General features: G+C 38.4%; 5 protein-coding genes across 5 annotated transcripts; 2 read left to right on the plus strand and 3 right to left on the minus strand.

The window, feature by feature from the left end:
- Positions 1-1027: 1027 nt before the first annotated feature.
- On the minus strand, positions 1028-2774 carry LOC108044909. The gene is made up of 4 exons (XM_017124075.1): positions 2440-2774; positions 2063-2229; positions 1751-2001; positions 1028-1153 (listed from the first exon to the last, which is right to left on the minus strand). Exons 1-4 carry the CDS (start codon positions 2772-2774, stop codon positions 1028-1030), a joined length of 879 nt encoding a protein of 292 aa, XP_016979564.1.
- Positions 2775-7072: 4298 nt separating this feature from the next.
- On the plus strand, positions 7073-7282 carry LOC108044900. Its single transcript, XM_017124063.1, has one exon. It carries the CDS (start codon positions 7073-7075, stop codon positions 7280-7282), a length of 210 nt encoding a protein of 69 aa, XP_016979552.1.
- A 940-nt stretch (positions 7283-8222) lies between these two features.
- On the minus strand, positions 8223-9726 carry LOC108044890 (trinucleotide repeat-containing gene 18 protein). The gene is made up of 3 exons (XM_017124052.1): positions 9050-9726; positions 8367-8536; positions 8223-8311 (listed from the first exon to the last, which is right to left on the minus strand). The coding sequence occupies exons 1-3, from the start codon at positions 9724-9726 to the stop codon at positions 8223-8225; spliced, it is 936 nt and encodes a 311-aa protein (XP_016979541.1).
- Positions 9727-10691: 965 nt separating this feature from the next.
- On the minus strand, positions 10692-98807 carry LOC108045102. The gene is given in 14 exon segments (XM_017124302.2): positions 10692-15621; positions 17642-17923; positions 18645-18727; positions 34442-34573; positions 37033-37142; positions 38693-38832; positions 40142-40239; positions 40551-40880; positions 41474-41559; positions 47759-47947; positions 47950-48096; positions 62981-63226; positions 90043-90141; positions 98448-98807. Coding segments are annotated over 12 exon segments (2490 nt in total). The 5' UTR covers positions 63123-63226; positions 90043-90141; positions 98448-98807; the 3' UTR covers positions 10692-14870.
- LOC108044879 (mucin-2) lies at positions 85385-86625 on the plus strand. The gene is given in 3 exon segments (XM_044461154.1): positions 85385-85491; positions 85565-85948; positions 85951-86625. Coding segments are annotated over 3 exon segments (918 nt in total). The 5' UTR covers positions 85385-85481; the 3' UTR covers positions 86475-86625.
- Positions 98808-106344: the final 7537 nt, after the last annotated feature.

Raw genomic sequence — 106344 nt, forward strand, 5'->3', positions numbered from 1 at the left:
GGAGAAGTTTTATGAATGCTCACCGATTTGCCGCCGACAAATCTCCTGGCATCGCCTTTTCACCAATGCGACCACCCAATTCGGGGCGTTTTTCCAGAAACCATTTAAATTGAAACCAGCAGCGAGGCAATGGTAAAGGCAGCGACCCAAAAGGCCCCACAAAAGACGGTCGTCGGCAGCTGGCAAATTGAGGCTCGAATGTGTTTTTGTCAGCCGCCTCATAATGTCTCATCTTTTGCCCATCACACACACGGTTCTCGGTCTTTGGTCCTCTCGCCCATTGAAAATGGCGATGACACCTCTAAACTATTTGAAATGGCTTTAATAGACCTCGTTTGCATGTCTGAACATGATGTAGTTTGAGGGCTTTCATTAAGCAAAATCAAATCCGATCACAATCAACATTTTTAACTAAATTTTTAATAAGCAAAATATTGTATCATATTAAGTGGCCAATAATTACCATTAAGCTACGAAATTTTAAAATTAATCTGCCATACATTTTTTACTTAAATTAACCAATTCGAAGTAATTTAAGCTAAGTCAATTAAGTTTTGAGCCATTTCAGATGATATGAAAGAATTCCCTTTAAGACTAACATCTTCGATTATAATCAGTATGCTGAAGAACTAAAAACAAAAGCCACTTTAAGTTTAAAAATCCTATATTTGTTTTTATTGAATATTGCAAAAAAAAAAAAATCTATCATATGAAGAGAGGCTAACATAAAACAGGGAATGGGAACAGGAGGAGCTGTCAAGCGAGCAATTGAGACACATTCCCCATGAACTCCAAGATGAAGATGGAGATGAAGATGGAGTTAAGTGGAGTCGAGTTGACTTCTTCTCCTCGGGAGGCGGTGACTACTGGCCAACTCAACTGTGTCGGACTGGTGACTGCAACAATTGTTTTCAATTTGATTTGCAGCAAGTAGAGCGAGCTGCGAGTCAGCCAAGTGTGTGCCCCAAACCCCCCCCCATCTTCCGCCATCCTCTACATGCCGAAATGTCCTCTAATGTTCGGGCTTTCAGTTTGAGGCGCCTTCATCATCATCAACATCGTCATCATCGTGGCTGTCGGCTGGTGCTTCAGTTGCCAAAATGTCGTTGGCCAAAGTTGATGGTTCGGTTTCGGTTTCGACTTGGTTTACAGCCTGCAGCAAAAGGGGGAAGGTGCACAGTGCAAAATTAAATCAATTGTTGTATTATGTTATATCATATTATGGAATTTGATCAACAAGTAAAACTGGGATACCATTGGTATATGTGGTAAAACAGACCTTTAAGTTGTATTTAAAAACTGCGAACTAGCCATTATTTGTGGCGTATCGAGTTTGAGTGTTTAGAAAATGTATCTAGTTTTAAGGAAAATTATGAACATAAATTATGTAATTATAAAATTTTCTAGGTTCTATTGTTGCATTTCATTTAATAAGTTTCAAACTGTATATAAAGGTAGATGAGATTTTTTCTTTTCTGTTTTGAATTATGTTTTTTTTATGTAGACTAGAGACTTTTTCAATTGCATCATATCAAAGTTATCATATTATTTAAGGTATTCAAAAAAAAATTACTTTGCATCTAGCAATTATAAAAAAAATGTATGAAAAAAAAATGTGTAATCTAGAATAGATTTAATTCGTGATATTTAAGTAAGATATTGAAACCATATTTTTTCCTGAAACAAAATCATTTAAGCCGTTTTCCCGGTGTATTCATATAAAAGGGGGCTAACTCCCGGTGGCACTTACATTAGGAACGAGCTCGGTGCCAGCTTCACTTGCGTCCACATCCTCATCCACTTCCACATCCACATCCTCATCCACTTCCACATCCAGCTCGTTACGCTCCGGGTCGCTTATTGAATTTCGCTTAGTCCCCTTGTCCGTACCCATACCCATTCCAGATCCCATTCCCGTTCCCGTTCCCGATCCCACATCCCTCTCCATTCCGGGCACTTCAAGGCTCCGCGGCAACAGCGGCTGCTCTTTGGATAATGTCTCTGCGTTTTGGATAAATTCATTAGCGGTTTGAAACTGATGGGGCAGGGACTCGGAGCTCACGCATGTCCACGTGGTAGCCGCGATGATCGGCCGTGTAGAACACCGTCGAGTACTTGTCATTGGGCAGCGGCACCGAGTAGTATCCCTTCTTGGCCAGGACGAGGTCCTTGCCCACGGGCAGCCAGTAGGCGCGTTCATAGCGGGTGTTTCCGTTGTCCAGCTGGTATCTGGTGGGTTCAAATATACGCGTCAGACTATTGAAATATACTTCCTTTAAGGGATTAGGTACGACTACTGAAAATGGAAGGCTCTACGGAAATCTCTTGAGCTTTAAAATTACTTAGGTGTCTTAAGGTATATTGTAAATCCATGAGTCCGAGGGAATCATTACAAAGGACGACGGTATTTATTTTATTGCATACTTTTAGACTCCTTACCTGAACTCATACTGGCCATCGAGTGATCTCTGATCGAAGCTGTCGATCAGCCGAGGACTGGTCTCTGTGTAGCTGGGTTTTTGCACCACAACTACTTGGGGGTGTGATTCGGGCTGTGCCGGTGGTGGTGCCACCAGTGGTGGCCAGTGGTGCACGTGCTGGTGGCGATCAGGATTCACGGTGCTTGAGCTGGTGGTGGTAGTTCTGGGCGTGGTGGTGCGCCTCGGTCGCCGGGTCCATCGAGCATCGACGGATTGGAATGGCAGCAGGATCGCCAGGCAGACCAGCAGGCAACTCACCTTACGCCCCGCATAGTTCTCTTGCGAATGGAACATGTTGCACTCTGAAATCAATAATTGATTGTGTGGCACTGGGGCGAACCGCGGCCTTTTATATGCCCGAATCCACCGAAAAAAACACGCAGTCCACTCGAGTGTAGCCTTTCGGCACTAAAGATGAAAAATGTCCATCCGAAAAGCAGGAACAAGAATGTGGCAAATGAAGAAAGGCCGGCAACAGGCTGGCTCTGGAGTATAATAAACCCCTCTTTTGCTCGCACGTCAATGCCAATGATTTGGCAGTGTTTTCGGTGGCCCACACACCCCCACCACCCCCCACCACCCCACTCCCCCACTTCTCCATTTCCCTTCCTTATCAGACTTATTCTCAAACTCAGTGCTGACACATTTGGCTACAGTTTTTGGCCATTTAATCTGGCGGGTTTCATTCATAAACACCGAATAATGTTACAACATAAGTGTTGGCTTGAGAAATTTGAGCTTTCGCAGCTTAAAGTGTTATTATTTTGGAACATCTCATTAATTCTGCAAACATTGAATATATAATAATACTTTTAATACATTTTTGTTTACCCTTTTTAATTTATATTAATATATACGAAATGTTTTAAATAAAAAATGCAATTTACTTATTTAAATAAAACAAATTACTCAACTTTTATAGAATCCTTTAATGTATTAAAAATGCAAGCAAAACCTTTTTTGCTTTTAAGACTGATTAAACTTTGTTGATATATTAACAAGTAGTTGGGAATTGCTTTACAAATATTTTATTTGAAGACTGCAAGCAATAAGCTTATAAAAGTACTACATGACAGAGGTATTTAAAAAGGAACTTTTTATAGGAGTTTTGCGAAAACAATGTTTTAAATAATGGAAGTGCAGAGGTGAGCCAAAGGCATTCATAATTATAGCTCCTGCGTTTTATTTTATTTTATAGAAACAGACAGCACTAACCCCTTAAGTTCACCCACTGAGAACGTTTCTTTTGTCGGTCTTTGTGAGGCGTCATGGTGGCTTTTGTGATTTTGACAGAGTTTTCGGTGCGGTGGATCCTTGGACTTGTGTTGGGACTCTTTTGGCCTGTTTACTCCGTTTGTTTGTTTGATTATTTGTTTGTTGCGCCGGCCGGCCGATGTGTGTCAGCCCCAGATGCAAGGCAACTCATCCCGATCCCAATCTGAATCCCATCGACATGGTTCATTGACCAGGCTCGTCATCGTCCCACATTGCTATCGCCTTGGCCCATCTTTCCATGCTCGTTTTTCCCCTCAGTGAGCTGGTCATCGATTTGGTCGCTCAGTGTAGGCGTCACCATCTGCCCCTAATTGCTTAACCCTTGTGGCCGAGTGTGTGATAAATGCCAGACTCCAGACTCCAGACTTCAGATTCATCACGCCTTCTGGGTTAAATATTTATGTTTTTCTCGCCTTTTCTTTGCCATGACTTTGATTTGACAGCGGCTTCTTGATTGCTTAATAGAAATGGTGTATGGTTTCCTTTTATTAGATCTCATCATTTATACTTGCTTAATATTTGAATAAGGGACTACGACATAAATAAATCTATGGTAATTTAATTTAAATTATGATCTGGTTTACAAATCGATGATATTTTAAATTTAATTTTCTATATTTATCTAGGTTTTTATACTTGGGTCTCTTTTATACAGACATTTTTATATATACTTATGCAAATGTATTACTAGTTTAATTCGTGTTACAAGTCGAATGTCCAAAAAAGATCAAATCATTTTAACGATTATTATAAATTGTGTGCAATTTATTTGTTATTAATGGTAAGTGTTTCCCCATGATTGATTCACAGCTAAATGTCATTTAATTGATAAATTAAATTAAATGAATCTGTTGATAAATTACTGCAGAATTAATGATCAATTGATTGAGAAAAATTCCTCCGATTTGTAAAGCTTTGATCGATCGATGGCAGTCCATGAATTGGATTGAATCAGCTTTTTCTTGAAGTGTGGGAGGCCAGAAAAAGTACATCAGCCATCGGGGGGTTAACCATCAATTTGGCAGATTAAATTCTCGAGAGTCCGTCAAACCGCATGCGTAATTAATAAATGTAAGCGTTTATTCGGAAAAAGGTTCCCCCACTTCTCTTGCGTTTTATTCATTTTTTGACACCGCATACTACTAAGGTATTAAGGTGCCGACTAACGGTCGCCGATCTTATCGCATTCGTTTGACTTTTAATGGCAGCGACTTAAGATATTTCGCATGTAAATGCCAGCGGCATCGTAAAAAGGAGTTCGAATGTGCAGCTGAAATTGGGTGTTCAAAAGGGAGCGATGCGCACAACAAACTAATAAATATCTTCGGCCATATAAGTATAAAATATTGTTTAGAGCCAAACCAAAAACTGGCAAACTCAGCACTGTCGTTTTCTCGCTCCGTCTCTTTCCCTGTTTCGCCTGTTGCCCTCTCTTTCGGCGTGTGTTCACAATATTTCATTTCCCATTTCCCAATGAAGGAAACCACCCGGCACCCAAATAACCCCACTATAGCCATGGGCCAAGTGTCCCACCCAACGTTGGCATTTTCAAGTGTCTAAGCCATGAATTTATATTGCTCGATTTCGATTTAAAAGTATTTCGGTTACATAATCTCGGCATTTTTATCACATTCCAGCACTGTTTGATGCTCCCGGGTAAACTTTCCCCGATTCGTCTTGCGATCTGACCTTCCAGGCCCCCGAAAAACCCCAGAAAAACACCCACTGTCCCCATCTTGTTGTGGTGTAAATTGCTCAATTATAGCCAAGTTTGTATCTCAGGCCCATGTATCTGTGTATCTGATTGTGAGTATCTTTGTATCTACAAAAGTTTCGCCGGCAAAGTTTCGCTTTAAGTTGATTACTTCGGGATTTTTAGTTAACCACAGCAGCATTTTCCTAGGGCTCGGGGAAAATGTGTGGAAATACTATTCGAAATTAGTTGTATTTATTTCAGTTTTTGCAGAGTTTCCTGACAATTTTGGGTAACAGAAAAAATATGATTATTAAGGTAAGCTACGAGGCTTCTAAAATTGTTTTTAGAGTATTTCAATGTTTGTGGCGTTTCTTGTAATGTTTTGGGAAATAGAAAAATTATTATTATTAAGGTAAACTAAGGGGCTTTTAAAGTTGTTTTATTCTTGCAGAGGATATTTAAACTTAAATCAGATCTTTGCTCTGCAATAAAGGAAACATTTGACATATTATAAATTTAATAACCATATCGAGAATATTTGAAATAAGCAACTGTCAGTTTGTGGTTTAATTCTCTAATAATCTTTACTAAAATTTGTAAGTCATTGATTTTTTAGAAAAGATCCTAGTTTAATGGTGGCCAAACTCTTAAATATTGACTTAACGCAAGACAACAAATTCATTCAAGAACAAATGTTTAGACTCAATTTCATTAAAAAGCATTGTTGTATTATTTAAGACATTTTTTTTCTCTAGGCTGACTCATGCAAATGACAGCAAACAGAAACCGAGACAACAATAAAAAGCACGATCAATCGCCAAAAGTTCAAAACGTGAGCTAAATGAACCTGTTTTCTGGCTTTTTCTCCGCTCCTTCGTTTGGCTTGACTATATAATGCAAAGGTCGGTATATATATCTATTTACGCCCGTACATATATAACGCTATAAATCCACGCGCAAGATATGCAAATAGACGAGACAATATGAGACGCAATGAAATCTTGTTACTTTTTACTTTTCAAATGCAAAGGAGACCCACAAAATGTTCTGTTCTCGCCGTTTGTTGATTTAGGCAAATTCGTATTTAAGCCAGAGTCGAGTAAACTTTAGGGACCCGTGGATGTGGTTTTGGATTTGGGTTCGGATGGGGATATGGATGTGGATGTGGCTGTGGATGTGGATGTGGATGCGGACAACCCCTTCCTGGCGACTTGGCCCAAACAATTTGCTCGTCCGTCTTGGGATAGTCGCGAAAAAACAACAGGAACAACAATCAAAAGAAATACAGGTAGACCTTTGTTTAAGGAACCACTTAAAAACAATATTTTGTATATTTTTTAAAAGTTTTAATGATTTTCATCTCTAAATTTCACACAATGGTATTGCTTCTAGAACAATTTGAAAAGAAATTCAAATACAATTGGTATTTTTTAGTTTCAATAAATAATTTTCAGTTAAATTGTATTTAACTGCGAAGAAGTTAAATATGAAGCAATATATAGTTATGTTGCCTTTGAGCGTTCACTTTAGTGAAGTCGGCCTGTACCGGTGTGCAGAATGCTGGAGAAAGAGCTAGAGATATGGAGGAAGTTGAGACAAAGGCGCTTCATCAGCAACAACAATGACAGCTAACAAACAACCGTTAAGTGCCGCAACAAATCGCCAAAAATTGAAAACTGTGGGAATACCGCTCCACGTCAGGGACGCCGCAAAAGCCACGCCAAGCTCACACATAGCTACGAATCTCGTTTGCCCACAGTGGGACGTATGCACAGAGAGAAAAATGTGGAACTCACGGCCAGACCGGTCTCAGAACTATAATTATTTATAAGAATCTAAAAGCCAATGATTTGGATATTATGTAACTAATTAAGTAATGAAAACTGTTAGTTTTTTGAAATATTTTAAGTGTGCAAAAAATTCCACTGCCGTTAATTTATTACATTGCTGACTTTATATAACTATATTTTATTAAATTTGTACAAATCTATTTCTGAGAAAACTCATTTAAAAAATGTTTACAATTGCTTTGATGGTAAAGAAACTAAATATTTTTAATTTTTGCAGTCCCTTTTCTTTCTATGTAGTAAAGAGAAAAAGAGTACAGAGGACCCGGGCGAAAATAAAAGACAATAAAAAGTATTTTGAAATGCCATTTGAATTAAACTTGAAAACGAGAAACGAAGGAAGCTGAAACAGTGGCGAAAATAAAGCGAATAAAAAGAATAAAACAAGAAGTAGCGCCAAAGCAAACAAGGAAGTGATGACTGTACGGGTAAGCCCCGAGAATTCGGTTAAGCGATTGTTATGCTTCTTACGGACTCAAGTTTATGGTCCACAGTTTCCTGTTTTTATTCCCTGGATGTGCTTAGAGGAATTTGGTCGTAAAGTATGGCAGATCCCTATTTCAACGAAATAAATTGAATACCATAAGTATCTTAATATTTACCAATGTATGTGTACAATAGAAATATTTAGTTTCGTTCTAAAAAATGTTATCTGTTGAATGGTTAAGTTTAGGAAAGAAGAGTTATTTGTTTCACGAATCACATTTTTGAAGTAGAAATGCCAATAAAATATTTATACGAGAGCTTTTCCAATTAAATATATTTACATACGTGCAAAAAAAAAAATAACCGTATAAATATTAAGCTTTTAAAAAATAATTTTGAAAACACTTTTGTAAGGCTGTATTTTAGACGATTATAGTGTGTTATTGGGGATTGTTTTTCATTAGCATGTTAATCTTATGACTATCAATAGTCCCCGGTTTATGGTCGTCTATCATCGGTATTACGAAAGCAATTAACCTGGGGCACCTCATCGCGCCTCACAATTGGCGGCGTCGTCAGAAACTCAACTATATAGGAATTCACTTGTAATTATTTATATTTATGCTATATTAAGTTACCCACCTGGCAGTGGCTGGTAGCCATTGGCATCGGATCTGTAGCATCGCAACTCGTATCTCAATCCCTGGAAAAGGTGACGAGGCTGGACGTAGAAGCCCTCGACCACCTTCCCATGCTGCTCCTCCGAATAGAAACCCTTCTCCCAGCGACGAACGCCATGCGGAATGGAGTAACTGGACAATTAAAAGGTATTTGTTAAATTTAAAATATAACCACCAAGTTGTGTATTCAAAATAGAGTTGGGAGAAGTTTCGTTTTTTAAATGAAATGTTTGCTTACTAGCATTTTGAATCAGGAGCAGGAGGTTGTTTCTATCAAAGCTAAAACTAGTTTATACACTTAAAATCAAATAAAAAAGGTTACTTATTTCTAGCATAAAATAATTAAAAAAGTTTGAGTTTTAAAATGCAATACTGACCATTTAATTGCATAAACAAATAACAAAGTTTTAAATTTAGTTGTGAGTTACCAAAAAAATGAATTCAAAATTCTATAGCCACATTTTCCTTAAACTTAAGTCATTATATGTCGAACTTTTAAATTAATATTAATCTCAAATTGCCAAAAATAAGAAAAAGGCTTAGAAAAGCCATTAGAAAGATAATGCAATCGCCAGTTTCCATTTCGGACTTACTAGTTAATCCTTTTTTATGGTCATGGTAACGGCTTGTGCCTTGCCAACTTACCCAAAGATGTAGCTGCCGTCTTCGTTGAGGTCGTAGAAGTTGTCGCGCCAGGCATTGTAGTCCTCGGCTTCCTCCAGACCGCCAGTCAGCTCCTCCTGACCGCCAGTCTGCCCCTCCTGACCGCCAGTCTGCTCCTCCTCGGCGCCCGCAGGCTGCGGAAGAGGTGGTGCCACAGGCTGCGGTTGAGGAGTGGCCTGCTCCTCCTCGGGCCCGCCCTCCTCCTCGGCGCCGCCCTCTTCCTCCGGGGACTCCTCTTCATTCGTGTCCTGATCCTGATCTCCGTCCGCATCATCGGTGGCGAACTGTGTGCGGGCCGCTGCCCCGGAAGTGGGTGCCACAATGGCCGGTTGTCGCCGGGAAAAGGGGGTGGTGGTCAGGGAGGCGAAGGCGGTGGACAGCTGGTCGCCCAGGAGCTGCTTCAGCTGCTCCCGCATCTCCCCGCTGGTTTCCTGGCTCTCGCTGCTCCCACTGCTTGATCCCGATGAAGATCCGGATTCGGATGCGGATGCGGATCGGGAGCTGCCGGCGAATCTCTCGAAGCTCTCGCCCCCAAAGTTGGGCACCTGTAGATCCTGCGGCGGTGCTCGAACCGGAATCCTCTGGCCAGCGACGAGGAGCAGGGCGGAACAGAGCAACAGGGTGATCTGCAGCATGGTCTGATACCGACTCGATGGCATCTTGGGGGCTTCGGACTGCGACTACTGTCCCCTCCGGCGGGGTTCACTCTTATATGGCTGGGATGAGCTGGCCATTCACACGGCTGACCACAAATCAGCCGCAGCATCGGCCGAGTGCATAAATCTATGGAAAACAAAAGCGATGCGCGCGGCAATTTGCATTTCGCACAGCGAGTTCCAGATTCCGATACGAGACCAGGTATCCGGCAGATACGAGCCACCAAGAACGCTTTGGACTCGCCGATACTAGAGATAATTGCTGGAGTATTCCAAAATGAAACGCCATTTGCTACAAATCACAGTAAATATTTATTCAATTTCCAGGGGCTGAGAAAGGGGAAAACAATATACGACACTGCAATCCAAATGTGACTTATGTCTTAACTTGAATTAAAATGATAAAGCTAGGAGAAAATGAATTAAATAAATATGAATTGTTTCAATATGTATAGAATTAAAGCTGTGGTACACTAATAGTACTATGAAGCTGTAATCGATACAAATTAATAAGATAATGAAGGGTAATAAGATATAATCATTCATTTTTCTATCAGTTATGAGTGTAAAGGAAAAAGAGGATATATGATAGTTTCTAGGGAGTAATAAATTGGAAAACCCATAATTGCAGAACGTTAAGCACGTGACTCCATGAGGCCTGTTACCAACTTCTCAGAGAGCCCATAACAACCGCGTCTGCCATGATACCCCGCATAATTATGCGACTCGTTTCGGCCGTGATTGTGCGCCTCCGGGCGGTCCACTCCGGCCAAATGTAAATGTGTATGGGAGTTGTGTGCTCCCCTCTAATTGGGTCATCCGATTGCCTCCGCCGTGCTCCGTGTTTATCCACACTCGAGTGCCGTCTACTTTCGGGCCGACTTCACCGGCTAATGGCATATTTTCGGGCGAAAAGAGCGGAGCGAGTGCAGTGCCACCTTCCAGGAATCAAGACAACACAACCACTGTTCACGTTTCCACAAAAATTAATTTTTATTCAATCGCTTTGGGGCTTATTTTACACGCAGTCAAACACTCACAAATCCTCACACACAATTCCGCTCTCTTATCTACTTCGCCATATTCATTTAAATCCATACATTTCGAAGCATTTATTTAAGTATTTATTTAATGCTCGTTTTGTGTAAACATTTTTTTGTCGCTCGACAATTTACAACTACAATGCTTGCAGTCATTTTGAAAAAAAAGACAAGTTTTGAAATATTTTTTGTTGGGTTTCTCTGTAGTTCATTTTGATACTTTCAGTATTTATGTATATGTTTTTATAAAAAAAAAAATTATCGTACATTTAACTTAATCCTAGGCATAGATGACTTATAGTACACATCGATTTCCATTTTTTTTGTTCTTTTGTTTTAGTTTTTTCCATTAGTATAGTTTCTTTATGCTGCTTTTAGTAAAATCGCTAAATTTCATCTTAAATTTTAGCTAGAAAAAGTTTTCTATGTTTCTCAGGGTTGTAACAAAGCCAAAAAAATCATTTAACAATTAAAAATAGTTCACGTTTAAGCCTAAAAACAATCTTACATTTTCGTAGTTTTATGTACAAACGGAACACATTTCCGTGCCCTTAAATAAAGTTGTCAAGAAATTATTTAGTTAAGAGAACTATGAATTTTTTCTATAATTGGAACAGGTATTCACTGGTTCTTAACATATTTTTAAAGAGGTTAACAAATTAGAGTATTGAATATTTTCCTAGAACAAAATTTATAATTGATTAAATTCATTTTTAATTTCATTTTTTATTGGATTTCTTCAGGATATAAGAGACTGTGCATTTTTTCATGACATTTTTTCAAGCACAATGTGATGAGAGTTGGTTTCGAGTAAAGCCACGGCTTTTCAAAATAAATGTTATGCATAATAGAGGCGAGAGTTTGGAAAGTTGATATTCGCAGTGTGTCTTATACAAAATTTACAATCCGTTGAATTCACTTTGTTAGCGTTAAACTTGTGTTTAATATTTCACGAAATATTTTGGGTCAGTCCTTACTTTTAGTTGTTTCCATGACTGACTTTAGAGCTCAAGATGATAAGGGTAATAATATGCAAAATTGAGGTGTGAACTGGTAAACAAGAAATAGAAGTGTACATTTTTCTAGCGAACAAAATGTACAATAGGCTAAAATCATTTTGTTGGCTTTCTATTTTTTGTAGATTTTTTATTCATTGAAGATTTAAGAGTTCACGAATTTTCAATGACTGATTTGAGGGCTCAAGATGACGAGGGTCTCCGAATCAAGTCAAAGGAACTCGTGTCATGTCTGCTCGACCTTTAATCACTCTAATGATTTGAGTTTTCACTAGGGTAGAAAAATAAAAGCTGCAACACTGCACCATCATCATCACCATTATCATTATCAGACATCGGTCTTGTAATTTTCCCCGTTTTGCCGCGATGCTGTCGCTGGTCTTTAAATTCAATCAATCAAATGGATTTTCCACCCCCTCCCTCGTTCATTGTCATTGTCATCTTTATTTTTTCAGCAGCCACTCCCCACCTTTTTTGGCCAGCTGCGACAATATTTACACCATCGGAACCACTCAAACCACTCAAACCGCCAGGATGATCCCGGCCAACCACAACCCAAATCCAACCGCATTACGGTAACCACGCTAATTGCGAACCGACGGATTCCAGATTCCAGACTCTGGATTCCGGATCTGTCCGCTGGTGAGTGGGGAAACTTTTTACAGGTGCGGAGAAATCTGTGGCCAGCTAATTTATCTAATTGAAAGGGATTTAGATGTCCGATGAACTGAAAAGATTGCCGAGGTCCTTGGTTAACCCACAGCATACTGCATGAAAATCAACGACAGTTTAAATGTTATCTTTTTAAAATGGCTTCTATTCAATTTGCTGTGTCTATTGATATTCCGTTTGAACACAGAAAAAAATAAAATATTAATAATCTATTCTAGAGACAATTTACTCAGCAAATTATCATGGCCTAAAAGGTTTGTAAATTCGTTCTTACTTCGTACATAACCGACAGTTTTGACAGTTGACAGTTTTATGAACTGTAGAATAAAACTAATCCGTTGGAATTAGAATTAATATAATTTTAAAATGTCAAATATTTGAAGTTTTTTTTAACAATATGTCCCATTATTAATTTTATTTCGTGTTGTAATATAAAGATTTTATAGGGCAAGCGACATAGGAAAATATTTTTTTTCGTTGAATGTTTGGCTGCCGGGCAATTAATGGGTTAAAAAAGAGGACTTGACTTGGCCCTTTTTTAATCTAGCAAAGTGAAATACTCCGAAATCACTTAAAAAACTATTTTCACTCAAATTGCTTGTCGGGAGTTGCGGATCCGAAAGCAGATCCCCTACAAACCCACAACACAAACCCAAGCCCCAGCCCGAAATGGAGCTTGGAGCACGTGCCCGTGATGGATGGACTCTGGTCGCGACATCGTCGTGAAATGGACCACGTGACCATGTCCGCAATGCATGTAAATGAAGAAGTTCCTGTCGAGCATTTTTCCAAGCAGCAAACATGCTGGGGGAAAGTGGGAAATGGAAAGGTGGGCTGGTGGGAGGAGTGTGAGTCCGATAACAATGTTCTGGGACATGTTGCTCATACGCGACGTTGTCAGCGGTCTGCTTACTGTCTGCACATGCCCACTGCCCACTGCCCCGTATTTGTATCCGCATCCACATCCGCATCCACATCCGCATCTGTGTCCTGCGCTCGCATTGTTTTCGAGCTGAAAATGCCGCTGTCGCAGCCGTAGAATGTCCGGCAAATGTCGCCAGCAATTGCGGTCCGCCGGCTACAACAAATGGAACAGCTCTCCGGGTTATCCTTTCCCAGGACCCTCCGTTCCGCCATTCCATTTCCCCGACTGGCTATCGCAAAGGGGCTGGCCGAGGCAACGGACCGACACATCTTCCATTTGTCTCGCCCAGTCAGCCCCAGTGGCAGCCGGGCTATTAGTGGCTCTTAGTTCGTCTTAAAGACCTTCAATTGGCCCTCGCTTAAATTTGTTAAGACCGATTTGGGTGTGGCATAGCACATATGAGGTGCGGGAATTGGGAAGTAAATCTTACATAACTTTCTGTTTAGGAAAACTTTCTAAATTCAATTAGCTAAACCATTGTCTCATATATTGTGCTTTCAAGTGATATATTTTCCTTTGTATTTACACATACAGTTGCGTTAAAGATAATAATAATAATTTTGTATTCTACCAAAAATATAATAGAATTTAGGAGATAAAATTAAGAGTAGTTTTAAATAGAATTGTAACATATAATATTTAATAAAAATAATCCGATTTTCTATCAATCCATTAGAAATACAAAAGAGCTGAGCTCAAAAAACATATATAAAAATGGTGATTTTAATGAGTTTTTTATTAAATTTTTTTTAACTATCTTATATATTTAAGCTACGTAAATAATTTGTGTTCATTTTATTACTTAACAAGTACTGATCAAACTCTTAGTTAATTGGTAAACAAATTTATAAATATAAACTATATACACTTTCGAATTTATTCATAAAGCCAATGAGATAAAAATATTTCAGTGAATTATTGATGATTGGAGTTGAATTTAAAAACCATTATTATTTTTAACGCAACTGTATATACAAACTGATGGCACCTCATAATATTCAAAGCTAGTTCCCACAAATAGCCAATTATATAGAATCGTTTTAAAATCTTAAAAAAATAAATGGTTACAGAAAATGTTAGGAGTTTTCAATGCAGAAACTCTTAACTGCGGCAATTTAAAAGACCGCACTCACCTCACTTTAAAAAGGAAGAAAAAAGGAAGCGCGAAACGAGTGCAACGGAATGCAAACCGGATGTGGGCGGCGAAGTGGGAGTGGCAAAGTGGGTCTGTGAAAAAAAGAACACCAACACCACCACCCCCCTGGCTGATTGCAACGCGACGCCTTCTTCGTGTCCTTGTTGTGTCATCAGCGACGCTGCGGCTGCGGTTAATATGTTGGCCGATGTCCAGTTGCTGTAACGCGTCCTCCTTCCGCCGATGTTGCTGTTGCTCATGGTGTTGCTCCTGTTGTTGCTCATATTGTTGCTTTTGCTGTTGCTGTTGCTCTTGTTCTCTACCGTTGTTGTTGCTGATTGGCGGGCCATCCCTAAATGTCAATGGGACGTCATGATAATCACGTCTGGTGCTGAATTCCGTATGTCGATGAACACTTTGGACTCCTCGTTCTTCTGCTGATGTTGCTGCTGCAGATGCTGTTGCTGCTGCTGCTGCTTGTTGCCGCCGGGCAGGATCGTTGTCTGTCCCATGGCCCCGTGCCCCTTCATCGTGGGCAGCCGGGCAGCAATACTCGGCGGATGGGGATGTGCATGATGCAGGCGCTGCTGCTGCTGTTGCTGCTGGGCGTGTTGCTGCTGTGCATGTTGCTGCTGTGCATGCTGCTGCGGCTGCTGTTGGTGCTGGTGATGATGGTGGCAATTCTCCTGCGGCGGCTTGGCCGTCGATGCCACTATCAGTCCGCCGTAGTGCGAGCGGCCGCTGTGTCGCTCCTCCATCTCCATGGACTCCTGGCGCGGCAGCTGGTGATGTTGCTGCTGCTGATGTTGCTGATGTTGCTGGTGTTGCTGCTGCTGCTGGTGCATGCTGCGCCTCGTCAGCGTTGCCACCGCCGGCGATCCCGATGGCTCATAGCCAAAGGTGGAAAAGAAGCGCGGCGGCGGCGGAGGCATCATCATGGCCCCGCCTCCGTTGCCACTGTTGCCGCCCAGCGAGGAGGAGCTGGACTTTTGTCTCATTAGCGTGGCGACACCGCCGCCGGGAGCAGCAGCATAACCAATGCCAACGGCAACACCAACACCAGCACTCGCCGACGGTCCAATCCCGGGACTGTTGACGAACAGCGATTCCCTGAGGTGGAGAAAGGGGAGGACGAAACAGAGCGGGGAGAAAGCAAAGTGAAAGGTTTTAATATTTGTCAGTCAAACACGAAGGCAATCGGTTGAAAGGACACTGTAAAAAGCCAGGCTTAAGTCAGATTGTACTTAAATTAAATCGCTTTCCATGAAAGCAAAGGCTCAATTGCAGGTATTTCCTCATAGATGGAATATACATCTAAGACCCGCTTATTGTCATTACTAACATGCTTGATATGGTAGTTTAAAGCCTCAAAAGTATGCAACACTTTGCGCCAAAATTCTAAATAAATTAAATAAACAACTGGGCTTGTACTAACATTAATTAAAAAATTATAATTTAATCAATAAAATTAAGAAGTAATAACTAAATAGTTAAGAGCCTTAATCCTCTGTTAAATTGTATTTCTTTTATTAATTTCATTAAATCAATTTTACACAAGCCAACAAAAAGTAACTCCAAACTTTTAAAAAATCAAACTATCGTTAATAAAGTTAAGGTGGTTCTGAGCAAACTCTTATTAATTTTAGTTAATATTTACTGATGGAAGCATTAAAATCCCTAAAAGTGTTTTATACAAATTTAATTGTTAAGTCCATGTAAATAAACTTTTTTTTATTAGTGTGGGCTAGAGAAATGATACAGATGAGCGGCATCGGTAAGCTCAAAGGTGACTGTGTTGCCGCGGGATAGGGAGATTGTGACACAGTGGTGTGCGCCAATCAGCTGAATTGAATCCGTCAGATGGACGTGAAAGCATATGGTCTACAAACAGGATCCCGTTGACAGATAACTATCTATCACATTGCCAGTGCTGTCCAGTGACCTCCTCAATTTTCCCACAATTACTAAATATACCAACAAACTATACGAATTTATATAGTAGAAATATAAATTTGTCTATTTATTGCTAATTTTAAATGCCCTCTGAGTTAGTGATACACACCATATATGCTATAAATCGCATAGCCACAAAGAAATTTAAAAAATGGTATAAAATAATATCAAAAATCATGTTAGTTGTATTTATCAAATTTTTAAATAAATCATTTGTGTTAGTGTTGGAAAAGAAACAATACAATTTAACAAGAATAAAAAGAACACAATGCAATTTAATAAGAATAAAAACAACAAGATACAATACAATAGAAAATGCAACATTTATTTTTTATTAATCCAATCAAAGTTAAACACTATAAAAATTAACAATTGAATTTGTTTTCACATTAACAATATTTACACATCACTTATAGCTCTTTAGCTTGGGGCATAATAATCTCTTTTCCAAACAATATAAAATTTGATCAAATTAGGCAAGCAATTGTGTAAGTAAGAGTAACAAGCAAACAATCTGCGGCTATGGTTTTTAGGAAACAAAACCAAAATTTGTATCTTAATCTAAATCACTTTAATCTGAGACATTAGAATCTGTACTGCGGCATTTTCACACATGCCACCCATAGATAAATGCCAACCCTCTAATAAATCACCCCGAACAACCTGTGGCAGTTTGGCTGTGACAGTGACAGTGACAGTGACTCGTTCCCATCACTATTCGGTGGCATGAATCATCTTCATCTGGGCACGTCGGCATTGTGTCACTGCATTCCGCCTGTCAGTGCCCATGTCTGTCTGTCTGGCTGTCGGCCCATCCTGGTATCCTGGCATCCTCCCATCCTCCCATCCTCCCATCCTGCCATTCCGCCATCCTGCTAACCCACATTCCCGACTCCGGCGACTCCGACTGTTCGGGACCTGTCGCCTATATCCAATAAAGACGCATGCAAATACAAATATTTGCATCGATTTGTGTTGTTCGAGCGACGTTCAAATAGCCCCCCACTGTCGCATCCTGGATTCCGGAACTTAAACCGGTCTCCAACATTGTCATTGTTTTTAGTGTTTGTCCGCCGTTGACTTTGCAATTTTCTGGCATCTATTTGACTGCACACATTCGTGAATGGGAATCGGGATCGGGATGGGAACTGGAACTGGAACTGGGACTGGGACTCACCTCGTCTGACAGCCCATGTCGCAGGCATTAGAGGGCACCGTCGACATGGCCGCCTTTGTCATCAGCTCGTGGGTGGCCGTGGTCGTGGAGCTGGATTCGCCGTCATCCTCGCCGACGCCGCAGAGACTGGTTTGGGTCATGTCCGCGTGCCGGCGCAGGATGCTGTGCTCCTTCTCCTTGAAGTCCGCCTTGCTCGACTGCGAGGACAATGGGACCGCCTCGCGGTAGTATCGGTTCGAGACGTCGTCCAGGATCTGCAGCGATGTCTGCGAGTGCTTTTGCCTGCGGGGCGGAAAAACCAGGATTAAATGCCGGAAATTTCAGTGGTCTATCGAGGATAACGCTAGCTCTGGGAATTCACAAAATTTCTGGGGGGATAAATGCAAGTTTTTGGTAAGCTAAAGCTTCTGTCCTTACGGAGAATCACATTTTAAGAATGTAAAGTGTTTTAGTCTAGTAATATTACTCAAAATAGGTCCACAAACATTAATTTTTTGCTTTGACAAACGATTACTGATAATAATTTTTAGTTTAGGCAAGCCTCATTAAGGTTAAATGGTAATAGCATTTATATATTATTTAATATTTGATAAAAATAGTATTATTTATTTATTTTCTAAGAAATATAAATGTTTAATTAATTAAGAACTTATATTTCGTATTATTCAATTGACAATGTCAAGTTCATTGGAACTCAATTTAACGCCGACCAATTTATAATTTTTAAGCTCAAGTAGACGTTTCATTACACAACATCATTCAAATGTCTGTAAAAAAATATGTATATTAAGCAAATATCTCATTAGTTTCAAGACTGACAGCTTACAACTGGTAAGCCGGTATAAATGCACGGCATTTTTAAAAATCCGACAATGAGCCACTGCAGCGTGCATCATTAGTGCACACAGTGCGGATACGTAATGCATTAGGGCGCTGTCAATTAGGCACTGCCTTCTAGAGCTTCAATTGGGAATTGGGTGTGGAAATCGGTAGGAGGACTCACCTGGATATGTTCTCCCTCGAACGACCTTTAGAGTTGTGGCCCATCTCGTCCAGCTTGCTCTCCTTCGACTCCCTGATGTGCTCCTGCAGGAACACAAGGATATATGGTCAGAGAGGGAGAGATATAAACAGAAAGAGAGAGAGAGAGAGGTAAGACCGGTGTAATAAGCATAACAATAAATATTTTCAATTAATTTGGCAAGGAAGGGGGGCGGGAAGCTGGGTGAAGCTCGATTTTGCAATCGAGAGAGCCTGCAGAGCGCGTTATATTATATCCTTAAAGCCCACTGCACTGTGGATTATGAGGAGGGCCTGAAAAAGGGCGGCGTGGCAGAGCAATTAAGCCAGCCGCCCCTGGTGCCGCCCCCCCTCTCTCTCTTTTTAAATTCAGCCATTAATACTTCGATTGTGTGTGTGTGGGGGAAAGTGTGGGGGGGGGAGGTTCAGGGGTATGTAAATCCTGCCGGGGGATGCACTTGATGGCCTGCATAAAAGGAAGTGTTAATACGTAAATTCAGAATAATGAAGGACGCACTGCATCCGCCAGCCAGCCAGCAGTCAGTGCAAATCTTGATGGCCACCAACCACCCAGCTGAAAACCACCTCAAATTGCATTCATAATGGAATACAAGGCAAACATTGGGTGCACCTTTCAGTCTCCCTTGCCAATTACTTTTCTTTCTTATTGTAGAATTACTCCCTCGTTGAAAAGGAATATAATGGAAGGACGAGATAAATGCAATGCAAATCGCTAAGGAAATGCGAGTACCTTTGCCTCGTTTCTTATTTCTTTGCCTCTTCGGACCAAAGCCAAATAGTAATTGATTTCCAAAGTTCACAGTCAAATGATCTGACGGTACACATTTAATTTTGTTTTATATTTATTTTCCATTTTCCATATATATATGTATAGCCTTTGTGCGGTATTTGTTTTTGGCAGCCATTCGTTTAGCCAACAGTTAACTATGTACTTCACTTTGGATTGCACGATTGTCCAATGGGAACATTAAACTATTACAATATTGCAAAAACTACTTAGAATTAAAAAAAGTGGACTGCAAAAATGAATCAAACTTTATTTGACCTCCATTTCAGCCAAGATGCAAGGTTCATTATTTTTTCTGTTTATATTTGATCCACCTGGGTTGCCACTACTTTCGCATAATAATTTCTAAAAACTGTAAGCCTTTTAATGAGGTTATATCCATAATACTGTTAACTATGTTCGCCCAATGTCGCATTGAGCATTCCTACCTAACTGGGGCATATCTGGGATATCCCCGTCCTACAATTAGCAGCTTAAATTAATGAGGGGAGAATGGCGCCCAACCAACTACATAACTCCCCAAGGACCAGGATTTGATTTTGTTCTGATTTTGGGTTTGCGGTGAACTCAGCACGAACGACGGGGGCAGAAACGAAGGTCGGGCCACAGGGGGAATGGGTTCGATATCGGATTTCTTTCTTGCGAATTTTGCCAGCCTGATTTTAATGACGTCCGTGCAGATTCGCCTGCAGCAGCAGCAGCAGCAGGTGGTCAGAGACCACCCGCCATCACCAGTACCGCAGAACGTGAGCGAATAAATTTCGAGTTGCATTCTTTTTTAGATGATTTTGTGCAGGAACTTGAGGGGATGGGCGGTGGTGGACTTGGGTTTCGCCAGGGCCGGTGGCGGTGGCGGGGTCAGGACCATGTCCAATTCCATGGAGGCGGACGAGCTGATGGCCACCGTTCCGCCGCTCGATCCGCTGCTGTACTGCATCGAGCTGCTGCACGAGTGGCTGGAGTTGCTCGGCGGCAGGCACAGCCCGGTGACCAGGACGAACTCATCGTCATCTTCGGGCAGGGTGAGGGCGCTGTCGCTGTCGCAGCTGAAACCGATGCCATCGTCGTACTCCTGATCCTCCGCCTGCTGCTCCTCCTCCTGCTCCTCCTCCTCCTCTTCCTCCATTTCCATTTCCATTTGCTGGGCCACGTCTGCGTCTACATCCACATCCACATCCAAATCGAAATCACAGTCACAGGCCTGCTTGGGCGAATCCATTTGCGAATCAAAGTCGGAGTCGCCACCAACTGCCTGCTCATCTCGGGCATCGTGCCCCACGTTGGGCGCCAACTGCCCGTCCGATGAGTACGAGAAATCGCACATGAAATCATTTTGTAATCCCACGAAAATCGCGCTCTTCGGTGCATCCAGTATAAAGGAATCAATGTGATAAATTCCGTCACTCAACGCGGGCACGTCCTGTGGATGAAGCACAAACAGAAAGAGAAGACAGGCAGAAGAGAGAGAGAGAGAAAGGGAGAGATATAGATAGAGTAGAGAGAGAGAGAGAGAAAGAGAAGGAGATATAGAGATAGAGAGAGAAAGATGTTGATTTAAAGACAGAGAAAGAGTGTGAGCTTTTCACATCACCGATTTAACCAAGAGAAGAGTGAGAGGAGACAAATCTAGAGCGAGACAACTCTACTGATGCATGTGGCTATGAGTGTGTAGGCGAGCGAGAGCAAAATAGATAGAGGAGGATGTGCATCGTTTGTTGCATGCATAATGATGGCAACTCTGACTACTTAATAAGCATAATCACGACAATCAAATGATAAAACGCAGTTCCCAAATTGCTGCTCAAAAACTGCAGCATATTCAAACACTGTTTTATTCTTAATGCTTAACCTGTATGTGGGTAAGCTTTAAGAAGCTTCTAAACACCTAAAGGCTTAACGTTGTAGTTTTCGAAAATCCTAAAAGCGTTTCCTAACAAAAAATGAATGAAGAATGATGCTGAAACAAGACCTCATGTTCCGATAAACCCATAAGTGCACTTTTCATTAAAATTCAAGAGGCCATGGCAAAATGCAACAGGTTAGACGATGAGTGCTGCAGTTTTAAAACCTCTTCCAATTTTACTAAACTAAAATTGCCCAACTGATTAGTCTCAAATTCATATACTCAAAAAGATCAATTTGGATAATGCAGGGGGATTTATTCATAATCAATCAATAATCTCAGATATTCCTCGAGTAATCAATAAATCTCATTGGACAATAATAAAAATATGCGCAATTCGGTTCATTTTTTCTAATACCAAAAATGCAATAAGGCTTTGAGTAAATGGTAGCCAAGGCAATCACAGTAGCACAAAAGTATATTTGCAATATGCACACAATAAGTCCCCGACGAATCCCAGCAACTAATCTGATTTGGCCGAGGGGAGCAGGAGCAGGAGCAGGAGCAACCGCATGACAAGTTTCTTATACCTTATGCCATATTCCCAGCCCCATTCCCCATTCCCTGTTCCCTGTTGCCGGTTCCCACCCCGTTTGTCTTCGATTCGATTTCGATTGTCGGCAGCTGGGGCTGATGCTGGTGCTGGTGCAACAAAAGTCAACGATAATTTAATCATGTCTCTCACTGGATTTTCCTGGTAACCAAGACCGAGTGGACACAAAGCCCGAAGGCTAAGCCGGTGCGAGAAGGACTCAATCTGGGGGGAACGGAAGACTTTATTCCATTTGGATTGTATTGTCAACGATTTGCCACTTGCAGCTCGGCCAATTTGTGGCCTGGCATTGCGCACTTGGCGTATGAGTGATATGCAAATGAATATCCACTTCAGTGGAAATAAAACTCAATTTGTGAGAGTTTGTGCCATAATTAATAGATAGCATTGCACCAGATTGCAGCTGTCCTGTCATTAAACACACAGGGAATTCGAAAGAGACGGAGACAGGGGTGGCGAAAGAGAGGGCGATATGGAGACGGCGAGTGAGACGGAGATGGGGCCACAAAAACGTGACAAGTCGGCCCTTCTGAGCCTGCTGATGACGTCCATCAAGTAAGTTTGTCTGGCCCTGATTCTGTTATGCTTTTGCCCTTGTTCTTTTCCTCTCTACCAAGTCCCCTCTTTCCGGCCTTTCGTTTGTGGCCTATAGCTAAATACTTTGGTCAGGCCTTCACATTTCTTTTGCGAATGAGTTTTATACGTTTTCTGAGCTATTTTCCAAGTTTAGAGAAAAGCATTTAAGACTCATTTAATCTTCTTGCGACTTAACCAGTCAACTAGTTCGGTGTAAGCTTTATGGTCTACTAATAGAACTAGCTTATAAAATTAAATATGATAACATGTGCATTGAGAACATTGACTAAATATTGAGGCAAGGAATGGCCTTAACACAAATAGAAAAAAAAATTTACTTGTACATTAAATTTAAAAAAAATCTAAATGACGAAAATTATGAAAACACTGATATAAGACCATGGAACTGTTGTGATTTTGTTCAACTCTAATCAGAATAGGATTCCAGAAAACATTTGTATTGCTTAATATTGTTTGGTTAATATTCCCAGTTTGTAACGCAGGAAGGAAGAAATTTTCGACAAAATTACATTCCAACATTGACAACGATATTTATTCTGTTTTGTTTGCTCTTAATTAGGCAAAAAATTACTCGGACCTGAGGACCTAAGCTATCGATTTCAAGTTGATTTGGAAATATGTGTATTTTTTTCGTTACCGATTTTCGCATTTTACATCATATTTTTTTATATGTGGACGCAGATGAAGTTTATAAATGGCGCTGTCGAATTTGCCAAATTTGTTGTTTTTTAAGACATTTTTGCATATCTCTACATTTTTGTGGCAAACCATGCAGCTTGGTGAAAATCGAATGACTGTGAAAAGATTTTTTTTAAAAAGTTTCCGAAACATTTTCTAAATTTGGTTGTTTACTTGGTGTTTTTTGTAAAATGTTATTTCGGATCTATCCCTTAAGTTGACTATAACTTATAGCTGTTATATTCCCAATTTCGGCTTGCCAAAGTTAGCTTCCATTTCCGTTGTTATTTAATAACAACCATATAAAAAATATTATCTAAAATTATGTATAATTTTGTATTCTTTCGGAATTGTTTACTAATTGTCGTTATTTTGTAAAAACTCTTTTATAAACTTATACTGTGGAAGTTTGGAAGCGTATACAGGCACATCTCCTGCCATTTTTTCGACAACTCCCAAACTCCTGAACTTGAGTATTTAATTATTTTAATTTGCTTCACACGAAAGTGTGTCAGAAGAGATTTCCCCAAGAGCTTTTAGAATATAATCAAGCCGCAGGGCAGAAATACTTGCTTTGGGTTAAAGTTTCCTCTGTTTGCCGATTTGGGTTTAGTGTCCGAACGCTTTGTGCCAATTACGGGCGAATTTATCGAAATCGCATTCGTTTATCTTGGACGCAGTTTAATTGGTCAAAACAGTTGCGTAACTACGAAGTTTTTTTTTGAACCGTTACGGCTGTAATAGCATTGCGAAATAAATTCCCTTGTTATTTAATAAATTTCTGCTGAATATTTTTGCCAAATTTGTTTGCCAACATATCCATAGAGGCGATGTGTGTGTGTGTGTGTGTGAAAGTTTTTGGCTTTGCGCTCCGCTGACTTCTGCCTTTTTGACAGACCCCAAAAATCTGACGAGAGACACACACGAATGGAGTGGGCTGCAAAGTTTGGCATTTGTTTAATTGGAATTTTTGGGGTTTCGAGGGGTGTTCACCTTTTGCGCCGGGTGCTCTTCTTGAGGGCAATTTGCAAAATTAACTTCGAACAAGTTGCCTCTAATCAGGGGCCAGGGCCACATACATAGATATATGAGTTCTATTGACTTCCTGCGAGCATCCTGGCCACATCCTGTCGGCATCTCGAATTCGCTGCGAATCTGCATTTGATGTTTCCAGCTTCCATTGTTTGATTGGCAACCATTTGTGAAATATTCTGCTCCGTTCGATTGCTTTTAATGGCCAAATCATATTTTATGATTATTGACAATCGTTGCCGCCAATATGCAAATGCGCAGCGAGGAAATGGAAATAAATTTTCCCCGAAATTCGATTGCCGACCCATAAAGCGTGACGACGAGCATCTTTATTGAGAATTCAAAACTGGAACACACATTTTTATGGCCTGCATTCTGTGTCGTTCTCTTCGAATTTGCACTTGCTGCTTAATTATGATTTTTCAACTTAATTGGAGTCTGCCTTAGTCTTGCAGCTGAAACTGCAAATGGTTTGAGGGGAAAAATCAATCAGACCGAAGAAGGTCCTTCCAAAGTTTTGCGGTTTGCTGGGTGATTGAATGCCTGATTGACTCGCAGATCGATCGATTGACTGACTGCCCCTGAGACGTGCATCATTAAGTGCCACGCCCACGTGAAGGCATTTCATTTCGCATTAAGCCCCACGCTTTTCACTTAGCCCCATCTTGTCTGGCCGGGGATTCCCCACTCGCAACTCCTTCTTGGCATTATTTTATGGCTCTGGTCGAGCAACGGCGGCTGAGTGTTTCTTTGCGAATTGCATTTCAGCTTGATTTATTTCATTTCATTTCATTTCGCCAATGCAGCCAGTGTCCAGCGGCTGCGAAGGAGGCTAAGGAAAATTGATGGCAGCGAAAGAAATACGGTTAGCAACATAAGTTGGTTATTACTTGCTGCTTAAAGCCAATGGCCACGACCCCAAAAACGCAGCCCAGCGATGCACTCGAAGAAATTCGCCCTCAAACCGCGGCACTCAATTAGCAGCTGGATGTCAAAGACATTGGGATTCATCTAAGGGTTCTATATACTGAATTAGGTAGATTTTTAAGTCATTGGCTTTTCAGCACATTGGGTATTTATAACTACCATCAAAAACTAGCTATTGATCTTTAAATATAATATGTTTTAAGTTTGCCTTCTATGAAGGTATAGTATAATCAAAGTATAGCTGAAAACCCATAATTATTTATTGAAATTCTTCGAGTTCATGCATACAGATTGAAACCAAGCCTATGCAAAAGAGACCAAGAACACTTCCTCTTGTGTAATTAACAGCTGGCAATCGGGGGCCTTTGAATTGAGCAAAGATTACTTATGGTCCTTCAGAAGGCATGCTGCGAAAATATTTTCCACTCGAACGAATGTTTTCACACACCCCTTCAGTCACTCAGCCCGCTCTACGATATATGTATATTCTTCGAGTGTACTCCACTCGTCACTCCGGCCGGGAATCTATCTGTGGGCCAGTGTGTGTGAGTGCGGACTGCTGGGAATTCGCTTCAGTTTCGAATAAAATATTGCATTTCCCCAATGCATGACATGGCTTCAGCGACTGGTACTGGATCTGTTTCAGGTCCTGGTTCTGGTTCTGGTCCAGGTCCTGTCCCTGTTCCTACTCCTACTTCTACTTCTACTCCTACTCCTACTCCCGGCGACTCAGATCCTGGCAGGCTCTGCTTTAGACTTTAGCCTCCAGCTGAGGGCCAGATAAGCCAGGCCAAGTCCCCCCAGTTTTCCGCCCTTCCCCCCTCTCCGTTCCCCTGCCAGCACGCATGAGCTGCGACTGGCGGAAATGGCAGTTTTTCCATTACGACTGCCAGGCCACGCTCTTGGGGGCCTCTTCAACTGGCCGACACTTGGCGGACTCCTTTCCCTTACCCTTCTCCGACTCCAATTCCAACTTTGATTCCGGACTCCTCTGGACTCCTCCTTCCTTTTCTCCCGGCCGCATCCGTCTCCTTCTGCGCCACGTATTACTTAATTTTTATGAAATATGAAACACACAACAATCTCATTTCGGGCAGCGACAGTTGCACTTGGAAACAATGAGAAGTGCCATCAAATTTAGCTAAAATGCATTCCCAACAGAGCTTAAAATAATAAAACGAGACACTTGGGAGTGGCTTTTTCAGGCAGCGACGACTGGCTACCCTGTAAAAGTGTTCTGAAAACTTTGAACTTCTGGACACAATTCAAAACTTAAGTAGCTATCTTATGATTTTGGTAAGATTACTTTCTGTAGAATAGAACAATGTAAAACATTACTGGACATTATTATTAGGCATATTATTTGGGGTGAGTATTCAACATTTTTAAAATCATTTTGTCAAACTTCTAGTGAGTAATATATATTTTTTAGTCAGTTAAAGAAAAAGATTCCAGTTAAAAGAGTTTTCTTTTATTAGTTGCAACTGAAGAATGACCATTCTAAACGTTACTCATAATTGATTCACAATTTAATGTGTACCTACAATTTTGGATTAATATCTTTTAAAGCTTTACAAACGTTTTACTTCGCTGGTAAAATTTTCAGGAAAGTGATTCATGTATTCCAGGTTTTCCGATTGAAGCAGAGTATTTCTTTTACAATAAAATGTTACCAAGCAATGCATACTATCACCAAATGAAGCAGAAACTCAAGGATTTCGCCATTTCGGGTTGCTGTGTGGTCGGAACCAGCCGCAATTGCCGTAAAAACTATGGATATGCATGTGCTGGCTGTCATTGCAATGCAGTTTATCTTGAGGTGGGAGCGCGAGTGGAAGGATATCAGGATATCACTACAATGATTCGCTTCGTTTGCCTTTCGCTATGCAATCGCTGGCCCAGCATCAGCGAAAAGCGAGCGGAGAACTGCGAACTCCAAGCCAGCGCACTTGCACTTTGGCTCAGTGGCAAACTTGAACGGGAGCAAGCGAGCATGCACTGGGAAAAAAAGTTGTGAAATACCACAGAATGCAATGCTAATCAAGTTATTTTCAGATTTAAACATATATATAAACTGTCTTGATATTAAGAACGAAATTATGAAAATTGTAGATATACTTTGAGAAACTAAATATTTCCATTTCCGTTTACAAAATGTATAATGCAATACCGAGGATAAATTGGCTACATCTAAGAAGAATTTCTTTGTAACCTGAGGCACATCTATATACTTTTGTTTAAATTGCATTTTCATATAAGCTATCCAGAGAAGTTATGTTATGAAACATAATAATTCACTTGTTTTTTTTTTACAAACATGTGGTCGACCATTGTCTAACCTTATCGCGGAGTAGAAAATACAGAAAACATTTTTTTAGAGTGTGGTAGGACCCAAGTCGTTGCCATTGCTTAAATGGCAACACTAAAATGCCACTCAAGGCAGTGGGCTGTGTGTGTGTGTGTGTGTATGGGTGCAGGACGAGTGTGTGAGTGTGTGTGTGTAGTGGCAGGGCAAATATGCATTGCGGTTGTTACCAAATTGCATGCAGTTATGGCAAGCGCCTTGCGAAGGATGCGGCCAAAACGCAGACTCTGCCAGTGGAAGTGCAAAAAGGGGGCAGGATACGAATGCCTCTCCCCCCAGCTGGTTGCCACCGAAGGGTGGGAGGGAGGGGGGAGGGGTAGGGGGCGGCGAAGGACTTCCGCGGTGCGAGGTGCGCTTGAGGATGAATTGCGGTGATGAGATTTTCACCGAGTTTTCGCTAAAATCCCATCAGGGAATCTCTGGCAAATTGCAGCTTTACACATTTATCAAGAAAAAACAAGGATAAGAAATGTGTTATAAAAAGTACATTTATAGCTGAAAGATTCGTGGGATTGCCAGCTCATTAGGCTAACAATTTAAAGCTAATCCCATATAGATAAAATTCCAGGTATTGCAGGGTGGCATAAATGTAAAAGCAAATTAATAGAAACTGAAATACTTCAAGTAAACCAAATTTAAGTTTTAAATGCCGAATTAGCTTTTTTATACTATTAATCTAAGCAGAGGTTAAAGTAGAATATTTAAAAAATTGATATATCTAAAGTAGGTACTTTTTAAGTACCAGTATTGGCTAGATCAAATGTTTTATTATAATCATTAAATGTTACTTCAGACTGACTGTGTAAAACGGAAGCGAAGAGATTTATGAAATGGCCTAATTTCCCCACTCGAGCGCTGCACTTAAATCATTTAAATTAGTCCCCTAATTTCCCATATAAATTTACAGAATCCGAGCACCTTTATCAGCTCGTCGCGAGACATCTATTATGATGAATTATGGGCCTCATCAGGACATCATCACCCTCGTCCTACCGCTGTTGCGACCCTCGTCTGCTGGGAACCCCGAAAAAAAAGGATAAAGAGAAAGGCCAGAGCGGGCAAAAGAAATTGCATCCTCTTCGCTGATTTCGAGTGTGCACGAGTGAGCGGAAATACTTTTTCTGCTTATCTACATGCTAAAATCTAAGTGGCAACAGAAAATTTTGCGAACAAGAAAGAATAGAATAGAAAAGGAGATGGAGAAGGAGCATGGCCAAAAGCCAAGGAGCAGTGCAGGGCAAAGGATTCAGATTCAGATTCAGATTCAGCTGGAATATGGAAATAAGTTTTATTATATGTGCGAATGTTGCCGGCGTTTTCCTTTCGGATCCCCTGTATATGGATGCCATTTGGTGGCCAGAATGGCATATTAAAGTGCTGGCCATCGCCATCTCTGCCGCTCCGAATGATTTTATCAAATCTGCTGACGCTGAATTGATTCGGTTGGATTCGATTCGATTCGATTCGATTTGATTTGATGTGCGCTTTGTGCAAATTTATGTGATGCGCTGCAGTTTCATAAATGCGAGGGGCCTGGCAATAAAAACAGCAAAAAAGAACTGAGCCCATTTGCCATTCATTCAGTCGCTCGTTCGCCCTTGCCATTTATTGATGACATAATTCCCAACGCCCCCAAATTCTCTGAAGTATGGGTAAGGTGGGGTTGTGCGCTTGAAACTGCCGGCAGGTGAAATTCGCCCACATTTCAATCGCCCGCCATCAACCATCATCTAGCACTCCAGGCGATAATCAGATTGAAGCCATCGTGCATCTGCCAAGGCTCGACGACAGTGGGCTGGTTACGCAAAATATCACCCAAAATCCATCCACTCAACCGATAAGCTGTCAATTGCGATAAACTGATGGGGTGCATATGGAATTATCAAAAACCAGCTGCACAAAAAATATGGCCAAATTAGCACTCATTGAAATATTATTTAAATTCAATGTAGAATTTACTCGAAGGTTTAAGTCCCACAAGCTAATTACCAATCATAGTTCCCGCAACAAATATAAATAAGGTAAAAAGACAAAGGTAAAAATTAATGATCATATTAAATAAATAAATAATAAATAAATAATATTCAACAGTTTTATACTCTAGAATAACTTTGAAAAGCCCACTGGCTTTTGGGAATGGCCGAGCTCTAATAACTTCATAATAGAACAGTCAATTCCCGCTTAACGTTCATGGCTTTTGGTTGGTCAAAACCGCAAGAATGCCTTTCAAATTGAGTTCCTGTTATGAGGGGTATCCCATGACCAGACCCATTGTTTCTCGTTTCATTTTCATGGTTCCATTTTTCGCAGGGGCTGCGGTGTGGTTCAAAACGTATCAGCTGGAGTCCGGAGGCATTGTGCAAAGTCAGCGTACGACGCTGTTTTACGATTTAGCTTGGACATGCCTGCTTTGTCTTCCCGGCACCAAAGGGGGCACACAATTCCGCCGAAATCCAGAAAACTAGACCCGCAATCAAACACTAGCAGCCCCAAGTCTGCATAGCGCATTTTCCCTTCAAGTGCATGGACATATTACGCATACGACCCGTTATTAATTTGGCAATTATGAAAGAAAAGCACCTTTGAGGGAAACAAATCTAGGTTTTCAAATTTAAACTATTTGGTTTACTTACTTGAAGCAACATACTTTTACAAACATTAAGCTTATTTTAAGTTCTTTGCATATCTTGATACATTAAAACTAGTCTCTGAAAAATATAGCTTTAATAAGATTGACAAGACTTTTGATAATAGCCTTATTTTTTCTAGAAAGGAAGATGTTTGGACCAGCACCATTTTAATTTTCTTTGGCAATGACCGTTTAAAATATCAAGATCCATTAATCTTTTATAAAGATTGGCTTGTTCTACTTGGATAGTGAGAAAACTTTATAGATTGATAATTTTCTATTAATTGATATGATGCTGCTATAAAATTGATTTGGCTTTAATTTTGTTATGCAATTTAACTGTGTCAATTCAATTTGAAAAATCACTGAGCAGTACAGCATAGTGATCAATTGTGACTGTTTAAAAAAAATGTGATTTAATTGTCGGAGATGTGGCAAAAGCCGGTGGTAATTGAACTAATGGAATAAGCCACGCTTTCTGCATTTAAATTAATTTTGCAAAAATAAAGTTTTTTTTGTGTTGGGCTGCGAAGCGTTCGCACACTAGTAATTATGACTATTAACGAGCGAAGTTGGCAGAGCTGTTACAGTTGAGGGCTTCCACTTAACCTCCAAAGTTAACCTTGTGGATGGTTGATTCCTGGCCTGTCCTAATTAAATTACGCAAAACCACATCGCAGCAGGAGTATTTGTGTTTTTTTTTTTTTGTTGATAATTAAATAATTCATTGGCTGGCAGAGTTTGCGATTGGCTTGTTGCGGGGCATTAAGTTTCCTGCGTTGTCGGTATCAATATCGGAAAACAGCTCCACCGGTTGTCAAGGGTCCACCACCACCGTGGCACCTCCGAATGTCCTGACAACAGTCATTTCACTTCAGTTCGCTTCATTTCTGCTGGTATTTTCTATTTTTCTATCTCCCCCGGGGGTCATGCCCGCAATGGAGCTTCAATTTGACATTGACTTCGGTTTGGGGAACGTGGCATTCGGATGCGGGGCGCCCCAGCCCCGGCCAAATTGAATATCATCGAAGAACCGGACCCCGAGTGCCGGCAATTGGAACGGCCAGGAAGACGAGAATCCTCCGCCAGCGAGTTAATTAAGTGTGTTTGCGTGTCAGTCCTTGTGTTTTTGTGCGGTGGACACATATTTATAGACGCGGTCTGCTGCTTGATTAAACAGACCCTCGACTCGCACTCAATTTTGTGTATTTTGTGGGTTTTTCTTTCCGCACACTCAGAGAACTCGGAAGGGTGAAATAACAAAATAATTTGAAACATTTCTAATATTTCATTAAGGATCTGACATTTAAATATTAAATGAATAAAATGATTTCGAAATAATTTCTAAAATACAGCTTTTCGAATAAAAATTAAATAAGTTTAGGTTCTTGCAAAATGTTGACTTTTTCATTAACTAGGTCAAGCGTTTTAAACATTGATTTCATAGTTAGAATGTATATTCTGAACAATATTAATAAAAAGTATACCCTCTCTATAGGAATGTAATACACCAAAATGTCCAAATAAAATAATCAAACAAATTTGCTAATTTCGGGAACTTAACTTAATAGTTTTAGGAAAATAATACTCCATAAATAATCAAATAATCAACAAAATCGGTTAATTTCGGGAACTCAGTAATTGTTTCACTGTTTAATTCTGAAATCCAAATTAAAAATTGAACTAATTTATTAAATTAGTATGATCTTTACAAAAATCGAATGTTTAATATGTGTTATTCGTTAAAATGTGTTTGTGTGTCCTGTAGTAAAAAAAACCTTTTTAGTATTAAAAACACAAATAATCCAAAACTGGAAAATTTTTTCAAAATTTTTGTCTTCAAATACTGAATGAATGGCAAAGTTGAGCGAAAAGGTTACAATAGCACTGTCTTGTGCTCATTCAACTGACAAATTTCATTTGTATTGATTAGTCAGCTCCAATTTGTGTGGGATCCTTGGCTTGGGTTACTGCCAATCGGCTCGGCTTAAGTATAGAACCCAACCAACCACCTCGGGCTCAGAGTCAAAGTCTATTTTACATTTCAAAGTGTCAGACGCCATTAGAATTGCCGAGACCTATTCCTATAACCGCCGAAGGAAGGGGCGCTGCATGTCTATTAAATTCCAGGCGGCAGACAGTGCGTGAGAAAAATTTCCGCATCAGACAAGGACAAGGCGACAAGATTCCTAACACGATGCGTATTATTGTCATAGCCATGTCGTTCGATGGCCTCCTTTCAGCCCCCCCTCCCCCTTCGCCTCACCCACCCACAGTTTCTGGCCTTAACGCACCCACAACCACATTTGCATAGCCATCGTTTTGAGTTGCCACGTTTTGACTTTCGCTAATTAAAATCGAAATCGAATCGTTTGAGTGCCCCAGATAGATATGATTTGATGGGGGCTGCAACTCGAAAACAATTACCATTAATAATTAATGGCAATCAGGGTGTGAGTGACATGCGTCACTTCATTGATGTGCAGTGGCAATGTATGGCTTACTTGGTATGCAATGGTTGCCAAAATGCCGCAATTTAAATAAACACAAAATTAATGCTAGGCCAAAAGTATTTTTAAGTTGCAACATTTCATATGATTTACTTTTAGCTTATCAAATAGAATCCTTAGCATATAAGCTGCCATTTGAAGTTCCCAATTCAATTTCATTTAATTTTCTGATAAGGCTTTAAAAGACTTCTGTGTAACAGGAAATGTGTATTTATAATAAAGGACATTAACAAACAAGATTAATAAATGCAGGCCTGAGTTTTGGCTTTTTGTTTTGTTTCTACCCGAGAATCAACTGGCTGTTTCGCAGCTTCCATTCAGATGGCACCTTTGGTTGGGGCCAAAATGCCATTTGAAGGCTGCTGAGTGTAATCCATCGCCTAATTGTCAGTTATGCCAATTGTCATTCGTGGAGGCTCCTGCAGAGTCATTATGTCGATCCATTTCTAATCGGGGATCCATATCCCCAAATTCCGCTGCCATTTCCATTTCCCTTCACATTCACATTCACATACCCATGCCAAAACCAAATCAAATTCGGTTGTCAAACAGTCAGTGCAGTCAATGCAAATTGTGTTTACATATGCAAAACGAGTTTGTCATATACGCAGAAACTCTTCATATATAATTATACACATGGTCGGCCAGTGCTTGTTAAGTCGAGTGTAAGCCCCTCGAATTTGCACTGTTCCGGTAAATTATTTAACAATCGAGCCCACTTGTCTGAATGGGTTCTTTAAAGGAGTGCAAATGATTGTGGAAATATTTTCCGCTGACCCGAAAAAAAACAACGCGAAAGCTTCACAGGCAGATTTGATTTTGTTTTATCTGTACATATTTCACCCACAGCTGTCCTCAGATTAATTGTGGCGGGCAAAGGAAAGTTACAATTATTTAATTTTAATAATAATATAAATTTAATTTTCTTCAATTATAATGAAATAGGCTAACAAAAAGTATTTTAAAACGAAGGCTAATGTTCTAAAACCATTTTATAAATGTAATTAAAAGTAAGACAAAAAGTATTTGAAGTCCTAGATCAAAACATTAAAAAAGGGTGATAAATAATGTAATTGAGTATTAAAGGCTATTGCGGATTTATCCAATATGCTTATAAAATGAACCAACAACAAATTATATGTTACACATTTTTTTAATTTAGCTTATAGATAATCAAGAAAATCACTAATTTGTGAACTGAAAATTCTCTAAGAACCACAAGCTTTCCCAAGAATTATTTTGAAATATCCAGTACACTTTGAAATTATCCAAGCCTAATATTACACACTGTTATAGGTACTTTGTTTCAGATTGAAGTATGTTGGCCTTGTCAAAAACATGCAAATACTACCCCTATTATTGCGCACACGGCTGTTCGTATTTGTGTGTGTTGCAATTCGGTTAGCGTGCATCTGAAATGCAGTTGAATATTTTTTGGCAACATATCTAATAGAACCAAACAAAAAGAGTGGATATATGTGTGGAAATAAATTCTGGCTGTCCTGCGGTGGTGGCCACATTTAGGAGACTATTCTAGGGGGTTAAGTGGTGTGGTGGGTGGTTCAAGCACACAGCGAGCGACAGAGACAGAGAGATATAGGGGGGGAGCGAGAGAGAAAGAGAGAGAGAGAGCGGCAGGCAGGGTGGGGGGTTGTTTCTGGGTGGTTTTCGGGGTGGTTTCTGGGAGGTGGCAGTATTTTATGGAGGGACACGCGCGAGCACAGACTAAAGTTTCACGGGGGAGACGGAAAGGGGGAGTAAAAGTTGGCAATACTTACGCGTATTATCTTCTGATCACGTATTATCTTGCGTATGCAATTGACGATGAACGTAATGACCATTCCGCCGAGTATCAGGCCGAACACAATCACGATGATGACCACATGCTCCGATTGGCCGGCCGCCTCGCCCTGCAAAAAGACACGGAGTTGGAGTCGGTTTAATTGCCATTTTAATTGCATTATCGAATTACCAAGCCCTTTCCGAGGACTCGGATCAAAATAATCAAAGTGTGGGTTTCCTTTCGCCACTTAATTAAGTGTTCGTGTACGATACTAATCGCCAGCTAATGACCATTGGCTGATGCTGGAAGCATTTTACGTTAAATTAGCTTACACAATTAGTTTCGATTTAATTAAGTCTTCCTTATTTTTTTCTAATCATTAGCAAAAACAGAGAAATTTTAATGATTTTCAATTAAGTTTTAACTAAAGAAATTTTTAAAGTAAATTAATATATTTCTTGGTTTTAGTTTAATATTATTTTCATCGGTTAACTAAATCAGTCGAGAAAAATCATGGAATAAAATTCCATTTCGAAAGTTTTCATTTAAAGTTTTAACTTAAATTGGCAAACGTTTTTCAATATTTATTGACCTATAATTATGGGCCCTAAATATAATATATGCCAGATTTTCATGACAACTCTGGGCCATAATTAGCCGCCTTTATTTGGCCATTCTGACGTCATAAATTATATGCGCCTAGTAAACATGGCATATGTATATTCTGGACCGATTTTAATGTCGGCCAATTAAATAAACATAACTTGTGCATGCGCTTGATTGAGCAATTGATTGAAGCCTGCCTCCACACACATTCATTTAACATCGTTTGAGCAAATTAGAAACCATAAACCGAAACCAGCCAATTCCGCATCGAAAAACTAAAAATTCGATTCCTGGTCAATGCAAATGGCTTCCAATGGGCCTCAATCGAAATTTCATATAAAATTACGAATAATTATGAAAGCATTTGGTGAAACCAAATATCAATTGGCTTTAATTGGGCAAGATATTGAATGGCCAGCGAAATGCGATTTGCCAATGTGGTGCCAAAATTAAATGGAGACATTTAGCCAAAATTAAAATTTTTATACAATTTGGATAAATGTGTTTTGTTGTGACCAGAAATATTTTCAATAGTTATGAGAACAATTTATACAAGGGCTGTGGTTTTAATAGAGCTGTATTTTATTTGTTCTCTGGTTGGGAATTAATGGGTTTCAAATATATGTTTTATGCTCTTTTCCAAATGGTGAAAGTAAAAAGTAATAATAAGAAGATACATTTAAAGCTTGTGTAAATTGTGTATTTTTTAAGTATAGTAATAGATTTTAGCTCTTCAATAATTATATTATGTCCTTAGTTCTATGCCATTTTATCAATCGCCCATCGCTTCTATTGCAGATTTCTCAATTTTATTAAGTTAGTTTTGCTATCATCACAAAAAAGCTTCTTTGGCAATGCCCTTTGAAATTATATATTTATAATGCAAAAACATATGCATTTTAAATATCAATACGTTGTTATATACATACTTCATCATGCATGTGATGAGGCAATTTTTGTTAACTATACAAGCCTAAAATAAAATTGTAATCGTTTTGAAAATATTGCTGTTTTGTTTTTCGCTACGTTACTATCAGATATGTGTTTAAAGTTATTAGTTTGGCCAGCCAGGACTTAATAACTTGTAGTGCTTGTAGCTCCTGAATGCCATAAGTAAAGATTTACTCTCATGCTGTGTTTCATAGTTGGCTATTTTTACAAGGGATTTACAACCTCATTTTGGAATGAAAAAAGTGGCAAGAAGAGAGTGGCTTAGATGGTGCTGCATGAATCATTCCCTGTGATGTGTTGGTGGTGCGAGCAACTTGAGTCCGGTGACTTTATCAAATCTAATGATCTAATGCGCTGATGTTCAACTTCTGCGCTGCTGGGGGATGCCCTGCAAATAACTGTTATTTACGGCTAACGAACAAGCCCCGCAAGGAACAACAACGACAACAAGGCCTTCCTGTAACACAAACCTCAAACTTTGCCAAACAAAACTTATTTGACCAACTTTGTGTGTGTGTGTGTTTGTGCCGGTGCAGGATTCTGTATTTGTGTGTGAGTGTGTGAGTGTGCGTGAGTACGTGAGTGTTTTTGGGTGTTGCCATCATCGGCGTGTCGAGCATACTTATAATGAGCGGTGTGGGGGGGCTTAGGGGTCAGGGGTCACGGGGTCAGAGGGGCTGTCGGTTTTGAAGCCGGGCCAACGAGCTGGCCTATAATTAGATGCACGTACAAACGTCCCCGTTTTGTGTGCGAGTGCACTGAAAGAAAATACCCCATCCTTTGGTGACCCAAAAATCTACCTTTGCAGTGAACATGTAAAATTTCGTTTTTTGATATAATTCTATCGGTCATTCTGTATTTATTGGTGTTGCTCCCCTTAATTATTTCACTTAATCTTATGTAATATGCAAGCAAGATGTAGAACATTTTTAATTGAAACGAATTTGTTAAAATAAAACCATGTTGTAATAGGTATTTTTGGGCCTTAAAACGGCAAACTGCTTTTCTCTGTATAGACGTGTCACTTACCGTACAGCCCTCCTCGTCCCATCGAAATTTACAATTGTCTTTGTCATTACATTTCAAATCCTTTGATATGCAGGTCGCGTCCTCGCAATCGTACTCATCCTCGCTGCAGGCTGCCAAAAAAAAGAGGGAGGGGCCACAGTTTGGAAGTTAGAGAAAGTTGTAAAAAATTTGGCACAAAATGGCACTTAAAGTGAGAGGACGAGGGCAACGGCTAAAATGACTAAAATGGCTGAAACGCCAATCAAAGCGCAAATCGCACTGTGGAATGGACAATTGAACTTCAATCGAGAGTGCTCTCCACTGGAGATGAGTAAATCGGCTGCAAAAAATGTATATTGTCATACGAACGCTATTCAAAAGACATTCCAATATGGATTTTTTTTGACGTGGCAGGACAATTGAGTGTGAGAGCCATACTTTGTTGGAAATATACATAATTTCAAAATATCGACAATAGTCAACATTGAAAATGGAATTTCAAGCAAATGTAGTGACAATTCATTGAGCTAAATGTATTTATTGACATTGTTAACCTGTCTTTGCTAGATTGACAAGAAGGAATATGCAATTACCGAGTATTATTTTATAATAAACATGAAACTAAGCCCTTTATATTCTTTTCATTATTATTATTCTTTATAAATTTATTTTATCGTTTCCAATTTATTTATATAAGCTAATAAGTTTTTATGAGTTTCGATCAACAAATTTCTAAATACACTTGTATTGAAAAGGGAGCCGTTTCATATACTGTTCTATTGCATACTATAAAGTTTAGCTTTGAATTCGGTTTAAACACCCATTGACTTTTATTTTATTCTTGCCATAGAGAACCGAGCTCGATTCAACATTAAATTCAATGCCAATTCAATTTGACTTAAAGCTTCGATCAATTGTGAGCTTTAAATTGATGGACTTTCCACGGTGCAGCCATTGAAAGGCGACGATGGACGAGACCACAAAGCAAATGCACGTAATCTCCGACATAAATCGCTCAACCAACAACAATAATTGCCGATGCTGGCAGTCGAAGTAGATGAAGCCGATGGAGCAAGAGTTTCTGTAGCAGAAGGAGCTGATGTCGAAGGTCCTGGAGACCCGGATTCGGTGGCAGGATAGGGCAGGGCAGGGCAGGCAGGGCATGGTTTTCTGGCTGCCTAAAAGTAAACAATGCTGGCCCGGGGACAAAGGACAATCGTTGAATGACAAAAGAGTGCTTAGCCTTTTGCCTCAGGCAACTGGCGGCAATCACGCAGGACCTCCGCATCCTGCGTTTCCTTCAGACATTCAGACATTCAGACATTCAGACGTTCAGACAACCAGACATTCAGACATTTGGACAGACAAACAGATAGATAGAGGATATGGTGGCTGGTGGAGATAGTTGGTTAGACAAGCGACTCCTTCCACTGTTCCATCTTCCAACTGCCAAATGGGCAGCCGAAAAAGGGGGTTGGCGGTACCTCGACGGGATTTGGGGCCAGCTTAGCACCGGATTGCCCCCGAGGATTTCGGGCATGCCTTTGTACTTTGCGCCCCGACCATTTGTTGCCAATTCGAAGGATTTGCCACCGCCATCAAAGGGCCCTCGACTCGACTTGGAATCGGAATAAGAATCAGGTTCCAAATCAGAGCCGGAATTCTAGCGAATTGGACTTACCAGCTCCTCGGTCTCGGAAAGCCGTGTACAGAATGCTGAATGTCGAGTTAATCGCGATTTGATCTGCGTAAAAGCGCAAGTGCAAAATGTTTGACTCCGCCGTAATACTCTCGCCAGCCGAACCGCAAAAGTTCTTAACTCTGAAACGAAAATAAGAGTAAACCAGTTAGTAGGGTGATAATATAGTAATCATTATTTCAATAAAGTTGTATGAAAAAGAAATGGGTAATAAAAATCACTAAGAACCATCAAATCATATTGCTGTTAAGTTGGCAATTATTTTTCACATCAGTTGGATGACTTTTATTGTTTCTCTTAAGAATTTTAGTTAACTACATTTTCGAGTTGGAGGAGCGTTTTAATTGTTATAAAATTAAATACAAGTCTGTTACTATTAATTCAAATATGTTGCAATTTGTTCAACGATAAATAACTCGTTGAAATAATACATGTATCAGTTGGATGACTGAGTAATTAATTATCCAGTGATTGATATAATTCCACTGCAGTAAATCCTATTACTTTGCCAAAACATTTTGCACAAAATAAAGCCTTAACTTGCAGTCAACGAGCCGGTCTCCGCTCCCGGGGCAATATATCTTCCATTCGTTAAATATTTGGCCATCGATAGCACGCCCATAATCGATAAATAAATAATTTATAATATGGCTTAAATAATGACGTTCACTGAATATTGTATTTATGTTCATTTGGTCTGTCTGTGGCTCCGGGTGTTTTCTTTATGGTCTTTCAACGAATTTTACGCAGGCTGACATTTTCTGGAAAATCTGATTGTGGAAAGGCGGCTGCGTGTGGCCACCCGTCGTGTGCGATAAATTGTTACGAAAAATGAATTTAAATGAAAGTGACAAAGGCATCAAATCAATGGCTAAAAAAGACGGGGAGGCCGCCGCCACCCACGGAATTTTCCACTTTCCATTTGCCATTTTCCAAGAGCTGAGAACGCCAGTCAATCAATTTGAGTGTTGTCCCGAGCAGCGGCAACAAGTGGAAATGTATTGGCGCGTTAAAAGCGGATGTCAATGCGTGTCGAAGATGCCGTGGCGAGTCTTTCGGTCTTTCGGTCCTTCAGTTCGTCATTCAGTCATTTAGTCAGTCAGTCAGTCAGTCAGTCGACCGGGAGGTGACGAAATACTCTTACTATCGCGGAAAGGGACGAAGGATATTGGCTGTGCGAGTCAAAGGCGACGCCACTTCCGCTCGCGTACATTTACTTTTGGCCGGTAATAAATTGAAAATTTGCTTTCGCCCAGGCTTTGATCTCGCTTTTTTGGCAATGCGGAAATTGGTTTGCGGCATTGCGTATACGCCACCGACATTGCGTATACGCCACCGACTGCATTCAACAGCCTCGCGCTGCCAATTTTGTCTGCGGAGCGCTGCGGAGCTCGACAAAATGTCATTAGGCCGCGTATCGAAGGGCCTCACCTCAATGGCATCACCGTCTGCTCGGGGAATATATCCAGGAAGTTGGTCTCGCAATCGTTCGGCTTGCTCAGCTTAAAGTCCAGAAATTTAAGAAATATCTGTGAAAGGAAAGAAATAAATTTCAAATTAAAATAAGTTCTTATTTATTTCTTTTGTTGAGCAGTATTTTGAAATGGGTTTGAATATTTTAAAATCCGAACTCCAATGGATTCATTACAAATGACGACGTTGTCATTTCATTGCATACTTTTAGACACATTTATAAACAAATTTCAAGCTCTTGTGATTTCTGTGAAACCTCTTACGCGAGAGTAAAGCCAATCAACAGTTGGAGCGAGAATACTTTTACTCCACTGTGTTTTTGGCAATTTATTCAATATTTGTCATACATTACTAAATCGAACATTACCTTCCAGTTATCCTTGACCTGAATGCGCCAGATGCAGTCCAAGGCAATCTTGTTGCGGATGACCTGCTCCCGGATCTCCGCGGGCACGTCCGTGGAGTTGATGAATCCCTCGTAGCCGTCCTTGTCGATGGTGCAGTTGAGATCGGTGCTGGGCGCATCCCGATTCCTGTCCATATACTCGTAGACCGCACTGAAGCCCGTGTACTCGATGGTCTCGTCGGAGTGGAAATGCAGCCACAGGTACCGCTCCTTGGAGGTGATCTCCGGCGGAAAGTCGGTGCCGCAGAATTTACCGATCAGCGTGGAGAAGCCGTACTGGCCATCCCGTATCTGCAAGGATTCCGCTCGTTAGTTCAACTGGTTGGGGCTAAGCGCACAGGCAGTTTTTCTTGGCCTAAACCGCTTTGGTCGGGCTGCACTTAAATCAGGCTTACGACTTGCAGCCCAGAGACAACATTCAATTAAAACTTGACATTTTTCGGTGCAAAAAAGGGCCAGGCAGTAACAGCAGCGACGGCCGAAGTAACAGGGAAAAGTCGTAAAGGAAACAAATCGAAAACTTTGCAAGTCCGCCCAAGACCAAGCAAAGCCGAGCAACTAAGCAAGTTTTTGTTTCGCCCTTTTTTTATGCCCTGGCCTCAGCATGCAACAAAGTTTGTCTTTTTTATGCGCTGACCCTTTCAAGTTGGTTATGTCAGGTTTTGCTACACAGCGAGAAAATATCTCTATTCATAGTCAGCTCGACTTTTGTTTATTGTCATAATAACTGCCACCTGTGACACTTCTAGTATAAGCACCAATGAAAGTTTGAAAAATCTCTGTTTTTTACATACTTTAAATGAATTAAGAAATATAATAAATATAAATTTCAAATTTTGCCCTCAAATATTATCTCTGTGCATTTGTCAGCTACCAGTACTTACTTCGAGAAAATCAAATTTGCACTCCTCCTTGGCCTCGATATTAAACGAGTTGCGAAAGTCCAGGCGTATGATTTGTCCCTTTGGCGCTGTAATTAGATGCCGGCATCCGCAGGACAGTGGCGCAGAGAAGAGAACGGGACAAAGCAACACGTTAGTCCACAGACATATATATTCCATCATTCCACGGTAGCCATGGCGCCCAACCGCACTCCCACTTCCACTTCCACCCAGGTGGCCAGATCCCTGGCTTATTTAAAGTCAAATGGCCCCGAGCCGAGCAACTGATTAACAACAGTTCACCGCAGCGTCTTGGCCATTCAAAGGATAATATGGCTAGCTGGGGTTCGGCTGGCCGAAATTGTAATGCCCTTAGCCAAACCTTAATAGCTCTGGATTTGAAACAATTCAGGAAACATAGTTAGCTATATGCTTTGCCCTCTTTGGATCCCAAAATTATTGATTCTAAGATTTCCAGAGGTGCTAGGATGTGAATCAATTTAAATTTTAGCTTATGTTGGGGTATTTCTATTGGTTACTGTGCGTATATTCTACAAACTGTTATTGCTCACATTAAATACTGACCTTGTACATTTATCTATTATTGTTTTCTTATTATTACCTTACCCTATTTATGATCAAAAATGAGTAGTACTATGTTCAAGTTGTTATTGGCCAACAATTCAAAAAAAATGTACAGTAAAAATGACTCATCACCTTTTATATTTTACTCCACTCACTATAACACGCTCAAATTGGCCCATAATTTGGTTACCTAAACAACCGGTGGGCTAATAAAAATATTTGTGAAAATTTCCGCATCTCAGTGATCCGACCATAACTAGATCCTTTTTGGCACAAAGCAAGATAAACTTTTAGGGGCAAAGAAAAGTGAAAAGACAGGACCCAATCTCGTATCTATGGCCAAAATGAAAGCGTCTGGGGACTCATTTAGTGGCCGCATAAAAGGAAGAAGGCATCAAGATGCTGGACATACCCACACTCGTCCACTTGTCCACCCACTCACCCACTCATTCATTCATTCACTCAACCATTCATTCATTCATTCACACGCGCATTGCGGGCCATACACATTCAGACAGCGAATCCTTGGCATGAATCAATGGCGATGGGCTGGGTCTGGCATTTGAAAATACATTTTACCCTGGCTTTTCTCAAAAGGAACCTTTGTGGCCAATGTGGCATAACAACACACACCACACACACATACACACACACACACAGGCAATTGCCCGGGCGTTAACACCCACACACACTCACATTACATAATGGAGATGGACAAGTAATGAAAGTTGGAATCACGGACAGACGGAGAAAAGGAACTTGAAAGGGAATATAATTCCACATTGATTGGCCTTGAAAAAAGAAAAGAGGGGAGTCCAGGCATACATTCATACAAATGGGGCGTTATACGTAGCATTATCAAATTACGTAGCCCCCAGGCAATGGAAAATTCCAAACTGCACTTGCAGTCTTTCCCCAGACCCATGGTTAAAATCTAATTACTGAGCCCATCTGCCAAATCTGGCCAATTGATGACTGTCATAACGGCTGCACAAAAAGAGCATTACATAATTACACATCGAATGGCCTTTATGGTACCTAATACCTTTTCGTACAGAGTGCTGAAAATTGAGATCAAATATCGGGTGATTCATTTTCGGAAACATTGTGTTCATTGTGTGCATGAATTGCGTATACGCCACCGTGGTCACTGGCTGAGAGGCATGCCAAAATTCCACAGAATTAAGTTTCAAGACCGAACAAAAGAGATCAATGTGAACAAATGGGACAGGTATTCATCAGAAATGTTCGATAAATTTAGCCTTCAATCAATTTCAAACTGGCCAAATGTCTCTAAATGTTAAATATTCGTTATTTAATCCAATTTAAACTTTTACCAAAATTGAACGACAATACAGCTGCTATACAAATACAAAGTTTTTATAACTGCTGGGGTATATGAGCTTTGTTTCTTTGTTTTTTGTTATTCATTGAATTGCTAATATGAACTAATTTATATAGTTAAACAAGAAAGGAAGCAAAACTTAGGTAAGCCTTGCAGTTAATACAAAACGACTAAATTTTAATTTGTATGCCTATATTCAAAACAAGAGAGAACGCTATAGTCGGGTGCCCCGACTATCAGATACCCGTTACTCAGGTAAAGCGAGTGCGAGGGAGATGGAGATAGAAACTTTGATCACGCATAACTTTTTAACGAATGGTCCGATTTGAAAAATTTCTTCTACATTTCGATAGGTATTGATAAACACAATAAAACTGCATTTTTACTTTTCCGAAATATTTAAATGTATCCTATATAAGCGATTGTGGGCGTTAAAGGGGGCGTGGCACCTTTTTGAAACAAACTTGCGCTGCGTAGGAACTCCTAGAATCTGCATGCAAAATGCCAATCTTCTAGCTTTTATAGTTTCCGAGATCTCAGCGTTCATACGGACAGACAGACAGACAGACGGACAGACAGACGGACAGACGGACAGACGGACAGACGGACAGACGGACAGACGGACATGGCTATATCGACTCGGCTAGTGACCCTGATCAAGAATATATATACTTTATAGGGTCGGAAACGCTTCCTTCTAGCTGTTACATACTTTTGCACGAATACAATATACCCTTTTACTCTACGAGTAACGGGTATAAAAACAATAAAGCTATGTCGATTTTGCGCTGCATTATCTGCTTTAATTTGGTAAGTTATGGACTTTTCACTTTTAAGTCACTCTTTTACAAGACATCGGTAAATTAGAAATAACTAACATGAAAATGGGAATGACATGAGAATCGAATTAGAAGTCTTTAGAGGTATGCCACTTTGGAATCGGATTAAATTTGACAAAGTTATGGATTCTAGAAGTCCAATTTTGGGTCATCGTGAAAAATGTCATCGGAAAATTAGAAATAACTAACATGAAAATGGGTCAAAAATTTGATCAACGTTAAATTGAAAATTTTAAATGCAGATTTTTAGAGAATCGAACCACCAGTCTTTAGAGGTATGCCACTTTGGAATCGGATTAAATTTGACAAAGTTATAGATTCTAGAAGTCCAATTTTGGGTCAACGTGAAAAATGTCATCGGAAAATTAGAAATAACTAACATGAAAATGGGTCAAAAATTTGATCAACGTTAAATTGAAAATTTTGAATGCAGATTTTTAGAGAATCGAACCTCCAGTCTTTAGAGGTATGCCACTTTGGAATCGGCTTAAAATTGGTAAAGTTATGGATTCTAGAAGTCCAATTTTGGGTCAACGTGAAAAATGTCATCGGAAAATTAGAAATAACTAACTGAAAATGGGTCAAAAATTTGATTAAAGTTAAATTGAAAATTTTGAATGCAGATTTTTAGAGAATCGAACCACCAGTCTTTAGAGGTATGCCACTTTGGAATCGGATTAAATTTGACAAAGTTATGGATTCTAGAAGTCCAATTTTGGGTCAACGTGAAAAATGTCATCGGAAAATTAGAAATAACTAACATGAAAATGGGTCAAAAATTTGATTAACGTTAAATTGAAAATTTTGAATGCAGATTTTTAGAGAATCGAACCACCAGTCTTTAGAGGTATGCCACTTTGGAATCGGATTAAATTTGACAAAGTTATGGATTCTAGAAGTCCAATTTTGGGTCAACGTGAAAAATGTCATCGGAAAATTAGAAATAACTAACTGAAAATGGGTCAAAAATTTGATTAACGTTAAATTGAAAATTTTAAATGCAGATTTTTAGAGAATCGAACCACCAGTCTTTAGAGGTATGCCACTTTGGAATCGGATTTAATTTGACAAAGTTATAGATTCTAGAAGTCCAATTTTGGGTCAACGTGAAAAATGTCATCGGAAAATTAGAAATAACTAACATGAAAATGGGTCAAAAATTTGATCAACGTTAAATTGAAAATTTTGAATGCAGATTTTTAGAGAATCGAACCTCCAGTCTTTAGAGGTATGCCACTTTGGAATCGGCTTAAAATTGGTAAAGTTATGGATTCTCTCTCCTATAGCCGCCATATATCTGATTGATCGGAAATGCCATAACTTTGGTGTTTTAAAAGTTAAAAAGTTGGGATTTTGTATGGGTTTTATTTGTGGTCAACCAATATAATTTACAGAATATTCTTAAGGAATATTCGGCTCCGCCCAAAGTTAGCTTTCCTTTCTTGTTTGATTTAAGTTTATATTTCTGGTGAAACAATTTTTAGTCTTGTATTGCGTATACGCCACCTTGTCCGGCTTGTACTATATTTATAAAGCAAAGTGCCCGAAAATATAAGCTATCTGCCAAGAAATATAAAAATAAACTCCGACTCCGAATAACTCTGAGCTTTCGATTCCCCGGCCGCAGGACCTTTATGCCCGCAAGTCCTTACGGCATTTGTATGCTCTGCGGGACACCCATCATGGCCATAAAGCGAACCTCAGCTGGCTGCCTTTGTTGGCCCGCTTAGTCCAACATTAACGTGGAGCGGCACACACATTGATATGCAAATAGGCCGGTGCCATCCCCAAGTACTCGTACTCGTAGTCATACTCCAACTCGCATTCGTTTTCGTACTCGTACTCGTACTCGTACTCGTACTCGTACTCGTACTCGTAATGCTAAGCACACAGCTGGGGCTACATATGCTGGCATATTCGTAGACACAGATACTGGGACCGCTGATGCGTGCTTATGGAAAGTCAATCATTCGCTTTCAGGTTTTATCTGTCAGCTCTTGACTTTTGCAGTGACATTATTTTGTCTTAACTGACAAATGATTTGGCCTCCAACCGACTTTAGATAAGCATTGGAGTTGACTGGGAGTTCCCGAGTTGCGGTGGCGGAGGCAGTGAAGCGAGTGCAGCTCAAATATGATGACAACCCGTCGACCCGTCGACCCGTCGACCCCTCGACCCAGCCCGGCCCACACACAATCCCCAATCGAGGGATCGTATTATGGTGCCCGGGGAAATGGGAATGGAATACGGGGAGCCAACGCGCTAACGCTTTTAAATGGGCCACACAAAACGGCCCTGCCATGTGGAATCTGTGTGGAGCATCTTACGCATCAGCGCCATCTAATGCCTCCGGTTCACTGGTTCACTCCTTCTCTTCTCTTCTGTTCTCCTTCCTCCCCAAACCCAATCCCAATCCCAATCCCTTTCCCGAAGACTGACTGAATGACGTACTGACTGACTGACTCACTGACTGACATCTGGTAATGTCAACAGCAGTGGCAGCCAAGACTTGGCCAAAGACTTTGCAATTATTTGCAGTAGCTCGCTCGTCGCCAAGTGCTTGCCATATAAACTTTTACGAGGCCTGCACTCCACTCCACTCACACTCGAAGAAAAAAAGGGGTCAATTGGATCTTGTTTCACATACTAAATAAGCCTATATCTTGAACTAACACGTAATATATTTATAAGACTTATTGGAAAATTGAAACTTGTCGGGTAACTATTTAACAATGATGTTAATGTACATAAACTAATTAGCCAAATAATCATTTTTATTAAAGCCTGCTTAATGAACAAAATCAATACAAAACTGTAACTCTACAAATGACAGAATTGACCTCTGACCTATTTTCTCTCAGTGCACACTCACTCCCATACTTGCTAAATGGAAGCCGACTGCCAATTGGCTTCCATCAAAAGTTTGTATTTGTCTTTGTAACTGTGGAATACAGATACAGATAATGCCAATGATACTGCTGGATTTTGCCAGACTGATTGTTAATTGCTTAGCCGTAGCTAATCCACAAGAATGAGTTCCTGTGACTGCCATGAATACAGCCTGCAATTAGTTGGTGCTTAAAACGTTGGGATACCTGAAAAAATATCCGTTTAGATTCATGGGCTTCTACTTACGAAACATTCGTTTACGAAGCCTATGAATAATGAATGACACGGATTTGTCAGGCTCTAAATATATTTTATTATTCATTTGTAGCTAAATGCCCTGAGTTCCACGAAATCAAATATCGAACCTGACTCTTAAGTCTTTTTAAACTTTCAAAGTAAAATCATGATTTTATAACTCATCGGGTGTTTAGGCTTTTTGAAATAAGACTTAAATTGAAATAAGACTTATTGAGATAAATATACAATGATCAAATATATTTTCTAAATTCTAAAATATATTTTTAAAACCATTTTCAATGAACTTTTTATTCCAGTCTTCTAACTTGCCTAAAACTTGATCTACCCCGAATATTCTAAGGAGGTCCCCCACTATTTTGGATTGGTACTCACCTGTTATCACCCGCGTGCAGTTGATGTTCTTCGGATAGAGGTTGGGATACTCGGGGCTGTACAGCTCGTTCTTGGTGGGATCGCCCTCGACGAACAGCCGGCAGCGGTCCACCTGGTCCGCCTCCGCCTGCCGCTCGCTGCGGCCCGCCCTCGGCGGTCGGGAAATGGTCAGCGCATGCCGCTCCTCCCCCAGTCGGCCTCCCCCTCCCCCTCGGCCACATCCTCCTCCCGAAAGGGCGTGGCACGGGAGAAGTTCGATGGGCGGTCGCCGGGCGGCGCTGTCAGCGATTCTTTGGTTGACGTCGAGCGATTTTCGATTAACTCACTGCCCGCAGAAGCTGCAAGGAAATGGAGGGGAAATGGAAAACAACTGAGTATGCAGTTTGAGTGGCTATATATACAGATATTTCTATATGCGCGCACAGTTTCGGGTGGCATCATTACATTTTAGTATGATAATAATAATCATAAGCATTAAAATTTATGCGGCGGGCAGACTTGTTTTTTTTCCATAATAATGTGCATAACTTTTCGCGGGCCAAAAACTAAAAATGAGAAAAAGCACAACAACGGAGCACAGGTAAAGCATATATTTAAAAAACGTGAATATATGCCGGCACGTTGCTCCTGTATGTTTTTACAGATGTGTTTGTACGCAGACATGTAGACGCTTTCCCATTTTCACTTTCGCTAGTCTTTTCTCGAATTTGTTTTTTATAAAGGCCATAAACATATTCATGGAGCATTGCATACTTTTTATTTTTGTGAGACTTGACAAAATTTAATTTAAATAAAAGGGTCTTGGGTAATGTAAACCTCTATTTAAATGCGAGTTCGATTACGTCTTAAAAGTGTCTTTGCCTTTTTTTGAATCTGTTTTTAATACATGATTTAATAAGAAAAGGGGTTTGGCTTTAATCAAGGCGATTTTATTAAATAAATTGTCGAATATTTGTTTGGAAAACTTGAACTATTTTAATGAAATCTCAAAAGTAAGAAAATCCGAGAACACAATCGTTGGTAACTTTTAAAAGGCCAAACTGCCGGAAAGTATGCAATGCATATTTTGTATTAAAGCTTCCACTTGCGACTTTCCCTCGCTTTCTCCCACTCTCTCCCCCACTCTCTCTCTCTCCCACTATTTTTCTGTTTGAACAACTGTGACTGTAACTGCAGCTGGAACAGTAACTGTAACTGTGACTGTAACAGCAACAGTAACTGAAACTGCACCTAAACAACAATCGTTAAGCCCATGCAAAGTAGCCCAAAGCACCGCACAAACACATCGCAACGTGCCGCGGTGTGGGTGAGTTGCTGTGTGTGTGTGTGTGTGTGTGTGTGTATGTGCAGGGCATTGGCACAGCCAACAAAAACTTGGTCAAAAGAAACCGACGCACCTCCGATGCCCTCGATGTTAGTATAAAACAGTAGAACATAGAACAGAATAAATATGATGTAAGACATTTTAAGTATACCCCTTCATACCACTTAAATTATAATACTATAAAAGTCATTGGTGCTTTAAAATCGCCTTTAAAGGTGTACAAAAGTAAGCAACTATATATTTTGAGTCCGGAAGTACGAAGGATTCATTGCGAAAGCAAACATGCTATTTTTCACTGCATGCTTTTTGACAGCTTTATTGGTGATTTCAAAATTCAAGTGATTTCTGTGGCCACCTCGATTATAAAATAATAAATATATTTTAGCCATGTAAATTTATTCAATAAATATCCACGTATCAAACAAATATTGTTTACTATTCCTATACAAATTGATCGCTACCTTTGATAATCTATTGCCATGGTGGCTCCCAAATCAAAAGCAATTAGCTTAATTTTGGTTTCAGCCAGTAAATAGCCAGCTGTTTTGATGGTTGCCAAAACACCGCAACTGATTGGTTTACACATTCATTAGCGTAAATCAGTAAAGTGAATTGAATTGCTATTCACTTAGTTTGAAGTGATATCACTTAATGCACATTAATATAATAGTGGTTTCGAAGTGAGTTCAATTTAAACTTGGAAATCATATATAATAAATGATTGAAATGAGTAAGAACACTTTATCTAAATAAAAATACTGTCTGCAAATGATCTATTTTATATAATATTTTGATAATACTTTAGTCACAACACCTAGATATTTTCAATCACGTGAGAATTTACCAGAATACAAGAAGAACAATTCAAAAAATTGTGCCATATTTCTTGAGCTATTCGAGTCGAGTTTATGGGTCATAGAGTATTTACTACAGTTGTAGCAGCAATACAAACACGACCCGAGAACACACACATCCACACTACACACATACACACACACAAAGGCAAAGAGACATGGGCACATGTGAAGTGTTTGCCTCACATTACATGGCTGCTAGTGCCTAATGATGTAGCAACAAATTTAATAAACATATTAAGTGTTGATGTTTTTGTAATCGCACAGGGCAACGCCAGATGTTACTCCACTTCTCCATCTCCCCCCTGCCCCTCCTCTTTGCTCAACTCACCTCCCCTCCCCTCCGCTCCTCCCCTGTTTGCCTTGCTTTTTTAACACACATGCAGCCTGGCACACGTATAGGCTTCTATGGCATCCGTATTGCCGTTAGTCAAAAGCTGCTTATTTCCGTCCTGATTCTGGTTCTGTTTCCGTTTGTGTTTCTGTTTCGGTTTGGGCTCCTGTTTCTGCCTTCGCTTCCATGTTCCTGCACTCGGGCAACTATTTGTCACATCAATTAAATTAATTTAAATGCGAATACCAAAAGGATTGCCATCTAATGAAGCGTTTAAAATACACCTCCAATTGGTTTCTCTCGCCCTGGCTCTAATCAAAATTGCCATAATTTATGGTAAAGTTAAGGTTTTTAAACTGTCATAATTGATTGGTCTTAAATGGATGGAAATTTCAGTCTCAGTCCTGCAATGCGATCGAGTTTTATGGGCGTAGTTCCGGTTGCCTTGTGTCAATTTCAGTTTTGGCCGCAAGTTGAACTTTCCAACCATAAACTTTTCTACGAAAACCCTCGCCAAACACGCCCCTTTTCAGCCCTTTACTTTGATACACAGAAAACAGTATGTTTAATAAACAGAATTTATTTTATAGTTTTACATATTAAGCCATTTTTTCTCCATCACTCAGAAGATTTTATAAAAATAGCATGTCTAAAGATTCGAAACTGTTTTAAACTTAATTCTTTATTCTCCTTCAAAATTTAAAATTTAACAAGTCAAATAAGTTAAATAGGTAAGGTTTACATTTCAATGGCCAATATGCTATTATCATCAAGGTTTACTAAAAGGTGTAAGAGACATATTTCATAAGGTTAATAGCTATTTGCAATTTTGGTAATATATTAAACGAAAAGATTAATTTTAGCACCTATTTATCATCAAAAATGATTATTTATTGGTTTGGTTATACAAAACTAGCTTTGCTAATATTAGAATTCAGTTATCTTATAGTTTTTTCTCTCTCTACATATATCTCTTGCTAAGTCATTGGATCTCAGACTTCATCGCGTTGTTCATTTATATTCATATTTGCATATGTCTGAGTCGGTGCAGCTGTCAGTGGGTCTTAGTGTGAGTGTGGGTATAAAGTATATCTGCCACGCCTTCCGCACTTCACCACCGCCCACCGCCCACCTCGATCCGAGCCTTGGGCTTGGATTCCTCTCTGCCGTCGTCCCGTATGTATTTTATTCGTCGACGCAGTTATTTGCTTTAATACACTCAATAGACTTAACACATTTTCCACGCCTCCACGCCCCCATTTCCCCACCAACCACTCAACCGCCGCCCACTTTCCACCCACTCGGTGTGTGTTTTGTAGTTTTCTGCAATAAATTTTGCATTTTGCTGGCTCTGCCAGAGACACCCAGCCAAAGGAGAAGCTAAAATAGAATAAAAAAATAAATAATATTTCATTGCAAAGACGACTTGCGAATGAGCGGACACAGTGGCTGACAGGATTTTGAATATTGCCGAAAAATCGTTAAAGAAGAGCTTCCAAATTTGATATAATATTAATATTTTCTTAAAATCTAACAAATTATTAAGGCCGGCTGCGAAATAACCCAGGCCTGACAATCTTATTGTTTTTATTTACTTTCAGATGTATTTTAGATTATTTTATTTTAGATTATTTTAGATTGGAAATTAATGTTCAATGTTGATGTTAATCATAATTTATGCTAAGTTAACGTATAGCCACTAAAATGTAATGTTGCTTTGGTGACTAATTGATTTTAAAGGACTTAAAGCCCTTCAAAAATGCCCTTGTCCAAAATAACCATTTTAAATAACTTTTTCAATTTCTCTTTCAATTTACGTTATTAAATATTAAAAATATTCAAACATTGTTCATTGTTTAAAATCGTGTTAGTTTCACAATTAATGAATAATGTATTACATATTTAATATTCAGAGCCACTGTGCAGCCGGTGACTTTAATTGCAACTGTGACTGCGACTGCGACTGTGACTTGGTCTGTGACTGTGCATATTTATAGTTTTGTATTGTCTGGCAGCCAACCCAGAAACGACTAAAACTGCCTTTTGAGCGCCAGTTGAAAGGGATGTGGGTGAGGGCGCGGAATTCCTTCGGCGGGCAAACGAACTGCAGCTGCAGCTGCAGTCGAGCAAAATGTAACTAAGTATATAATAATTTACAGCTTGCGTTAAATATTTCGACTGCCAACTGGGCCCCGACTGAAACTCAGCCTATTCACAAAGTACATAATTTTCCTATGATTTACTAATTGCTGGAAGCTGCCGCTTGTTGCTCGACTGCAACATTTTAATTTAGAAATGTCTATTGAATAAATTAAGCGTAATGCAACTGGAAAAACGACTTCTAGCATAATCAAAGTAAATACGTACTAATCGTCTATTCAGAGGGACCTTCAGTGCGCTTTGAACTCAGGACAAATACGAGAATGTCGATCCATAATTGAGTGTGCAAACATTCAAACATTGATTTCCTATTGAATAAGGGCCTTCGGCTATGTTCATAAAATTCTACGTCGCTCAATGCAGGCAAACATAGTATTTTTTGCTAAAGTACAATTAGCTGAGCAATTAATTTCATATTAATTGCTTGAGCTAAAGATATAAAATGCATTTATTTTATTAAGACCTTAAAATCTTTAATCACAAAAACACAAAGCTAGAAAACAAAAATAAATGCAAATAATTAAAGTACATATTGTTAGCATTTAAAAACACATCGACAACGTATTCAAAAATATTAATTCATTCCACTTCGCTGGAGAAAATACATGTCAAAGTGCGCTTGGTTTAAGCCGTCTTAGACAGCCGCGTACTATAAAAAAGTGGCCATAATTAGGGCCACATTTGCTGGCATTTACCAAAAACATTTTAAAGCTCCCCTTTCAGCATCTTTTCTTCCCGTTTTCCTTTTATAAGGGGATTTCGACAGATCCATGGCAACGCACGACATGAAGTGGCGAACAATACATACATGAGCATACATTTCTGGGAGGAAAGGGGATATAGCCGCTAGTATCGGGATTCTGTGCAAAATTCTGCATGCCACATTTTTGCACTCCGGGCGTCGAGTGAAAAGTGGGGGAAGCCAAATGGCAATATGTTACTACTTGTGCCATAATTCGCAATTAACATGGGAAACAAAATAGGGACCGAGAAAGGGGTGGTGAAAAGAGGTATACACTGCCAAAAAAAAAGGATTTTTTACAAATCCAAAAACAGAGAGAAGAAATTTAATATTTTGTTGGCATTTTTTGTAGAATTACTAAAGTATTTAATTTAAATTGAATTTTATTTAGTATCTAAATAATTGGGAAACAAAATTATAAGATTGTAAATATAAAAGGATATAGTTATATTTATGATTAAGCAATAACAGTATACACTCATCAAAATCATTCAGATTGAATGAATTTTTGCTGACCGTTCGCAACTACAAAGCGTTTGCTGATTATTACAATCTGTAAATGTTAAATGGAAATGAAGGGAATAAATGCTAACGAATGTGATTGATAGACTTTTTGTGGCCTGCATCTGGCGGAAAGTATCTGCTGGAAGGTGTGTGTTGCTGACAGATACACATTGACCAGCCCGACAATAATTTATAAAAACTTTTCGCACATGTGCCATTAATTGTGAGCCGTAAGCGGAAAGCATCAACAGCATTATCGGGGAAAGACCACTCGTCGGGCGATGAAGATGGAGTGGATATAGTAACAATAACTAAGACACGCGATGGAGATTGTGTTTCCTTTTTTTCTTTTTTTTTTTGGCAGGATTCCCGTCTTCCGTCGTCCTGCATCTCAAGTTGCCGCTCGTGTTGCAGAATTTCAATTTTGGTCTGGCGCAGCACATAAATAAAATCAGTTTTATTATTTTTCGTGGCGCAAACATTGGGTAGAGATTGTGCGATAGAGCTGCCAAGAGGGCGACACATATACTGAAATAATTTTATTTGGTCGAGTGGCAGGGGGGGCTCAGAAAAAGTGGGCGTGGCTGGCACCCCAAGCAGTCGCTGTCGAAAAAGCCACAATGCAACCTGAAGTTGCAATTAGCAATAAAACATGGCAGCCTGGCAACAAAAGGATGAACATCTCGTGTTCTCCATTAAAATTTATGATAGGTAATACCCATCCAAACGGCGCAGCAGGCTAAGCTCATTACCCCCAAAAACCAAAAACTTCCACGATTACAGTGTGTGTTGCAAATAAAACCTATTTTTAATTGGCAGATGAAAATGCCGACTGGGAAAATGTGTAAGTATGTGCACAAAACCAAAAGCATCAATTATGCATTTATCGGAGGAAAGTAGATACCCATCCGTTTTATCAATGCATTTACGGTTGCTATAGCGTTGAATTGAAAATAGATAATTAATAGACAATTCCCAGAAACATAACCAAAACTAAAATCTCGAGGCTAAAATGGTGAAAGGATTTTATTCTGGACTTAATGAGTGTTAGGGCATTTCCAAAGCTGTACAATTGGCTTTTGTTTGGTAACTGGCATGTTTCTTAATTGTTTGTAGAAAAAATGTTTAATAAAAAACTTTATTTGCTCTTTAAATTAATATTATTATAAATAAACGAAACAATAACGTTATGATAATCTCCAAAACAACACAAAATAAATACAAAGCATTTTAAAACGTGCTCCTTTTTAACTCAAAAATTTCATTAACCTTAAGGTTACTTAAAAACATATGTAATAATAATAATAAGCCATTAATTCAACTATTAGTAGTTGTATATACATGTTCCATAACAATATACAAAACTGAAAAAACCTCATATTGTTCTTCAATTTTGAGGAATATAATAAAAACTATCATAAAAATGTATTCTCGAGTTTTTATGTGTTTAAGCCATTTAAAATTAAATAAACGCATTTAACAAATATGGTACAAAAAATGTATATTTTAACTGACAGGCGTGTTTACCCAAGTCTGCGCATAAATATATCTATAGGTGTTGATCGCGATGAAGATTTTAACACATTTTTTATTTGCAAACTTTTTTCACTTGTTTCCACCACCATTTTGTGTTAATTTTCAGTGAATTTTTACCCATATTTGTCTTTCTCTATTTGCGATTTAAGGGGTTTGCTCGCTGTTAAAGTGATTTTGTGCAATTGCCGGGATTTTGTCCCTGTTCGCTGATAGAATCCGCATGGCATTTGCGATTGCCATGTAATGGCAATTGAAACCGTAAAATTGGGCGAATGAAAACAAAATATCCGCTGCGCTGCCCGACATAATCCTGCAGGAGTCGGCAGGAACCGGGAGTCGGAGACAATAAGTATGTCAAGCCCAACTAACTGAAGCAGCGACATGCCGCAGATTAATTTGCAACATCCACCGGCAACTTGCAGGTCGCTTCCGTTGCGGGAGGGGATTTCAAAATTGTTAAATTGAAATGAAATGCCCGACAATTGGATTGCGACAGGCAAATTGAGAGCAAGGCTCTCCGTCCTCCACATAAAGTGTGTATTATCCCGCTGAAACTGGCGGATCTTTGGCAACCTGCAACCCCGAGCCTTGACGTCGTTTTAATTTTGAGTGAGGGCGCACAGATTTAAATTAAATCAGCGAGCGGCTATGTCAGATGATAAAAGGGTATGTTATTTTACGCCATGCCCCAAGCTACAGAGGCGCACGTCGAACCAGAAGCGGAACCAAATGAGAATCACAGAAGGCAGCGGAAAATGAACAGAAACAAAAACATTGTGTATTCCGACTACCAGATACTTGGTGATTGCCAAGGTAATGCAGGTATGAAAACAAGTCCTAGGCTTGGAACATGTACTTCATGTTTCGTAAAAAACACAACTTCCATCTGACACTTTTAAATAATTAAAAATCTGTTCTAATAAAATGCCCCATTTTTGTATCTGTACAATTGACTATCATGTCAAAATTGCTTAGCAAAAATAGCCAGTTTTATATTTTTTTGGTTTATTACACAATAAATGTGTGTTTAAAAATAAATCATTTAGTTTCTGAGAAATAATTATTTGAAAAGTTTGTTTTAAATGTGAAAAAAGTGCGTTATTTTCATTACATTGATCTGCATAAATTCATTATACCCTGAGTTAATGGAATACCGAGTATGAAAATTATAGCCAGCGGAATCCGAACACGAACGGAACTCTTTAACCGAGGCATATAACCGCACCGGCCACCGCCCCCTTTACACCCACCCCGTCGACCTCGTCCCGTCTACAAACTTCCCCCACCCCCATCCCTCCGCCACCACTACAGTGCGTGCTTAGTGGGTGGAATGAAAACGCGAAATGAAAATCTGCAGGCAAACTGTCAATTTGTAGCGAAAATTTGATTAGGGTTGACTGCATTTTCACTCAGATCTGGTCGAGAAAAAGCGGCTGGTGGGTGAGCACCTGGCGGCGGGAAACCGAGAATGCGAATGACGAGACAAGGAAGACAATTCGAGGAAAATTCTGAAAATGTAATAAAATGAAGTTATACTTAGATGAATATTTTCTTCTAGAGGTATTTAACAGGAGTTGAGAGCTACCACAAAAGCTTTAAGAAAACAAGCGAAAAATGCGGAAGTAAATACTCAGGAGGTTTTTCCATTCTTTTCATGAAATTCAGCAAGTCGAACACATATGCCCTTTGAAATTCAAATCAGGGCTTAAAAGGATTGAGAAATGACAAAACCGAAAGCCAAAGTCTTAATACCCTTTTAGTCACACCGAAATTTGATGGCAACATTTACTGCTCCAATATATGGTATATGACAATACTAAAGGGAAGTTTCAGAAATAATTTAAAACCTTTGCCCGTAAAAATCCTCTTATGTTTCGGTTTTCGATCAAACCGAAGGAAATAATGGTAAAAGGTGGGCCTGCCAAACCTCGTTGAATTTGTTAAATTCGAAATTTGCCCATCGATGGCATGCACAGCTAAAAATTTTTTTTTTGTTCAATTTTCGAAAAAAAACAAATTTGTAAATAATGCAAAAATCGGAAATAAATTAATTTTTTCCCGGATCAACCGGAAAGCGATAGCTTAGGCTAATTTTCTCAAGGACTTAAATTAAGGTCAACCTTTTGACCAACATTTTAATTCACCTTCAAGGGTATAACAAGCTTGAGATAGGAATAATTGATGCCAAAATTACCAAGAAAAGCCAAAAAATTAAAAATATGACAAAAAGCTAAGAAAATTGAGGACAAAGGCGAGTACAAGAAACAACACAAGATCTGCTGGTCATAACTTGAGACATTGTATGGTAGTGAGAATACAAATTAAAGTCAGATATGAAAAAATATCGGGAAAAAACAATTAAGCTGGACCATTCTTTAAGCTTTTAAATTTAATGGGAATGTTCTAGAATAATAATGAAATAAAATGTATCTTTTCATAATAAAATAAATTATTTATGGGCTACATTCCTAAAAAGTTCATAGAAATGTTTTTAAATTTGCACGAGTGGCTTGGCCCCGCAAAAACTGTTCAGCAAAGTAATGCAAACATTTTTATTCCGCTTCTGAAAATATTTGCTAAATATAATTTTGCGCAGTATGTTTACCAAGCCACAGTGCCAGACATAAGCTCATAGCCCTTTAAAAAGAAACAAAAAGACACCGAGCAGAGCCCACATCCTGGCTGGAAGGAAGACAGTAAGGTAGACAACAGGGCCAACGGGGCGGTGGACAAATAGGGGGCGTGGTCGGGTGACAGAGGGGTAGAGCATTGTTACCAACTTAGATTAAAAGTGATAGCCAGACAAACGCTCCTAGCAGCGGCACCAATTGAGAAAGCAATCGCAGCTCGGAAAAATTGAAGATACAAAAAAGAGGGAAAATGAAAAGAAAAAAATAACGTACAGGAACCGGGAAAGTTAAGGAAATGGGAATGGTAAAAAAAAAAGAAAAAACAAAAACAAATTTATAATTGAAATCAGTGTCAAGACAGCCAGAGAAAAGGGAACAGGAGTAGCCAGGACAATTCAGGATGGCACTTAAGTCGACTGACCAAACAAGCAGAAGGCGGTGGAAAACGGCGGAAAGGAAAATCTGCATTTGCAAGATGCAGAAATTAGGGGCAATACAACGAAAAAAATAAAGAAAAGAGCAAGGAGCGCACACAAATTAGCTAATGTTGAATATAGCCAAAGTCAAAACCAATTCCATTCCCTCAACTTCTTCATGTTTTCGACCAGAGAGGGAGCGAGATGGCCAGCTCAGCCCGTCTCACTTACTCTTTCGAGGGCCAGGGCCTCCACAATTGGGTCAACAAACATTCGGAGCAAATGGCCCAGTGCGACGGGCCGTGACAGGAGCATGAAAAGTGCTTTAAGCAAACATCGGTTAGATCTCCTTAAATTTGGCCAAGAAAGTGGACAGCAAAGTGTTAAGCTTACAAACACTTGATTGGGAGAAGTCAGCAAAAGTTAGGGGTATTTTTTAAAAGCGAGATTTAAGCGGACAGAAAAAATGGGCAAAAGTAAGGAAAGAGTATCTCTAGCAGTATACCAATTCCCCTTCCAACACACTAGCTTCAAAGTTTATTTAAGTAAGTAATAAGTTTTGTCGTCCTCATGATAACATAAAAGTAGATTCTAGCCCAATAAATGTATGTAGTTTTTCATTCCAAAACCTACTTTTAGCTAACCATAAGCACAAGATTTAAAGATTAAAGTGTTTACAAAATAATCAAAATGTATTAAAAGAGCACACAAAATATTAATTATGTGCATAATAGTGTCCACGGAATAGTACTAATTTCGTGTGCCTGATAATTGTGCATTCAAATATAAATAATACAATTTGTGTTAAATCTAGTCAAAGAAATTAAATGTATTACTGAAATGCAACAGATAGTTTCTTTACAAATAATTATGCGACAAATATATCAAACGATTTAATATGTTAATGTTATAAATTTCAGTAATTCAAAGGAAAATTGTGACAAAACATTTATTGACATTTTAGCATAAATTAAGGGACATAAATGAAAAACATATTAAAATACATTTGCAATGCTATGCAGATTGAACACTTGTTCAACTTAAGTTCAGTGAACAATGAAAAAAATACTTCCCAGACTGTTAGTTTTTTTCATTATCAGAAAAGCCTTTTTATCGCTCGGACCATATATCTTCAGCTGATTTAAGGAATGACACAGGACAGCTTCCATTTACTCGATATCAACTCGCAAATTGATTGTCCGTTTGTGCCGTGAGAAGGTGAGACAATTATTTACAAATCCAGCTTTCATTTGTTCCACTCAGTCAACCCCCCCTTCCAGATTCCCCACCCCCTGGCGCCGCCATTGCCAAGATGGCAACTCAAAACTGGCAACTGGCTATTTGTTAGCATTTTGCAGTCATTACGGAATCCCCAGTAGCTGCCCCAGCAGGCAGCCCATAGCCCTTAATTAATGGCCACTTTTGGGAACAGTTGGCAGTTTCTAATTTCAAATAAATAAACGCAATCCCCACTGGCAGGAGGAGCCAGTGCCATTACCCTCCCCAAATTTTCCAGCCACACGGACACCTACAAAATGCTGCTACTCGATTTGCCAAAATCAAATGGAAATTCACCACTCGCCAGCCATTTTATTTATATTACTTATATATCTATCTCCTACATTTAAATTCGGTTTTGTGTATGTTTTTTACATTCACATTTCGATGCAAGCATTCCGTGGCCGAATGTTTCCGCTTGATTGCCACGTGTGGTAAATTCCTCGCCCCGATAAACTTAGGGGTTTGCACCCCGATCTTCCCACACTCATCCGCATCCTTTGTGCCATTTTTCATGCCAAAATTATTCAATTATTGGCGAAGCAAAGTAATATAAACGAAATACAAGGAAAGCAAAGGAAAGTATATAACAAACTGACTTCCATATTTTGATGGACTTGCTAATTCTCTTTACTGAAACTTAAATATATTAAGCTTAAACTTTAGAATTATTATTAATGTTGTTTTTTAAAGTTTTTTTATAAAAAACTTTAATCTTTTTTTTTTATAAAAAACTTTAAACTAATAATATGAAAGCCCTATTAAAAAAATACAAACACTGCAAATGTTATTAATTTTTAAAAACTACTAGTGGAATTAAATTCATTATTACATTAAAATCTAAAAATCCTGACCACTGTTGAACTTAAAATATGATCAATCTGAAAAAGACTTTCAATGTTCTTTGTTCTCAGCTATAAAAAATACCTTTAAAACGTAATTCAACTATTATTTTAGAATTTTGTGTTACGTTTTTCTATCTGATGCTCGGAACCCTTTAAGTTATCCTGTTCAGTAAATATATACCCGATTCTACCCTGTACTCATTGAGCATGAAGGCAGCAATATGGTTAGGGATTGTGTGTGTGTGTGTGTGTGTGTGCGTGCGAGAGTTGACTTCCGGTCGCCGCCATCTTGTGGGGGTCACATTTTCTGCATGCATTAATTTACAATTACGATAGACTGCCGACAGCTGCCTCCCTTGTCGATCTGAATCTGAATCCTTCGCCTGCCTTACGTAATATATTACCCCGAAAAAATATTAGGCAATATTATGTGGCTTCGTCTTTGTTGTTGACCTTTTTACCCTGTGTTTTTTTTTTTTGTGCTACTAAACGATTTCGGATTACAAGAAACGACCCTTGGCATTTTGCAGCTTCAGTTACTAAAAGCCGAAAAATGTCCTGCCGTAGGACAGGTGGGCGAATCTGTCAGCTCAAAGTTACTGCAACGACGACCAGCTAGCTCGGGCAATTAAATGAATCCCTATCAAAGGATGCCCCGTCCGCATCCCCGTTTCAGTCCAGGAACCACAGGACATCTGGTAAATGCTCGACCAGTGGCGTCAATCAATTACTTTAGTTGAGAAAACGCATTTGCGGTGGCCCACAAGGATATCGGGGCGGACAGGGGGCGTGGCTGGGTCTTGAGGTTAGTGTCGATTGGCCAGAGAAACAGTCACCATAATGGCAGGACAATTGAGTGTGTTTTTGTCTAGCTTGGGTTGAGGATATATTTACTGTGCAAATTTTATAGTCAGTTTAAAAGCTGATTTATTTTCATTTTAATTAGTAACGTTCCCTTATTAAAGCTTTTCCATTACGTTACTCTTTCAAAAGTAAGCTTGAAGACTTTAATTGTTTCTCTTTAAACGTAAAAATGTAAAGCTCAGGTTTATACTGTAGAAGCTGTTTAGATCTATATTAATTCTTTATTTTTTAAAAAATCTTTCGATAATATTTAAGCCTTATAACCCAATAAATTTACGTTTTTCAAAATAATGGTAAGTTAAAAAACTTCTTCCGTTTTAAATTTCGCTGTAATATTTATATTTAAAAGCTCGAAGCAGAAAGTTGTTGATCCTTTCTAATTAAACAATCCTTTGTATTTTTTTCGCATGAAAAGTTTCTTAATTGGAACCACTGAAAGCCGCTGACAAATCGATGGCAATCGAGAACCATTGAGGCTTTTATCGATTTCCGTGGGACTTAAAGTTAAGCAGGCAAACAATCGGCCAATTAAGTGAACTCAACTCCACAAAAGGACATACTTATGCATATCGATAAATAAGCATGCAGGTTCAAGCCAACTATATATGTAAATGGGATGGTATTATGGGGGATTCTCGTATTTTGTGTATTTGTGGCATGTTGACCAACTTGGCCAGCTGCCACGAAATGCGACAAACATAATAAAAAAAAATTAAGGGAAATGCCGCGAAATTGCCATCCCTTTCACACGACCTTGACTGCACACACACTGCAAAATACATGTGCAAAAACTGAAAAAAAAACCCTGTCTGGGCGAAAAGTTTGCGACTTGTTTTTGTGCTCGATGCGAAAAATGTGCGAGTTCGAGTCAATTAATTACAGGCAGCCGAACACAAAATTCTACCCAAGCACAAACACACACGTGCGCTCCCCTTATACATATATCATCTTTGTGCGTGGCTTTTTGTAGCATACAATTTGGGGCACACTCTCATATACATAGACATGCTCGTACATTCAGGATTCGAGTTTTTATGGCCAAATGAGAAAATGTATGCATTCGACTTGTGTGCGAAATTGGTAACACAAAGGACCGCAAATGCCATATGGCCATATAGATGATGATCCAACATACAGCCGATATATCTCCCAGTTCGCCAGTGTTTATCTGAGTGTGTCCGCATAAATAAGCAAGCAAATGAACGTCTAATGAGGTCAGAAAACGGGGCAATGCCCATGTCCCACCCAATAAAAGTAAGTCCCCGCATGTGTGAAGATGCTTACTGCCTGGCAGAATACACTGGCAGAATCATTACCTTAGAATGCCATTTAGAAGGAACAAGAAATGAAGCAATCTTCGGCAAGCTGAAGTTTATATATCCTTGCAGCTATTACAAAAATTAAATATTCTATATTTCGATTACGTTTCAAGTATAATGAATTGTTCGATCCTATTACTATAGTAATGTTAATATTAATTAGAACGACTCTTTTGCTGATCAAGAATATATATAGAGAGACGTCTCCTTCAATTGATATTAAGCTTCCAGATAAAAGCCTTAAATGTTTTATGCCAATAATATGTAAGCATGAAAAGTATTATCTTAATGTTAGCTTAAGGTACAAAAATGTAAATGTATCAGAAGGAGCACTTAATTTTTTCAGTGCAGTAACAGTAACGCACTTTACCGCCCCTCCCCCGCATTTACGCCTTTGGCTATGTTGTGGCACTTACCGTAAACTGCTTGGCCAACAATTAGCAACATTAGCAGCGAACAGCGTGGGTCGTGGATTAACCTTTGATTTTGTTGCTGTTGCTGCTTGTGTGGCCGCGGCTGTGGTTGTTGTGCGCTGCCAGTGCTTCTTCTTCTTCGCATTTTGCTTGAGGATTGCCAGCTTCAGTCTTATTGTCTCCGTCCCTCTCTAGCCCGCTCGCGCCCTCTCTTTCTCTATTTTCGCAGTAAGAGTGCTTCACACGTAACTGTAAAATATTGTTAAGAAGAAGAATGCCAAGGATAAGTCCAGGATCGAGAACATGAACAAGAAACAATATAAACACAGCTATGCACAAAATAATAGGGGTGGTGACAAGGAAATTCAAGGAAAAACTGGTATTCTGTAAGTACATCTGTTTGGGCCAGACAATTACAATTTTTTTAATGGACACATTTTCAATTTATTTTTCCCAATTCAACATTTAATTTATTGATTCTTATTTGCAAAATAAAATGTTTTATTATTTTTTAAAATAAAATGTAATTTGTTCATATGTAAGAAAATAATAGTAATCAAGAAGAATTCTTTAATGAGGTTTTCCCAATTACATTTTTTTTCCTTAGTGCTATTGTTTTGACCATGACTATACCAGAAGCAACATAACGGAAATCCAATTGAAGCGAATGTAAGACAATTGCTCGAGTTTGTTCAAACAATTTTGCGCTCCTTTCGTCGCGCGAACAAATGAGTTTTTCCTCAAATTGAGTTTTCGCCGCTGGCAAAATGTCAGCACCAAAATAAATGATAATCCCATCAAGTGCTGGCAAATTGCAGACAAGTATATTGCAATTTGTTTGGAATTTGGTGAAGGATTATTAAGAAAGGCAGGAAACAAGGGTTTTGAAAGAGATTTTGAAAATTAAATTATTTAGCCGAAGTCCGTTGAGCCAGTTGCTTAAAATTAAAATGTTCTTTACCGTATAAATGAGCTTTATAGGTCTTAATATATTTGATAATGACATACTTCTTTGGGATTAGTAAAAATTGTTTCAAATGGAAAACAATTAAAGGCTGTTGTTCTGTTCTTTAAAATCAATAAAATATATAGTTAATTTTTGGTTATTTTTTTTTGTACACAATCAAGTTAAAATCAATGTATGTGACTTACTCAACAAATTTGTAATAACTTTTTTATTTAAGAGTACTAAAAAAGCATGCATGTGAAATTGATTGACTATTATTTTCATTTACTTTTTCTTTGAAAAGGGTGGAAAAGAAAGTTTTAAATTGTAAATTTAAGACTTTGAAAATATTTTCCTTGCCACAAATATTTTCTCCTGTCGCTGACGTCGTTTGATGAAAGTGAAATCTTGGAAAACATGAAAGGAGGACAGCCTGCACACTTTCACATATTTTTTTCATTTTTTCGGGGCCTTCGACTGCACCTGACTGACCCAAATGTGTTGGCATTTTTTTTTTTAGCGGGCTCTGCACCCCCTGGAAACCGGCCCCTCGCCACCCCTGTGGCGTCATAAAGCATGACCCAATTGAATTGTTACGCCCGGGCTAATAAAATTTTATGTGCGGCTATTATTAGGCTCTTGTGTCTGTTCGTGTCCTGCGGCACCACAACAAACAATGTCACTTTGGCTCCTTCGGCTCTCCTATTTGCACACGCAAAATACTTGCCAGAAAAATAGCGAACTCTATATTTATAGCGGATCGTGTTCATTATAGGATATTCTTTCAAATATTCCCCATTAGTTTATTTGCTTGAATCTTTAAAAATTGCTGTTTTCAATCTTTATTTATTTATGTATTATAACCAAATGCAATTGTAATAATACATTTAAATATTATTTTTCCTTATTAACTTAGTATAAAAAACTTTGATTTTATATTTCGACAATATAATATTAATTTGTTTCAATATTAGCTTTACTATGTTTGCAGTATTTTTCTTAAGATACGAAATATATGAGGACATTTACATTTACCTAAAATGAATTTTTATGGTAATATAACTGTACGATCTATCGTTTTTTTCTGTGTAATTTTATATGGCTTAAGTATGTGCTTTCACTTCTTTTTGTGGTATTATTCTGTGTATGCGACTGTTGAAATTTTATTTTGATACTACTCTGCTTTTAAGGCGAAACTAATTTGTTTCCTGTATTGGTTTTGGCGGGCTTGCAAAGGGTCGCGGCTTGCTTCAAATCGCCAGTCGCGACGGCGTCCAAAATTTATGCATAACTTTGCTCTTACCAAATCTTTGATATCCAAACGCTTTGATTACACGCCCCGCCACCCAATCGTCAATTTAGCCATTCTTTACCCCCGATTTTCCGCTTTATTCTGTGCATGTTTTTCGCATTTTTTGCGCTTCAGTTGTCTTAGGCGGTTCCTCGTGGCGTTAAGTACTCAAAAAAGCAGAAAAAACCATGCCATCCAACAAACAAATGGAATGGCAAGGAAAAATGGTGAAAACTGAGGCTACTTGAAAAGGGGAAAAAGCGAACAAAAACATCTGCCCCGCCCACACAATTTGCATGGAGGCTTCCGAGACAAAAGGGCGCTATAATCCCGAACAGGGATCACGGCCAAAAGCGGGACATTGCCCAGGACTTTCATTAGGCCAAATACAAGGGAAAAGTGTGCAATTGACGCAAATGCTTGGTGTCATTTGTGGGCGAGAAAAAGGGCTCAATTCCAACTGAATTTGCGAAAGGATTTTGCCAAACAATCGGTGGAATGTTTATTGCGGGCTCTAATTTCCTCAATAAAAGAAACGCGCACTTTTACGGCCTGAAGGAGCTCAGTTTTAAGTGTTTAGATAATAATATATTTGATATTAAGTTAAGCTTAACTTGATGGTTATTTTAAAAAGCGAAGCACAGTCTTAAATAGACTGCTATTACATTTTTAAATGTATAATTTTATAACTCAATTTTTTCTTCCAAGACTTATTTTCAGTAACCCTTTAATTTTTGTGTATCAATACGAGCATCTAAGTTCACCAAAAACATCAGAATTTACCCAGAATGCGATCAAACCGACACAGATATTGAATGAAAGTTCCAGCCTCTTGTGTTTTCAATGGCAGGCGAACAAAAACTTTTGCACCAGCGTGGAGCCAAGCCACATATGTATATTCTCATCAATTTGCCATAATTTCTGCCCCCGGAAAGCTGCCATAAAGTGTCGTAAAGTGCATTAGAGCGCACTTGGCATAACGCAGCCAACAATAAGGAATTCACAAGGAGTCGGGACTCAGGACTCGAGACTCGGAGACTGACAGGAAAAGAGCAACAGAAGTCCAAGTGTGTGTGTTTGTTTCAGTGTGTGTTTTGCATAAATATTCATGGCGGGCCGGGGGCGTGGGCCGCAGGCGGGTGCCGGGTGGCGGGGGTTCGGTGGGGGGACGGCGGCGCCCACAAGAACTGCGCCAGCGGGGCGACTAACACCTTCTGGCAAAAAGAAAAAAAAATGCGAATCGGAATGTGTAAAAGGGAGAACAAAAAGCGAGGAAAAACACAGGAGGGAAATTCCCCGCTGTCGTTGGCCGTTTTGCCATTCCTGCCCGATTTCCCATACTTTATGCCCATTTCTGATTGTTTATTAGTGCGGCAAAGTCCAAAGAGTGGGCCCCAAAAGGGGGCGTGGGGGCGTGGCCGTTGGGGGAAAGGCATTTTTAATGCCTTGGTACATTTATTGGCGTGTTTTACGCGCCATAAACTGAAATTCATAAACATTTTTTATGCACTTACATGTGTAAATGTGTTCGGTTCGCTTTTGGTTTGCCGGAATGCATCCTGGGGGGTGGGTGAGTGTAGGGTTAAGGGCTCTGCGGGTTAAGGCATGGGGCGGTGGCAGGACCAAAGGTAACATACACATATTCTTCGTCGAGGTGACGGCCTCTGCGAGTGTGCGTGTGTGTGTGTGTGTTTGTGTGTTATCCTGCATTGCGAAAATGCGGCATAAAAATTCATTTTATTGCTTACGTTTTTGTATTGTGTTTGTGCCCTGCCTTGGACAGTGGGGCATCTGGGGTTAAGGGGATCGCCTGTCTTAGGTGCAGTTCGGAATTATAAATGAGCACGTAAAGCAACATTTTTAAGCCCAGTTACCGCATTGAAAAATTTACATGGGCATAAACAAAGCACAACATTTGAGTACCCTGTGCAAGAGTATAAAACTTATAAAAAAGTTCCCATTAGAACATATTAAATATTATTTAAATTACATAGACACAAAATCACATGATTTCAATTTCAAATGATTCTAAAAGTATCTTATAATAATGTAAATATGAAAAACAAAATTCACTGTTTTGTTTTATTCATCTCATAAATAAAAATGTTTATGACAAAAATGCTAAAGTTACGAAAGTATTTAATGGCAATTGCATTTCCTATTGTATTTAAGCCTAAGAAATGCTGTTACATTGAACTACATTATAATATATGAAAAATTCAAAATTAGAATCAGGGCTAAAAACAGGATGATCATAAAATTAGGTAAATATTCCTTAACGGCAACACTAGCAAAATTTAACAAACATTAAATTAAATTGAAATACCATTTATATGGCTAGGAGTAAGTATACAACTAAATCAATTAAACTTAAGTTAACGATGTAATAGTAAAAATATAAAACAATCATTCTATCATTGCATAAACATCCAACATCATAAATATTTTTACACTTCATTGCCCCAGAAGTACCGGATATGATGGAGGATTATTTAAGCCTTTCCCTAATCGTTTTCCCGGCCTTGGGCCAGGACCTCTTTCAGGTTGCCACTTGCCAAAAATAGCGACAAGCCATAGCGACACATGACGCATACGCATACGCACATTACGCATACGCATCGTGGGCCGCTCATGCATATGCAAAGGATGCGGATGCGGATGCGGATGAGGACGAAAACGAGGCCGAAAGTGTGTGGGTACTACTGATAAGCGCATTAAGGACTCCACTGGCTTTCGCAGGCCATTCGAAATTGGCAGCACACTCCATTTGGTGTGCCATCTTGGGGTGATAATTGCGTCCGACCGAGAGTCGATAAGGTCAAAGGTGGCCGAGTGGTTCAAAGAAATTGCCAAACAATGGCCAAAGGAAAATTGGCAAGAGCCAAAAGTTCAGAGGCCGGCACCTGCACACAATTGGAAACGGAGTTATGACCGAGACAAACAAGCCAACACAGAGCGAAAAGTTATGCACGAAGTCAGCCCACAAATAATATTCGCTACTTACTAAACTTAGATTTGATTTTGATCTTACTTTTAAACCTAGTGCGACTAACCATGAAAAAATATTTTGTATTTTTATATAATTTACATAAGAATGAAATTCCCTAAAATTATACAAATTCACTCTGACACTTTTAAAATATTTTTATATGGATTCTAAATTTATTGTCGAATAATAAGAACAATTATATGATTATCGTGAATAAATATTTTATATAAAAAATTCCTTTTATGTGGAAATAGCTTATTAAGTAAGTAATGTCCTAATACGTCTGAGCAAATATTACTTAATAATGCCAAATGTGTTCTCAGTGAACAGATGGCCGGGGGAAAAGTTTTTGCCTTTGGGGAGTTTTGCGCCAACTCATGTGCCATGAAAATTGTTTTCATTTCCAATTCCAATTATTATTTTTATGTGCATTCATTGTCTGCGGGCCACGCATGATTTTATAGCCAAAGTGCTGAGTCAGCGGTGAGGGAAAAGAAAAATAGAAACACGCTCCAAGTCCACTGTACTTGATTAATTTGAACAAGTTCGAGAGGGGAGGCGCCTTTCCCCCGCTTTCCATCTCAATTACCTACTTTATATTAACAGCCCTGTTTCACTCTTGACTGGCCACCAAAGGCGGCTGCCCATCCCCGTTTCTCATGATGCCATGACTTCATGCCTCGTACGTGTCGCTGCGAGGAGCTGATGACTGGGTCCTTGGAATTGAAACAAATTCGAACATGGCCCTGGCAAAATGGCAAAAACCTGCCCCGTCACATCTACATAAAGTAACAACGGCAACAACAATTACTGGCCATGAAAGCCAAGCGAAGAATCTGTTGACATGCCCATGGAACCGAAATTAAGTGCACCGTGGGGCGAAGCTAATTAACTAGAAAGTTCTGCCAAGAAACAGTCCTAAGAATAGTGTAAAGTGTAATAAACATATTGATAAACATATAATATACATCAACCTCATGAAAAATTTCAGGTTAATTCAGTAACATAAGAGAACCCACAAAAAAGATAACTCATTCTGATATATTTTGTCTCAAAACTTAAACTTCTTCATTTCCATTATTTTCTTAATTAATAAATATTTATTTGATAAAATAATTTGACTTGAACATTATGGTAAATTCGTTCATAAACTAACTTTCGAATTAGCTAAAGTATTTAGCATTAATTTTAATAAGATTATTTTCAGGGGTTTAAATTGTAAAACAAATGTAACTGATCAATAGTTTTGCTTTCAAGAATGTTGTATGTCTGTATTAAGAAAAAATGCAGTTAATAATGATTATACGCGAGAAATCGCTTATTTTAATGCACCCAACAAATCCAAATAAAACAAATTTAAAATGAGCTGGCAAGTGGGCGTTTTTTGTGTGCTGAAGTAATCCAGAATTACCTTAATTTAAAGCTTACTTTTGAGTTAGTTAAGTCAGGCTAAGTCGCCTTAAGTCCCCTCCACAAGAGTGTGACAATTTCCAATTGGCTAGAACCAAAGTTCACCTTGAGCTATTCACACCCTCGACAGTGTTAAAGTTTTATTTGCAGGTCCTCTTCAGGCACTCCTCGACTTTTGGGCCGCACTCGAGGGCTGGGCCCTGCAACCACTGTGCGCTTAAGAGGCGTTGAAATTAGCCCGCCGCACCACCCAAAAAGCCACCCACTCCGTGGAAACCCCCTGCAAATTTTGCGCCGCCATCTTCATCTTCATTGTCGTCCTGCGACGACGACGACGGCGTTGTTCAAGTGGCGCTAGATAAATGCTAAATTCATGTCTGGCGGGCGCCCAACATTATTAGATGGGTGGTTAGGCAAGGCACTCCCCCCTCCACCCCCCACCATTCCCCCATTCCACGGCCTTGGAAACACACGCTTTAGTGCACATTAAGACTTGTTTACGAATTTGCTTCAAACACGAAATTAATTTGTAAAATTTCGAAATTTCACCAGCAAATGGGATGGTGATGGGGCAATGTAGGCACTTTAATTAGTGGCCTGCTCGTCTCCGCTTTCCATCTGCCATCAGGATTGCCCAGGACAACCGACTGATGTTGTTGCTTAGCCAGCTTGCAGAAATTCCCAGCCTCAATGGGCCAAAAGGACGATGGCATATTGGCCACGTTTCGCATTCCAGTGTCTTAATCTGATCTCTTTTCTGTTTTTTGTTTTTTCAGCACGGGACCTTTTATTTTTTTGGCACGCACTGCACTTTTATCCAATTTGTATTTCGGGCAGGCAGGCAGACGGGCGGGACAAAGGACGATTGGACGGAGCCCTCACAGGCCCAAACCTCAAAATCATGATTGATTTGATTTCATCAAAGCGATGATATTCCCGGCATTTCTCGTGTCATTTTTTCAATACTTCGTTTGTCACTCATCGCAGGAAATGCGAGGAGTCGTTCATAAATTTTGCTCAAAATCGGAGACAATCAATTTGCAACTGACAAATGCAATATGATTAAATGAATCAGTTCATATATCAAGCTCCTGTTAGACAGTGTAATAAATATGTCAGCCGCTGTGGCCTCCTTACAAATGAATATCTGGGTATATATTTTTGTTTCTGTCTGTTTCCTTGGCTCCTGCTGAATTTGTGATTTCCTTCGACTTTGTCTTGCTGTATTTTATTTTATTTTTCCTGTTCTAGCCGAGGGCTTTCTTCGCTTTGATTTGCTGCCTCTCAGCTTTTGCTGGCTTGCCACTGACTTAAGCTAAATTTTTTATAGGAGCGAGCAAACGCCCCAAAAACAAAAAAACAACAACAACCAAAGCCAGTCAAGTTGCAAAGCTCAAAAGGCAACATCAAGAAAGGATAACAAGTTGGGTGCAAAAGGGGGCAGAGTCTGTCAAAGTTTGAAGGGGTAATCTCAATATGTTGAAAACGTTTGCTTTTTGATTATAAGTTAGCAAAATGCATATGCATGAGCATTCACAATCAACGGAACACAAGAACACAAATTTAATAGTTGTAACTATTAAGCCAGATTAACGAAATAAAGCAAAGATATAAGTATAAAATGTTTCTTAATTATATTGCTATTTACTGCCGATGGCCATAAACACCAAAATGTTGTATGGTTGGTGCTATAAATCTAAATAAAATCATGGAAACTGTTCTAGCCTTTGTATATTTTCTTCACAGTGAAATTTATAATACAAATATTACCTATTCAAGCGTAAAATTATATGCTTTTACAAATAAAGCGAAAATCTTGATGCAAACTTATGGCTGACTCATATATTTTTTTTTTTTTGCATTTCAAAGCTGAACTAACAATATTTGTGAATTGATTAGTAAATCCCTCAGGCGGATACTTAAGTCAAGACCAATTATATTTGCTCTATGTTAAACAAACATTTTCCTACAAAATTTCCACAACAGCTCAAAGAGAAGGAAAAGCATTTCATAAAAGAAATTACTTTTCTGCACACTTGTTTTTGAATATATATTCATAAATACATACCAGTTGGTCCAACTTTTTGCTTATTATGCTTGGCATAAAGAATCCGTATATTTATGTATGTGCCGGGAGTGCATGCATACATATTGATATTATATACAAAAGTACGCATATATGCTACAGTGATTGGCAATATTTTAGGAACGAGAGTATTTTTTTTCTGAGATTAGATTTTAATAAATTTATAATTCCTAAAAATAATAGCTTATTTATTTTGTTGGTCAATTTTCTGGTATTATATTTTTCAAATTTTAAATATGTTCTATATATTTCGATTTCTAAGGTAAAACGGATTTTAAGAATAAAAAATGCTTTAGTTTGGGAAATATATTTAAACCAAAGAATATTTACTGATTATAAACAAGAGACTCTTCTTTGAAACAATTGCATGCTTAATTTCAAAGGGATGTACAAATCTAAGCCAAAAAGAATAATTTAAGAATCATACAATGATTATCTTCTTTAAACAGTAAGTTTGAATTAGTGTCAAGCATTCAAATTTAACGACCAACACATATTATGTTCTATAAATCCACGATGCATAGGTTATATTTGTTCAACTTTAATGCTATTTTTTAGGCCACAGCTGTGTATTTATAGTTGGCTTGGTGGCTGAGCACTTGGTTCGAGTTTTCGGCTAATTCAGGCGTCTTGGCACGCCGAATGCTTCATTAAAACCAAATGCGGGGACGGGGAACTGGGGGATGAAGTGAGCGGGTTCTTGGGGGTTAGAGTCTTTAAAGCCTCGCCAGCCATTTATCAACTGATAGCCAAGTTCTGCGTGTGCCAAGCATAAAAACTAACTTCTAGCTACTTAAAGAGAACTTAAAAACATGAAACAACTCCCAAGTGAGCTGCTTTCCCCGACGAAGCGAAAAAGGCGACAGGACGCGAAAGAGACAGCACCATTGACATGGGGACTGTTTTTGGGCGGCAAAGTTTCTGTTTGAGTAAATACTACAACAGATACATACACTTAAAAAAATGTATTCATATACAGCTAAATATTTCAAAAAATATATCTTTAATTAGAGTATCGTAAAGAGGAAACTGATTTAGTTAAATACAACGGTAATGTATAGTTTTAAATCCATAATAAATTATAGACTTATGTTGGTGTCCAAAATGCTGTGGTTAAATAAAAAAGTTATGAGAAGACCTTAATTTGTTATTATTTGTAATGTTTAACCAAACTGTTCTGAAACACTTAAATAACAATTATTGGAGAACAAACCCTTTTAATAACCCTAATAAAATTGGTGTATAAAATTTGTCGGTAAGTAACATTTAAAGTCTGAATGTAAGGAACTGCCACACCAGGTACTGGGGTTTTCCCCAGTGGGATAACTTGGAAAGTGGAGGGGAAGCAGAAAAAAACCGGAGGAGGGTATTGGGAACTCCCGGTTTCGGGGCAGCCTTCGTGGACACGATGAACGTTTCTAAATTCAATTTGCAAAAGTTGAAAGCTAATGACGACGCCCGAAACTAAGTGGCCACTTGATTTGGCATAGATGCCAGAAATAACCACCAACCCCGTTGGAAAACCCTTTCCTTTTCAACGTTCCCGGGAAATGTTCTCTGCTGCGCATTTCCGGCTAAGTGCAGGTTTAAACTTGTCAAACGGCGGCGATCCAAATGTCAGTCGTGGGTGAACAAACCCTTAACCCCATCCCCATAGTATTTCCCCTCCACTCCGCTCACATTTTCCATTTCCTCACTTTCCACCCACCATCAATTTCTTACTCGCTGCCTTTTAATAAATGATTTCGCTGCGAGCAGAAGAGCCCGCTGAATTGTTGGCCCTCAACTATCCATTCCGCCCACACACACCCTCAATCACCTGCATGACATTTGCAAAAGTTTTTACCTCTCGCTTTTTCCGCTCGACTGAAATATGAAGTTCTGCCAATAATTTTTGGCTGTAAGCGAAAACTGCACTCGGTGACACAGCAGAAGCTCAAGGGATACTGTCCAGTAATGGCCATAATGGAAACAGAAATAAAAGTAATAGTAGCTGGAACAACAATCGGAGCAGCCGGGTATAAAGTTAAAGTAGCTTTTGAAACTAACGGACATAATAGCAGAAATAATAGGGACGGTATTACAGGTAAAAATAAATAATGACGTCTAAATATTTTGAAATCAGTTCAATTCATTAAGGGGCCAGTTTTAGTATCTCACAAATCATTTGCAAAAAATGGTATAGTATAAAGGTTTCCCGTTCAATAAGAAGCTGTCAGTTTTCGCAGGCAGAGCTTTTAATTATCACATTAACTAAATAACGACCTCTAAATATTTTGAAACAATAATTAATAAGAAGTTTCCTTTTAACATTTTTAGAATCAGTTCAATTCATTAAAGGGCTCTTGCAGTTCCAAATTAAATAGAAAATACTTAAACCAGTTTTAGTATCTTACAAATCATTTGCAAAAATGGTATAGTATACAGGTTTTTCCGTTCAGTAAGAAGCTGTCGGCTTTTGCAGGCAGAGCTTTTAATTATCACATTAACTGACTCTTCAGTTTTCCGCATTTTTTTTTGCCTCTCGAAGCCCTTGAAATTCTTTGAACATGGTAAAATTACCCATAATTGTCAACGCTTTTTGCAGCCCGTACTCTGGGTCCTTTTTTTGGTCCTTTTCGTTCATCATGTCGTTGGGATCTTCATAACCACTTTGGGTGACTTTTGTTCCGAGTCAACAGCATGGAATGGTTGCAGTGTGAAAAATTCATTTAAGCAGTCGCTAAACTCCGGCATCATATATCATCCTGGACAGAGGAGAAACCAGGACCACAAAACGAAAGGACGACAGGCAGGCAGGACGACAGGACGAGAAGCAGACCAAGGCAAAGGAATGGCGAAATTGGCAAGGAGCCCGCAGAATCGAGGAGGACGAGCAGGGTCCATTCCTGGCTATATACTTGCGGCCACGCTCGGCGCGCCTAGTTCATAAATCATTAGGCTCGATTGTCTGGCTAACACGCTCTGGCCCTACTTCTCTCCCACTACACTAAGAGAAAAACCCCATAAGGCACTTTTTGGCCAGAATTCAAAATGGGAGATGCAATCCAAAACAAAAATAAGAAATAATTCCTTCAACTGTTATTTTAAGATATTTCGGAACAGACACCAAAAGTCATGATTTGGATAAACTAATTTTTAAATCTGATGCTGAGCAAAATCATTTTAAATAAATAATTTGAATTACCCTATACTAATGTACCTTCAGGGTTTTTTTTATTTCTAAAATGAAAAAAACTAATCTAATATTAAATATGTTTCAGAGACAAGTGTTTTAATTATCATTTAAAAATACATATTTAAAAACAAAGTATGAAATACATATTTATTACGAGTAATGAAATATAAATTATAAATATATTTAAATAATTTTATTTGTTAACAAATAGCATTTTAGTTTGAGAAATGGCGAATTATTCTTACGAACTTTCAATATAATTTTTAAATTGTGTACCATATTTGTTCTTGCTGTACTCCTCGTGCTGGCCTGGCACACACTAAATTAATAAAGCATTTTGCTATCTCCCACAGTCCCATGCCCGACCACAAAAAAAAAACCGAGGAAGCAGAATCCAAAGTAATAAGAAAGGTAAGCCCCAAAAAGTGCAGCTTCAAAAAAAAGATAATAAGCAATGAATTATCCTACACGCAACGAATTTCAAAATCAACCTGAACTACAGCCACCCTTACGTACAGATACAGCTATATCCCCGACTTCATATGTAGATGTATGTGTCCTTTGGAATTTATCGCACGTTACGGCTGATGCTGAGAGTTGTAATTTTTCATGAACAACCGGGGGAACACGCAAGTAGAAAACGCTGAGCGAGATGAAGATGGAGGGGCGCAGGAATTCAGGACTCACGGGGGGGCGGGGATGGCTAAGGACAGGGAGCTGGAGATGGAGATGGAGCGACAGTGCCTCACATGACTGACAAACGATCCAAGGCAAAGTGACGCCAGTCAGCCACCAGACACAGATTTACAAAGCACGTTTTCTAAAGGATATCGGAGGATAGGGGATGACGAAACAGCAATATTACTATTCAATATGTTTGTATATTATCTCTTTCACAAAAAAATCGAAAAACATTTTGTCGTTCCAGTTATCCAATTTTTGGGGAATGCAAAAGTAGACCTGCTTTTGTTCAAGAAAATTGATAGCTCCGATTTATTAATATTAATTCTTTGGGCATCTTTTCATTTTTCTATAGCTTTTAGCATTGAATAAATGTCAAAAAACTTAGGCATAAGCCATTTCCATGGCTTAAATCCCTACCAAATCTCCGCTGACACTTTGGTCGCCTTTTCGCATATGTAAGCAAAACAGGTGCGTTAGTAAGTGTTCGCACGTGTCTGTGTGGCTGTGTGTGACGACAACAAACTTCATGAAAAGGATAAGCTGAGCGAACAACTCCACACGCGCGCACATAATGCAAGATTAATTTCTGATGTCGTTATAAATAAAAGCCCGAGTATTTTATAGCCACCCCCAGCTGAGTAAAAAAAAGGCAAGAGCAGAATCCCCTCTGCCAAAAGTCCGACGGAATTTGTTAGGATCGGACTCACACATGCATAGAAGAGTTAGGTAATATGGGGCGTATACGCAATGCCAATGGACAGCATGCAAAATGGACGGCAAACCGAAACCAAAGTCAACCGTCCACAAGAATAATGTTACATTTTATTTCTCCCGACAGTAATTCGCGGACGAAACGGTTTTTGTTCACATAATCGGATTTGCACACACGGTTTTTGGCCAACGGAAAAAGATGGCCAAGAGCAAGCGGGATGGTGCTAGTCATCAAATATTCCGCCAAATGACAAAACACATTTAAACGCGTTTTATTCCATTGTCTTTGGCACACGCCGGTCGTTCTGGGCCATTTCTGGAAATGGTTAACTAAGGAATGCATAATTGGTTTATTAAGGCAAATGGTCATAAACTAGAGACCTTCAGTCACATTTTCGGTCCATTCGAAAACCTCATTTAAACACAAATTGAATGCAATAAAAAGCAGACGCTTATTAAATTCACTCAGAGATTTTTTAAAGCACTAAAGCACAAGCTAAGGTTGATTAAAATTTATTTTAATTTTATTTCCCATTATTTTTTTAAGGGAAATATTCTACAAAAAAATAAAATTTAAGGCAATAATAAATTTGAATTTGTATTACCTCAAACAACAAAATTTATTGTACAAATAACATTTTTTCTGACAGGTTACCATCTGTCATAATACTTTTGTAACGAGTGGGAATATTCCCTTCTATGTAGCCAATAAAAGCGACTCGTTCAAAACATCATCAAAATTAGTTTCTAAACAAGCTGTAATAATCTTCACATTGCGAAACAATTGGCTAATCAAATTGATACCGGCAAAGATAAACCCATTAAAAACGGTGCAGTTCTGGTCGGGTTATGATCAAGCAAATGTTCGGATTTGAGGGTAGAGTATTTGCCACCAATCTGCTTCCATTTTCCGATTTTGCCATTGGCCAAAACAATTTTAAAGTCCGCTCTTGCCGGGCATTAAAAATTAAAAGCTACACACAAAATATAATTCCCACGAACGGCGGCTGGAAAATCCAATGAATTTTCAAATATATTGAAATGTGCGGTCAGTTTATGGAGGAACTGGGGGGTTGGGATGTGTGCATATTTGGCGGCTGATAAACCGTTTGTCTGGGCAATTACAAATGCATAAATGAATATGCTGCTGCGAGTTACAAGCAACAATTTTTCATGCCGCATTTACAAATTATTATCCCAGACACCCACACATACATACATGCCCACATATGTGTGTATGAAGGCTAATCAAATTTTCCAGGTGCAAACTGGATTGGGTGTAGTGCACATATCCCCATTCAATTAGCCAGAGTGTGGATATACATCAATGTTCCGAGCTGGCCCAACTTTCTCCGCCTTTCTCCCACCCTTTCTCCGCCTTTCTCCCACCCTTTCTCCTCCTTTCTCCAACTCGGCCCCTTCGCTGTCTAGCCTCTTAAGTGGGTTGATGAACTGAAATGAGCGACACAACGAGAAGAGTTAACAGAGAGAACAATTTTCGATTCCCTGTTTTCCTTATAAGCAATTTGGGTTACTTAAAAATAAGAAAAATATTGATTTTTGAAACTATTTCTAATAAAAATTGAATAAAGTCCCTTCAGTAAGAATAATTACATTGATATACAAACCTTTAATCAAAGCTTGTCAGTTTTCTAGAAACCGCGTTCTAAAATCAAAATAGGTTTATTAATATACCTTTTATCGTTATATACAATCGAACTAAAACCGAATTCCCAATTGAGTCCCTTTATTTTCTCAGTGTTCAGGAGTAACGGGGAAAAAGAAGGCTGAAGCGGTGGGGGGGGATCACCTGATGACCTGTAAGGCATATTCAGCACTTTTGGCCCATTGTCCGGTTCTCTACCTCATTCTCCCCTCTATAAACCTGTCCGGTCGTCTGGATGGAAGGACAATGTATTAAGCTTCTTCTTGGTCCTCGGCTAGCTATTCATTTTAATGTCCTTGTTGGTGTTGTTGTTTGCTTGCCTCTTAGTCCTTCTAATTGTTGCCTTTTTTTGTTGCATTTCTCAATTTGTTTGCACACTTATCACATGAAGTTGTTGCTCTCCCGACTTTGCCACCCAAAAATTGGTTGAACAGTAGCTTTCATTAGATGGCCAAGACCCTTCTGAAGGCACTTTAATTGAATGAGTCTGATGAATAACTTAGGAACATCATCGACTCAATCTGAGAACTCCAGTCTCCAATTTCTAGAGTTGTGTACACTTTGGACAAAGACTTGAGTTTAAATAAAATTTGTTAATTGTACCAAGCAGTAAGCACTCTAAACACAAACAAAATAAGTTATTTTTTTTAGAAATATATATCCTAAGCCGCACTAAATGTTAAACACTACATTTTCGTGGCTTAACACACTACATATCCAAGTTGTTTATACAATATGTTAACGCTTTTTAACTCCCATAAATTTGTACTCTTCCGAAAAATAACATATATCACATAAAACCAACAACATTTTGAGCAGCAACGAAAACTTCGGCCAAACCAAACTCTTCAAACTAGTCAAAAAAAAAAAAAAAAGAAAAACATAAACAAAAAAAAAACTTAGAGAGCGAGAAGTGCTCATGACAACATTTTCGGCGCTTAGTCACGCACGAAACTTTGTTCGAATAATATTATCTAAAGAGGGAAAAAATAAAATAAAAACTAAGAAAAACAGATACTCAAAACGCCCACGCTCCACGCCCACACGCTTAACAATTCAATTTGGGCGCCATAAAAAATGGCAGATGCGGCGGGGCGAGATGTAGATAAACTTGGTACAAAGAAGCCAACAGATAAAAACTCAATAGAGTCCGAATTTGTTTTGGGTTTTCCCCAAACTTGCCAGTGTGTGTGTGTGTGGTCCATTTTATTTATTCAGCTTTGTTTTTGGTAGTGTGCGAGAGTGCAGCAAATCGTTGCAAGTACCGCCAATCCAGTCCGTTTAAGTTTAATCCCTTTTTCTGCCCGCTGCCCAAAAAGTTTAATTGTTCGCCCTGGACTTTGAAAAACCACCAAAAACCCCACCCCCAAGCCACCCAAGTCCACCCACTTTACACACTTCATTCCAGCGCTTTGTTGCTGCGATTGCAACATTTCAAGAAAGAGGCAAAACCCAAAACAAATTTCAAACAAAACGTGCAACACAAATAAATAAAATTGAGCCAAACCAAGTAACGGCAGCAAAATCAAATAACATAAAATATATGAAATAAAATAGGAGCACACACAATAGGTATACATATAAATAAAAAAAGGAAACAAATGCAAAATACATTCCCGAAGTTGAGGTGTACGCGTGATCGGCTAAAAAATGTAAGTCACTCACGGCTATCGAAATCAGAGAACTCACAAGAACATTTGTAATACATGCACTTACTTTTCCCCATAATCTTATCTTTTACATGCCTGTTTCGGTCATAAACATGGTATAAACATTAGTATTAATTACATTAACGAAGCGTGCATTTCGCAAGTTCACATAAACTATGAAAACGGTTAGGTTCAGTTTGGGGGAAATTAATGTTGCCATTAATTTGACGAAATTATGAATGCCTACATTTGTCATAAGAAAACCATCGTGATGTTTCGTGACACGATCGCATCACTTGTTAAATGCTGGAAAATTTGCATGCAAAAACGCGATGGCGACGTGGAAAAATGGAAAAGCTGCCACACGACAGCAACAACAACTGAGGCAAAGGAACAACTGCAATTATTCAACAATTTGCAAGGCTTGCTGGTGCAAAAAGGGGGGCGTGGCTGGGGCAGCGCCTGCAGGTGGGCGGCAAACGGGAGTGGGAGTGGCCGGCCTGAAAGAAAAGTTCTCTTCAAACTTTTGCCACACAAAAGTGTACTCGAAATGTATGTACAGACATTAGACATACCTATATATATATTTATAGAAAAAATAATATTTTCTTTACGTTTTTTTTTTTTTGCTATTGTTGCGTTTGTTTTTATGGCAATTTTAAGCGAAACTTTGGACGAACTCTTTGTTGCCAATAATAAATAATAATAGCATAGGAAAATTGCGTCAGGAGACAAATTGAAGTACAAGAAAAGAAGTAAAAGAGAAGCTCAAAAGCTATTTCAAGAAAAGTTTATTGGACCATGACATTTTAAGGAAAACAGGAATTGTGTAATTAAGTCCCATCGAAAAGGTGAGCCAGTCAACCAAGAGCCACCATGTTTTTTCAGTGTAAAAGTATCCACGATTTGTTGGGACTTAATAAATTCCAAACAATTTGAAGAGCTTCACAAAACAAATTTATATTTATTATGAGCTACATTGTGCTACATCGGATTTACATGCTTCAATAAAATGTAAAAGTCCCTCCAAAATTTAGTTTATTGTTCTTTTTTTCAATAGCAACATAACAATTATTTAAGCACTTACTTTTAATTAGATATGATAAATTGGTATGCATTAAAAACGGAAACAATACTATTAAATACTACAATAATAAAATATATTTGATATAAATTGTTTTATTTTCGAAATGTAATAAATTGATGTTGATTTATGCTGAATTGATAGCACATGAACGTTTTTTACTTGAGTGAATATGTCGCAGAGCCCGCCAGTGTTCGTTACTCATTTTGTGGATCGCCTTAACCCACTATTGTCTGTTCGGCTCAGTAAATCCGTAGTTCTCACGCCCCACCCCCTGATTTTAACCCAAACACGGTCCTCACGTCCCACAGTTTGTTCCCTGTCCAGGTCTGTCGTGTTTACAGATTTTTTCGGTTTTCTCCCGTTTTTTTTTTTTGTTGCCGCTTTCATAGTTTCTTTTTGTTGTTGTTTATTTTCCGTTGGTTTATTTTGCTGTCTTGACAGAAAACCGTATAGTCCGATGCAGTGATTCTGCTGCTGTTATAAAATATGAGCTGGAATTAGGCTACCATAGACACACCCATACTCGGGCAGCGGCACGCACACACACACACACACACACGGACAGCCAGGACATATTTGTGCAAAGTTTTCATATATTTTCGTGCCTGGAGTTTGGCCCGCTCGAAGCGGCAGCTGATAAAAAAAGCATGTAAAGTGGTAGGCGAGGGGAGGGGGAGGGAGAGGGGGGGGGGAGGGGCCGGAGGGACAGGACATATGTCCTGCAGGGACTCGCCTGGCTCCTGGGCTCACCGAAAGGTGTGAGCGAGTGTGTGTTTTGTCAAATGTGCACTCATTTCTGCTGAAAAATTGAAGTACATGCATGACTGCTCCAACCTGTCACAGGCCACCACCCACTCGGCCACCCTGAAGAGTCCTTGTTCACACAGGGAGAAAATCATAGCCAGCTCGAATTTTAAAATAACTTCACGGAAGGTTAGCAAGATCTTAGTTTAATATTAAAATCTAGTAACATAGATTTATATTTTTTATAAATATAAATATTTATTAAAAAGGTTACAAAATGAAACTCTAAAATTAAATCGATGACAATCTAGGAGCCTTCAACACTGTTTAAATGTTCTATAATACCAAATAATTAACTAATTACATATCTGTTGGAGTATATTTTAGAATTTAGCTTTACCCTTTTTTTTTAAATTTATCACATAATAAGTATAGCTATACTTTTTCCTTGTGTAGACTGAGAGCAAGCCTTTAAGATTGTCTTTTATTTTCGGTTTCGTTGTTACTTTGTTTCTCACTTTTTTGTAGATTTCATAAGATTTCCGGTCACTTCACTAATGACTTTTACAATGCCTCATAGCACACACACTCGAGCCTTGGAAATTGTTGATCCAATGTCCTTGCACAAACAGTCCTTAAATCCAATCCTTCCTTGCACAAACAGGCGTGTGTGTGTGCTTAATTTAATTTCCCATTCTTCATCTCGGGCCGAGGGTGTGAGAAGAGAGATGGGCATTTCCATTGAGCCGTGTCTCTGTTTGTCTTTTGTTGGGCGAGGTCATCTTTTACGGAGGAAGCTGCCTCCGCTTAAGGAAAAACTTTACAACAGTTAAGTGCTTAATTTATGTTGCTCGACTAATTCATTGAGATGGTCTTGGCTGGTCAGAGATAAGTGAAAAGGTCCCTTTCCAAAACCTGAAAAAAGGATGAGGTGAAGCTGCCACTCTCAACAGCAAAGTAAATAATTTGGCTGGCGTGTGTGTGAACTATTCGAAAATTTTTAAAATATACATATTTTAAATTCAATTTACTACATAATTCGATAAGAAAGTCAAGCAACAGAGATGGATAAACCATGTTAAAACCCCTTTTTGAGCCAATGGACAAGCAAAAAGAATTTAGGGTATAAAATAAAACATCTTGAACTTGTTCCACTAGCTATTTTAATTCAATTTTTCCTACATCTATACATTTAAACTATTTAAACACAAACTATATTGAAGAAAAAAAAATATAAACGGTGTTATTAAGACAAGCATTTATTTTTTAGATGTTTATTCTTTCATTGCACAGTGTTTTAGCAAGTGTTCTAAAATTTTGTTGAAACTGATTTTATTAGCAATTAAAAAAACATTTAATTTATACAGTTTTTTCCTGCTCTAAAAGAAAATATAAGTTCTTATTTCAAGCTAAAAGGTATTCCAAAGAAAACTTAAATGATCTGGAATCCCTGGTAATGATTAAACTCCTTAAAGTTTTGAACCGCTTTCTCGTCTGGAAAGTTTCTCGGCTATCGCTTAAATCACAGCCAACTTTTTAGCCGCAAAGTGATTCATTCATAATCTCGAAGAAACTCAACTATTTTGTGCATATCTCCGTCTAAACCAACTGGCCAAAGTTCATTCATAATCCGAGATTGTTTCGCCAACTATTCACATATATATAAGTGTACATAAACACTTCTGCACACTCGCAGACGAAGAAAGGCGGATTTATCATAAACGTTGCTGCTTTTTAATATTCACATCACACGCTGCGTATGAGTAATTTTGCTCGGCAAATGGCCAAGTCGTGTTTGTTGGCGAGGGTGTAGCTTTACGAGTGCTAAGTGAATGAAACAAAGTGAATTAAACTCAATCCAATTGAACCATAACGAATGAAAGTTTTGGGCTTTGAAGGGCTTTAAAACACTCAACACTTTGAATATAAATTAAAACTCCACTCACATAATTGTGCAGCCTCAACAATACCCAACTCAAAAAAGTCGGACAAAAGGCACCTCCAAAAACCCAACAGATGTCGGAATATAAATGCGTGCATAAATATTCCAAAGCGACAACAATTGATTCTGTTTGCTTATGCCGTTTGGGAATATTCTACACTTTAAATAAATAATTATTTACGATCGCATAGCCTAAGTTCAAAGGGTAAAAGTGGGTGGCCAGATTTGTGTCATCGCTTCTTTATTTGCCTTTTGAAAAATGTTTAAAAATATATGACAACATAGATTGTACCCCTTTTAAAAAGTATACAATTAAATAAACTCTTTCTTTAACAACAATTATAATTTTATTTCCACACTTTTATTATTTGATATTTTTTATAAGAAATATTAAGCCTTTAATATTCTTTTTAATATAAACATTCTTAATTGAATATATCATATACAATTTCTATAAATGATAATATCTATTTGTAAGTTTGTAGTCAACATATATTAATCTGGACTTAATTACTTTGCTCTAATAATCTAATTTTTAAGAAAAAGTAATCTAAATAAAATACATGAAAATGGAAAATCTTCACAGCTATTCGACTCGAAATCTTTGAAGTTGTCAAAACGCTTACATGGGATTCCGGCTCATTTCACCCATTAAACCAATACAGGACTGGGTAACTGTTATAAAAATCGGTCATAAATCTTAACTGCAACAACCATATTTAATTACAAAACTTTTGCCAACTGTCCAACGCTTTTCCCCGCCCATCGAGCTGTCCACGACATACGGGACACACGGGGGATATGGTGGATATTTTTTTGTTTTTACAACCGCGCTGCAGGAAAGGTTGCTTGTTCGAATGGGTGATGGTGGAGGGGGAGGGGGAGGGGAGGGGTGATTTCATGGGAAATTATTACGCATACCCACATACACACACGCCCCCTTAGGCTCTTTGCCATTTTTATCGGCTGCCAAATGGCCGACACTTGTCCACTCGTCCGCTCTCGGCCACTTGGTCGCCCAGCCTAACACTTCCGGGCCGGGGCCATAAACCGAAATCTCTTGTTTGCACTGGCCCGGATTCAAGGCGCAATGGCCAAAAAGGGGGCGGGGCCAGGAAAACAGTTAACAGGCAATTTCAACTATTTTACAGACTGCGTACGGCGTGCCCAAATGACCCGAGCCCGAGCCAAATGTCAATTCCATCAGTGTATGTGGGAATGGGTCTCACTTGTGAAAACGATATCGAAAAATCAAGATTTTGTACTGCCAATTTTTATTTATTTTTTGCTTGTAATTCAAGCGATAATTATTGATTCTTTTTAATTCTGCTATTAAAGCAAAAAAACACTTGCTATGTATAAGATTTTGATATTTGTATACATAATATTTAAAACAATTTCAAAATAAGTACAGATTTCTAGGAGTCCAATTGAATTTACTTATTATTATTTAAATTATACTATTACATTATTTTTTGATAAAATATTGATATTGAAATATATATTCTCATCATAGTAATTTATTTAATGCTATAAGAAATACAAAGCCTTTTCGAGCGAACGTCTCAATATTTTGACAGTACACATATTGATTAGTAGTCAAAAAAATGTAAAGTAATTAGTAAAAATTATAATGATTTAAAGTAATCGCGATATTCTTAACCAATTCCTTTCAACTCGGCAGTGTATTATTAATATATTTTAAGAACCAATATATTCCAAGTACAACATTTTATTAGTCAAGTTTTTCCTTCAGTACTGCAAGTGGCGAATAAGAAATTAATGAAATATAAAATGTGTTTGATTTTTTAAAAACATTGTAAGCAAACGGCGAGGGCGAAAACATTGCACTTGAGATGTGAAAAACAGGTTGTTTACATGGACAAAACCCGGAACCCTCAACCAGCACGACCGTTAATGTGGTTAATTAGCAGAGTGCCCCAGACTCGGGGATCACGGTCCGTGTCCCACTCGACGGATCTCAAGTGGTTGCCTCGTTCCCGACCGAGATAAAATCCGGACTGCGAGGAGGTATAAAAGCAAACCCGATCGGAGCACACAACATTCGTTAACCAGCAGAGAAGTTGAAACTGCAGTAGCAGAAGCATTATCGAACGCAACATGAGAGTTTGTGGGTAGCTCCGGGCCAAGTCCTTCGATCGGGAAACTCAAGAGTGCTTTTTTTTTATATGTGTTTCTTGCAGACCACTTGCTGCTGATTGGATTCGGTTTGGCGGTGATCGCCGGCGGTCGGGAGGCACTGGCCAATCCACCCAGGATTGAGGTTACGCCTTGTACTCCAACTCCGGAACCATGCACCACAACCACATGCACTCCGGAGCCGTGCACCACCACTACATGCACTCCGGAGCCGTGCACCACGACCACATGCACTCCGGAGCCGTGCACCACCACTACATGCACTCCGGAGCCGTGCACCACCACCACGTGCACTCCTCCTCCATGCACCCCACCGCCGGAGCCGTGCACCACCACTTGCACTCCTCCACCATGCACTCCGCCTCCAGAGCCGTGCACCACCACCTGCACTCCTCCTCCGTGCACCCGAACCCCACCACCCTGCACCCGAACCCCCCTCCCTGCACCCGAGAGCCACCGCCGTGCACAAGGACCCCACCGCCCTGCACCGAAGAGCCACCGCCGTGCACCAGGACGCCCCCCTGCACCCCACCCTGCACCCCACCCTGCACCCCACCCTGCACCCCACCCTGCACCCCACCCTGCACCCCACCCTGCACCACAACCTGCACTCCCACCTGCACCCCTCCCTGCACCACCACTTGCACCACAACCTGCTCTCCACCACTCACCACTACGCCCCTTATTCCACTTCCCGAAAATCTTGTTGATTCCACCGATGCCGTTGGTATCGAGACCAAAGAACTCGCCCAGGTGCTGGTCTCGCGCCACGACTGCCGTGGCCAGGACGACGGTACCTTCCTGGCCGACGTGCGCCACTGCCGCCGCTACTACGTGTGCAGCCGGCAGAGGTCCAGGCGCCAGAACTGCCCCAGCGGCACCTGGTTCGATCGCCAGCTGAAGACATGCCGCCAGGCCAGTCTCGTCGACAACTGCGACGCCAGGCGCAACTAGGATTGCCACGCCGGCTAAGGCTCACTTGGCAAAGCAAATTGGATTTACAGAATTTTTTTTCACTTTTTCAAAGAACATAGCAAGCCAAGTGTGAATTAATGGTTAACTATTCCAAAGCAATAAATAAATGTGTCACTGATTATACAAGAAAGACAAGTGTGTTTGTAGGTCAAAATAGTGCGACTGCGATTGTCGATCAACCTTATGAATTTCCATGGAAGGGCAATACAAAATATTGCCTATCTCGATTGAAATTAATTCGGACTAGCTAGCCTGGATCTGAAATTACTTTTCCAATCAATCAAAGCCATTATTAATATAACTAAATATAGAACACGAACGATTAAGCTGTCTGGCCCACTCTCCCTTCAATTGTCATCAATTTGCCCGGCGGCAAAATAAAGAAAACTTTCAATCAGCCGAACAGAAATTGCGAAAAAGCAAAACAAGCTCATAAATTTGTCAACACTTTTGGAGAGGCGAGGAGGGGGGAGGGGGTGGCCGCAGGGGGGAGGGCTGCAGAAAAGTATGCCACAGTTTGGTGCACATCCATATCCGTTTTATAGGCGTCAACTTTTCGGTCGAGGACTCGGTGGGCCCCAAACCAACAACAGTGCGACAGTTGTGAGTTAGTGTCTGTGGCATTACTATGTCAGGCTATTTATTATATCCCGCCATATACCACCGCTGGGCCACCCACTTGGGCTGGTGCCGGGCATTTGACAGGGCAAAGAATTTATTTGTCGATAAGCATCCTTGATATGCCGTCGGTGGTCCCAAGTGGGGCCGGAAAATCTCGCGGAAAATCTCCCCAAGTCCCTAAATCAGCGTGGCAAAAATAGTCCTTGATTCCTGGTTATTCATGGCTTGTTGTAGCTTTTCCTTCAGACTGATATACGCTGATGTATGTTTTACATTTTCGTAAATTTGAGTTGCGTGAATGTCTTAATAAAAGGTATGCTTGCAGAAATTGTTACACAGCTGGCAGTTCATGATTATTTATTGCTTAAAAATCAAGTCCAAGTTTATTTTACAACTTTTTAAAGTAATTGGGCACATTTGTTCATGTGAACCGACTTTAAGTTTTAATGAAATTTAAATTAATTAATTGTAGTTCATCTTTACAAACATCTGACTGCATTTTATATTACTTTCAATACTAATGTTGATAAACAATACTCAGTGTGGCTGCTCTTTCTTGATAAATTAAAAGAGTGGGAGAATAACCAATTGATTTAAAAAATATATATTTATATACCCTTCTTGTATATTGACTATTTTCTTCTGCTGCTTCATCTACATTATTTCTCCGAAATAACCCAGGAATTTCTCACGCCTTTAGTCAGGCATTCGTTCCATAAATTTAGTGGCCTTTAACCTTTGACCCCGTCTGCGGAAGTGTTGACTACTTAGGGAAAACGGCTTGTGCTTTATTGTTTTGGCTTTTTGCCTTTTCAAAGTAAACTTCTAAAATCTCTAATAACACCATAAAAATAAGTTAATAATGGTAAGTTTAAAACTGGCAAAGATGGCTCAAATTTAAAAATAAATCCCGGGATAAAAATATTTAATTCATTTTCAAGAGGTCATAACTTATCTGCTACTTAATATTTTCTAAAGAAAAGCGCACTTTTCTGAAAATGTCTTTACAATTAACTGTTCCCATGAAAAAAAAAACGTTTAATGCTACAAAATGGGATCAGGGGACTTAAAAAACTCGATTTTTACCACTTTTCTCTGTGTTTTGATATATTTTGCTTGTCCCCTTACTTTTTTTTTTGGGTCAGCAACACAAATCAAAACGCAAAGCGCCACAGCGGAGGACCGCGTTGCGTCGCGTCTGACTTTTATCATATTTCACTGGGGCATTCGACGACCGCCAAAAAATAAAGCCTCACGAATAGCCGACAGAAAAAATTGGGGAGGCGAAATTGAAACAACATGGAAGGACCCCGGCTAAGGATACTTTTTGCCATTACCCAAAAAGAGGCCGGCGCAATAAAATGCCCAAAACTTTAAATGCAAAAATGGGTTTTTGGTTGCGTTGCGCTCAGCTTTCGCCGACAACATGGTATATATATCTATGTCGGTGTGTGTACATATATATGTATGTATTAAATATCTCTGCGTTTTTTTATGGCCCAAAGTGGCGCGTGAATTGTTTTTGCACAGTTGGCCGAATATAACGCATTCGCATTCACACGCACGCCACCCCACACACACACACAGAGAGAAAAAAATCACCCATACGCCCAGTGGGACAAACAGAGATACTCCGGGTGTCCACACACAGATACGCCATCACTTGGAACAACATCTCACAGCTGCATTGGCATCCTGGCCAAGGAAAAGTCAGCGAATTTTGTCACACATTCATTCATTCATCAGACACTCATCAAATGGCCAAATGGATGTAAATTGATATTAAATACCGGCTTTTACAAACATAGCAAAGCTTAACGAAAATAAATAAATGCCTAAGCTCAAAACAGTTCATGAAATAAATATTCCTGTTTTATGAAATCAACACTCACAGCTCCAAAAAATAAGCCGATACAAATAAATTAAACAAATATGATTTGTATTGAAATTCAGCAAAATATAATTTGTTTGTGACAGTTATCACAAAATGAAATAGAGAAGCCTAAGTTCACAACTGCAAAAAAGACAAACGAGAAATTGAATGAAAAATCAAAATTATTTATAGTGCAGGTGAATACTATCATCTGTAACTAAGTTGCATTTCTTATTTGAATACGGCTTATAAATGCTCTATCGTAGGACTAAGTATACCCAATTGAAGCAGTGCTTAAAAAATAAAATAATAATTAGTATAAGAGAGGGTTGCAGTGAGAAAAAAAATTTTAAATATTAATCAAATAAAAAAAACCAAACTTATCTTCAATTAATATATAATAAATATATATATTAATATATATATTTAAATATTTTGAAGAATGAAGTATACACTTGAAACCATAATTACCAAGTATGTTAGCAAATACTAACCACTGCTTAAAATGTTAGTATTCAAATTAATATTAAATTGCAAAGCCACAACAAATATACATGGCTATCAGGTTGGGCTATGTAAATATAATGCGCGAGCAAACAGAGTGAATTAATTAGGAAATAATCATAATGGCTCGTTTATTTTCAAAGTGTAATTAAACACAAAATCACTAAAACGCTTCAATTTAAATGCAAAACAAACGCATATATCACATATAAATAATTTTCATTTATTACGCAGATAAATTTGTATGTTTACTTAAATTCCATTTAAGATAGCAGCCCAAAGGCCAATTCAAACCGTTCAAAACCAAATGTTGATGTTTTTTCCCCACTAATTGTTTTTTAAGGCATTTTTTTTATTAATAAATAATACAAAACTGGTTTTTCCATTCATGTTAACGAGGACAATTGTTTTGTGGTCGCTTAATTTATGGTTTACAAGCAAACATCAAACTCCCTCGCGATTCAAATTGCTGCGGCTTTAGGTGCTTAATTTTGTTGGATTTTTGCGATTATTTTGTGGCATTAATTAATAAGCATATTTAACACTTACCGCAAAAATCCAGACGATGAACAGAGCGTTTGTTAAGCATAAGCCATTGACTTTAAAAATTGCTAGTCCTTAGATCTCCACATAAATATTTAGATTATTCTGCAAAAGATTAAAAGGAGAATGTTCATCATTAATTTGTGCAGTGAGAATTAAGGCAGATCATATAAATAAATAAATAGAGAGTCGTGGAAAGCTGCCAAATGACTCCTACAGGCTGGAAAAAATTTTCACATTTTTTCCGCCGCCGTTTTTTGCCCACGGCTCGTTTGGGGGTTCATTTTGTAGATTGCGCGTTGAATTTTTAATTGCCCTCGCAACGAAAAATGTTCAAAATTACAACTAAACTTTAAATTAAACTTGAAACTGCACACACACTGCTGCACACACGGGTGCCCCTGGGGGGTGGTTACTGGGTTAGGGGGTGTTTTTATGCCAGGGTATTGCGTGCCCGAAAGTGCCTCGCTTTATAACGAGCTCAGTTATTTCAATTATTAATTAATATCTCGCAGTTGAAAGCGACGCAGACAGGCAGACACATTTAGTTCAGACAGCGGCGTTCAAAATAATAGGACAAAAATGCTAAATCTCTTCATAAAACTCTTGCCTTCGCTCAACTGTATTGATTTTATTAGGTAATGCTTACAAGTTATTTAATAAACATTAAATTAAAAGCTCTTTATTTTATCCATTCAGTAAATACTGTTTTTTTTTAAATATAAAAATAAAAATAAAAAAGACTTATTATATAAATAAGTATATATAAAGTATTTTTTTAATCAAAAATAAAAGAATTCCTGCAAAAATCGTTTCTGTTAGCCTCAACTATGTTTGATGTTTCAAAGCTAATACTAATACCAATACCAATACTATTGTTCTGACCCAAGCAATTTATATATAGGGTGATCCTCCTTTGAGCCCTTCTCGGCGGCATTCAGTTACCGTGGAAAGTTTGCCACCATTGGTAAGTGAAAGGTAAACATAAGTAAAATAGTTTTCGGAGCAATTGAAAAACGCTCAGCGCAAAGGAAAAACTTTCTGCAGCTCAGTTCATTTTTCCCACTTTCCCACTGTTGTCCTCTGCCGCAATAACAACAACAATTAGGGCAAATGCAGCAACAAACACGTAAAACTTGCACAATTTGCGAATGGGTTTTTCAAATATTATATCATTTTATTTTCCCCACATATTTCTCGGTGCAGGCAAACGAATTCAATTAAGAGCATTCGCAATCAAGAGGATGACGAAAACTTTTGGCGACACAAATGTCCAAGAATTTATACAGTAAGTTAAAAAATTCATAAACTGAAATAAAATGACAATCAAAAAATAATATTTATATATTATATATGTAGACAAGTCTCAAAAGTAACATGAAATCCAGATTAATTTTTATATAAATAATTTTAGTGCAATTTGTCAATATGATGAGGAAGTTCAGATATGAAAAACCCATGAGTGACAATATTTAGAAAAGAAAATAGAAATAAGATTTAACTCGAAACAATAAGTGCAAAACAGAAAAAAAAAGTCAACAAAAAACAGGTGGCAAAATAATATTTCTGTGTTTTGTTAAGTATTGTTTTTATATGTACATATATGTAAGTATATCCAAAGATTTATTTGCTATTTTTAACATAAAAGCATTGCCTAACGAACTGACAGGCACTGTATCTAACCTTGACGTCTCTCACAAGCTTTCCGAGCTTATAGCCAACTAGAATTCCCGACTGCTCAGAAATTCACATTATGTTAAAGCTGATTATCGCTGGCAACAAAAACAAAGGCCGGGAAAATTACGTACGGCTAAAAAGTGAAAGTGAAAAATGACTTGGATATTGCACCTTTAAGATGCTCGGCAGGCGGGCAAAAAAAAAAAAAAAAAAAAGCAGACATGTTTGCCGCTGCAGGCAAACACAAATTCTTTGGCTTTATTATTAGAAAGAAGCAGACGCCACGAGGCCGAGCGAAAGAGAGGGCCCCCGGCAGACAGAAAGAGAGGGAGAAACGCTGGGGAAAAAGCTGAAGAGCAGAGCAGCGATTGCAGCGGTCGCAGGGCCATGACAGCTGTTTATGTAGTTGTCGCAACTACAGCGCCAACAGCAACACACACATCACAGCAGCAACATCAGGAGCAACAGCAGCAACATCAACCCACCAGCAACGTCGTTGCTCTCGCAGTCTAAACACGCGTTGAACTTGGAAAGTCACTAAAAACGACTATTTAGACACCCTTCATTTGGATAGAAAAAAATTAAAACGAATTAACTAATCATTATTCTTGTCCTTTTATACAAAATAACTTAGGCAATCTGGCATTCAAAAATAGTTCCAGTGTCGCTGAATTTGTATTTTTATTTTACTTAACAAGTAAGCTTGCTTTACAAAAACTAAACTTTGTTAAAGAGCTTTACTATTATTACATAAATACAGTTTAGTGCCAGAATTATACCTATCTATCTGAATTTTTCTATGGTCTTAGATATAAATACTTTTCATAAGAGCTTCTATATAAAATTATTTTCCTTTAAAAATTGATATAAATAAAAAAAGTTATCTACTTATCTACTCTAATACCTACAAATATCAAAGTTGTGACTCGGTAATTTTAGATCCATGTTTTTCAAGTTTAATGGATTTTATAAAAAACAGCGGTTACCATCAATGTATGACGAAACTTCACAAGAAGTTGCTTCAAATATGGCACCATCTGCGCACCAGACACCTTAATTATCTTAATGTTTTAATTAAATGCAAAACAAGAACAGAAGACCCATTTCTGGACCCACTGTGCCCCGCATGCTACCGCGTTGTCTATAAGGAATGAATATTTGCCATGTTTATTATTATTTTAGAGCAACAACGCGATGTGCGTTGGCGATTGGGTTGACTGGTGGAATGGGAGGAACTGGTCACACACGCGCCGCCATATGCCCAGATTCCTATGGTCTGAGAGTCTGTGAGTCTCGCAGTCTCGCAGTCTTAGTGTCTCAGAGTCTCAGAGTCTCATCTTCGCAGTCCTCGTTGCCTAGTCAATATTTCATTTGGCACTTGAACCAAATTCTTTTAGTTTGCTGCGAAGGTTGACGTCAACGCCGGCATCAACGCAGCCGAGCTGCGACAGCGCCGTCCACCTTTAGTAATGGATTTTTGTGTAACATCGATCGCTGTCTGTTTTATAATTTCGCTAATTTAACCCGCTGGCAATGTACACACGTATACCTGATAACAAATAACAAAAAATAACAGAACATTGTATATAAAACACAAAAGATTAGACACAATTTCGACTATTTTTCGTTGACAATGCAGTCTGCCAATTTCATAGTCGAATTTTACGTATACAAAGTAGACATATAATGGACATTTTGCATACCGAAAAACAAGTGCAGTTTAATGCCAAACATGATATGAAATCATAGAGCGAAAGTATTTTGCAATTTGCTAACACTAAATACATACCCAACGGGAAAAATTGTATATTTTTTTGCTGAGCTATTACCTTGGGGAACTCGCTGCGAAAATACTTTAATTGATCCTAACTTTTTAGTTGGCCAGACTTTTAAATAAACACAACCATATATAACAAATGTGTGCTTTATGCATTAATTGTTTTAATTTTCCAATTCATAGAAATTTTCTAGCGTATTTATATTGCAGGTATTTCTACTATGTATTCTTAAATTACTTTTTTGTTAAATCTTTCCTGGCTATGAAAAATTTAACTTTATTTTTTCAGATGTTTCAAAATAAATGAAATACCAAAATAGTCAATTATGACACAAAATCTTTACTTAAATTGGATCAAGTTTGTTGTGATTATGGACTCTAAAAAAACACAGAATAACATTTAAGATGAATTGCCAGCTAAGGCTGTTTGGTTCTTTTTACTTTTCGAAAACACAACCACTGCTCGTTGCAAAATAACTGTTTGAATATTTTTTTGCTAATTGCCATCTCCGCTGCAAACCATTGTTTTTCGTTTCCTGAGACATTTAGTTAAGACTTGTACCCATAACCGCAATCAGGTCATATAGCCGACAGCTCCCATGACAATGTGCAGATACACACAACATACCTACATATAAATAAATGAGATTTTTCACTTTACATCTTTGGCTTTGTTGTGGCCCAAATTTCTGCAGTGGCCGCAACGTAAAAAAAATGTACACAAAAGATAAGAAAAATCCCACAGAAACCGCAGTAAATTGGTTAAGATATTTATAAAAGATCTATTCTTTACAGGACAGCAGTTTAAATTCATCATAATAAGTAAAAAAATAAAAATATAATCAAATAAATGACTGCCAACGAGGAAAAGCCAAAAAGTGAAAGCAGTTCTTTATCTGTCCGTCTCTTTCACTCTCTTTGTGAATAAGGCCATGTTGGTTTTCCATTTTCATGGCATTTTGCATTTTGCTTCTTTCCCGCTTTGCTTTTTTATTTTATTATTTTTGGTCAGTTTTCGTTTTTCCTTTTTTGCTGTAATGAAAGCGATTACAAGCCGACAGCAAAGCAGACGATAATCAGAGGGGAGAGCGGGGTGAGGAAAAGCCATTTCCTTTGCTTTTCCACTTCCCCCGCCCCTTTGTAAAGTTGTCGGGCAAATTTATGACATTTATTGAAATCGTTTTTCTTTTGGCTTTCCCCGGCCAGAAAGGCCCATTCCCATTCCCCGAATTTTCTGCTCTTTTTCCGTTCTGATTAGTTGTACGCCATTGCGTTTTCTACCCACCCAAATCCAGCTGCAATTAGTTTCACATTCCACGGCAAATCGCTGGGAAAATTCAGCACAATGCAAAAAGGCTCTTGCACCGCACTTATTCGGCCAAAAATAATACGAGAATAATGAAAACAAGAAAGGAAAGCTAACTTCGGGCGGAGCCGAAGTTGAAATACCCTTGCAGAATATTCTGCAAATTATATTCTCCAAAATCATTCATAATGCATTCTTAATACTCATAAAAAATCCCAACTTCCTAACTTTAAAAACACCAAAGTTATGGCATTTCCAATCGTTCAGTTATATGGCAGTTATAGAATATAGTCGGCCGATCCTTATGAAATTTAATATGTCGGATTGATTAGGCAAAAATAAAACCCATAGAAAATCCCAACTTCCTAACTTAACAAACACCAAAGTTATGGCATTTCCGATCAATCAGTTATATGGCAGCTATAAGATATAGTCGGCCGATCCTTATGAAATTTGGTACGTCTGATTGATTGGCCAAATATAAAACCCATAGAAAATCCCAACTTCCTAACTTTACAAACACCAAAGTTATGGCATTTCCGATCAATCAGTTATATGGCAGCTATAAGATATAGTCGGCCGATCCTTATGAAATTCGGTACGTCGGATTGATTGGCCAAATATAAAACCCATAGAAAATCCCAACTTCCTAACTTTACAAACACCAAAGTTATGGCATTTCCGATCAATCAGTTATATGGCAGCTATAAGATATAGTCGGCCGATCCTTATGAAATTTGGTACGTCGGATTGATTGGCCAAATATAAAACCCATAGAAAGTCCCAACTTCCTAACCTAACAAACAGCAGAGTTATGGCATTTCCGATCAATCAGTTATATGGCAGCTATAGGATATAGTCGGCCGATCCCGGCCGTTCCGACTTATATACTGCGTGCAAAGGAAAGAAGGGTGTGTGCAAAGTTTCAATTCGATATCTTTAAAACTGAGAGACTAGTTCGCGTAGAAACAGACAGACGGACAGACAGACGGACAGACGGACAGACGGACAGACGGACAGACGGACAGACGGACAGACGGACAGACGGACAGACGGACATGGCTATATCAACTCAGGAGGTGATCCTGATCAAGAATATATATACTTTATAGGGTCGGAGATGTCTCCTTCACTGCGTTGCACACTTTTGACCAAAATTATAATACCCTCTGCAAGGGTATAATAATCAAAAAAAAAATACAAATAAATAACAAGAAACCCCAGCAAATGAGAGAACCTGTTGCTCTGGACACAAAAGAAATGGGTGGTCAAAGGAGGCGGAAGGCAGTTAAGCTAACCAAAAGCAGGAAAATCGTAAAAGGAAGTTTGGGTTTAACAACAAAAACTTCTGGCTTAATTTTATTGAAATAAATGGTACCAAAAATTGAAAAAAATTTAATCCCACAGAAACCGGAGGGAGATAAAACCAAATGGTACTAAGAAATGGGTAAAAAAGAAAGGAAAATTAATTCAAGGATAAGAACTTTATTGTGCAGTAAATTAACTAAAGTCAATGGAAAATTTAAAAAACCATTCTTAGTTTATGAAAATTGTTTTAATCTGTGAATTCCTAAAAACGATAACTTGCATATTATTTATTTGAGAAGAGCGTAGTTTTTTTTTTCTTTAATCTATGCCCTTGAAATGGAAAAATAAACCTTTTTCACATTATCAGCTGCATGGGTCAACATTGCATTAATTTCCATCAGAAATCATTCCATTGTTACCCTAACAAAGCCTTCGCAAAAAAACTTCACCACAAACATTTTGTTTGCCTCGCCCAAATTTATGAGGGCAAGATGCTTAAAAGTAAAGAAAACCAAAATGAGAGCAGCAAAAATGTATGGAAAATGAGAAATAAAACTAAGAAATCGACGAGGGCGCTGGGTATTGCGATAGCCTTGAGCCACATATGTGGGAATGGGATATAGAAGAGCGCCAGCCGAGATGAACATAATGCAAAACTTTGCCAGCCACCAATAGAAAGAGATGCTACACATTGTACGAAAGAGACAGGCGTATTGGAAGTCTAGTGAATTCATTGAGACAGCGAAAAACTAAAGAAAATCGCAGGGTTATCAAGTAAATGACAATTAAAACTAGCTGAGTACCTATTGAATATAAGCATTATTAAAAAATATATTATTTTTGTGCCTATCTTATTAAATTTTTTTATTTAATACCTACTTAATTTTAATTGTAATACAAAAAAAAATAATAACTAATAATAGCATAAGCTTATTAGTAATTAAAAAGCTTTTCATTATAATGATTTATTTGCCACTGAAATTTTAACTACAATTTTAAAAACAGACTATTTGAATTCCACTTTACTCCTTAGTTCATCATTTCCGAACGTAACAATGCGTAGAAAGGGTATCTAAAGAAAATTTGAAGAAAAACCTTCGTCAAAGTTGCCGCTATCAAAATTGTTGTAGTTGTAGCTCGGAAAATTCGTTTTCAATAACAACAGCAAATACAACAAAATGCCCAACACGCATACGTAATAATTTTCATTTTCATTTTTCCGAATTTTTTCTTTTCTTTTCTTGTGATCACAGCTGTGCCGGACAAGGAAAAGCGGGAAAATCGGAAGGGAATAGGCAGGGGAAAATGGGAAGGGGAAAACTTGATGGCAGCCGCTTAATTTTTGCTCTTGTTTTTGTTTCTTTCTTTTATTAATGAATTTCTCTCATTTTTACTCGATTCTATATAGCTTTTACGTTCTTGTCGTCGGTTTTAATACATTTTCCCTCTTTTTTTCCTTGTGCTCTTGTTTTTTACTATTTGGGCTATGTCTAAAAATATGTCCGCCAATTCGCTAAGTGGCCCCAAACTTATCTATACGGGATACACAGAAAATACGGTAAAATTTCCAAATGTATACGACATAAAACATTAAATTTACCATTTATTGAAAGATCAACCTATACTTATGTGAACAATAAAAAACTAAAAAATAAAAAAATAGCTATAAAAATGTTTAGACTGAGGATATTTGGTTTTTCAAAATGTTTAACTATCAATAAATATATGCTCAATGATTGTTTAATAATTTTTCAGGTGGCTTAAATATTACATTACTCGAAACAATTGAAAATATTCCCGATTTGTGTAATCCCGGCAAATACATTAATGAATTCGTATTCGTTATTCTAAAAAAGTAAAGATTTTAAAATATTAATTTCATAAAATTCAGACAAAGTTTGATTTTATAAAGAAGCAAAGCCAGAAACCACAAAAATTACATTATTTTAAAAAGCTTTTAAACTACATAATGATAGTAAAACAGTAAAACTTTTAGCACCACCAGCTTAAAGCAGAATGTAATCTGGCCTTTAGCTCATAAAATACCAATATATTCCATTTTCTTTCAGATAGAAGAGTCATACAACTTGATTTGATTAATATTATCTCAAAATTTATTGATGCAACGTTTGTTAAATATTATTTTTATATTAATAGGGTATTTTTTTTTACTATTTGTTATCCTTTGCTAATTGATATTGTCACAAACTCACTAATTAGCAAATAAACTTGTTATTTTATGAAAAGCACGAACAAACTATTTGTTTACATTGTAAAGGCGCAACCTAACTATGTGTTTGCTTGTTAAATTTATATAGATATATATATATATATGTATATTACTATTTATGTTGTCTCCTTCGATTGATTTGAAAATGTTGTCTTTATTTGTTTTTGTTACCGCTCAATTTTTGGCGCGCATTTTGAAGCCGGCACACTTTTCACCATACACTTACACTTGCACTTGTACAAAAAAAACCAATAAAAAAAAAGTTTTTTGAAATATTTAGGAAAATTAAGTTTTTAACATTTCAAAATCCTTTATTGTGTGTATTTTTTTTAACACCAAGTCACGAAGTTTTTGGTAATGAATTGTTGTTAACGAATATGCTGCCACCGAAGGAAGCGAACCGCGCCGCGTGTCCGTACACGTGGCCAACTCGACGTAGACTGGGCGTATACGTAATGCCGGAATCTCTGGCTCTGCTGCATCGAGTCTGCCGCTCGACTGTTGCCGCTGCCACAGCGGATGCTGCTACTGCTGCTGTCGCCCCATCAGGACTGCGCATTCATCTGGGTTTCCCGCCAAATCTGGGTATTTTTGCCTGCCCTGCTTATCCATCAGCATAAACAAATATGAATGTGCTTTTCAATCATAAAAAAGGCAATTACAACCTGATTTTCCCACTAAATAAAATGCTTTTCAATTTTTTGTTTATGATTTTTCGGCTAGTTAATTGCATACAATTAATTACAATTCAGCCTAGCTTTCTATTTGAACATTTTCTTGTGGGCATATTCAATTTAAATTCTTATAATTAAATAAAAGTAATTACGGCTTGAGGTCCGCATTTTTCTTTTAAATTTTTTTAGTGTTTGCAAGTAAGTTATAAGTAATTTTTAAATTTCTTATGAACACAAATATTAAATCAAATTGTAGTGAGAGCAATCGAATTGATTTTTAGGCTTGTAATGACAAATGTACAATGAAAGACTCTTGTTCAACATTTTTAGAACTCACTTTAAGGCCGAAATAAATATTTTTCTTGAACAACATTTAAAAAATGCTTTCCTTAGTTAAAATTATTAACTTTTCTCTCATATATATTTTACTTTATTTTCTTTTTAGCATTTCATGTATTGACTTCACCAAATAGCCTACTTTGTATACACAATAAGTCGATCTTAAAAGCCAAACGAAATTAAAATATAATGTAAGTATGAAATTATTTAATCAAAATAATATATAAACAAATATATACCTTATTATTTTTTCAAATGCAATTATAAAGGATATAAAATCCATTAAAAATATAAGCAAGAAAGGAAGCAAACTTTGCAAACTGAAGTTTATATTCCCTTGGAGCTGTTACCAAAAAAAAAATAAAATAAAATAATATTTTTCGATTTTAATTTTTTTTTTTTTTTAAACAATGAAGCTTATTTGATATTCCAATACATTTTTCGATCGTTCCAATTTAACTGTATCAGGCGGTAGACGTTATCTTCCGATTTTTATAAAAGTAAAACAGTGTTTCTGAATTTGCAAAAGAATACTACAAATCGCAGAATTTGGTTTTATGTTAAGAAATAATTTTAATTTTATTTCCTTTTTTCCCGATTGTTCCTATGGAAGCTACAGGATATCAAAGACCCATCCACCCAACAGAAACTCATTTGAGAGACTCGTTTGCGTAGAAACAGTCAGAAAGGCGGACAGACGGATATGGCTAGATCTACCGCCTGCTGATGCTGATCAAGAATATATATACTTTATTGGGTCGGAAATGTGACCTTCACTGCGTTGCAAACTTTTGCTTAAAATTATAATACACTCTGCAAGGGTATGATAAAACTGAAAATAACAAAATTTCCGGTATAAAATAAAAAACTTTCAGTGATCCTTTCTTTTTAATTAAATCAATTTAGTGCATTTTCTTTTTAGCTTCTTCCCGCCTAAAGCTGAGTTGGCATCTCTAGGAATGCTCCACAAACGCTCAATGTCGGATGAGTGGAAATACGAAGCACAAGCCGAACGCAGCCGAAGTGGGTTCGTGTGTGGCCTGATTTTCACTCAAAATGAAATTTTCCCTTTATTCGAGTGGAAGAGACGCAAAAGAGCGGAAGCTTTGAGTGAGTTGTATGTTTTCTACTCATTTCCGCTGCCACTTCCGACGTCGTCCTGGCCCAAGGAAGTTGTAGCCACGCTGACAAGGACAACAAAGTCTGTCTTCATTTTTTGTTCGCCTTCTTCGCATAATATTTTATTTTATTTCGTCTGGTTTTTTTTGGTGAAATGTCAAATGACATTCTTGGATCACAGACTGTGGGAACTGTTTTTAAAAAGTTGAGAATGTGGTTTTCTTTAAGCCTCAAGCGATTTGATGTTTCCTTTGGGATTCGGTTGCTTATTTTTCCACAGAAAGTCTTCAAATATGATTAAAATTAACGAATTTTTTTGGCCACATGAGAATTATATTCCATATCTAGAATTTCACAGGCTACCGTTGCGTTTTTCAAACTGGAACAAAGTCTTAAATTCCTTATTAGCTTGTAACGCGTTGCTTTGACATTGATATGAAATTTTAAAGAATAATGAAAGAATAAATTGAAGTTTTTCAACAACATTGGAATTAATTAAATCTTTAATTTAATTTATCTAAGACATATTAAGCATAACATTTGCAAGTTATGCTTTTGCTTATTAAATGTTTGTTTTAAAAATTGGTTTCTTTTATTCAAAGAAATAGTTAGGAAATTATGAAGGATTAATCGTGTCTAGGCAGATACACAATATAAATAGTTTATGGACTTACAATATAAATATTTTATGGAATGATAATATATTGCAAGAATTTATAACAGTTCTCAGTATTATAAAATCAAATGTAAATAAATATAAAACTCAAATCCTTTGAATTGGGTATTTTATTATATTTTTTTTTTAAATTGGGGAATGTGGATTCAAAGTGAATTAAACTTTTAAGCAAGCAGTTTCAAGCTGTCAACTAACACCAAAATCGATATAGTCACGTTACTACCCAATTAACCTTGTCTAAAGAGTATCCTTTGAATCCGCCAGCCTGTAATGCCGTCGAAAAAAGTGCTGCCTGCGAAACACAAGGACAAAAAGCAGAACGATGGCTGCGTTTTGGCATCAGGACCTGGGACAACTGAGACCAAAAGCCGCATTGTACGAGGCCACAGGATCCGGCGAAGAGGACGGCGGGTCGAGACGTTCCTTTGCTTCAATTTGCTGTTCCATTTTGCTATTTGCCGCTTCCACGGGCCACAGGGCAGCAACAACGACAAGAACTACAGCGAAAGGCGGTCAAAGGTTGCCAGAGCTACTACCAAATGAGTAAGATGCGAAGAGGCGAACATGAACAAAAACACACACAGCTGCTGCCTGTTGCCTCAATAAGGATCAATTTGGCCGAGTATTCCCACTCATTTGCCACCCATCTCTGGTGCGTTATTATTTGCCTTTCGAATCCAATGTGTGTAATGCCTTCGAGTGTGATTAGCAGCTATGTTCGAGTCATAACCATAATAACAAGGATATGCGCAGGACCCAAAGGACGCTGGGCGAAAAGAACGAAAGTTTCCTTGGGTTTGTCTAGTTTGTCTGGTTTGCCTGCCCCACAAATGTATTCGCAATCAAGGCTATTAAGTGTCAATCGACCACTGCAATTATTAATCAGTCGTCTCCAAGGATCTAAGGACACTGGCAGCAAAAACCTTAATTACATAACCAACGAGCTGGGCCAACGTCGGCCAGCCCAATCCAAGGATATCCCAGGATATCCAAGTATATCTGTCCGAAATGTAATTGTGGGTGCTCGTATCTGTGGCGATAAACGAGTCTGTTCGCCTGATTCTAAGACTGTATTTATGGATAGGTTCGAAAGGGTCAGTTTCCATGTCCTTTGTTTTAATATTTGCACGTACATTTTTGTTTATTTGGGGAAACCATATAATTGCCACAACCCAAACTTTTAGCAATTTACGACAATGGGGTATCTGAAATAATTTGCAAAACAAATTTAAATTTGAATTAGTTCATGTACACAATAACCCGTTCTGTCTATTCAGCTGAAATAAATTGATCGTGTTTTCTAATACAAATTTCTGAATAACAATACATTAATGATAAGCACATACGGAAAAAATGACCGCGAAAATCTGATACCGAATTTTTAGACCATATTCTAATATAGTTTTAATTAGCTTTTGTGCATTTTGTATTGCCGCAGTGATATTATTTTATCGCAACAGTGTGTACATACGTACAAAAATATGTACGTATAAATAACTTGAGCAAATAGTTTAATTACATACATATATTTGTATGTACATGTGTATGTATACATTTCAATTGCGCATTCATACACATGCATATACATATGTAAATACATATTTGAACTTAGCTTAAAAATTATTAAAGTGCAAATATTCCATTAGTTCTTGGAATTGATATCAAAAATTTTAAATGTTTTTTTCACCGAAACTTTTGGGCAGAATAAGTTTCGTATAGTCAACATCTGGTTTATTTTAATAACAATATGTAATCAAATTGAGAAATCTTTACGCACATGGTACGGTTTTTATGAAAACTACAATCAAGTTGATCTTAGTGTGGTTTTTTGAGAGTTTTCCTTTCCAAAAATTTTATATTAAACGTTTAAAAGGAATATTTAATATTTATATTACAATAAACATTATTATAAATAGTGCAATTATTCTGTTATTATTAAAATATTATTTTACATTATTATTTAGATGTTAACGCTCCATTAAACAATTTCACAACTTACTCGGTATCATTGTGGCAATCTCAATTGCAGTAACGAAGTTTTCTAAAGGCATTTAAGTACTTAAAAGTCCACAAACCGATGGAATCGCAAGGCTCAATCCAAGCCCGGAAAACTAACAAACAAAATTTGCAACGATTTAGTCTGTGAAAGTTTTTTTCAAGGGAAATTGTCTCAGGGGTTATGGGCGAAAAACTTTCAAATTTTATGGAGCTATACAAATTCAGAATGTATAATTAAAATTCTATTTTTGATAATTGGTAAACTCTACTCAGTCTATCTATGCAAAAGTTTGCCAAATGAAAAACGAAGACCACAAAAACCGAAAAGGACAATCAGGACGCATAATGCCTCCAATCCTGCACACACACATTCAGGAAAATGACTGCTTTACTGGGAGTTTGTGCAATGAATGCAATGAGCACCTGTCGATGGCAATTCAAGCTGGGAATCCAGGGAGCACGAAAAGAAGTACGCTGGGAGAATCACAAAAAAAGCTATCTACAATTTCGGTTAATTGGTTTCCTTTATAGCATTCGATTTTTTTTGGATGTGGTCTAAAAATATTCTCAGCTTAAAAATATTGGTATGACCTATCTTATTTTATAATGTTTGTGGCTTTGTAGATTTTCCTCAATTTAAGTACTTATGTTTCTGTGGATCTAATCAGCTATACATCTTAAGATACATCTTATAACTTAGTAACTCCTTCTCATTTACATTTACTACAATATTTAATAATTTCAAATAGAACAGTCAGTGAACATTTTATGCACATTTTTTACGTTTTAAGTTCTTAATTTTGCATTCCTTTTACTAATAAAGTATTGCAAGAACGAAAAACATGGTAAATAAAAAATGTTTTTAACTGAAATCGAATTATATTTTTCACAGGTAAGAAGTCTGCTAAAAATTTTAGATGTTGGGTGTATTTTAAGTACACAATGAATTTTTTAGTAAATATAATATTTAATTTTTTAAATGATATATAAATAAACAAAACTTATTCGTCCACTGTGCAGTAAACAGACGGTGAACCGCGCAGCCACATGGCCGGCGGCCTATTAAGGCAACAATGCCACTCCCCCCGCCCCCCAGTTTCCCATTTTTCAGTTCACTTGCCCGCAGCCTTCCCTTAATGTCCCTACAGTTCCCCCTGGCTGGCATATTGCAAATGAACTCGACAACTATTAAACACCTGAAAATGCTGCCGTGTAACAGCAATTGTAAAACCAGAGTATCCAACAGCAACGCGAATTGAAGCTACAATAACAGCAGCAACATCATCGCTAACACAGCCATCAGAAGCACTGGAAAACGACAGCAACACCAGCAGCAAATTTAACTAGAATCAGCAACCTCAATTGCAACAGGAGCAACAAATGCCACAAACTGCAGCAGCAACATCTAAAATTTCAGCAAAAAGTTACTGGATTATAAAAAAAATATCAAACAAATCATAAAAGTAGTAATGAAATGTTAACAGCAATCAAAATAGTCTTAGATAAAAAGTATATTCAAAAGAAAATATAAATGCAATATTCCTATTACTTATGACTTAAAGAAACAAATTAAATACCGATAATAAGGTAATATGTGGGGCAATAACATTACTTGACTTTTGTAAAAGTGTTAAAAAATCACCATAGAGGAGAACGTCTAATTGCAACAACAGCTGCAACATCAGCAACCTCAGTCTGAACAGTGGCCACATTAAAGTAAAAAAAAACATCAAATCCAGCAGCAATAGCTGCAACAGCAACAGTACCACCAGCAACCATAACAAAGTTTACAACAGCAGCAGCAACAGTAAAAGCAACAGAAGCAATAACAAGTTGCACAGCAGCAATCAGAAAAGCAACAGCCGACAGCGGCAACATTTTGGGGCAGCAAAAATTGCAGAAAATTGAAAAATTCATAACGACCGAAGCTGTGAATATAAAAAAAGGACGTAACCATTTAAGCCAGAGACCAAAAACCAAAACCAGAACCCGAAAGCAACAGACAACACTCGACAACACAGTGTTTGGAACCGCAGCGGCAACAACAGCAGGTGGCATAAAACATGTCTGCCAAAAGTGCTCAGCGAAAAGGATTTTCCATGTGTCCTGCACCCTGGGGTTAAGGGGACAAGAGGGCTCGGGGCTCGGGGGAGTTAAACGGCAAGCGAGCGACAACAAAAGCGAAATGAACCGACTTACAAAAGGCTTACACACCACTGCCAACCTGCGCAGGTGAGTCAAAATCAAAACAAAAGGAAACCGAAACAGACCCAAACCAAAATGTAAAACACAACAAATTGTGAAAAACAACAAACCAAAAAAAAACAAAACAAAACAAAAGTTGTTTTACAAGGGATTTAGCGAAACGAAAAGCAAGCTTAGCATCAGAATAGTAACAAACTAAAATTCCCATGTACATTTGAAATTTATTAAAAAATGCAACATATGTTTTGAGATTTGAATATGTGGTGCTTCAACGGTATTCAGATTTAAGGCACTTTATTAAGCCAATTTTGCATTGTTTTAACATACGTGTAAATACTAAAATCATCAACACAAACCCGAAACCCCAAAACTCAGGAAAACACAATTTCCCAATGAATTCGGACATTCGGAGAAATCGTTTTTGCAGATCTAAAATCGAAACTATTCTGACCCGCAATAAATTTAATTGCCAAATGCCAGCAAAATTACCCAAAAACGAACGAAATTTGTGAAATTCATCAAGTGAAAGGAAATAAATAAAATGTACAAATCTCACCTGTGGTTTGAGGTTGTTTCAACTTTTGCAGATATCACAAAATGGTACAAATAAACATTTTATTTTAGGGTGTAAGGGTGTTTTAGACTGCAAAATACCTGGTAGCTATAACACAAAAATCTTTACAAATAACCTTGCAAAATAAATCATCCAAGCATTACAGTTTTCGTTTTAGTCTATATTTCTAGTTATATTTTTTCAAATTGACCCAATATTTTTATTCATAAATAGTATACAATATAAGCATTAAGGACAAATAAATTTAAAAATAAAAAATAAAATGACGATCTAGTTTTATTAGCTATAAAAGTATGATGACTGCAAGACAGTTACAAAACTCAGATTGTAAATGCGCAAAATACATTTGGAATTGGTTTAATTTAAGCAGCAACATACTCTTTTCTAGCTTTAACAAAACTTACAAAAATAATTGCTACTAAAAA

Source organism: Drosophila rhopaloa, unplaced genomic scaffold (genome assembly GCF_018152115.1).
Source record: "Drosophila rhopaloa isolate 14029-0021.01 unplaced genomic scaffold, ASM1815211v1 contig_3, whole genome shotgun sequence".
Classification (NCBI taxonomy): domain Eukaryota; kingdom Metazoa; phylum Arthropoda; class Insecta; order Diptera; family Drosophilidae; genus Drosophila; species Drosophila rhopaloa.

Bases quoted from the DNA above. Each gene is read 5' to 3' on its own strand.
- LOC108044909 (XM_017124075.1), bottom strand. From the start codon at position 2,774: ATGTTCCATTCGCAAGAGAACTATGCGGGGCGTAAGGTGAGTTGCCTG. The intron at 2,230-2,439 runs GTAAGGAGTCTA...TGAACCCACCAG, and splicing joins GATGGCCAGTATGAGTTCAG to ATACCAGCTGGACAACGGAA. The intron at 2,002-2,062 runs GTGAGCTCCGAG...TCCAAAACGCAG, and splicing joins CGGCTACCACGTGGACATGC to AGACATTATCCAAAGAGCAG.
- LOC108044900 (XM_017124063.1), top strand. From the start codon at position 7,073: ATGACAGCTAACAAACAACCGTTAAGTGCCGCAACAAATCGCCAAAAA.
- LOC108044890 (XM_017124052.1), bottom strand. From the start codon at position 9,726: ATGCCATCGAGTCGGTATCAGACCATGCTGCAGATCACCCTGTTGCTC. The intron at 8,537-9,049 runs GTAAGTTGGCAA...TTAATTGTCCAG, and splicing joins GACGGCAGCTACATCTTTGG to TTACTCCATTCCGCATGGCG. The intron at 8,312-8,366 runs GTGGGTAACTTA...ATTCCTATATAG, and splicing joins TGGCTACCAGCCACTGCCAG to TTGAGTTTCTGACGACGCCG.